Genomic DNA, 144179 nt, shown 5'->3' on the forward strand with positions numbered 1-144179 from the left:
GTAATAAAGATGTGTTTGAGATTATTCCCAAATACCTGCACAAAAGACTCAATAAAAATAATGGTTTTATTTGATTCCTGTTTTATTGTTCTAGTGCAGGGATAGGCTTTTGATTAACTTTCCATTAACTTTGATGGAGAAAAAGATGACCAAAACCACTTTTCTCCCTGATTAAAAAAGGTATTGCATTACTCCTGCTATTGCTTTATAATTGTCCATGTTGTGTAGGCGATTTATTTATGTTTATTATGTATTTGTTTGACAACTCCCAAACCACTATGGCCCAGTGTTAATTTCATCGGCTAAAATATTTAGTCTTAATTTTAGTTTAGTGTTATTTTTGACGACAAAAATTGGACTAAAACTAAATTAAAAGTTTCTCATGAGACTAAAACTATGACTAAAATGTCCAGATATTTTAAACGACTAAAATAAGACTAAATAAAAATGAAAGGGAGAGACTAAAATCATCCAAACTTCTATTGACCGTCTGAAAGAGCCTCAGATCATGTAAATTCTCTGCCAAAGGATCAGCTCTGAGCTTTGTTCATGTGGAGCAGCTCCATGAAGCAGAGGAACAAGATTAAATATGATTATAATGAATATTATCAATGTAAAGTCGACCAAATTCGTCTTAAATTTAGTCGACTAAAATCACTTGCAATTTTAGTCGACTGAAACTAGACTAAAATTGAAGATATTTTTTTGACTAAAACTAGACTAAAATCGAATTACATTTTCATCAAAAGACTAAAACTAAATTATAATATGTTGTCAAAATTAACACTGCTATGGCCCCCCTGGAGAGAGTAAAAACCTCATGCGACCCTTGAGTCAAGAAGTTTGCCTGTTGTACTGCCCTACTTTCTATATTGTTCACTAGACCTTGACCCTAAATCAGGACTAAACTAGCACTAAAATAATAAAGGAATAAACTATGACTAACTAAAGAAGACTCAACATAGACTAAACTAGAACAAAGCCACGACTAAACTGGGATGAAACCAGGACTAGACCAGAACTAAACTAGGACTAAGCCAGGACTATACACTAGGACTAAACCAGGACTTAACTGGGCCTAAACCAGGATTAAACTAGGCCCAAAGCAGGTTCTGCTTTTGCCCCCTCAGTCCAGACGTCTTGCTGTGGCTTGGCCCGCTTGGCCCAGCTACAACAGAGGAAGCGGCCCGTAACTCTTCCTGTCTGCGAGGCTAAAAACAGACTGTGTGATGCAACAGACGGACACACGGGGGCGCCCTGATCAGGTTTCACCTCTACTATAAAACCTGCTCTTCACTCTTTCCAAACTACACACATTTCAGCAAGTCTGCTGCGCGGAGAAGACGCACAATGACGCCTGGTGAGAGACTTTTCCATCTTCACGTTTAGATCTGTGCGTAATTGCGATAATATGCACGTGTTTGTGAAGTTCTGTGATATATCGTGACTATTTTTAGCTCGTGTGAACTTGTGAAGTGTAGGGTTGCATCTCCTCAAACTTGATAGCGTCAGGTGTCACTTTATAAAGACATCGACTTTTCAGGATAGTGTTGAAGGAACGTGCTCTAAATGTGCTGCTAATCAATATGTGAGCTGTGAGCTACTAGGAAAAAGTCATTATTCAATTGTGCTTAAAATCAAAGTGTTAACTTAACTTTTTTAATAGCCTGTGAGATTAGTCCTGCAACTATGACATTGTTTGCTGTTTAAAGCCAGAAATAATGATAATGGTTTATGCGCTTTAAAGCTTGTGTTGACAACTCTCTCAAAGCGCTACATTGTGGTCCAGCGGACACTGCGGACACTTGACTTCATTCATCTTTTGAATGACACTAATTGTTTTTATGGGGGAAAAGTGAGATTAATGCACTCCAGACTTTGGGAAAAGCTTCTGTATTTGATTCGTTAAGCGCACACTCATTGGTGGTATTGTTACTGAAGCCTAGGGCTGAAACAACTAATCGATTAATCGACAATTAATCGATTATTGAAATATTTGTCAACTATTTTAGTAATCGATTAATCGTTTTCTGGTAAACACGGACTTAAAAAGAGCAAAAATAACATAAATATTGTTTATTTTTGATGGAAACCTACTTTCAAGTTAGGGCCTTTAGTGTTTTGTACATCTCATCCAATCATAAAGCAGAATTGGCACTAAGAGCCTCCAAAAACACTTTAAGTTTACTCCATCAACATGTCCTCAAGTGTTGCCACTTTAGCTTTAGTGATTAAAAAACCTGAAAAAACTGCTGCCTCCGCAACCCGGCCCTGGATAAAGCGGAAGAAAATGGATGGATAGATGGAAGGGAAAAAACACAATTTACACCATTCACAGCTAAGCGATTAATCGATTAATCATAAAAATAATCGGTAGATTGATCGATTACCAAAATAATTGTTAGTTGCAGCCCTACTGAAGCCACAGCTGCCCTGGAGAAGACTGACCACTCACTCACACACAGTAAAATACATGGTCAATCTGATATCACCAAGTAATTAAGAGTCCAGGGCCAATGTTACAGCCAGCCAGCCTAAACCTAACCCTAACCTTAACATTGGTCCTGGACAAACTACTTTGACATTGGCCCTGGACTCTTAATTACTTGGTGATATCAGATCCACCAAAATACACAGGTGGCGACTTAAGTGTCTTGCCCAAGGACGTAACAACTGTGTGCTCCCGCTGGAGCCAGGATTCGACCCACCAACCTCTGGGTTATACCGCGAGCCACTCTATACATTATCTTTAACTCACAACATTATTAAAGCCACACTGTGTAATGTTTCACCAAATAATTACAACAAAATACACTGCGTCAGATTTACATCGTACATTTAAGACAATTAGAAGACAAACAAACATGGACATAGAGTACACTGTTTGCAACCAGCCCTGCCATATATAAGAGTCAATGATTTCTTAATGTTGATTAGATTTTAACTGTAGTTTGAGCTCTTTTGAAATGCTGTAAAAATGAGAGATTCTCAAATAAATGTTGTGGTCATAATACCGTCTTTGCTCTGCCCGATCCCGTCAGACCTTGTAAGCTAAGCAGGAAAGGCCTGGTCGGTACTTGGATGGGAGACCGTTTGGGAACACAAGGAAGCCTGGTGAATGTAGTGAGTGAGTGAGTGGATGGTGGTGGGGTCGCAGGGGCCGATAGCGCAGACTGGTTGCCTCGCTTCCGTCAGTCTACCCCATGGCAGCTGTGGCTACAAAAGTAACTTACCACCAGGAAAGAATAATGCAACGTAAAGCGTCTTTGAGTGTCCAGAAAAGCTCTATGTAAACCAATGCATTATTATTATTATTATAAATAGTATTTGAATGACTATTCCAGCTTCCCCTTTCACAGAATGGTGTTTAATAAGAGATTTAAACAGGTTATCTCCTCATCCAAATGCATTCTTTGATTAACCTCTGCAGTAACAGCCTTCTCTGTGTCGAGCTGCTCATTAGGGACCACAGTACAATCCAAAATGTTGTATTGTGTTCTTTTAAGAACGATAATGGACAGAGGTGCGTAGAGTAGACAAAATATTTACTCAGTTAAGAGTAATGTTACTTTGAAATAATTACTCAAGTAAAGTAAAGAGTAGTGCCCAAATATTTACCCAAGTAAAAGTAAAAAAAGTACTTGGAGAAAATGTACTGTGAGTAACTGTTTGAGTGAAAAAGTCTGATTTATTTTCTGTGTCACCATAAACGCTGTGATACAAAATATGAAATTGTGTGGAATATGTGAAAATTCCAAGAAAATGGCAGAAAATACAGAAAAACTGGGGGCAGATCAAAATGAAGCATTTGCCGTTTAAATATTTACTTACAGTGGAAAAAGTAGCAATTGTTTTTACTCAAGCAAGAAACAGATACTATTTTTACTCAAGAAGAAGTAAAAAGTACCATATGATAAAACTAAAAAAGACAAAATTAGTTCCTCAGTTACTGAAAAAAGTAATATACTTTTGTAACTCGTCACTTTTGTAATACGTTGCCCCCAACACTGGTAGGTGTCAGTCGTGAACCCTGCTCTGCATCACCCACCCCCCTCCCCGGCTTTCCCCCCCTCACTCACGCCCCTCACTCCCCTCCACACGCTGCTCTGATCATAGATTCAATGAGATACGGAAATCTCATTACTCTTGTGAGCGGCACACATTTATCAGCGTACTAAATAAGATTCAACATTTTCAACAAAACTTTATTTTCTAAACATGCAAGTCTGTTTTTTATAACGTAAACGTCATTTAGAACTAAGTTTACCTTTTTTTCCTCACAACCTTTGAACGCCTCTTGGCCTCCCGGTGCCTGCTGTAATCAAAAGGGGGGAAAAGCTCTGACGGCTCCCTGTATGTGTTGGATTATCAAACAAATGGACTTTTCATGAGGATTTAAATCTCAAATTCTGCTGAGTTTAGTCACATCTCTATGGAGACGAGCTGGAGACGTACCCACTCCCAGTAAGGTTGCAGTCATGTCATACATTGAAAAACACCGACAATACAGTTAGGTGATAAATAAGTGTAAGCAGCAACTCTGATTGTAATGCAGAATATTAATGTCTAACTTTGATTGCCTCACTCTTGCGTTTTCAGCTCTGGAGATCGAGCGCTGTGACCTGAACACGGTCAGTAACGGAGTGAACCACCACACGGACCAGTTCAAGGAGCCAGAGCGCCTGGTCGTGAGACGGGGACAGCCCTTCTGTGTGACTCTGGTTCTGAAGCCGGGCGGGGCCAAGTTTACACCCAAGGAGACCAGCTTCACCATCACCGTCCAGACCGGTGCGTAAATGCAGAAGTACTACACGTGGTCCAAAGTTTGATCTAACGTCAGTGTCTCTAAGGACTATTTACTTATGAGCTGAGATTGTACAACTTTGTAACATCAAATGAATGAATGAAAGGGTGGGGACATTTCTGAATGGATTCCCAGGTGTCTATTTATTCATGTTGTAGTGGGAGAAAAAAGACTTTTCTGACACGAGATTAAATTTGCAGTTACATAAGCCTATCATTCGATATATTGAGGCACGGAAAATACCTCTATAAGCGATAATATTGAGAACCATTTTATGCCGACAAGTATTACATAAAACTATGAGGGGGAAAAAATGCAAATAAATGTACAAATGATAGATATTGGACCCCAAAAATACATTGTTTATCTGTCATTCATTTCATGTTTGTACTCCCCTACCACAGAGTAGTATTTCTTCAAGTATAGTAACCTCTTAACCACCACCTTAAAAATCCCAAATCTAAAAGAGAGAGCTTTCAGCCGATATTTTGTTTTGAGTGTTGTGCCTGATTTGAAAGCTAAGACCTGCAAAACTTGTATAAGATTTTTCCTCGTGCTGTTGCCGTGTTGTCGTCACGTTTTTGTTGTGTTTTGTCTATGTTTTTTGGCATTTTCATCCTTGTTTACATCTCATTTTCGTTGCTATTTTGCTGCTTTTTTCAAGGACCTTTTAGATTTGGGTTATGCCCAATGAGGTTAAAAACAAGTGCTGGAAAACTAGCCTGCAAGTTCATAAATTGATATGATTGATAGTAAAATTGATACGAATGCTTTATAATTAGATGCACTGTATTTATTCCACAATTCGTTATATATGCTGGAGGAAAACCCCCAAAATTGTACCACCACTATAAAAAAAAAAATCACCTATAGGTCCTTTGATTAGATGAATGTGGAGAAGTGCAGTGTTGTATGAAGAAAAGAACCCGGTTTGATTCCAAGTTTTGGTTTTGGTCTGAGAAATAGTTTATTTTGACCTTTAAACTTGCCTTTTTGATGCGATAAAATGCCGCCCACTTTCTTTTCCCCTTTTGTTGCTGAAAACAGGCTCAGAGGTCACAGTTCATTTCAAATCAATCATTTTAAACTGATTTAAACAAATACTTTCTCAGAAGTGACCAAAAATCACACTGTTCAGCTTGTCAAATGAGCCTTCATTTTGACTTTTGCCCACACACTGTCCTGTTTCCATGGGGTCTTAGTGTTAATGTAAAACTTATTGCCAAATGAGATAATATTATGTGTGGCCCTGTCTGGTTTGTGTGTTTGACCCCAGGCCCGTTGCCCAGGCGGGAGTCTGGCACAGCGGTCAGTTTCGCTCTCACTGAGGGGTCCTTGGACACGGATGCCTGGTCTGCGTCCGCTGTCCCGGGACCCGCTGAAGACACTGTCCTCCTGACCATCCGCTCCTCTGCGGACGCTCCCATCGGACTCTACTCCCTCAGGCTGGACCAGGACACCACCCAGACCAGCCTGGGACACTTCACCCTGCTCTTCAACGCGTGGTGCACCCGTGAGTAGGGCAGGGATTTGTGGGGCTTTTATGGAAGTCTTTGGGATGGGTATATAAAAAAAAAAAAAAACCTCTAAAATACCATTATTCTTTTTAGTTTATTTAAAAGGGACTATGTACATGATGCTAACTTCCTGTTTGCCGTGTCCACTGAAATAAAGAAACGTTTAAACTGTATGTAACAGAAAACAGGCAGCTGTTGAATAATTACTTTATAACAAACCTTACACGGGACGAAAATACTTCACCAGAGGGGGCTTTTGTGTTTATCCCAGTAAGTGTTTGAAGATAAAGGCTAACGCTAATTTAATGCAAACAAATGGTAAAATAAAATGAACATTTTTTAATGAAACACACACTCGGCAGTTATGTATGTCAGGTTTTTTTTTTTTTTTTGACAGGAAGTAGTCTTTACCCTACACTGGTCAACAGGAAGTTAGCCAAACACTTACCAGATTTAGCTAGTTAGGCTAATTAGAAGAGTTAGGCTAATTTACACCTGCTTTGTCCGGCAGGTTAACGGACTCTTAGCAGAAACAAGATCAAATTCACAGGACAAAGGGTTAACCACAGACAACCAAGACATGTACAATATTACAGACATGGTAAAAACTACCCCCTCTCACAAGGCACATCAACATCACCAGGACAAACACCAGTGTAAAGTCAGTACCATGGCAGTGTGGACCAAAGACAGTCAGCACTTTGGTGGTTAGTGTGAGCAGCACTGCCTACTTTTTAGAAGTATCTTAACTTATTAACTTTTAAAGCCCTTGACGTTAGCACGTCTTCATATTGTCAGGCAGTTTGTTCCACAGTGTAATATGGTCTTCACTGAAAAAGCTGATTGTTCAAAAGCAGAACGACAGAAAGACATAGTGCATAGACATAGTCATGTAGAGAAGCTACTTTAAAGGAATAGGCCACCGTTTTTACATACTGAGATATGTTCTTACCTCACTTTAGTCGTGTTAATATATCCCCGTCTGGTCTTTGTCCGTGCGCTCTGTCACGCAAACAGAGCACATGCGCAGCCTCTCCCACATGTCATATAGCTCCAAAAAAGCTCACGATAGAAGCTACCAAGCTCTTCCACGTGTTCCCTATTTAAATAAAGTTACGTGAAGTGTTTTCATGCGAAGTATATTTACACAGAAATGTAGCATGTCGATTTTATAAGCAAATAAAAAGGGGGACTATATTGTGAGGCGTAATGATACGAGGAGTAAAACGTCCGCGCAGTAACTCCTAAAGACTTCCCCCCCTCACTTCCGTCAATAACCTTTAGGAGTTACTGCGCGGACGTTTTACTCCTCGTATCATTACGCCTCACAATATAGTCCCCCTTTTTATCTGCTTATAAAATCGACACGTTACATTTCTGTGTAAATATACTTCGCATGAAAACACTTCACGTAACTTTATTTAAATAGGGAACACGTGGAAGAGCTTGGTAGCTTCTATCGTGAGCTTTTTTGGAGCTATGTGACATGTGGGAGAGGCTGCGTATGTGCTCCGTTTGCCTGACAGAGCGCACGGACAAAGACCAGACGGGGATATATTAACACGACTAAAGTGAGGTAAGAGCATATCTCAGTATGTAAAAACGGTGGCCTATTCCTTTAATGGGTCTTCTAGGGCACGGGGATTGTAAAGGTTTGTAAACAGGAGCATAGCCATTCACAATCTGAACACCAGGAATAGATATGAAGATGATATATATATTTTCAATTTAAGAAATTGTATTTCACCAAAATATTACTGTGATGTTTTTTTTAAAACCTTTTCATCAAAATTTGTAAGCCTTGTTTATACACTGACTGAGCGTGCATGAATATCCTGACTGCTTCCAAAGACAATGTTTTATTTCAGTCTGATTTTCTTAATCATGTTAATATGTCAAATTTAACGGAATCCAGAGTGAGTCCAAAAGAGATAAATTCAGATCCAAGGCTCCCAAAGGCTAAGAAGGTACAAACTAAATTAAGTTAGCCACTCCCGGATTGTTTTTCCTCTTTGAAATATACTTATGCAAATAAAACTTTGTGCAACAAAAAAAGGCTGCAGTTTGCAGTCATGCCACACAATACAGTATATAGTGCAACAAACTTCAGCCTGTCTCACATCTTCAGGGAATGTCACTAAAAGTAGTGCTGTCAAACAATACTTTTTTGACTTTTAATAAATCAGATTCATCACACTTTTGACATGTTTATTAATCACAATGACTCCCTTTGTCTTTGACAGCCCTACTTACAACTGAAACGCTCGTTGTATTTTAAAGTTTTGTTCTCCAAGTGACAGGAAGTCAGTGCAGAGACCTGAGCACTGGACTCATAATAAGGTTGTATCTCCTGATTCTGGTCTGGACTGGAGCAGCAGTGTTCTGGGTGTACAGTGGGCTGGCGTTCCACCAACACACAAATAGTTGGACCAAATCTGACCAAGTATATGTTGTCATTCCACTGGTGCTTTTTCCTCTCCTCTGTTCTCATTCTCCATAAATAGGCAGGAGACCAAAAGCAACACCTTAAGTCACTTCAATAGGTCACCGTGGCTTCTTCTTCCTTGTCTATTTTAGGAGATGCCGTCTACATGAGCAGCAAGGCCAAGAGGAATGAGTATGTCCTGTCCCAGCACGGCCTCATCTACAGGGGGACGCCCAAACGCATCAAAGCCCTGCCGTGGAACTTCGGACAGGTCCGTAAACAAAGCCTTTCAATCAGGAGAGACTTACCCAGCTGATCTGGGGTCCGTTTCTCCTCCAAAAAGAGAAATCAAGCAGGAGGAGAGGACAGAGGCGCTGCACGCACCGCTGTATTATATGTATGAAGAAGTGGGAGTCTGATCTGGTGGTGGTGGTGAAGAGGAGGAGATGGAGAAGCTGAGGAGGCTGATTTTTAGCGGAAAGTCGGCTAAATCTATTCATCCTATTCAGCTCCGCTCTTTGTGTTCTGACACTTCTGTTGGTTGTCAATGGAAGAAAGTGAAGAAAATAAAAAAGGCACAAAAAAGGATCAAGTCTGCGTCATGTCAGGCTAATACACAGGGTGACATGACGATAGAAAAAAGTCATGCCGAACCCGTAAATGCGCTGCGAGTTAACAATATGAATGTCTTGCAAATATTTGACCAATCGACACAAAACAAAAAATAGTTTTAAGTAATCCCATTCACTTTGGTTGTACCTTCTTCTACTGCTGAAACGCTCTGATCTCTATTTCCTGGATTTTGTTGCGTAATCGATACAATCAGAAAGTGTCTTCTTCAATAGAGCTCCACAGTCCCACCCACTCACGGTCACGTTGACTTTTCAAAAAAGTAAATTATTAAGAGTTTAATGGCAAGATGCCGGCTAGTCAGCTATGTGCTAACTACCAACGCTTGCGTGGGTGTTTTACAAGAAAGAGACAGACAATACATGAAAATACGACTAAATTACTTTTGCAATTTTGCAGTTTATTATGTTTTAGACAAATCTTCAATTTGACATTGTATGTTTCATGTCCGTGAGTTAGCACATTGCTGATTAGCCGTGATGTTAGACTCTTAATAGTGGACTTTTTTCGAAAAGTCAATGCTAACAATACATGGGATTTTTTATGTTGGACCCCGACACGTGACCGGGAGGAGCTCTATACAGACGGCATCTCTGGAATCGCCCATGTATGGTTATATATTTGAAACAACAGAAGAAGAGAAAATCTCTCCAATCATTCAAAAACGACTTTAACAAATGCAGAATTATTGATATAGTTTTCTAGGCTTGCACCCAAAACTGCAGATTTAAGGCTCATTCATAAAATGCTACATGCTAATGCTAGCTATGACTGCCGTTTTTTTTTTTTCTTCGTTTCTGCCGAACAATCTGTAGTGAAAAAACATCCATATGGACCCGACTTAGACTTGACTTTATTTGTGCGTTATTATAAATGAGCCGTTAAGATTCGTTAGCATACCGTGAGCCGAAAATGAAGGCTTGTATTCTATGTTTACTATTATCATGGAGGGGCGAGCGAGTGAACTGACAGCCTTTTGTAGTCCGAGCATAACTGCAAGTGTTTTTGTGTTCTTGTCTTTTTACGTGGCTGCAGTTTGAAGAGGGAATCCTGGACATCTGCCTGAAGATCTTGGATGACAACCCCAAGTTTGTGTCTGATGCCGACCAGGACTGCTCTGCGAGGAGGAACCCAGTCTACGTGACCCGGGTGCTGAGCGCTATGGTATGACAAGTATTACAATGTCTCCAAAGTGAAAAAACAAACACTGTACATGAGATATTTGCAGGAGATATTTCCCTGTATCACTTATTGTTTTATTGTTATTGGGGACAGCTCAACCTCTTCTTTTCAGAGTTTAATCATTGTTTTGATAAAATCACAGTTATAGTAGATGTTCGCGAGGTTAATTGAAGCTGTACGTGCTGATGCTTACTACTACGAGACTAACTTCTCTCCAGAGCTTGTCTGGCGAGTCTGGTGATGTAACAACCCTCTTGGCGTGAGAAATCTGCTCATTTGGCCAACTTCAGACTTCAGTCTTTTTATTCAAAACCCCATGTATGCGAGCCAATGCCACAGTCTCTGATCACAGCCCAGAAAACCTTCATTAATTCAACACAAAAAGACACTCTCTCTCCCCTTGCGTCTCTGCTTTTGTGATGGAGAGCTGGTGCCTACATGAAGAATGCGGTGTCCTAGTTACCACATCCAAGTTTGAAGCACTTCTAAATCCTGAAGCGGTGCCTCAAAAACATTGTTGAGATGAATGCAGCCAGTGAATGGGACCCCGTTTTTTTTTATTTCTTTAGTCTCTATACAATGATTGAAACTGCAGTAGTAAAAGCGGTAGGTGATGTTGAAGTCATTTTTGCATCACTGAAAATGTCGTAGTGGGAATGGATGAAGTATTAGGGAAAATAATAGTTGTAGTACCTTCAGTTAACAGAGAACTACTCCTTGTTATCCTTTTTATTTATAAGCATGTCAAAGCATTCACCATTTCAAATTTATAATGTCTTTATAAAATGTCAGTGTATAAAGGGCCTATCTCACCGGAGGAAAGTTGCATAGAGTTTGCGCGACTGGCAGTCTCTGCAACTCAGATTGAATGCATTCAATGCTTTGAATGCATTCAAAGCATTAAAAGCGGTGCATTCTCACCGGCCTGGAGACTAGTTGGAGACTCGAGTTGCCGCTAGTCATGGAGATGTCTCTGAGAACACCCTGGAGACAAGGCGAGTCTCGGTGAAAACAGCCCCGATTTCAGCGGAGTGTCCGATAAGTCTACATGGTCTCAAGCAGTTGTGACAACATTACGAACACTATTTGTTGTCACTATTTGACGTTTCGGTGACGTCTCTGCGATGTCTCTGAGACCTGTTGGACACTTGAAAAAGTCTCAGCTGTTTATTTTCACCAAGACTACCCAGAGACTCGCCCTATCTCCAGGGGACGTATCGGAGACATCTCTGTGACCGGAGGCAACTCGAGTCAACTAGTCTCCAGGAGGTCGGGGGTTTGAATTCCAGCTCCTGAAGTTGCACACTGTCATTGTGTCGTTGGGCAAGACACTTCACCCTCCTTGCCTCCAGTGTCTGCATACACTGGTGTATGAATGAGAGTGTTAATGGGTGACTGGTTCCTTTCCTGTAAACCACAGACTTTCCATTCTTGCACGTAGGAATATTTTTTAATATCCAATTCCAATGATTTCTTGAATTTTGATCAACAGATCAACAGCCAGGACGACCGTGGGGTGCTGGTGGGGAACTGGGGGGAGGTCACCGACGGCGTGCACCCGGGGGAGTGGGTGGGCAGCGGGGACATCCTCCGCAAATGGGCCGAGAGCGGACCGGTGCGCTACGGACAGTGCTGGGTGTTCGCCGCCATTGAATGTGCAGGTGAGACTCAAACCAGCGTGGAGTACTACACACAAACCAATACATGAAGAGCGCATTTGTGTAAGCACTCAGTCATCCAGGAATTTTACATTCTCAGCTGGTCCCACCATCACACAACTATTATTATGACTTTATCCTGTTTGTATATTTAGAAAGAAATGGTCTTTGGGAAAGCGTCACGACCAACGTTTCTGTTGACATCTCATTTAAATCAGATACACTGTAGTTTATGCTGCCTTCATGTGCTTTGGTAAAGATGATCCTTTTCAGTTTTGAAGTGGGAAGAGTTCCAGTTGTGAAATTTCAAGTCCACTGTGTTCAAATGCTTTTGTGTCGTAGTAAAGTGAAACATTAAAAAAAAAAACACCAATACGCTATAAACAAATACATCTGCATGAGGTCGTCTACAAACCAATTAACTACTGCGACTTTGTATCTGTACCAAGTCAAGTTGGTGTATCTGCAGTTGCAAACGTCGACTAAACAAAACACAAGAGAATGAGGAAAGCAAAGGAAAAGGAAATCTTTGTCTGCGCTTTTGCTCGGTAGCATTATTACTATTTTCAGTTTATATTTTCTCAAAATGAACTCAGTGCCTTGTAACAGCGACTTTTTTGAAAGAGTAATGTACAAACATATTACATTTGTAAAACTATAATTACTAATATAGAATCTATTACCATTTTAAAGTAACTCAACACTGTCCATAATGTGAATGTCTTTTCATTGTTTAGTCCATTGTTTCACCGTTGGTATTTTTCCATGAAATTGTGATTCTTTTTCTGGCAAACCAATAACAAATTTCCAAAAGTTTATTTTTTATCTCCAGTCATATTCAATTTGCCTGGGGTTATCCATCCCACTATGTACTATGATCATTTAAAAGGTAAATCAACACCAAGTATTGCATATTTCATAAAATCCATCCAATGTTACCTCATCCCCTCCAACATAGTGGTGATGACGGAGAGAAACGACTCACTATCATTGTTAACTAATATTAAAAACTAGTATTATTTCGACTTTTTGTAAGGAGACATCTGTAGTCATGATTAATTGTAAAATAAATAAATAAGTGTTTGCTGCCTGCTGACATGAACAGTTTAAAATCCCACTTAATTAATCCGATCACCCTCTCTCCTCTGCCCCAGTGTCACGGACTCTGGGTATCCCATGTCGAGTGGTCACTAACTTTGGCTCCGCCCACGACTCTGATGCCAACCTCCTGATCGAGAAGATCTACGACATGGAAATGTCCGAGAACTTGTCGGATGACTCCATCTGGTCAGTTTGAATATCCCTGAACACTGAAACATAGCTGCCAAGTGTCCCGTTTTGGCCGGGAAATTGATTGGGCAGGTGGGACGGTGACTAAAACTATAATCTGTAACTTGTATATTTGATCTCTGTAGGAACTTCCACGTGTGGGTGGACAGCTGGATGGCCCGTCCGGACCTGGCAAATGAGTATAATGGGTGGCAGGCCAGCGACCCCACTCCACAGGAGACCAGTGAAGGTTGGTGCTTTGTACGGCATATGTACGGCCTTCTGGTGATTTTGTAAAAGTGCTAATCACGCTCCACATAAGTGGAGTTAAATGACCTCGGTCCTCCTCTAGAAATCTAACTTGTTTTGATACTTTGATACTTTACTAAAAATCACCCGTTTCCAGCTAGAATAGACATTCACTACATTAACAATGTCAGACTGTGTTTCTGATTCATATGTTAACCTTAAAAATCATGTTATCATCATTTTTGAGCAGTAGTGTATAATAGACTGTTGCTGTACTTCTCTTGTAATTAAATATTGAAAGAAATGTTCCCTGGGGAAGGTTCGCGACCCTCTGAAAATACTTTTGAGTCCTGGCCCACCAGTTGAGTAACACCGCATTACAATTATAAACATCTATATACAGCATTTATTAGCTGATCGGGTTATCTGAGCAGGGAAATGGTGGGACAGAGAAAGGAGACGTCCTGAATGAAGATGGACATACAAAGTCATCACGTTGCGTTACTTAGTGTTTTTGTTTTACAAAAGCTGAGAACCACTGGTCAAGAGACTGTAGGCCTCTGGACAAATGTACGCCCTGTCCATGCGTATGATCAGCGGATGCTTCTGGAGAGGTAAACGTGGTTGTATCAGATGAATTCAGCCATGTGACCACAGTCATGTGACCTTCAGGGGTAAACGCATGTGCTGAACTTGTGATGAGCCACATCCATGCCAACACATTTCACCACAAAATCATTTGTTATTTTTTAATGCGTTATGATACCTGCTCCTCCAGCAGCAAAGGTAATATGTATGTGCACTTAGTGGTTAACAAAAGGCTGCCCTGTTTCGCCACCTGCTGGTATTATTAGACATGTTAAACCTACAGTGGGGAAAAAAAGTATTTGGTCAGTTTCACATAGACATTCTATTGTATGTTGATGTAGAGTTTAATAATTAAAAACCCCTGTGATCCAAATGTGTCTCTGTCAGGCATCTTCTGCTGTGGCCCTGCCCCGGTGAAGGCCATCAAAGAGGGAGAGCTGACCAAGAAATACGATGCGCCATTTATTTTTGCAGAGGTAGGTTTAAAATACTTTTTATTGTCAATATATTGCTTTTGCCCATCAACGACATAATGACATAATGTAAGAATCAAGCTAACGGTAGCGCCACAACCCGCACAGTCATTTTCTGTTCAGGTCCAGCAGAGACAAGTGCCCGCTTTACCTTTCTTCAGTGACAACAATAAAAGATGTGGGAACAGCTAAGCTTGCAGCATTTTCATAAGGACTTTTCATCTTTTCAGAGCCAGAGGAGCACATGTTTGACCATAGACATAATAATAATAGACTCCATCTCCTCACTACTCTCCGTTTGCCATAATGACCACGTTCGAGGGGGAAATCATGGCGGATTTACAGACTCCTCCTACCCAGCTCTGACGGAGTCCGGCGAGATTTCTAAAATGTTCCGTACGAAAACCAGCCTGGTCCCTTTAATTGTAACTAACACAACGTTATCACAGGAGCAATATCTAGCTGTAGAAAGTTCCAAGAAATTAGAAACCAGGCTTTACAGTTGTTTATAACATGTGTAAAGTGCAATGGTATCTGATGGAAAACTAGCTTTAGCAATGTCGGCCCCTTGCGTCGCGGTCGTAAAGCAGCGCAACCAGCGGCCATTGGTCTAAACTCTGGTGGTGGTGAGGGAGAGAGGAGATGGTGATGCTGAGGAGGCTGAATGTCTCCTCTCATTCTTCAACCCCTTTCCCACTGAAATCAGGGTTTCCGCGGGGCATTAAAAAGCATTGAAAGTCATGAATACATTTTTGGTAAAAAATCTATTCCTAAAATTTCATCATAAAGCATAATATTAGATTGAAACTGGCATTAAATATTCATTCATTGGAAAAACATTTTTTTCTGCACAAGCTCATCAAAAATACAAAAATTCTTACACGTTTTGTCCAATTCTTTCCCCTGTTTCATGAAATGTTTGCAGATCTTAGGAAATGAAACATGCGCAGATTATTTTTCTGCGTTTGTGGCCTTAAAATATTGTATTTGGGCATTAACCTCTTAACTCCTGCATTTTCTCCTGTTCAGCTTTACCCAAATCCATAAGATCACACAGCCGGTAGGCCAGTGTAACGCCTCATTTTAAAGCTAAGACCTACAAAACTCATCTGTATGGAGCTTTACTTTTTTTCTCGCGTTGTTGTCACTTTTTAAAAACATTTTTCCATCACATTTTTGCCAACTCTTCACCGCTGTTTTGGGTTAAGCAGTTAAAAAACATTACATTTGACTTGCTTCTGCCGACACACGTATCGAGCACAGAAAGCAAGACCTCAGCAGACCCCCTCTTTCAAAAAAGCGCACATTACTCACTACTACAAAAAGTGTTTTTATTACACAATGAAGTGACACAATGACTCTCCTCCTCGTCAGGTGAATGCGGACGTGGTGGAGAAGGTCCAACTGCCCAACGGGAATGTGGTGGAGATCAGCGGCTCCACCAAATCTGTGGGAAAATGCATCAGCACCAAGTCCGTGGGCTCCAACAACCGGCACGACATCACCCACAAGTACAAGTATGCTGAAGGTATTTCACACGCTACGAGGGATGTGACGGTGTTGGCAATAGGTAGTATTAACCTATTATCTGACTCATCTCCAGGATCTGAGGACGAGAGGCGGATCTATGAGAAGGCCCAGCATCGCAACAAGCTACAGCAGCGAGGACTGGAGCCAGGACTGCATCTGAAGGTAAGGGATAACATTGACTAGATAATAAAAAGTAAAAAGTAGACAGTTCGTACTGCAGTCTCAGGTTTTTAAGTACATTCATGAACATACACCGCGTTCCAAATTATTATTATGCAAGTTGTATTTCAGTGCCATAAAGATAAAAAACTATATTTTTTCAATGAAACTCATGGATGGTGTTGTGTCACAGGGCTCTTTGAATCACTGACATCAATCTCAGACGCCTGTGATGATTAGTTGTCAGGTTAAGCCCAGTTAAAGGAAAAAAATACCGCACATTATAAAGCAGGTCACCATTTTCAAGCAAAATGAGAAAGAAAAAGGGTCTCTCTGCTGATGAAAAGCGTGAAATAGTTGAATGCCTTGGACTAGGTTTGAAAACCATCGATATTTCATGAAAGATTACGCGTAATCATCATACTGATAAGAGATTTGTGGCTGATTCAGAACACACATGGGTTTGTGCAGATTAAGGCACAATATGGACGGTTTCTGCCAGACAAGTATATCAGATGAATAGAACAGCTGCTACAAAGCAGCATACAGGTATTTGAAGCTGCTGGAGCCTCTGGAGTCTCCCGAACATCAAGGTGTAGGATCCTCCAGAGGCTACAGTTGTGCATAAACCTTCTATCCGGCCTCCCCTAAAACTGTTAATTGAAGCTGATGAACAGAAACGGCTGCAACGGGCTCAGAAATACATGAAGACTCATTTTCAGTCTTGTTCACTGATGAAGCCGTGTAACCCTGGATGGTCAGATGGATGGAGTAGTGGATGGTTGGTGAACGGCCACAATGTCCCAACAAGGCTGTGATGTCAGTAAGGAGGGGGCGGAGTCATGTTTTGGGCCAGAATCATGGGGAGAGAGCTGGTCGGCCCCTTTAAACTCCCTGAAGGTGTGAAAATGACCTCTGAAAAATATGTGGAGTTTCTGACTGACCACTTTCTTCCATGGTACAAAAAGAAGAGCCGTGTTTTCCCTAACAAGATCATCTTCATGCATGATGACAACGCACCATGTCCTGCTGTAAAGAATATCTCTGCATCACTGGCTGCTATGGGCATAAAAGGAGAGAAACTCATGATGTGGACCCCCTCCTCCCCTGACCTCAACCCTGTTGAGAACCTTTGGATGTGAACTGCCTCTCACCCTCAGATGTTTTGCTTTAGGCTCCAAACAGCAGTTCTGGAAGGCTATTCTGACATCCTTCAAAGAATCCCAAGAGCAGAAACTCTCCAAAAACTCACAGATTTAATGGATGTAAGAATTTTGAAGATTCTATGAATTAAGGGCTCCTATGTTAAAATGTAACTTGACCTGCTAAGATGTTTTTGATTGAAATAGCTTTTGATTTCAGTAAATATTACATACTAATGCTGCAAATTGAACAAATGACCATTTTTAGTTAATTACCACCTTTAAAATGTATTGAAACTATGAGTTGCATAATAATAATTTGAACAGTAGAGTTTGAATAGTTTATAACATATAATATATGTATACATATGTATAATATACATATATAATTTTTTTTAATCACATTCATATAATCCTCTAACAGTTAAAGTCTTGGAATTTATGCTGACTGTCATTTGAGTTGATTCATTTAGAAAATCTTAGAAAAATATCATTTGCATAATAATTTGAAACGCAGTGTACAGGCAGTGTTTTATTTGATTTCCTGTTTGTGGGAATAAGATCCGGGAACTATTACGGAAGACCTGGCAAAGGATTGAGATGATACAAAGTGTTTAAGGCGAGATACGACTGGTGAAAATATAGTTGTTGTTTTTCAGGAAGTGGTCAATGTTGCGAGTTTTCTCCCTTAGCATCTTAGTTTTAACTAAAGACCAAACTTTTTATGTATATTTGTAGATTGCAAATCCAGGAAGTAACTACAACATAGCGCCACACTGGCCAGTTTACTGTGTGTGTTCATTCACAAATTAATTTGTCATTTATTTTTTTATTATTTAACCTTTCAGTGACCCAGCGGACGCTTGTTTGATTAGCATAGCACCTTTACTTACCATCCCGATGGCCTGTAGGAAGTTCTTGGACAAAGTCATTACTGAGTTACAAACAAATGGAAATGGGTTGCAAGGTGGAGGCTTCCTTTGCACAAACATTTTTCTGTCTTGTGTCCAGATCAAGCTGGTGGAGGGGATGGCGGTGGGCTCGGACTTTGAGATCTGCGCCCTCCTCACCAACAACTGCATGGACGCCCGGAGCTGCACCTTCATGCTGTTCGCTCGTACCGTGTCTTACAACGGCAAACAGGGGGACAACTGCGGCTTCAGCTCTCAGAAAGTGGACATCAAGCCTGGAGAAGGTCAGGAGCCGAACACAGCAGCTATGTCAAGAGATTTCCTGTAGTAACACATGGGTTTATTGACAAAGGAAAGGTAGCATTCTAAAAATTGTTTTTTCATATTTCAGTTTTCTCTCAAATGTTCATCTATTCTAAAAATACATTTATTTTTGCATTACTGCTGTAAAATTGCAGTGTGTTTTCCATAATCTATTATAGAAAACGCTATCTCAATGGCCGCCGCCTGGGCGCCGCCATGTTTATTTCCCATACCGACTTTGAAGCTAAGCAGGGAAGTGCCTGGTTAGAACTGGGATGGGAGACCGTTCCTCCGAAGCTAAGCAGGGAAGGGCCTGGTTAGGACTGGGATGGGAGACCGTTTGGGAACACCAGGAAGCCTGGCGACAGTTTATAATAGATCCATGGTGTGTGCGTGGTTGGTGGTGCTGCTGTCCGACGACAACCCGCTGTCACAAATACGCGAGTGCACGAGATCTGACTGCCGTGCGTGTGCGCGCATCCAAACTGGGCGATGTGTGTGTGCGCGCGCGTGTGTGTGTTCGTGCGTGTGTGTATGTATGTGTGCGCGCGCATCCAAACAGGGCGATGTGTGCGTGTGTGGGCGTGTGTGTATGTGTGTGCGTGCGTGCCCCAAACCTGCTCAAACACGAGCCTCTAATCAAACGCGCTGCTCCGACTGATTTAACCTCCGTGTGAGTAAAAGCGAAAATGAAACTACAACTTAACGAGCGCATGGCCTGCACTGCGTAGTTTTTTTTCTTTTTTTTTTTTTCTTTGCTGCTGTACCATTTGTTTTCTATTTTGCTTTCACGTATTGTGAGCCCAGAGGTACATTTTATTCTAAAGCAGCTTTGAACGCATTGCCAATTTTATTGTAAGGTTATAAATACTGTCTAATAACGATCATTAGGCTATTTCACTACCGTGATGGACCAAACCACGGGTCCTGCACCGTGAACCGAACCGTTAAAGCTGAACCCCTAATATTTATCCATACTTATTCCACTGTCTCTTGAATCCTGTTCCCCGAGTTTAGCGAAAATATTGTCGTAGTTTATAAGAAAGGAGCACGGGTGCATCAAACACTCCAATTGCAGTTTGTTTGAAAAAAAAATTTGCCTTCATTCTTTTACACATTTGTAGTGGCCATAGTTTTTGGAATGGGTTGGGAACCACTGGTCTACAGCTGAACTGTGTGACGGGTTGGACATTTCTTTGTAATCACTCACAATCTAAGAATATCAAATGTGGAGACTAGCGAGGCCCGGCCGAAGGCCGGGTCTCAGCTAGTAATTCAGAAGCCTTAAAGGGATGGTCTGTAAGATTGAGACGAGAAAGGAAAAAAGAGGCAGAGATTTAGAAGTAAACAGTTAAACCCCCCTCTCCTCCTGATTGTACCCAATTTAGTCCGTTTTAATGGAAAGTCAATTACAGTAAGGAACTTCCGGAACCTGCCTCATTTCCTATTAGGCTTCTGCAGCTAATAGTGATGCTACAGTCTATGATCAGGGCAGGCCGTCGGAGAAATACATTGCGCTGATTTAGACTCTTATTCCACATTTCCCCATAAAACTCTCTGCTTACAATATTAGCCTATGGTAAAAAAAAAAAAAAAAAGTGTAATCTACAATGACAATTATGTCAGTTACCTCAGCTTTAAGTTCAAGTATGACCGCAATTTTGCTACGATCCATTTTAACCTTATATTATGGTGGTTTGTGCTTTAAAAAACATGTGATCCTCCTATACATTTGTGCCCATGACAGGAATGGCTCTTTGTTATTTCAGCTCCAATGACTTTAACAAACATTTTCAGGACTTTCCTCTTGTCTGCTTGTCAGAGCTGCGCGTGCCGCTGAAGCTGGAGTACCTGAACTACGGCCCGACGCTGACCGCAGACCGCCTGATCCAGGTGTCGGCCCTCACTGTGGACAAGGAGAGCATGGACTTCTGTAAGGCCCAGAAGACCATAGTGCTGGACGAGCCCGACATTCACATACAAGTAATTGCACCACCTACAGATAAAGTTCATGTTTTTGTTTCACTTTGGCATCAACTTCCCCGAGACATGTGACTGACTCAGCTGGCACTGCCCAACCACAACCATCAGTGTGGTCAGCGTGGTCAACAAACTGTATGTTTCTCTCGCACCATACTGAAACTTCCCTTCTTGACAAATTAGCGTTCTTTAGCACTGATGATTTTTATTTATAGGGTTATCAATCAAAATGAATGAATGTTCATGTCTAAATTAAGCTTTTGTCACTTATACGTTTATTCACAGAGCAGGCCCGTCGACAGGGGGGGGTCAATGGGTACTGTTGCTCGGGCCCCAGGACCATAGGGGAGCATGAAAGGCCCTTACTTTTTCCCTGTTATTTTCATAAATTCATTAGTTTTAGTACTTTTCTACTTAAAATATACTCAGCAACTGAAGAAGTGAAGTTCAGACCTCCGTTGACAGTCCCCTTTTATCCTCGTCTTGCACCCCTCTGTGCAGAGAGGATGACTGCCTCTCAGCGAGTCAGTTGTTTGTGGCTATGTGTTTGTATTTTATCTGAACTTCACGTTATGTGCATCAATATTAAGGTGTTGACCATTGTCTATCAGCTGATCTCACTGACATGGTCTTCATGTTCTATAGCGTGTAAGCAAAGCATGAGTCAGAAGCTTGTTCAGATCCTTACAATGGTGAAAAACAATGCTCGTCGACACAAATCAGACGCACAGAAAAGAAAAATGAAAAAGAGGAAGATCATAAGAGGAGAACGGGAGTTTATGAGGAAGCCCAAGAAGTCATCACGCTGGGGCTTTACTGTAGAGTCCGATGATGATATTGGTCGTAAGTCATCAAGTTACAGCCGCTAACACTGCAGGAGTTTACTACCAGAGCCCAACTCATCTGACAGTGGTGACATTACGCCCACGGCACCTCTCCCTCCCTCCCCACTTTGTCACTTCCCAACAACATATTTCTGATATTTGCAGGTCTCGGGTGGGGTGCGTGTGAACTCACCGGTCACCGTGCAGCTGACTCTGGTGAACCCGCTACCAGAGCGACTGCGCAAGTGTAGCTTCACCGTGGAGGGGGTGGGGCTAACTGGGTCCCAGCCAATCACTGTCAAGTAAGTCTCACCGATGTAAAATGTACAAAAGGATACACATTTGATAGACCATTGCCTTTTTTCCCTGATATTTTATGCTTACACACTGCAGAACTTTCCAGGTTCCATGTTGCTGTGTTACAGAAGCAGATACACTGTTGTAAAAGTCAAAACACAAACAAACATACCACTCATGGCAAACATGTTCAAAATACTATGATGTTGATATTGACAATGCTAGTTTTGCAGTGGGTTATCAAAACAGAGCATTTGGATAAATATATATTGTATATACTGCAAATATACCATGTTTGTATACCGTATTTTCAGGACTATAAGTCCGAGGGTGTGACTTATACCCAGGTGTGACTTATATATCAAATTATATAATTTCACGTTTGTTATTTTCACACTGACAACTTGTTTACCAGTAACTACTTCTGTACGGTTGTACAATGACAAATAAAGCACTTACGTTCTTACTGTACCACTGAAAAGTTTAAAAATTGTTAAGTTCCAGAAAACAAAAAAAGCTCATCATGGGCTAAGAGCTCGATGGCCACAGCTAGAGGAACGAGATTGCAAATGAGAGCTTGAACAACGTGCTGCCGGGAGAGGCTTGTCAACGGTGCAGTTACGCCTCCAGGCCCAGGTAGTTGCCAAGGCTGGTGCGACTTAGACTCCGGAGCGACTTGTAGTCCGGAAAATACGGAACTTGTAGCCAAAGCAAAGCCCCTAGTATATCTCCAGCTAGAGCCTCATGAAGACGAGCCAGTGATGTCCCACTCTCGGCAAAGCTACGCATCAGGTGTAATGAGAGCCCGTTACAGTAAAGATACATGTGTTTGAGGTCCTTTTCACAAAGAATTCGTAGCTGAATTCATGCTTTTATTTTAGTCTAGTCACGCCGTAAAATTTTTCACAGTAGCTTTAAAAGGTGCATTATGCAACTTTTATGGGGAAAAAAAGTTGATATTTATGCATATTTGATCTTGTATTGACCCAGCGGCTGTGTGAGTGGTCAGCATGGTGCCTTCAGTTTGGATGACAGTGGTCTCTAGAACGTTCCAGGATCAATTGTTTGGTAGGTTTTCTGGTGAGAGGCTCTGTCAGCAGTGAAGACTTTCCAAACAATTGATCCTGGAGAATCCTATAGACCACTTTGATGGAAAGTAAAGGCGCCATGCTGACCACTCATACAGCCACTGGGTCACTACAAGGCCAAATACCCACAAATATCAACTTTTTCTCCCACATATAAAGTTGCATAATAATGCACCTTTAAAATACTGCCTTTTGAAACAACAACAAAAGCTACTCTTCCACTAGTTGTGTTATATTCTCCTCTCACTTGCTTCCTTCCTCCAGAGTGGGAGATGTTGGTCCTAAGGAGGAGGCTAAAGCTCGTCTGGAGTTGCGTCCGAGCGCTGCCGGCTCCACTGTTCTCCTGGTGAACTTTGACAGTATCCAGCTCAGGAACATCAAGAGCTTCATCGACATGGACGTGGAGAAGGAGGAGACTACACCACATATCTGAGGCATTTTATAGTGCTAATTTGGGACACCTTTCTTGAGCTTTATGTTTAACAATAGATTGATCTACTAAAGTAACCATTTTGTTTGATTATTTGTATTATTGTCTTATTTATTACTAATTAAATTGTAATTACAATTGTGTCCGAAGCCTTAAAAAGCTTTCCTGCTGCAAGCATTCATGAATTCGCAAGTGACTGTGATAAAAAAATAGTAATCCTTGTCAACCATTTTGTAATATATTTTCACTATAAAAGGACATTGCAATAGTGAAGCACAGTTTTGGTTTTATTCAAGAAATAAGTGGAGGTCTACCTCTCCATGTCATTACCTTGAGGAAGAGAGGGGAAGGCTGCAGCGTAGTCGGCCATGTTGGGCAGGTCAAACACCAGGGAGCAGCTGAGCCCAGAGCGGGGTATGCCCATGTGCTGCGCCTGGGACCACACGCCTATGTTAAAATCCAAAAACTCCACTGAGCTGGTGGTGGTGGAGCCGTCATAGCCACCCACAACATACAGGCGCTCCTCCAAAACCTGGATGCCAAAGTTACTGCGCGCAGTCATCATGGAAGGCATGGGGCGCCAGGTATTGGTTTCTGGGCTATAGGCCTCCACGCTGTTCAGGCGGGACAGCCCAGTGAAGCCACCTACCTGCAAGAGAAGGGAAACTTAGTACAGTGCATTGATTCCAAAGCCTTAGATATTATATCAGAGTGAAATACTCACAGCATAGATGTTGTTGCCGTAGGCGATGGCGCTGAGTCCACTGCGTCTGCAGCTCATCTCAGCAATCAGAGTCCACTGGTTGGTCTGAGGGTTGTAGCACTCAGCTGTGGACAGGCACACCTCTCCATTAAAGCCTCCACAAATGTAGACCTGCACAGTCAAAACAAGAAGTGACTACACTAGAAGTATACTTACAATACTATCACATGCTGCATAATGACTGAGGTAAATGTGTGCGTGTGTGTGTTTGAAACTGAGATTAAAACTGGATTAAAAAGGCTAACTAATTATTTGGCATGAATACATGGATTTAGTTACAGATAATCGTGGAATTACATTGTAAATTTAAACACAAATAATTTTAATCTGTGGCACCCTTTTTGCATTTTTCATGTGCACTGCTCATCAACAGAACTTCCTACAAAAGATCACACGTACATTAAATAGAAGCTTATGTAAAGCCTTGAATTAAAGTCAGCCTCTCTTCTTTTTTTATATCTTATTAAATAGTTCTTAACTGTCAAAAACGGCAAAAGTGATTATGACAATATGTGTGGGGTCAGTTGTCCCTATTGTTACTGATGGGGTTTCCAGTGTTAACATTAATTTTGTGGGGGATTTTTTATTTATCAATTTACTACTTACCAGTCAATGCCCAGTTTCTTGCATCCTATTTTCTTTATATTTTTTGAGTGAATGAAAACATGTTAAAGCAGAAGAAGCAGGATGTTTAGCTCGATGTTCAACAATGTCCTGTCACAGCGCCCTCTAGTGTGGCTATAAAAAGCAATGACAACTAACGCAAGGGACAACCAGCCCTGTGCTCCCCTACCATTAATAGTTAAATGTCCCCATCAAAGTAAACATTTCTAGCTATAGTTCTGGCATTAGCTCTTGCATTAGCTTCTAGCATTAGCATTAGCTTCTCCCTACTTGCCCTGTGCTCTTCTACCATGGTTAATAGCTAAACGTCCCTATCAAAGTAAACATTTCTAGCATTATCTCTCACATTAGCGCTTGCATTAGCTTCTAGCATTAGCATTAGCTTCTCCCCACTTGCCCTGTGCTCTCCTACCATGGTTAATGGTTAAACGTCCCCATCAAAGTAAACATTTCTAGCATTAGCGCTCGCATTAGCTTCTAGCATTAGCATTAGCTTCTCCCCACTTGCCCTGTGCTCTCCTACTATGGTTAATGGTTAAACGTCCCCATCAAAGTAAACATTTCTAGCATTAGCTCTCACATTAGCGCTTGCATTAGCTTCTAGCATTAGCATTAGCTTCTCCCCACTTGCCCTGTGCTCTCCTACCATGGTTAATGGTTAAACGTCCCCATCAAAGTAAACATTTCTAGCATTAGCTCTTGCATTAGCGCTCGCATTAGCTTCTAGCATTAGCATTAGCTTCTTCCTACTTGCCCTGTGCTCCCCTACCATGGTTAAAAGTACAAGTAAAAAAAAGTACATTTAGCACATGCATCTCCATCGAAGTAAACTATCTAGCATTTGCTCTCATTTAGCCTTTTGCATTAGCACTACCATAAATACCTTTCCACTGTGGGCGGCGCTGCTCGCGTCGCTCCTCATCTCATTCATCGGTGCGACCATGGTCCACTGGTTGGAGTCCGGAGCGTAACGTTCGGCCGTCTCTAGCCTCCGCAGCCCGTCGCTCCCTCCCATAGCGTAGATCAACCCGTCGAGCAAGGCCACGCTAACGTAGCACCTCTTGGAGCGCATGGGCCCGACCTCCTGCCACGTGCGCTGGACTAGGTCGTACCTGTGGACGGTCCTTACCTCGGCCAGGTCGTCACACCCTCCAATCACGTAGAGCGAGCCGTTGAGGAACACCGTGCCGTGATAGGCCCGCGGGGTCTCGTCATCGTTAGCCACGCCCATCCAGCAGTTGGCGCGGTTGTCGAAGCTCTCTACTCTGTTGACTATGTCCCTGCCGCTCCAGCCGCCGGTGGCTACGAGGATGGCACGGGGGAGTCTGGGGCGGGCCAGGGGCTCGGGGAACAGGGAGGCGTTAAAGCCCTGCATTCGAACATTTGGCATTAACTTCATGGCGGTCCGTATGAGGGTTCTGCAGTCGCGGTTTTGCATGACCATCTCGCAGCAGCGGACGGACTGGTTGAAGTACTCTGGGGTAATCCGAGCCAGGCGGATCTACGAGAGGATAACGAATATTAGTGAGTTGCTGTAAAGTTCATAGATGTCATATCAGGCACCAGGGCCAGTGATGGCTAACATACTTGGTTTAAATAAGTACAAATCAGTTTAAATAAGTGTTTCCCACCTCGTTTTGTGTTGTGGCATTTGACAGTACATCTGCACAGCGCCACCTACTGTGCTGGAGTGTGCATTTTAAGGCTTTAAAATAACAAAACACATGGAAGTTTACTTTTTGCTTTGGAACCTTTAATATTATATTTATCTTTCAAATGCAGAGGAGTAAAAGTAGGTTCTCAACACAAATACTGATCAAGTAAAGCACAAATCCTCAAAAGCTCAGTAGTTAAGAAAATTTCCTGTCCTAGAATCACAAAAACCACAAGCGGCACCTCAACATAGATATTGTATGTTTTATATCTTAAAGCAATTTCTGTGGTAGAAACAACACTTCATCACACAGGACTTTCACACTCTTTTTGTCTCATTCCGTGCCCTCTGCAGCAGGTACTTGGAATTCTCTGTCTTAAATGGCAAATTCAAGCTTTCATTTTTAGCTAGCGGCATGCTAATACAGTCATCTCATAATAAAAGGCCAGTAAACGGCAGTGGTTTATGAAGACACTTTTGTGCTTCAGCTGCAGCATTACGTGACAAGACCCAGGAAATATAAAATCACAACAAATCAACAGCAGCAGAAGACACGATCATATAAACACGTTTACTCAAACCAGCACGATTGAAGAAAATACTAACGTAACTAACTCTGACGTTACCAAAGGAATAACATGTTCCTCTTGACTCAATTTGCTCAGAATATTGCACCAGCATACACAAATATATGAGGAAGTTCTTCTACAGTATGTCTCACTATGTTAACAAGAAACAATCCTAACCATAGCGATTTTGCGATAATACCTAATATTAGCAACAATAAGGACTTTTTGTTGACACCTTACTTTTGACAGTAGCTCGGGTAAGTGCCTCTCTCTTTCCCTCAGATCGTGTCTGATCCAGCTCAGGACGGCTTCAAACACAGTGCTCTCCTGCCTCACGTTCAGCCGATCTTCTCCAACAATCTTAACCAAGTCCTCAACGGAGAGCTGGAGGAAATCTTCTTCACAGCGGGCTATCACCTCCTCGAAATGCTGCAGGATGTAGTCGAAAACCTGGCTCCGTAGCTCGGGGTAGTAGTAGGTGTTGGAAAACCACCAGACACCGATGGCGTTTATGGGGGCGAGCTGCTCCTCCATGGCCCGGCAGCAGGCCTGGGTAAACCCGGACACGTTGAAGCGGTCGGCAGTGATGAAGAGCTCCTGGAGGTTCTCCATGGTGACGCTGACCTCTCCGGTGTAAACGTAGTCCAGCAAGATCTCCATGATGTGCGCGGACAAGTGAGGGATCTCGAAAGCCTCACAGTCAGGGCTGGACCAGTGAGTGAACAGAGCCCTGCAGAGGAGAAGGAATGGATGGATTAGGAATCTACTACCATTTAAACAGTTCTAGCACCATAATCTTGGACTATAAGGACTAACCACGTCGAAAACTAAGACTAAAACATGTTTAAACATGCCAGGACTATAAACGGGTTCAAATTAAGTCAACCAAAATGCACCAAATGGTATTTTATTGGATTTAATTAGCTGTGACTATGAGCAAGTGGGGATTTAGCGTTACTTGTTTACAAGAAATGACTTTGATCGGAGGAATCCTTTTTGACAAACCAAACTTAACCAAACAAAACTTTCAGCCGTTTTAACATCTACAGCTTTCCTTTCACTGAAATATATCTTAAACTACCGTTTTTTGTTGTACTTTTGCTAGTAATCTGTGCTATAAAAGCCAAAGTTTGTGGTATAAGACCATTGTGCATCTCATTACATCAATACATTTGAAAAGTTAACATTAGTTGTGAGTTTAAACCACAACTAAAGGATTAAAGTTAACCAACTCCATCTTTCATGGTTTGTAAACCCCCAGGGGCCTTCATAATATGTCTCCAATCTCTGTTTCACCAACCCTTACTCACCTGAAGTACGAGCTGCAGCCGCACAGGACAATCTTGTGCACGGGGAATTGAACTCCGGCCACGCTGAGCACGGCATCGCAGAGTTTCCGTCCCCTCCTCATCTCCTGGAAAACGGGCGTTTGAGCGGACATGGCTGTGTTTGAGTTTGTGGCGAGCTGTCACAGAAATGTGACTGTCTGTTGTCTGTGAGTGAACACAAATGAGGAGTTCTGAAGTGGAGCTCTATAGGACAAAGCCTCACCAGGTCTGTTGCCATAGAGCTGCATTCTACAGGAAGGAATGGTGATTCCTAGATGGAGCCAGCATTGATTTAAATAATAGTTCACGTGACATCACAACATTCTAAAGGTAACTATGGTAACTGACAAAATGCAGATTTCAAAGTCTTTTTTGCTAATTTCACTGTAATTCTTGGGCCAAATCACATGAAACAAAAACTGTCACAAAGTTCAAAGTCATCTCTTCCATGATTTCTTCATTCAAAAACATGTGCGTGATGTTGGTCAGTAGAAAGGACTTTCAGCCAAAAGAATAATGTGGCAGGTTTGTGAATCCAATCACTGTCAACTAATCATCAGAGAAAACAATCGGACAATTTCTTTATGCAAATTTCTTTTAAAAACGGTTTCTCTCCCAAAGAGTTGTATTGGCTCCAGCCCTGCAAGTGAAATAAAATTCTATAACGTGAACGCAACCTATTATTAAATAATTATTAAACTATTATTACTACTATTATTATTATTATTAAACAACCTTATTCCGGGAGTTCGAGTGGGCGCTGCCATGAATTGTGCCGGCCCTTTTCTCAGCTAGGACTGGAGAAGTCCAGATAAAATCAGCTACTACACAAAGACAATTTTAGGACACACAGAGAAACAGTGCAGTGTTGACTTGTTTTTTCACAAAGCAGTCTACTAAATCAGATTTTGGCGGCAAACATTTTCCCTCGTTCTACGTTTTAAATAAACAGGCTTCACGCTTTAATACAATATAACGGAAGTGCCGAGACAAAGCAAAAAGAGGCAAAAGTGGGAGGAATGAGGTGTTTTCACGTTCTAGAATGTGATGATGTCACACTACCATGTGGGGGGTAGGAACCAGTTGTTCCTATTAACTGTATTACACTTTCACAAGTAGTATCTAAAAAGAAAATGTATGAATTACAAAAATGATAATATTATTGACAGGGTCCATGATCTCTTTGCACAACACCAAATAAGCTTACCCGCCCCCCACATGTATAAATATTATAGGCCTTTAGAACGCTGTGACATCATCTGAAACCCAGCAGATGATGTCCACATCATTGGCCATGCGGTGTGTGAAATTAACATGGCGCACCTTGCTCCTCCTACAGAGCATGTTCCTAAAAAGCAAAAAAGCTGGAAGACGAGGAGTGCTCCGGGGCCTGTAAATCAAAGCAAAAAATGTTAAAACTCCAGAGACCGAAACCAGTGTGGTTATATGTTACACTTCACAGAGTTGTACAAAAGGAAATACATTTTTTTGAAATAAATAAAATGCTTTGGGGCCAGGCTGTTATGTTTTTGACGCTTTAAGTAAACCTTCTGGAGTCGGCTGTAGCCACTAGGGGGCGGTATTGCATCAATAACAGCTCCCCACCATGAGGACCAGAGAAGGCTTATCCTCTGCTATTAATTCAAAGCTGCCAGAGGGGGAAAACAAAGAAGAGAACTACTCTCTCACCCATTACTCCACCACTACTTAGACAAACGCTGAATATATTTCGTGATGCAGATATATGGAGATTAGCAAAGTGGTTCAAACTATAATGCTAGCTATGGGTGACGGTTTTTCCACTTCTGCTGGACAATTTGCTGTGTCTAAACACCCTTATAGAGCCAATTTGGACTTGACATTATTTGTGCGTGATAAATATTTTCATACCATTGGTTGACATGGATTTACCCGTCACTAGGGCAGGGGTCTCCACTCTTTTTTACCCGGTGAACTACTTTTACATAACAAAACCATTGGTGAGCTACTTTTTCTTGGAAGACACTTGTGTAACTTCCTCCTCGGCTGGACCACGTCATCTCGGGCGACAGTGGTGATAGAGCGGGTCGTCTCGTGATCGGAAGGTCGGGGGTTCGAATCCCAGCTCCAGCAGATGCACACTGTCTATGATTGAGCAAAGATTGAGAGCGTGAAAGGGTGACTGGTTCCTTACCTGTAAAGCGCTTTAGGTTTGATGAAGGTAGAAAGGCGCTATATAAGTTGAGACCACCATCTATATAGGAAATATATTGTTTAATAAAACCCACAGCCTTGTCTTTGAGGGGGATGTACTTGTCCAGTGAAGGGCTGCCGGGGTTTGCGCCATACCTTTCATGTAAAAATCAGAATAGGTTTTTCTGTATTTTATTTTTTTGACAGAAACATAGCAAAAAAAGTAGTAAACAGCATCATTTCCCCCAAAATAATGTCTAAAATCAATAAAAATGGCTACAAATCGTTCTATATAAAATTTAAACAGTCTTGGCGTTATTGAGGACTTGCACATCTAAAACGCCATATGTCAATCACTCATTCTTTTCATTTCGGTAACAGCGAGGATGGCCAACTTGTTTTGCTCACTTGACTCCAGGTCGCACGTACAGTAAATTAAAACATTTGCGATGATAACCTTTCTTTTCTCCAGCTATTGACCGGTTAAACAATATGGCCGCCAATGCAAGACGTCAGGATTTGTTTGTGTGAAAGCCAAATTTTAAATATAAAAGGGTCATTTTGATTTCATGTCTTTCCAGCATCAACGCTGCAGAGGCCCATATCGAAGGGAAAAAAAGTGTTGTATAGTAATTTTCAGAATCCAGTAATACTCAAATTTACCATTATCCAATATGGAATTAAATTTGGAATATTCCAATAATCGCTCTGTCCACCAAAAATATACCTTATTGAAATGATTTGGAAAAAATGTAGGAAGAGCAGGATTTTCTTCCCCACACTCGTTTTAACACAATACTGTTATTCAATAAACTAAGTCTGGTAAAAAAAAAGAGCTTTGCATTCATTTTTTTTACCAAATGACATAGTTCTTACATCTTTGGAGTTGTGCTTTGAGCCATTCACACTTGTTCGAGTGGTCTTTGAATCTGCTGAAGCGACAGAGGCCTGTTCATATGGTGCTCGCCTTACCTTACCACCCGCTTCATAGCACAGCTTATCCCTTCTTCGCAGAGCAGCAAGAGGCAAGAATGACATTGAAGTCTCGCTACAGCACGACAACACACTGCAGCACTTTCTGATACTAGCGCCGATGCCTGACAGTAGCTAAATCCACGGAGCTGGAGAAGCATCGGAGTTTGTTTCGATGGGGAGCGACAGGAGTGTCTTAAGGGACAGAAGGGATTTGTAGCTCATGTCTAACTAACAAAATGTAAGGAGTGATGATGATGTGTTTGAAATGATCGTCAAATATCTGTAAAAGCATAACACCCCCCACTTAAAGAGTAGATTGCACTTGAATACAATTTTGTTCATGTGTGAACCATTTTCATCCCGTCATCCCAGAGTGTTAGTGGTGACCAATTTGAAAATAATGGGCAGAGCACTTGAGGTAGATGGAACATCTGGAGATGGGTTCCCGGGCACTGCATGCAAGAAGCCCCAGCGACATCGAAGGATGGGTCAAATGCAGAGGAAATTTTGTTGTACAGTTGTATATTGACAATAAAGCACCTTAATGAAAAAAACAAAGGTTGGGAACCACTGGTTTAAAGAACCCAAATTCTGCTATTTTGATGATTGTAAAATAACCCAAAGCACAAATGTACACTTTTAGCTTACTCCAAAAACAACGTCATGTTTCAACTGTAGCTCTACACAACATAATACACACACACCGTCGCCACTGGTAACGCAATAATGGAGTATAATGTAACACTAGCCACTAAAGCCAATAATTAAATAACACAGGTACAATGCGAACAATTTGAACCAATAGTAAACGAATGTCTTCCATTAATAACAATTTTTAGTTATTTCAAAATAAAATGCAACATGCTAACACTAACGAAATGTTTACTTTAAAAATTGTACGTCCTCTTTTTTTCCCCAAATATCAACTGAAAGCCATAAATATTAATTTTAACTCTTAAATGTTAAACCTCTTAAAATTACTACTTGAAATATTACTTACCAAAAAAGAATGCTTAGAATGATTCATTCATTAAGAATTTATGCTACACAGGACGGTGACAGGAATGGTTTAAAGCCACACTGCGCGACATTTTATCCATTAAAATGGATAAAGTACATGCATTATTCTAAATAGGAATCTTGTTACTTTTACTATAAGGCAGCTGTACGTTCCAGGCAACTGGCAACTGCTAGACGTCCGACCTCCAAATAGGAAAGATTCCTTGGAACGCCGTTTTGAGTGGTAATTACAACTCGGAGATGATCAGAGTGTCCGAGTTCAGATACGAGATGAAGACAGTAACGGCCGCCCCTGCTGAGAAGAAACATTCATCTTATCAGCATCTTTTCATAGAAATGCCCTTAGCTATCTGAGCATGTTCCGACAAAAACTTGCATCTATCTCAGAGGACACTTTTATACGCCAAGTTGCATCTAAAATAAAATCTCAAAAGGTCTGTACATTCATTAATGATTTATAACGAGGCTTTGACCTAAATGTGGTCAATGGGTTGACAACAGCCGAAAGCATCTGGATCGAACATATTTATGGTGTTTGATGGCTATTGCTAACAGCGAGTAGGAAAAATACATTGAGTGGGCTAACGGACTAGCCGACTTGCTAACTGTCCGCATACGCTAGGGTCAAACGCTGCTTCTCCTTGTTATTTCTATGGCCTCTTCTTATGTTTTGTTGACATACAAGTTTCATAAGCTGAAAACCTCTGAGGTCGTATCTCATGTTTTTCACGTGGGAAAAATCCCAGTTACCAGCTGCGGGAATCCTCAGCTGGTCTCCATGGCGATTGTGCTGCTCTGACTACAGGAGGCCCAAAAATGAGGCATTATGGTGCGTTCCAGGCAACTGGTATCTTTCCTCTTTGAAAATTACGAAACTCCTATGTAAAAAAACCGACTAATGTTACAGCAGCTAGCTCATACGATGCTAACGTTGTGGGAGGAGGGAAATTTACCAGTCACCAGTGGCTTGGAACGCACCATTAGGAGCACTTTGGCATTGCTAGCCTTAGTTTGGTTATGTTTTGAGTTTTGTCACAGTTTACTGGAATGTTCCGCAGTGTGGATTTTTTGCACTATCTGTTCTTTCATTAATAGCTTATATCATTTGCCAGGATGACATTACTGGCCATTATTGCGTTATCAATTGCAAAAGACCTTTATCTTTTTTTTTTTAATGAACAAACATCTGAAAACCATGATATCGTTATAGCGTTCACAGTGTAACTTCACCCTCTGCCGTACCTCCATTTTACCTAATCCCTACGACATTACAAGCTGCTTCCCCATTTAAAACAAAATAAAAACCATCGTGAACTTTCTACCCAAGCTGGTGGAGCGAATCCTTGACTTTTGAACGCGAGGGAGGTTTCCAGGCTCGATAAAGTCTCTGTCTCTTTCCGTCTTGTGCTGAAGCAGGATCTGTATTGACCACAAGGGGGAGTTTGTGGGTCGGGTCTAGTTGGGAAAAGGGCAGTAGTAAGTTCTTGGAGTTTATGTTTTTCAGTCTGTCAGTCAGTGGAGAAGAGGTCTCCGGCCGAGGGCAGGGGAGCCAGGCCGCCCGTCACATTGGGCAGCAGAGACAGGTCCGGCAGGCTCTGGATGTGGGATTTGAGCTCCTTCCGAACCTGGGTCACTCGCGCCAGCTTCTGTTTGTACTCCTGTAAAATACATAATGGAAGACTTAACATGGTAAAACGTTAGGGGACTAAATCTATTATTGTTTGGAGAACAAATTTGCAAGGGGGCTTTGTATTTCAGATTAAAAACGCAGTGAACGTACAGTAAAGCAGAACTAAGTAACTCATGCCCCTCGAGGCCATCAGCGCCACTGCAGGTGTTGTAGCACGTTGTGATTTCATATCATTAATTGTCCGTGAGAGTAAATACTACGCTGACAGAAAAAAGAAAGGGAGAGAGGGATATTGTACATCCAATTAATTACACAATGGAGATACATTTTTTTCACTAAAACTTGCCTGTAAATACTGTTTCAATGGCGCTAGCCCACAGTTAGCTTTGCCCGTTAGCCTGTTAGCTTCTTCTTCGTGATTCCATTAGTGTGTATTGGTGACTCTGACCTGGAGGCAGGGCAGTTGCAATGCACCAGGGGGAGATGAAAGACCCACAATCATCCCATTTGATGATGATGATACTTTATTGATCTCACAAATGGAGAAATTGCATTCGATGAGAGAGCATCCGGCAGCAGCACCCATTCAGTGCGCAGCACTCTTTTTTTGTCTTTGGTGAAAGATCGTTGTGTCGCGGCCGCCATCTTCACTGTTTTGGCCACAGGAGGAGCACTGGTTGATGTGAAATCCGTAGACGATGACCACGGCGGTGGAGCTCTTGCGCTTGGCCACGATGTTCTTGGCCACACAGGTGTAGTTGGCCGTGTGGGACAGACGCGCCTGCTTGATGATCAGGTTGTGGTCCACGGTGATGTAGAAGTTCCTGTCCTCGGCCGGGTCGATGATCTCGTTGTCCTTCAGCCACTCCACCCGCATGACCTTGGAGAAACTGTAGCTGCCCTCTGTCTCCTCTGATCATCTGAAACGGTGCACCGCCTCCTGGGCTTGTCACCGTCTCAGAGCGTGGTGTCCTGCACTGGTCAGCTCCACCTCGTCCTTCCTCTTCCTCCTGCACAGCTCCCTCCACAGTCTATCACCATCTCCTCGTTGGTCCCTTTTGTTGTTTCCTGTAGCTCCCCTTGTGACGCCTCCTCCGTGTTGCAGGTGTGGGGGCTCTTGGTGCCTCTTCACTGTTCAGTGTCTCAGAAGAAGACCCCCAGAGGGTCTACATGTTATATCTCAGAATAAAATAAAATGTTTAGACTGCGAAGCATTTCAGACTTGTGTGGAGCTCTCAAAAAATTTGAAATTTGAAAAGTAGCAACAAACTTTTTTCAAGCAATAGTCATATGGACTGGGTTATTTTTAATTTGAAGACCAAAAAGTGGAAATGCTACTGCAAATTGGACCGGGTTAATTTTTCCGATATTTTGTTTATGACACTGATACCTGAACAATACTTTTTCAATACCTACACTGAAATATGTGTCATTTAGAACCATTCAAAACAGAACTATAATGTTATTTAATTCTAGAAAATACCTATTCTTTTACCTTTGTATCATTTATTTGAGTTGAAACAATACTTTATTTTCCAATACCATGCTGATGTGAAGCTCGTGTGAAATGTGGGTGTGGACTTAACAAGTAAAGGGTGTTTTCTCACCTTTGGTGTGTTTAAACTAAACTGAGTTTCTAAAACCGCTAAAAAAACAAACACCTTTAGGCGTTTTCCACTGCCTGGCCCTACCCCACCCAGTGCCAGGTCTGCCTGTGTAGTCGAGTGTCTCCACTGGCCAGAGCCGGGTCAGCACTAGCCTGGTTTTACCAGACCCTCGTACTTACTGCGTTTCGTACAAGGGTCTGGAACTTCACAATTGAGCTCAGTTATCAAGCGCAATAAATTATTAGAGATTAAAATAAACTCTAAAAAGGTTATTGCAAAGTACATTAAATGGATAGAAGACCACTTAATGAACATAACATTGGCATGCATAAAGCCTTTTCTAGGTAAGAAGAAATCAGAGGGAACCAAGGAAGGAACAAACATCGTTGTTTCTTCCACTATACCGGTTTACTCCTCGCACACCTGGTCCTCTGCGCTCATGCAGCTTGTCAAATAGCAAATATAATAGTAATCATTTGAAAGAAAAATAAAGTCTATGGCATCATTTGCCCTTGTCATAGTGTTATAGTGTAGATGTTTCTGACCTGGATTATCTTTCTGGGCCAAAGTGGCCCTGATGTCGGGTGAGAAACAGCCACAGGCGTCGCTGGGCACAGCAGCAGGATGTGGGTGTTGAGGTCCCTATCGTGGTGGTTGTTTTGGTAATAGTTGGCATCGCAGCTGCAGAAGCTCAGAAATGCATAGCGGCTGCTCATAGCACTTTTGTGGCTAGCTCCCTGCATGTGCTACGTTATTCATCTTCTTACAAACTGCACAGTAGTCCTTGCTTTGGTTATCTTCGAAACCAAGGTTTAAATTCTTCTACTTCTAGCAAGGAATCGACAAACTGGCATTTACCGAATTTGATCGACTTGCTGAGGGGTAGTTTCGCGCCAGGGAATGCTGATCAGCAGACAGAGGAGCACTTGGCAAAAGCGCATAGAGAGAAAAAATATTTTAACATATGTAGAATTTCGCAGTCAATTTGATGGATAAAAATATAAAAAGTCAATGCAAAAAAAAGGGAGCTGCTCAGGAGGAAGAGGTCGCGCTGACCAGTGCAGGACACCACACTCTAAGACAGGGACAAACCCAGGAGGCGCTGCACCATTTTAGAGGATCAGAGGAGACTGAAGGCAGCCAGCCAGGTTTCCCCAACCTCCAAAAACATGCTGGTCAGGTTGGCCCACAGTGGTGGCGCGGCTCAGGACTAACGCTTGAACCCTATTTCGTTGTACGGTTGTACAATGACAAATAAAGCACTTACTTGTCTTCCTACTTACTTACCTACTTTATATGCACAAAGCTTACCTTTATAGTTGTCTTTAAGCTGCTTCTTTCTTGAAATATTTGCCTTGGCACCTCCCCCGACCAAAAGGCATTATTTATTCTCATCGCAGCTTACATAACTTTTCTGTTGTTCCTTCAGTAATGTGTATTCTAGCATGTGCGTCCACGGAAGCACTGCCCACAAAGACTGTGGTTCATTTGCAATGTAAATGCTACACGTGAAAAACCGTACCTTGTCATTTACTGAGACCAAACACTGCTGGGTTGAAGCGCTACGTGGAAAAGCCCTATTTGTAGGTGTTGCTTTGCAGCCGCTGAGAAGTTCAAATGAAGTTCCATAAAATGTACAAACAATAATCTTTGCTGAAATACTGGGGTTGGCTTTATCTAGTAGTGGCATAGAAAAAAATGGATCAAGTAAAACAACCTACAAGTTAGTGCAATTTTTTTCCTGAATGTATGAGTGAATAAGTGCATCTAGATCTTCAATGTCTTTAGTAAAATCAAGATTCAGTTGACCAGGGTCATTTTAAACACATGAAGTGAGAGCACTGTTTCTTTAACTCCTGTCATGTTTAATCTGGCATTATCTGAGAGTGCTGAGAGTAGAGGTACCTCGAGTTTCTTCTCGCGCTCCGACAGCGCCTCCCTCTGGCTGGTGATGTACTCTGTGAGCATTCGGGCCAGCTGCCTGCGGTCCTCCAGCTCTGCTGCCAGACGGCCGTTGTACTCCGCCAGGAGGAGACAGGCCTCGTCCACCGTTTTAGACAAATGGTCTGCGGCCTCTTTGTCTGAAACAGGAGAGTGATTAGCATTAGTAAAAATTATTAAGGCGGGAAACAGCAGGGGAATAGAGAAAAAAATACAGTTAGAGATATCAATTTGAGGATTAAATATGATGAAAAATATAGATTTACATAGTTTCATTATTTTATGTAGTGAAAAGAAAATCCATCTGAAAAAAATGTCACTATATTGTCGAGTGCGAGATGTGGAGCTTCGTGGTTGGAAACTTCCACACAGGAAATGCCGATATATTTGATGGTATAGCGCTGTTTGGGAAGTTGAGAGGTTTACAGTGGTGCCAGGGAGGATTTTGCAAATGAAAAGGTGGAAAGTGGTGATGCTGTTGTGATTTCCTGTAAGCGGAGGTCGACACGTCATAAGAAAACGATCGTAAAGGATGAGTTTGGTATAATTTACACTTTGACATAAAAAGATGTCAACACGAACAAATTGGTGCAATAAAAAGGATTTTTATTTCCCTTTACCTTTCAGAGTTTATCACCCTTTCCTGTTTATTATTGACATTCTTAAAAAATATTCACTACAAAACAACAAACCATGTTAAACCTGGCAACTCTTGCTTCCTGTAATAAGTTTTTTAATCTTATAAATATTTTGTGAAACTGACGTCTCCTACCTGTGATCTTCTCTAATAGAGACACATCTTGGACCTCCTGAGGGAGAGAGGCGATCTTCTGACGGACCGCTGCATCACCAGATGCTGCGTTCTCCAGATCCTGCAGAGCCTTCACCAGCTCCTCTGTCTGAGTCAGGAGAAAGAGAGAGCGGAGTTGTTAGAAGAACATCCTTTCTGTGGTTTTATGTGTGGTCCGCACTTGTTAATATTCAAGGTCTACCTTATGATTTCAATTAATCCAACACAGCTAATTTAAAAGGTCCTTAATCAGGCTTTATTCAGGCTTTTACAACTTCTTCTTAACCCAGAGCCTTGATCAGGGTTCGTACAGATTTTCTCTTGAGGTTTTCCATGACTTTTCCATGACCCCAATGCCACGGCCTGTGGGTTTAGTTTAGTTCACTTTGTGTTTGAGTTTTGTTCACTGAGAGTTTGGTTTGCTCGTCTAATCCTTGCATAATCTGGAGTGGCCTGGAGTGTGCGCTAATTCTACAGTTATGTGCGGCTAACGATCCCCATCCTGTAGTAAACTTTTGCTGCTCCACATTGCGTCCCTGTGTTTGTGCATTTAGCTCCTATATTTTCCTCCATGACCACATTGTCGTCATCATTGTAGCTGCATAAGCTTTGCATGGAGCACACGGGCGCGGGACATGGCACTGCCCAACCACTGTCTGAATAAAAATGTGCTCCATGATTCCTGATTTACCCTTTATTTTTCTATTATATCTGAGGATTCCTAAACATGAAACCACGGCCTCACCAGTTGAGTCGCGGTGATGTCTGCGCTCCGAGGCGACAAGTGGCTCCTGTAGTCGTCGTCTTCATCCTCCTCTTCCTCTTGGATTTTCTGATAGGCTCTTTTCACTGGCTGCTTCTTCTCCTCTGTGCAATCACAAACAGTCACCATTTTAGGGAATGCACAGAATATGCTTTTGTGACAACTTTGGCCCAATGTCAAATTTTGATGTAATATTCAATGCTTCCCACCATTGATTTATGAATGAAGAGGTAGAAAATTAATTGTCATTGCATTATTTAAAAGATGACTGGAATAAAGATCAAGTTTGTAACTTCAAGCTGAATTACAACCTTGAAGGAGATGCATCACGCAAAATTGATTTTGTTTTTAGCTTTTAACCATTCAATTCGGCTTGTCAAAAACAAAGTAGTACATGGGGATGTTCATGGTTAACCGATTAACCGGTTAACGGTTACCAGTGCACACGGCAGGAGCGCTTCATTCTTTCAAGTCACCTTTTCTACAATCTTTGATTTTTTGTGTGGCCATTTTTCTCATAGTTCGTGGTTTGTAAAGCCATTTATGGTCAAACAACGGAGTTTACTCTTTTTAAATCGTAATATTGACCGAAACTACCAAATATGACTCATTTTATCAGGTCAGGATGTAAACTTTTGATCAGGGTCATTTTGATCAGGGTGCTTTCTTATTTTATTAGGATTTAAAAAGAGTAAACTCAGTTGTTTGATCATTAATGGCTTCACACAAACATGAACTATATTTTTCATATTCTCTGAAAAATGGCCAAAAAAATTTGCCAGGGTAAGATAAGATAAGATAAACCTTTATTGATCTCACAAAGGAGAAATTCACTTGTTACAGTCGGCGTTCAAGAAGAGTTAATAAAGTGCAGCTGATACAGAGAGATTATTGCACATGTTACTTCACAGTCTTATTGTACAGTCTGACAGCAGTGGGGATGAAGGCTTTGCGGTAGCGCTCCGTCCTGCACTGAGGGTGTCTCAGTCAGCCACTGAAAGAGCTGCTCAGCTCTTCTACAGTCCCGTGCAGTGGGTGGGAGGTGTTGTCCATGATGGAGGTGAGCTTGGCTAACACCCTCCTGTCCCTCACCTCCTCCACAGAGTCCAGGGGGCAGCCCAGGACGGAGCTGGCCCTCCTGACCAGCTTGTTCAGTCTGTTCTTATGGGTATGTCAACTTTTGAGCACAACTGTAACATTATTTCAGCCTTTTCATAAAATGCATGAAGTTTGGCAACACTTTTCCTCTTCTAATCAGCAGACACTGACAGACAGTCGGTGTCTCCACACATCAGTGCGCACTCACCTCCTTCCACGGCGCTACAGGCAGGTCCATGTGAACATAGAGATGGATTTATCTTGATGGCATTTAAAAAAAAGAGGTAAGCCTGAACCACCTATAGGACAGGCCCGTCACCATGTTAAACGTATAGCCCGGTGAAATGAGGACAGCGGAGGGATACACATTTAGCGCACAGTGATAAAAGTAGAGCATGGATCATCTGTCGGGTCCTGTGCGGTTCACACGGAACAAGTCAAATCAGGGGAGAACGGTTGTGATGGATCTGCCCATAAACCCGAGCGTGTGCGCAAACACATAAAACTAACGAAGAAAGGACATGATTTGTTGTAGCAACAAATATTGCATGAACTAACGAGAGAAAAGTGGCACATGGTGTTACAAAAACACCATCATAAACCATAACCAAAACCTCTTAACTCTCACCTGAACCAAGCACATTTTCGCACGTTTGATTTCTTCCAAAATCATGGCGAAAAAGTGACGAATTAGTGACGAAAAAGTTACAAAAACGCAATAGAACAGTTACTAAAAACAACAAAACTGTGACAAAATTGCGACAAAAATACAACAAACAAGTGACGCCGCGGGAACAACACAGTTTTAGCTTTCAATTGAGGCATATAGGCCCATAGGCTGTGAACTTCAGTCGAGAAGCCTTAGATTTGGGTTAAGCTGAACTGGAGAAAATGTGCACGGTTAAGGCGGGGGACACTGACTCTGAGCTGGGCTGGTCAGGAGTTTGTTTCCCTGTGTGGGGCTTAGAGAAAACAATGTTTCCATTTCAACCAACAGCGCGGTTAGCAACTCCCATGGTTCCACGATGAACACACTTAAAGAGTCAAACTCAGAAACAATCCAGTAGAGGTTGAATTTGAGTGAAAGAATCTAATAATGACTGGATACAACGATGAAGGTCATGAGGAGTACAAGGAACAACAAGAATCGCCCTGCGTCTGACCTGCGGGCTTTGGGCTGTGGGAGTCCTCTATGGCCAGTTTAAGCTGCTGAATGAAGTCGGCTCGGTACAGGGCCCTCTCCTTCCAGATGTTCAGAAGTCTCTCCAGGTGCTTTTTACAACCCACATCTGCTTCACTGAGAAAAACAAGAGGACTTTTTTTACTTGGTGGGGGACAGAAAAAAAATTGATGCACAGATTGGGATTTTATAAGACATACCCCTTTACAAAACTGTTGAAGTTCAGCAAGATTTCTAGGGTTCACTTACTTTTTCCTCCCTGGCCTGTGAATGTTTACATGTTAAGGTCATTAAAAATACAATAAAATATAAATATTTGGGTGGCATTAGTTTAAGTAGACGCTGTTGTGAATGTCTCATGTTTTTCTGATAAATATCCTGATAAACTTGTGAATTCATTTTTCTATTGATGACAGCATCCATTCACAACAGCGTGGAATAAGTAAATGAACCCCTGTAATAAATAACTGGCTCACTCTCACTCCTCTGCGGTTCACTTATGTTATGGCTATTAAAAACATGCTTAAATGTTTGGGTGGTATTAGTTAAAGGAGACAATGTTTATTAATTCTTATGATTTTGATGAAGATCAGACCACATTTAGCAACCAATTTAGGCAGAAATGTGAGAAATTGCCGTTCACATACATTTCCCCCCCACTGTATAGGGCTGGGTACTGTGACATTTTTTCCAATGCCAGTACTTTACTGAAACTTGGTTTTCCATACAGATAACCTGATAACTTTTATAAAATATTTATCATCTAGAATGTGTCTATAATGTGTAGAAGGTCTGCAAATTTACAAAATCAGATTAACCTCTTAACTCCCGCCTTAACCGAGTGCATTTTCTCCAGTTTGGTTTCACCCAAGTTTTCTTGAAAAAAAGTGTCAAGATAGCAACAGAAATTAGATGGACACGAGGATGAAAATGCAAAAGAAGAGAGACAAACATGTGACAAAAAAGAGAAACAAAAAAGAGAAACAAATAAAGAATAAAAATAAATGTAAAAAAAAGTGACGAATACACGGCAACAGAACAAGGAAAAAAATGAGGTGTTAAACTGGCCTAAAGGCTGTAAGCTTTTAGATTTGGGTAACGCTGAACTGGAGAAAATGCATAGGTTAAGGTGGGGGCCATCAGCTGCATGGGCCAAAATCGCGTGCCTCTGCGATTTCAAAACCACGTTGTTTGATATCGTGATAAAATTGCTAATGCTTAATGGTTCAGCCCTACTTCAAATAAGTGCATTCAACCAGGACGACTGTATTGGGCCTCATCCTACCCCTTGTTAACGCTCGCTCAATCACAGTCTGCCTTCGAGACCACTAAAAACGTTTGTGCTGCTTTACGGCACTTTCTTGTGTGGTGGTAGTATTGAAGTGCTTTTACCTAAGACCTACCTGGCGACATGGGAACAGGCGTCGACGAGCACCGACTCAAAGTCTTTGGCGAACTCTGGGCCTTTCTTCTTGCTGTTCTGGATGACGTCGTTGGCCAAATAGAGAAAGGTCAATTTTCGACTGGGTTTCGCTGTAAAACAAGTCCAAGATGTTATTAAAGCACCACAGCCTCCAGTCTTCGTCAGCAGCCTCTAGACAGATACACAATCCCTGCCAAGTTTAATGTTTAGCCATTTACCATAGAAGAGAGCTGATACAAATACACTTTTGAGAAAGGAAACTGCAGATGTGCATCTCAAAATAAAACATGTAACTAAAAGGTATTCTGAAGTTATTTAATGGGGACGTCGTTAGAACTGCAAACCTATCACTAGGTCACCCAGCTGTTCGGATGAGGCATGCTTGTGTGGCTCATTTTTATATTGAAAAAGTTTAACCTCTTAAACCGTCTTAACGGAGCACATTTTCTCCAGTTCGGCTTTACCCAAATCTAAAAGCTTCTCAACTGGAGCTTGCAGCCTATAGGCCAGTGTAACCATGGTCGTCGGAACCGTCGGATGGGATGTGTCCCCTCCACATTTGAAAAGTGGTTGTTTGGTCCCCTTCACTTTCATAACATGAGTTTTCATTGACTTTACATTTACTTAAAGTTTAGACTGGACCAATAGGCGGCCCGAGGGCAAACAAATAAATCTGACATGCGCCTTATAATATTTTATATTTGAGCATTATCGGCGCCAGTATCGCGTGTTTATGCGACTCCCCTGCCATCACCTCAGAGTGGCTGAAATGTAAACATGGCTCTGTAAACCGATGAAAAACGGCTAAACTACGAAGACACTATAGGCTTATCGTTGGACGGACTGGCAGATTTGACCAAACCGAAGCACAAGGACAATTTTGATTGTGATAATCCGTTTTTCACGGATTATCACATGGAGGAGCAGGACTTTTTGCGGTTCACAGCAGTTGGACAGCATGTTTCCCCTCTTCATCAGTACAAATGGCCTGACCAGTAACTTGAAGGTAAGGAACTTCAGTTTTGGATGTGTTTACAAAGCGGGTGATGAAGCTGATGCAGTGTGAGTTTGGGGAAACTTTCCCCGGTCCACCACGAGAGTTCAACCGGTCAACACGCGTGTCAAACTTGGCTGTCTGGACTTATTATTATTCATTTGACAGATACAGTAAATGTTTGCTTCCTTTACCCCTTGACTCAATTTTATCTGCGTTTGGGGGAAATGTGAAGATACAAGCGTTGAGATGTTTTTGTGCGATGGCTGGAGTTAACGGGTGTGGCTGAGTTTTTCACAAAGCGTCATAAAGCCAGGGCTGGACAGGAGAACAGCGGCTCCACAGGTGTTTGGTTAGCCTTATACATCCACCCAGCTGCGAGGAGGAGGTGCGCTAACATGGTCCTGTTTTTGCCCTGACCTTGTCCCACTGTAGTTCTTAAATTTATGAATTCGACCTCCCCCTTCTTGAAATGTGTCCCCCCACCCCCACCTTCCAAACGCTTACGGCGCCGCTGAGTGTAATGCGTCATTTGAAAGCTAAGACCCACAAAACTGATGCCATCTTTTTCGCAACGCTGTCGCCGATGTCGTGTTTTCATCGTTTTTTTTGTCTTTTCCATCACATGTGTCACTTTTCTACGCTTCCTCGCTGATTTTTTGTTGCTTTTTTAATCGCTCTTAATCCATGTATTTTTTAGCGCTTTTTTGTTGTGTTACTGTTGCTTTTCCAGCACGTTTCTGTCGCTACTTTGCCCCGTCTTTGTCCCATTTTGGAAGAGTTTTTTGTCGTTTTTAAATCGCTTTTTTGTTGTTATTTTTAGATGCTTTTTCATCGCATTTTTGTTGGATTTTCATCACTCTTTAGTCGTGTGTTTTTGTCGCCTATTTTTTTTCTATTGCGATATCGTTGCTTTTCCGGCACATATTTGTCGCCACTTGTTTGCTTTAAGATTTGGGTAAAGGCAAACTGGAGGGAATGTGCTTGATTCAGGTGGGGGTTAAGAGCTTAAGATAAACATTGATCCACTTAATACCTTATTACAATACACTTTTAACCAGTATAACCCATTATATTGTTTTTCTATCGCGACCGCACGCGCGTGGTTGCTTGCTATCCCGACATTAACGCACGACAGTCATAATATTTGATATTTTGACACAATACACAGTGAAACTCTGTAAATTTAACATGTCTCACAAAGTCTCACTTGGACAAGCAATCAAAGCTGCAGTAAGGGAAAAACGTAGACATATATGCAATATTATAAGGGGGCGGTGCACTTATAATATCAAATAAGCTGCATTAGTACAGGCCTTACATGCATTCCTCTCTAATAAACCCAGCGCTCACCTTTCTTCAGCTCCCGGTGCCAGACTTTGACGATGAGACCCGCGTGTTTGCGGTGGTGTATGATCCATAGGGACAGAGTTTGCACGCTCTGCTGCGAACTGCTCAGCTCAGTCAGCTTCTTCTCCAGCGCGGACTCCGAGAAGGACGCCATGCTTCGCTCTGGATTCCCCCCCAAAACTATGCACAAACTCGAAACAAATGTGGACTAAACTGGGCTTTGTTTGCAGCAAGACCCCAAACGCTAGCAAACAAATAACTAAACGCAATCGAGTCTCGTTGCACTTGATCTGAGCAGCTGTCTGTGTTTGTTTACAGCTAACCTGAAAGCTAGCAGCCTTTAGCCGCAGCCGCTCCACGATATCCTCAATTAAACACCCTGCAATTAAAAAACAATTAAAAAAAATGGTGTAAGTTTGGTAAAATTGCTAACATGGTAATTATGGGACGGAAGCATTAAAACTTTTCTTCTGGTCACCGCACTAACCTGAATATTTATCCAAAAAATGGCAGCTCGTACTTTCACCTCGGCGTGTGTGTCGCGTGGTTGTGACGTAAGCAAAAGCGACCATGTGCAGTTTGGGCATTCAGTTTCCAGGAAGACTTTGGGACAACCTCTACTTTTATGGGACAACCTTTACCTCAATGGGACAACCTTTACCTCAATGGGACAACATGAGAAATGTATTGTAATTATAGAAAGCATGTAAATCTGTAGGGAAGTTGAAACTTATGAATCAGGGCTATTATTTTCTACAGGTAAATGTTGCTTCTTGTTCAATTATCCTAGAAAAAAGGTTGAGGTTGTACAAATTCAATACAGAAGTGAATATATTGAATTTGTTTGGACGTGTGGAGGAGGAGGATGCAAAGGACAGTCCATACTATTTGTCTTTTTCAGACACGTGATGAGCGGCTGCAAGTCAAGTCATGTAACACAATTGCACAAGAATACTGTATCATGCAACTCTCATGTAATGTTATGTAATATAATGTAATGTAATTGACTTTGGAACATACAAAACCAACGGTCAAACGGTTAAAGACCATTATATTAAACAAAGGCAAATGATGGTATCACTTTCCTAGTATGGTCTTTGAGAAAGCGTTGAGTTTAATTTATTCATCAAATTTTTCCAAGCAAATGCTGTTTTCTTGGCTTGACATTTAAACTCTCACTTTTTCTCACCAGGTTTGTTCAAAAATCTGGAAGCAGCAGTCGTTTTTAAAGTAAAACATTGTATAATGTGTATAAAAAATATGTTAAGACAGTAACAACCTTACTAGTCAAAGAATGTACATTTGTCTTAATTAATATTTAATGATATAAACTATAAAGGGCGCAATAATAAACATCTTAGAAACGTACGTCGGCTCAAAACGTTTAGCACTGGACGATACAAATGGAGCACAATTGTTGAAACCATCAACTGGAAGTTGGCTCCAATCAAAATTCTACATTTTTGTTTGTAAAAAAACCCCAAGAGAAATAACTTAAGATTTTGCATAGTATATACTTGGGCTGAAAGATATATCGTTATGGTATCGATATCGAGAACATTCAAGATATTAATATCGAACCAACAACGATATATTGATATCGATTTGAACATTCAAAACATTAAAATTGAAAAAAGCAACATACAAATGATATAGATTTTCATCAATAAAACTGCACTCTTTATTATTATGTTTTTATGTTTCTGAAAAATGCTTGGTTTTCACCTAACCCATAGTTATATTGTATCATAACGATATCGAGATATCTGACATAAATATCGAGATATGAAATTTTGTCCATATCGTTCAGCCCTAGTATATACAGGTATTATTCTATATATTTAAGACCAATAGGTTATCTTTGTGAATAGTTCAATTCATGTGAATAGTTGATTGAACGTGTTACTCTTTTATCTGAAGTCTGTTCATTAATATTCACACGGTGTCCCTTGTTTCAGACCGTGGGTTGTTGGTGTCGCGTTCTTAAGCTCTGTCCACGGAGGACAAGAATTGGACAAGAAGAACTGAAGCTCGAACAAGAACTGGACGTTCTTCGATCTTGGCCCGTGTACTGAGGGACTCCCATCGGCCCTGGGTCTCTTAGCCTGCCCGTCCATGCTCGTCACCACCTGCTGCCAATGTTTATTTGGACTTTATGTTTGACTGGATACTTCATCTGCCTGTCCTTTAACCTTGTCTAGGAAGCCTGGGTGAATGTTAGCCTGGTAAATCACACCCACTTCTTTTCTGCACAAAAGAAGGTGGGTCTGGACATACACGGTAAACAAGTGGCTGATTGGCGAACCAATCACGACCGTCATTAGGGCTGCTCGATTATTGAAAAAATAATAATCCCGATTATTTTAGTCATAATTGAAATCACGATTATTCAAACAATTATTTGTTGCCTTAAAAAAATGCATCTTTATTTTATTTTATTTCTTAATCAAAAAACAATGCTGAATATTCTGTTTTCTGAACAGTCATATAAGTACAAATGATTTGAAGTATGCCTTGAATGAGGAGAGGTCTCTGTTTCACACCTGCCCCCTGCTGGCCAGCCCTCACACCTGCGCGGCCTGATGACATCATCACACAGTGCTGTTTGTTTTTATGTCAGGCAAAAGCATGAGCCATAGCACGTGAAATGCGAAGCGAAAATAATGTAATAATACGTTTGCTTTCCTTCGTGAAATCGCTTCGGATGGACAAGTGGGAGGGCATCCTTAATAATCGTTTTTTCTATAATAAGTTAACTAATCATGGATGAAGGAGTCAAGGATTTTGCCTCTGCATTCCCGCTTTATTCAGGTCATATTTTGTGAATTAGACCACAGCTGTCGTCACGTCCGCTAATTGCTGATTGGTTTCACTGACAATCTGTGCACGTTAGTTAAACTGCTCCAATTGCTCCGTTACCAGACTAACGTCCCTGCGTGGAATGGACAGGGAATAGTATGGCAGAGCCAGGCAAGGTGATTGTAGACTGTGTGTGAGTGGTTGTTGGTGGTCGGACGGGCTCATGGTGCAGATTGCTGCCTCTTTCTGTCTACCCCTGGGGCAGCTTACATCAGAGTATGGTGTGAATGAATAATGCACAAAATTATAAAGCGACTTTGAGCGTCTGGACAAGCGTTATATAAAACCAATGCATTATTATTATTATTATTATTATTATTATTATTATTATTATTATTATTATTATTATTATTATTATTATTATTATTATCTCAGCATTGAGCTGGTTCGTTCACCGGGGCCAACCAGGTCCCTCAGGTTCGGCTCAGGTCTTCAGACAAGGACTCTTCGAAGTATGCGGGCAGTCCCCAACAGCACCGTCTTTCGTATTTCTTTGGCGCTGATTCTGCAAGGGAGTTTATCCAGGTGCTCTTGGAGAACTTTCTTGGCAGTTCCTAAAGCTCAGAACACTATTATTTGAGTTTTGGTGTTCAACATGCTCTTGATTTCAATGTCCAGATCTCAATACTTTGTGATTGTCTCCGCGTCTTTCTTCAACATGTCATCTGGGATAGCCACATCAATCAAATTGCACATTTTGTCATTCTTGTCATGTCAGGCCGATTTGCCGTGATAGTACGGTCTGTTGGGATGGTCATCATGTCCCACATAAGAACACACTCACCACTGTCAACTACTTTTTCAGTTTTGTGTTTGTACCACCTCTCACTTGTCCCCGCACCCATTCTTTGGCATAGTGCCCAATGGAGGTAGGTTCCAACCTGGTTGTGTCTGTCCAGATACTCTTATGGAGCCAAAATTGACAGATGGTCTCTTCTGCCTCTCCACACATGCGACATGTGCTGCTGACCTGCAATGCCCATCACGTTCTTCAGGTGGTATCGGGTGTTTATTGATTGACTGCGGAATTCTTCCGCAGTCAATTATTGGTTTTCATGTTCTTTATTATTATTCCTCTTCCATCTTTTTCCCGATTTTCTAGAGCTTTCAGCACCTTCATGCTTTGTGCAATTTATGCAAGTTATGCATCAAAATGTTCCGCATGTTGAAGAGAAGGGTGCTATTACTTTTGGGACTTCTGCAACTTACGGTTTTTCTGCAATCGGCCAAAATGTCGGAGATTTTTCCCATTGACTTATAATGGGGCTGCCGCAAATCCATGCTTTTCTGCACCTTTTTCTGCATTTTATGCAATTTCTGCACTTTGTGCATGTTCAGCTTCTGCAACTTGTGGGTTTTGAGAAAAAATTGGCCTTCTGCAGTTTTCCAGTTTTTTTATACGAGAGTTTGAAATTTTTGCATTGGTGTGTATGTGGACCTATCGCATTAGTGTGTATGTGCGAATCCAGCCAATGGGGAGACTCCAGGCCTTTCAGCCATTTGTGCAGCTTCTGCCAATCAAGCACTGAGACCATTTCAACAGTTTGACCAGTTTATGGGATTTAAAAGTTTATGCAATATTAACCACTTCATGCATTTTAAACCGTTTATGCAACTTAAGAGTTTATGCCATTTAGGATTTATGAATTTTAAAGAGTTTATGCAATTTACATAATTTATACAAATTAACCCATTCATGCATTTTACCACTTTATGCAGTTTATACCGTTTATGCAACATGACATTTTATGCATTTTACCAGTTTATGCGAAATAGATTATGCAAATTAACCACTTTATGGAATTTAAACAGTTTATGCATTTTAAAGCACTATAATGCAATTTAATAGGGATTTTCGCATATAACCAATTCATGCAATTTGAACATTTTATGCATTTTTACCAGTTTATGCAAATTAGCTTATGCAAATTAAGCAATTTCTGCATTCGCTTCCCGCAATTCCGCAGTCAATCGCAATGGCGCAGCCATTGCATTTCTAGTTATTATTATTATTATTATTATTATTATTATTACAACAACAACAACAACAACAATAATAATAATAATAATATTAATACTACTACTACTACTACTACTAATAATACTAATAATAATAATAATAATAATAATAATAATAATAATAATAATTAGAAGGGAACAAATCGCACAGTGATTGATACAGCAGCTTCAGTATGGAGTTGCAAGGATGTGCCAATAGTTGAATTTAATGGATAGCTAGTATAGTTTTACCATAGACTAACCATACTTTGTAAGTACCTAAGTTGACCTGGGCCAACAACTTGGGTGCCTTGCCGAAGGGCAACGCCAAAGCTTTATTTTACATTTTTATTTTTCATACATATTTATATTACCCTTACGCAACGAGGAAATGATATACTGTAAATTATTTATTAATTTGTATTTTATTTTTACCGAATTCACTTCCGGGTTGACGCTGCGGATCAGGCAGGCACGGATCAGGCAGGATCGCAGCTCGGCTGAGGATTGACAGCAGACAGTAGCCCGCTTCTCTGTGCAGCAGCGGACAGCCCTCATTCAGCGCACTCTCCCCGCTCCTTGTCACGGTGTCACGGCTCTTATCTGGGATGCGATCACTATAAAAGCCGCGCGATTCAGAGAAACCATACCACGCTGCCCGGGGACTGAATAAAGGTAAGAATCGCCCTTAGCTTCACTGCCCTTGGATTAGTTAGCGAAACCTCAGGCTGCTGCGGCGGCTAGGCTAACAACATGGATGCTCCTGTGTGTGCGCTTTGATGCGGTGACTTGAGATTATCCGCTTTAACTACGCTTTGATTCCTTCGCAAACCGGTGTATTCTGGTTTTCTGGCACGAAGCATTTTGTTTATTACAGGGGGGAAAGGCGGCCAGACGGCGAGCTGACCCCCGGAGTTATATATCGATCGCTGGCATTTCATTCAACGGACTGATTTGTTGAGCCTTGAGTAAAACTGGACCACGAGCTACGACATAAATCCGGATTTACAGTCTCGTCTCCTACAGGGAGCAAATGGGTTGACGCGGGGTTTTTCTTGGGAAACGGGTGCAATTTCGCTTTCGTTTTGATCCATCAGCGTAATTCATGGTGTAATTTCCAAACATTCCCATTGGATTGCTCTAGGGCTGAACAATATTGAAGTAACTTGCGATATGGCTGTGCGATATAACGTTATTATTGCGATATTTCACCAAACCATTTCAACACGATATGTTCCTTTCTAAAGCAACACAAATCGAGAGCCACTTAAAAAGAAGACTTAAAAAAAGACAAGATCAGGATCAAAACAAGGCTAAAACTGAACTGAATTTGACACGTTTAAGTAAAACTGAACTTGAACTGCTATTTATTTATTTATTTGTTTTTGTTTGAAAAAAAATGGGCCGATCTCAGTCAGATGAAGGCTTTAGTGATGTCGCGATACATTGTGGCTTCCCGCGATACGGATATCGCAGGACACAAAATATTGCGATACGATATTTTTTACAATATGTTGTGCAGTCCTAGATTGCCCTGTTTTGGCACACATTTCTGCTACTTGTTTGCCTCTGGAATAGATATTGTGGCGCTGGTGAGGGATTTTTCTGTCCCATGTGAAGTCTAAAAGGAGTGTCAGGTGGGATTACAGGCGGCTCGGTGTGCGGGTGCGCAATGTACATGTTAGGCACACATGGAGTCCTTCTGGCCCAAATGGTTAAAAATGGAAAACGTAAGCTCATAGTTATACCTAAGGGCTTTTGCATTATGTAGTGCAGGCGGAGACAAATGTTTAATTTATTGTCGAGGCATAAAAGTATGAATTGTGTACAATTGTGCTGTACATGGCATTGGATGGTAAGATGAGCTCAGATATTATTATAACACCGGAACACGGCACATTTTCTCCAGCTTCTTGAAAAAAGTGTCAACACGGCGACGTAAATGAGGATGAAAATGAAATGAGTGACGACAAAGCGACGAAAGAGCAACATGAGCGCGTAGGAGAAGCAACAATAGCACAACAAACAACCACCTAAAGAGTGATGAGAAAGTGACAAAAGAGCGACAAGAAACGTGATGGAAACGCAAGTGACAAAAATGTGGTGAAAAACTGATCAAAACACGACAAAAAAAAGCATTAAAAAAGCAACGAAAGAAACAAAATCATGACAAAATAACTGCGAAAGCGCCCCAAAAAATAAACAATAAAAAAGAAGCTGTCCAGTCAAGAAGCTTTTAGATTTGGTTACAGCTGAACTAGTAAATGCTTGACCTCTTAACCCCCACCTGAACTGAAATCAACAAGAAAGCCACGAAAGAGCGACAAAAGTGCAATGAAAAAGTTGGGATCAGTGTTGTCTGTCTTTTCTTAATGAGGCATGTGAGTTCCAGTAGATGAGCTTTGAGATTTGGGTAAAGCAGAACTGGAGGAAAGGCGCTCGGTTAAAGCGGGGGTTAGGATGCCATTTTCTAATATTTAAACTTAAACGGGGATTGGCTGGCTTTTTAACTGTGGAGAAAACTTACAATGTTTTGCAACTTGAAATCATAACTAGCGACTGCAACTTTTTTTGTTAGGTTTGGGGTTAGGGTAAGGTGCTCTGGAAAGAGTGGGAACCATAGTCTGGGTTAATGGACCTCAGAACTGAAGAACTGTAGGTACGTGTTCTTCAGTTCAGAGGTCCGTGAACTCGACATTGTGTGCCTGTATCTACTTCAAAGTTTGCATAAAGGATTGTTTCATGTGAGTTAGGTCACTAGTGTGAGAAAGCAAGTGACATTATAATAGCTGTGTTCACTCTGGCACTGTAAAGAGGGATTTGTGTACATTTTCTAGGATTGGTTTGTTGGACGGTGTTTAAAGGGTCTGTGACTCGTGTTGGAACCAAGGAAGATAGATCGACTCTAGCAGAGATAGGGATGGGTACCGTTCGTTTTTTTTCGATACCAAGTACTTTAACGATACCTGCTTTTCGGTTCCGGTGCCTTAACGGTACTTTTTTCGATACCAATGTTATTTTAATTCAATAAAAATGACGTGTATAAAAAAGTATAGTTCAGGAAAAAATCCTAAAACGGCACAGTAGAAGCTACACAGGAGCAGCAGCGTCGCCTGTGACTTCGTGTTTTGAGCACAATTTCCACTTAAGCAGTAATAAAGAGAAAGAAAGGACGTTATTACCTCTTAAGCTGCAGAGACAGGACAGATCCACATCAGGACATGGTTTTCTTTCAGCTAAACTTTTCTAAACACACTGCGCTGTTCGACGAAGCGAAAGCAACTTCACACTCAAAGATCCTTGCATGGTGTGAGCGCTCACTCTGCCACTAACAATTTACCAAAACTGGACCAACAATGTCTAATACAGAGTGAGCGCTCGCTTTCAACAAACCATCTTGGATATTCCTGTCGCTGCAGCTGCTGTAAAGTTGTAAACAAGAGCACGTAAGCTCAGCCTCCGTGGGTCTGTCGCTAAAGGTAAACACGTCTTGTCACTGCTCTTTTTTGCTTTTCAATTTGACTAAAAGCTCAAGTTTCTTATTCAGTCCTGGTTTAGTCCTGGTTTATAACTGGTTTTGTTTAGCTCTGGGTTTTACAACCGGTGTAGTCCACGTCCTGTCTCAGTCCTGACGCAGACCGCGGCTCTGTCATCTCTATTACAAAAGTTTAGCAAGTTTTGCTTCGCTATAAGTTACATCTATAAAATATATCTTTGCTTCGCTCCATTTGCGCTGAAGCGGGTCAGTATCTGCGCACATGTTCATGTAGCTTTTTAGAGACTCACTGCGGGTCACATATTGACGTCTGGAGAGAAAAAGAACCGAAAGTTGGCACCGAAAGAATTAAAATTTTTCGATACCGCCCCCGACCGGAGCTTTTCGGTCGGTTCCAAGTAGGAACCGTTTAACGGTGTCCATCCCTAAGCAGAGATGATCTAATGATCTCTTGTATCAGCTGTAGAAGGGTGGGTCATATTGAGCAAACTGAACTCTACTCAATAACGATAGCCATGTGATATTTTTAGGTTCACCATGTTCATTTTGTTATCAGATGGGGATGGGACAATGATGAAATAATGGGTCTTGATTTTCTTATTGTGATAATATCATTAATCGCAATTATTTTGGCTATTTGCCTATGGATTAAAAATTTCACTGAAGCTGCAGAAATGACAGAAATCAGGGGAATGGGGTAATAAATATTCCTCTTCATTCATTCATTGGTTCTTCTATAAATGTCATATTGAGTGAGACCTCAAGTATGTTTAAGCAAATTCAACTCATCAAAACACTTCTCTTTTACAGTAAGTTATAAGTATAGAATGAAAAACAGCTGATCTTTTCATAGCCACAATCAAGAGAGAGTTATGTTGTTTGTTTAATAATGCTGCCCTTTATGAACGCAGAAGAACCACAGAACAGTAAAACTTCAAGGCTTAGGTCCCGTCAGCAGTAAGTTGGTTTTATTTCAGAAAAAACAATACAGTAGATCCATGAGGTGCTGCCAGCTAGCATCAAATGAAATGACTTTGCTGCCTGGTAAAGATGACAAACTTTGAGACTGTCTGTCTCAGGGAGGATAAAGTGTGGAGTTTTTCGGATCCGCCTCGTTCACCTCGCCATAACAGCAGGGGGCAGCGTTTCTCACTCATTCAGACAAAAGCTTGCAGTGATGAGGAGCGGGGCCCCCTTGTGGTGTAACACCATGATTCACAGACAGCCTATCCAATTATTTTGTTCCAAGTGAGGATCGGGCTGATATTTGGGTATTTTGCAATATCGGCCGATATCTCCAGAATTGAAAGTGGTAGAGACATCCCGTTTTTTCAGCCCACCCACAACTTCCCGAGGCCTCAGTGGAGCAGAAAAACATCGCGCTGACAATCGGTCACCAGTTTATGACACTTTTTTACTATATTCCATGTTGTAGACTTTTGCGCATAATTTTGAACCAGAAGCGATAGAGACTTACCCTTTTTTGTTTTGGAACTTGCTGATTTTGCTGAATGTCCTGAATAAATTAGCCCAATGCCCCTCATACAACGCCCCCGTGCTGTCACCGTTCAACACTGACACGTTTAGAAGCTTCAAACACAGGATTTGGCCAAAAATTTCAACGGGGCATATCGGCATCAAAATCCCCCAAAATCGGTATCGGATCGTCCTTAGAAAAAAACACATTGGTCGACCTCTATTAAATATCTATACATTTCTATGATTGAGACCTTTACTATGATAATACTATAATAATAACTATACTATAATAATAGTGTATAATTAACTATAGGCTATTTGAGAGATAAAAACAATTACATTAAATGAAATGACTTAAATATCGGCTATCGGCCGTGCCAACCCCCTTCATTTTGTTATCGGTCCCCAAAAATCCATATCGGTTGGGCCCTAGTTCAAAGTATCGATGCCTCTCTACCTGTGGGTCTTCCTTAAACGCCGCACAGTGACGCAGGGTTTTATCAGCCGTTATCCTGAGGCGTGTCGTCGGTAATTTGGGCCTGCTGCCAAATGATCCGCAGTTGCTGACGAAGATGGTGACCAACTCTTATTGAACCCAATGAGCTCACTCGGTCAGCCGGGCTCTTTCTTTCTTACTGTAAAAGTGAACATTGGATGAGATCCAGCTCACCATCAGTGACTCACACTAAAGCCAGTCACAGCAAATCAGGTTAGACGGCAGCTCTGGAAACAACACGAGTTAGTTACTTACTGCATTATTCTTTATCCAGTCTGTTTTGCACATTTTTGAGTTCTGCGTTTGTGCGAGCGGGGCTGGGTAAGAGGCGAGGGAGAGACCCAAGGGGGACAGAAGGGAGACGGAGGTGGTCTTTGTGAATGATTGAAATCCGTCGCATCCGTCCGTAATTGTTCAGACAGTAATGATCCGCAGTGAAGAGCTCTCGGTCTTTTGACAGCTCGGAGTCTCCATGACACTCCAAAGTCTAAAATTACCCCACAGCTGGGACTCCTATGGCTCTCCGCGGTTTGCTTTTGATATTCCAACAGGAGCATGCGTCGCCGCGTATTTGCTTTATGGCAATGTTGCAGAGGCTTTCTCTTCATCGTTCGTGTCCTGAAGTATGTACCAATAATAAAAAATGAACAAAGTGGGCTGTGTGAGATTTGCCTCTTTGCATCTTTCGCCGACACCTCCACAGATACTTTAGCAAATGCTCAAATATGGGCGTATGTCCCTCCAAACAAAGATGCAGTGTCATGTGTGAGTAGTATCGACTACTAATGATAATAGATGTGGTCAACTCTCAGGCATAAAAACGACAGTAAACCTTTGTTCTAAAAATGCTTATCCTAAAATAGCACACAAGCTGCAATAAACATAAAATATAATGTACAGACGATAAATATTGTCCCAAAAATGTATTATTTATCTGTAATTTATTGAACGATAAGTCGATATAGTCATTATTGTGACAGCCCTACACACAATTGTGGAGTGAAATGAAGTTTGTACATGATTTTCAACTTTTTTTTATAAATAAAAAACTAAAAATTGAGGTTTACAAAAGTATCTATTGCCCTGAGTTAATACTTTATGGAACTGCCTTTTGCTGCAATTACAGCTGCAAGTCTGTTGGAGTCCTTCACATCTTGAGACTGGATTTTTTTTTACCCTTTCTTCTTTGCAAACAGCTCAGGCTCAATTAGATTAGATAGAGCGCTTGTGAACCACAGTTTTCAGGTCTTTCCACAGATTCTCAATTGGATTTAGGTCTGGACTTTGACTTGACCTTTTCTTTTCAACCATTCCATTGTTGCCCTGGCTTTATGTTTAGGGTCGTTGTCTTGCTGGAAGGTGAACCTCCGCCCCAGTTTCAAGTCTCCTGCAGACTCCCAACTGGTTTTCGTTCAAGATTGTCCTGTATTTGGCCCCATCCATCTTCCCATCAACTCGAACCATCTTCCCTGTCCCTGCTGAAGAAAAGCAGCCCAGAGCATGATGCTCCCACCACCATGTTTGACAGTGGGGATAGTTCCAGGGTGATGTGCAGCGCTACTTAAACATAGCGTTTTGCATTTAGGCCAAAAAGTTCCATTTTGGTCTCATCTGAACAAAGCACCTTCCTCCACATGTGGCTTCAGCAAACAGCAAACGGGACTTGTTATGGTTTTCTTTGCAACATATCTTCTTCTTGCCACTCTTCCATAAAGGCCAGATTTGTGCAGTGTATGACTAATAGTTGTTCTGTGGACAGTTTATTTTGCCACTTACCCCACTTAAATAAATAAAAATGTAAAAATTTAAAAATAAAATTAAGAAAAGTTTAAAATCATGTAGAAATTTAATTTCACTTCACGATTATGTGTCACTTAGTGTGCGTCTTTGATGTAAAATTGTATGTAAATATATTTATGTTTGTGTACCATAGTGTGGCAAAATATCAGAGTTAAGGGGGGCAGATACTTATTCAGTCCACTGTATGAGTAGTAGACCGTAGTATTACTTTAGCAGTTATGATGACGAACTTGTGAAATGGCAACACAGTCTTATTTGTTCATAGCTCTTCTGCTATTGCGAAATGATGTCAGGGCGTGGAAAGGCCCAGGACACGGTGGTGGGACTATGTCTCCGAGCTGGCCTGGTGTCGCCTTGGGGTCCCCCCAGAACAGCTGGAGGAGGTGTGTGTGGATCGGGAAGTTTGGGCATCTCTGCTGAGACTGCCGCCCCTGCGACCCGGCCTCGGATAAAGCCGAAGAAAAATGGATGGATGTCAGGGCGTTACAGTCGACCTGCAGACTTTGATTCTGTTTAATCACTTCCTTATTGGTCAAACAAGCAACTGATACAAACACTTTTTCTTCCTGTATTGGTTGCTCTCCTTAACCAGCGCAGATAGCACGTTGTGTTTAGGTCTCCTATGTTCTCTTTGTTGCCTTGATGAAACTTTGGGAAACATTGTGGCCTTAATGTGTAACTCGTTCTGTTGTTCTGTGATTGTTGTGGTTATAGTTGAAGCTGACTTTTGTATGCATTTGAATGCACTGTCATATACTGTTATTGTAGGAACCACAGCATGGCAAGTCCAAGACAAATTTCTCTATGGGACAATAAAGTTGATGTTATCTTAAATAAAACCTGGATCTGGACGCAGTGATTTTGAAAGAGGAACAGTTGACCAACAGTCTCTATGGGTCATGAGTGGTGTTTTTCTTATGCTGTAACAGTCGTGTGACTGAGAGTCACATGGAGATCACACTTTTTCACCTTCACTTTCTAGTTACCCTGAACTCACACTCCAGTTCTATGGGCCTGAACCTGACGGGCACTCTCCCTTAGCCTTGGTATCTTTGTTGTATAACTTAAAACAGGCCAGACCTTCCCAAAGAGGTCTTTAGTTTCACATTTTTGGGGGATTTTGTAAATCTCTTATGTTCTATACACATACACATACACATACACATACACATACACATACACATACACATACACATACACATACACATACACATACACATACACATACACATCTCAAATGCTCTGTACAGTCGTTTCTGATTTCGAATTGGACTTTGACCTCACCTGAATGTGGTCGATGGATTGACAACAACTGAAAACATCTGGATCGTTAATAACATAACTTGTTAAGTTTGTTAACTAATGCTCACGGCTATAGGAAAAATACATTGAGCAGGCTAACGGACTCTGAAAAGTCTCCCGGACTAGCCGTCTGGGTAACGGCCCGCCTACGTTAGGATCGAACGCGACTTCTTTTTATTTCTATGACCCGCTGGGACACTGAAAGGTCAAATATGCACTAACATCACCTTTTATCACACACAGGTTTACATGATGAACCGTGAATTAATCGTGCCAATGTGAGCAGCTTGAACTTATTTCTTTTTTCATCCCTTTTTACAATCTTGTAATAATCCAGTCCAGTTGCATTGGCAGTGGTCGTCAGGGTAATGTAGATGCGTTCAGCGTTAGCATGTGTCCTCCACTGCACTGTTAGCTGATTGGACATTAGCTAATGAATTGCAGGGCCTGTTTTCTGCCTGTGTGCCAGGAGGCTAATTTAGCGGCGCTGTGAGGTTTGAAAATGATGCTGCCCTCAGGCGCCACATCCTTTACAGTTTGTTAAATGTGGAGCAAACCAGTCCCGCTGCATTATACATTTGCGACTTCTGAAACCAGCGTGTACACAGAGCCAGGGGAGTGTGATGTAATGAATGGCCCTTGTGGAGCTTATGAAGGAATATGAATGATCAGTGTCTGGGGCTGTGTTTCACGTGGAAGCTGCCGTGCAGAATGTGCTGCATAAATGTTCTGTTACTTTCCCTCATAGACTTTATGTTCTGTTTAAAGATCAAAAAAATGGAGTTTATCGGGTGGTAGTTCATGAATAGAGCAAGGGTTAAAGTTCTGTCATGGAGACGGAAAACTTTAAGAATATGTCTATATGTCTGTCACCTAGAACTGTCGTAATGTCGCGAGAGCGCATTCAAGATGACACTTCTCCGATGAAACAGGGGGGGGCTTGGGCACCCTGGGCTAAAATCATTTATCTTCGAAGCTCAAGTAGGGCTGGGTGATGAGGCCACAGAAATGTCTTTTTTCTTTCTTTTTTTTTTAACTCAGTTTGAGCGACTTTATACAATTTTTTGGGGGAAATAAACTAAAGAAGGTCTTCTGATCTTTCATATGAAGAAAAGGGCTCAGAGTCCTGCTAATTAATATTTAGATAATATGGCCTATATTATAATTAGGCCCATTAAACATAGTTATTTCTGTTTTAAATATTCCTTGTCTGCTCTCAAAAGTAAAACTTTTCTTAATAAACCATGGAGTTTTCAAAATCGTTTTGTTTACTCATCCTATTGCCTTGGGCTCTGCTGTGATTGACAACCGTCTCCATGGAGAGTCCAGGGGGAAGGGGCGGAGTTAAATGGTGCTGTATCAACCATGTTTCCCCTCTGAGTGGGAGAAGAGCAGAGGATCAGACCAGGGAAACTTTGTTTTAGCCAAAGAAAACTCCATCACGCGCAGTGTCCTTGCCTGTGCTATTGAGCGTAGGGCCCCTCCACGCTGTGAAGGTCTTCCCTCACGCTGCGATTTTCTGTTGTTTTGTTATAAAACTAAGAATTTTAGAAGCCACGGTGACGTACGAGCCGCTCTGCGACACAAACAGTGTAAACTCACCGATAGTTGATCAAGGCGCAACAACGCTCTCCTCCAGAGTTATATCAGCGGCAGTAGGGCTGCTCGATTATAGAAGAAATAATGATTACGATTATTTATTTTTTTGTAATAATTGAAATCACGATTATATGTTGCCTCTATAAACAATCTTTATTTTTTTATTAAAAACAAAAACTAATATTTTCTTTGGACAATTAAAAAAGCTCAGCTTCTAATAAATATGCTCACCTTTCTAAACTAACCCTCTGAGATCCCTGCCTCACCTAACCCCTGCTGGCCAGCCCCCACACCTGCCCCAGCAAACTAAGTGCACGGCCTGATGATGTCATCACGCAGCTCTGTTTGTTTAAGTCAGACCAAAGAATGTGCCAACATAAAGCACATAAAGGGAACAGAAACAATCATCACAGCAGCATGAAATAATGAGTTTGCTTTGAGCAGCGTTTGTGAGATCTGCTCCTGAAGAAGAGTTTTAGACTTTTCTGCAACAACCAGCCCTGAGCAAACGATATAGAGGCTTCTAAACTTCGGTTTAGGTGAGCAAAAGGTGAGCAAAAGGTGAGCAAAAGGTGAGCACCTATGAGTGGCGTTATCTCAAGAGCTACGTGTAAAAAATATTCTTATAAGATTATGATATTATTTTTTCCGTTTACAAATCGCCTACAAAAGTTCTATCACCCATCGCTGGTTGTTCAGTGGATCAGACCCGTTCACACAATCAGCGCAGGGCAGACTTTCTGTGCGTTGCAAGTACAATTTGGATAGAGACTTTAGAATTCAGATCTAATGCATTAACTGCACAGCTCTTCCAGTGTCTCAATCAGACTCTGCGACTGCCTTCCACAAGTCACGACTCGGCGCGACTGAGAAGTGTTGCAAAATCGGGCATAACATGTAGTTTGTGCTGAGCTTTAGTTACATCTTCTCAAGTACATGAATTAGTCTGGAATATTTGTCCTTCTTAAAATAGTTTTATTTCACAGCTCTTTAACTTTTACTTAAGTAATACTCTTTTGTAGTATCACCTTGAGTTGAAAAGTAACTCTTCCTACTTCAAAGCTACCCTCTGCCATACTTCTGGAATGTATTTTTGTCCGTAGGTGTCAGTAGTGAGCGTTTGAAACTCAAAGTAATATGAATGAAGATGAGAGCATGTGGCCCTCACAGCGCTGTGGAGGCTAGTGCTGAATTGGCAGCACGACACAAGTGTGACTCCTCTGATAAGAGAACTGATGAGCTCCAGCCTTAACTGGGCATGGCCAATGGGCGCTGGCTGCTCTGCTTTATGACCACGACACTGGGGGCCGCCATTGCTGTAGTACCTCCATATCACCGCTAGTGCCCCATTAAAAAGCATTGGAGTTTAGACACCTTAAAAACAACTTTAACGCCGGGTTTAAATTTTTTCAACACTAGACTAGGCTAGATATTCCTCCTGTGATAACGCTGGGTTAGTCACAATTTATCAAACCAGGCTGGTTTTCGTAAAAAGAATTTTAGAAATCTCATATTTAATGAGGCTCGGACTGTTAGCATAGCCATGAATTCCCCCACGACCATGGTCATTATGGTAAACGGGGAGGAGTGAGCAGAAGACGTCCATTATTTTTACAGTCTATGGGCGCGGCAGATGTGCCGTTACGATACCTGTTTCAGCATCCATCCCTTGCAGCTGCTGTTTGCCTGATTACAAAAGCACAATAATATAAATCAGACTGAAGCGCTCAAACAGAGCTCAGTACTCTGGTAGTATTTTAAGAAGTGGTATTTTACTCTCCAGTAATTCTGGTCAGTAAAAAACATCTGTCTTACATGAGGAACTATTTTGTCTTTCCACCTTCAATCACACTCTTTCCAGTTGCAATTTTCATCTGAAACTTGACAAACCAAAACATTAAAGAACCAAGCCGTACCAAAACCACACCTTTGGGAAATTTCAATGCTAATTACGAACATTCAGATGGCATTTCCAATTCGATGGCTGTAGTTTTCGAGCCCCGGCAGCGTCTGAGCGCCTGCCTCCTCCCGTACATGTGCGCGGCAGCTTTGTTTACTGTGTGTTGACGCTTCAGTTTGGATCGTCGGACTGGAACGGCCAGATTCACTGTGCAACCTGAGCTCAACCAACAAATGCAGCGTCCCCAGTAAACACGCTCCGTTTGTTTAGTCTGTCTGCGCGAGAGGAGGCTGCGAGAACACGAGCGTGAGGCGAGGTGCGATGATGGAGCGGCGATGACGAAGGTGCGGAGAAAGAAGGGAAGTGCGATGGAAAAGTGTTGGATTATAATGACATGGGTGTAATATGGGAAAGGATGATGAGGTGAAAGCTGATGAAAGTGTTGTGAAAGATGTTCTCACCCTGACACCCCGGTATTTCCACAAAAATAGGCGGCTTTTCGAGGTGAAAAGGTGTTCTGGCAGTGCTGAGTTCTATGTAGATTATGCTATGGTTTTATTTCTCAAACAATCCCAAGTTGTAGGCCAATGTTTCCCAACTGCTTTGAGCCACGGCACATATTTTACATAAGAAGAATCACAAGGAACATTACCATACAAAAACATTTGAAATAGACTGCGCATCGCCATGTTTTAAGCTTCCAGGGCTTGATAAGGCTGGTATTTGTTGTTCTGTGGATTTATGAACATCAAGACCTTTAGAGATGGTTCTGTAACCTTTTCCAGCTTTATACAAATCAATAATTCGTGGGTCTTCAGAGAGCTCTTTTGAGTGAGGCAGGGTGCACATAAGACAATTATTCTTAACCAGTGTGTGTTTTTCAGTGCCCAGGGCAGCTTTAAGCCACACCTCAGTGACTGACTCTAAATGTCTGCATAAACGTGTCTAATTAGCTCTTGGAGGAGCCTTAGCCAGGAGGTGTACCCACTTATTCCTCGCTGTCCTGTGAATGTTATGGCCAATACATTATGAATGAAATCATGTGCTTATTTGGTGTTAGTTTAAACTTTAAGCCATGATTAACGTGCATCATATGTTTAGGCCTCACTCGTACCGTATCTTGTGCATGTTCTGTCTTCGTGAAAGGCAGAACAGGTCATCACGGCCCACAGAACCAAGCTAATGTCAGGCCAGTAGCTTTGTTGCATAAAATCTTTCTATCCTTTAATGCAGTGGTTCTCAACCTTTTGGACCGGTGACCCCCGCCCTGTTGGGTCATACTGTGGGAAATGGGGACATTAGCCGATATGATTCTTAATTAACTAAAGAGAAAAAAGACATTGATAAATAACAAACAACAACGATGCTCTGTTAAAATATAGCACAGACTTACTTCATCTACATCGGGGCGACAGGGGGGAGAGCGGGTCGTGTCATGATCAGAAGGTTGGGGGTTTGAATCCCAGCTCCTGAAGGTGTACACTGTCGTTGTGTCCTTGGGCAAGACACTTCACCCTCCTCGCCTCCAGTGTCTATGTACACTGGTGTATGAATGAGAGAATGAATGGTTCCTTACTGTAAAGGCTTGATGAAGCTAGAAAAGCACCACATAAGTTGAGACCTCGCAACCCTCCAAATTTTTATTTATTTTTATTTATGGTTTATTTGGTAGGGACAGTGCAAGTTAATGAACAAGCCACACCGGATTGTAGCCTTGGGCTAATTTCCATCCGTCGTCCCCCATGCGCAGTCTCAAACACACTCTCATACATCCTGGTAGGGTTGGGCGATGTCCCCTTAATTGGTCGTTGACGATGTTTACAGTGAACCATCGTGATAGACGATGATATCGTCCATTTCTCATTATAAGCATTTTTAGAGACATTTACATAGCCTATATAGAAGCTGCATATTATTTATGTTAGGAAAAATGTGAGATTGCAGGATAAATGGATCTAAACTAAACATGATCTGAACACAGTCATGGAGCACGACTTTTGCAACAGAAATGTGTTAAAACTCGTGCGTAAAGTCTGAGAGGAGAACGACGTATTCAGAGCGTGAACTCCTCAATACCAAGGCTCTTATCACACTAATACAAATGTAAATCAGAGCTTATTATTTGCATTTGCTCAATGTTAACGTAATGTTTAAGAAACAGTGGGTGAGCGGGACAATATTTACAAGTTTGCTTCGTAGCTTACGTTTTTGAAGCCGCTCCACGCGCCGCCGGTCCGTGTGCTCGTAACCTCGTAACTCCTGCACCGCCTCTTTCTCTCCTCTCTCGGTCCTTCGTGAAGATATCTAAACCCATGTGCACTCAGCTAGCTAGTTTAGTTTTTGTACAAAGCAAAGCGAGACCACGCAGTGTTAAAGTGAGAGACCCGCGCGTCAAATAGAGCAGCGCAGCGTCTTTACTTTGATATTACGACATTACATCATGTCTTCTATTCGTGATTTAATTTAATCCATGCAAAGTTTGAAGGTTTACAAGGCCCACAGAAGATCAGTGCCTGTTTCTGACAGGAGGGGGCGTGGCATCATGATGGTGGCTCTCCATCGTGATGTTGCTCATTCATCACGATGGACGATGACATCGGCACAACCCTACATCCTGGCCTATTGTACATGTTTTTAGTGGTAGGGGAAACCGGAGTACCCGGAGGAAACCTACGCAGACACGGGGAGAACATGCAAACTCCACACAGAAAGGCCCCGTCCTTGGTGGGAATCGAACCCGGACCTTCTAGCTGTGAAGCTCAAGCACTAACCACTGTGCTACCGTGCTGCCCGTCTTTCTTGCCGGCCCTACAGGGGTCCCAACCCCCAGGTTGAGAACCACTGCTTTAATGGACGTGGGAAACGGACAGTTGATGTATATGAGAAGAGCAGCCTCGATGGAGATGTAAGACGCAGGTAAAATGATGACTGCTTGTGAGCTCTGAAGTGGGTGATCGAGCTAAACCTTTCACCGCGCTGTTTTACAAAAAGCAGTTTGTGTTTGTTAACTCTCTCAGTTTACACTCACCATGAGGACCCGTTACAACAGCAAGCGGCAATCAAGGGACCCTTCAAAAAGGTTTTTTGCTCATGTACTTTTACTAGACTTGTGAACTAAATTGCAAATTGAATCACAATCGCAGCACTTTCCACATTCAGAGAGAGACATTCCCGTCTCTCTGCAGGGCTGGATAAATGACATCAGTGTTTTGGCTGCAGCGCTCGGGCAGATGTTGATTAGAGAAAGCAGGGCACAGCTGCAAAAGTGTACGGGTTTAAATTTGTCTCTGTTCACGGCTTCAAAACAGAGCTGAAAATCCACTCCTCGCCACAACACTGGCCGCTAGAAGTCAGTGAGCTCATGAGCTTTGGGCGAATTAAGACTCAACTGGCTTTCAGCTTAATCTGAAACACACTGACATGGACAGTTTTATAAGTAACTCACTTTTCTTGAATGATAAGCAACAAACCCTTAGGGGAACATGATCTGAAATGTGCACAAGCATCTGACAAATGGATATTTAAGTATGAAGATGGAGTGGACATGTGTCTCTAATGGAGTTGTTGAGCTGAACAATGGCGTAGGTCTGATTTCCACATGTCTAGTTTGTGTACAGACGGCAGCTGGCTCTGGTTCAGTCAATAACACAGACTAATGGAGCTGCGCTTTCCCCGAGCAGCAAACCACGACTGTTTAAACTTACGAGAGCGCAGGGATAGGCGATGAAGACACACTCCAACTGCAGGTTTCATTATGTAACTGTTCGGTGACACTTTGTTGTGCAAAATATTGGAACACGTACAGTTTTCTTTGAGGCTTGAGTTCACACTTCACTGTGATTGGTTAAATCTGCCTCTCACTCAATCATAGGCAGGCTCTGTAACCGAGCGTGAGACCTTCCATTTCTGAGAGACTTCCTGTTTCTCGCATCGGAAAGACTTCAGTTGGGTCTTTGAGCAACGTCCTAGGCCTCAGGGGGTCTGGGAAACGTCACGGTGAAATTACGGTCACAACTTTCTACACTGTGATCGTATGTCATAGATTTTATGTTGCAGATTTTTGCTTAAAATTTCAGAACCATGATTACCCAAGACTTACCGTTTTTTTGTTTTGAAATCTGCAGATTTTAGTCTTTCAAAGGAGCACCTTTGAAGCATCAATCACAGGATTATTGATGAGACAAAAATCGGTGGTGTGTTAGTTACTGTGTTAAACAAAACACTGGATCGTCCAAGCTCGTCACAGAGTCATACATTTCCCTGTAAATGTACATATAGCCAACCCCTGCAAAAGGATAATCAATGTTTCTATTCAATATTGACATAAGACAATAGTTTTCCCAACAATAGACTGCATCCCCCAACAAACTCAAAGGTTGGCAGTTCCATAAGTAGTGTTGTGCTAAGATCAGATCTCTTACCTTGGTCCTTTTCACCCATACATTGCATTGGCTCCCCGTGTGTTTCAGGATCGATTTTAAAGTTCTTTTAATGGTTTTTAAATGTCTTAATGGTCTTGGTCCTTCTTATCTTTAAGAACTGCTTTTACCTTACGAACCCTCACGGCCCCTTCGCTCCTCCGGCAGGGGTCTCCTAGTTATTCCTAAAGTCAACAAAAAGACTCACGGTGAGGCGTCTTTCCAATTACAGCCCTCGCCTCTGGAACGACCTGAGGAGGAGCTCAGGGCTGCAGAGAACGTTCATGTTTTTAAGAGCAGGCTCAAGACCCACCTTTTTAGCATAGCTTTTAACTGACTAATCTATTTATTTAATCCTAATATATAAAATATATATATGGGAGGTTGTCCCAAGCGTATTGTTTTAATTGTTGTAATCTTAAAGCACTTCGTGATACCTTTCGGTATGAAAAGCGCTTTATAAATAAAGTTTGATTGATTGAGTGATTGATAAGAAATGTTCATATTTCTTTGGTTTTCTATCATCCAGGGACTGCAGGAGTAAATTAGCATCCATGCTATGACCTGGCACCAGGTTTCTTTCCTAGCATGGTCTTGGTTAATGTACCGTTATGCTCTGTCTGTGTTCAAAGAAATGCACACCGTACCGTACCATTCTATGCTATACCATAGCTCTAAACCAGGGGGGCCTAAAGCGCGGCCCTCAGACTTGAGAGTTGGCACACATCACTGGAGATTGTACATTTTACTGCAATTTTAGTAATTCTAGAAAATTATAGCCTCAATAATATCTAACATTTTAATGTGAGAAGGAGCTGCATGAAGCTCCGAAGCCTAGATAAAGATTTCAGCGTGAAAACCTCTTCTAAATGCTCCCAATCGAATCTTTCGCTGCATCGACTGCTGGTCTGTGGTCATGACATATACTGTACCTCAATATGCGGCCCCCAAACCTTTCAGGCCACGAGCCCCAACATCACTCATGGAGACAAGAGATTTTGTTTCCGCAGGATTTACTGCTTAAATAATGGCATTATTTTCTGTTGCCCGTGAACCATTTAAGATAACTTTTTCAAATTGATAAATCACGAAGCGTGAGATATTTCACCTCACCTCTCACCCAAAATTTGGAGCAATTTCTGGCAGCAAGCATCATTTTTTTGTGTGCTAAAAATAGACAAGCAGACCATATGCTACAGTCACCTCCTCTCGAGTCGACGCTGCCTGGAAATTCTGATTTCCCTGAACGTCCAATCAGATTCCAAAGCCACCCAACAAACCTTTCTCTGATTGGTTAGCAGAGCTGACACTTCCTGGTCGTCGTTATTAATCCGCGTTGTGAACATTGCGCTGTGTTCTTAGTTAAACATGTGGTGCTGGGATCTTGGCTGTGATTGGTTAATCCGGTCGAGCGAGCGGTGGTGGGCGTGTGCGGGACCATCTGCCACTCGGGCCTCTCGGGACATAAACATGGCCTGGATGACTTTACCTACAGTGCGCTGGAAATGTACCCTCATTATGTTTGACCGAAAAAGATCCTAATGTCTTTCAAACAGTAAAGAAAGGACTGAACATTTAATTACAGTGTGTTGTCTGTGAATGTGAGGGTAAAGGCTGAACCGGGCTCTAAACGTGGCTCTAAAACTATAGGATGCAATGACTGGACAAACGTGAAAGAAAAAGAAAACATTAATAAAATTGATAAAACAAAGATTGCTTTAACTCGTCTCATTAGGCTAATTATTGGAGAGCTTCTGATCCAGTCTGTTGTTTACTGGTGAATGCCTCCACCCCTCCCTAATACTTATTATTTCAATACTTTTTGTTCAGTGGCAGCTGGTGATGTAAACTCTAAGGTTCTGGATGTAAACAGGCAGAACCGCGGAGTAAACAGTAAATTAAACACAGTAGCAATGGAGCCTTTGAAACTCCACAAACTCAGCAGAACCTTTCACACTTCATCCAGTCACCAGGGAAAAGTCCCGTTGCAAAGACTAGTCCAAAAAAAAAAAAAGAATATCCGTATAACCCAGCGGTCTTTTGTTAGTTTCTCTCAGTGTTTTGAGGAGCCGCGTGCGAGTGAATGTGACCAATGAGGAGCCTCTGTGTGACTTCAGTGTTCTCTGCTTCCTTTTGAGACTGATCTCAAACTAGTCCCAAGGTGTGTGTTTGTGCTGGGACCATGTGCGCCTGTCATGTTTGGGTGTGGCTAATAAAAACTTTTTCTGCTGTTTGTGGCAAAAATCGTGATCAGATGCGTAATAAACAATGATTGTACGTGATTAATTATGAACAAAATAAACTCTAAATGACTTATAGAATTTTTTTTTTTTTTCAAAAAAATGACTGGAGGGGCTTTAATACCAGCTGTCCCTATATTTTTAATGGATATTATGTATGTTGCTTTTTTACATTTTGATTATAAATATTAATTTGACTTAAAGGAATAGGCCACCGTTTTTACATACTAAGATATGTTCTTACCTAACCTTAGCCGAGTTAAGTTATCCCCGTCTGGTCTTTGTCCGTGCGCTCTGTCAATCGGAGCACATACGCAGCCTCTCCCACATGTCATATAGCTCCAAAAAAGCTCACGATAGAAGCTACCAAGCTCTTCCACGTGTTCATTTAAATAAAGTTACGTGAAGTGTTTTCATGCGAAGTATATTTACACAGAAATGTAACATGTCGATTTTATAAGCAGATAAAAAGGGGGACAATATTGTGAGGCGTAATGATACGAGGAGCACAACTTTTTTGGTTTCTTTTTAAAAGACACTAGGTTGAAACAAAGAAAAGCTGTTCAATTACCTTACGCGTTTCGACGGACAAGGAACTACTTCCGTCTTCGTCCGACGGCTCTGACGAAGACGGAAGTAGTTCCTGTGCAACATATTTGTATATTATAACTCAAACCCCCATTATCGACGTCGGAAGCAACACACACTGTGGAAAAAGTCACCACCAAAAACTGGGCACACACTTTGATGACAGCCCGTCAGCTGACCTCACTCTGTGGCCACATAATGTTGAAACCTCAGGTCATGCACATCCAGGAGGAGACTGTTTACTCCGCCAGGCTGTGTGTCGTGACTTTGGGATCGCTTTTATTGAACCGTGTGTTTCCTCTGTCTGTGTTGTCCAGGTGAGACAGTGCGAGCGAGCAGGCGCAGTGTGACACAGCCATGGAGCCGCACAGACAGAGGACCCTCTCCACTTCAGGAGAGTCACTGTACGTTGTGCTGGGAGTCGAGAAGAGCGCAACGCCTGAAGACATCAAGAAGTGCTACCGGTAAGATCTCCATGTGAAGGGCCAGTTTAGGATTTGTATAATATCGTCAGTATCACAATATCGGGTGACACGATATCCATATTCCCAAATCACTGAGGTCTTCCATCTGATTAGATGTACACATTTTTAAATCTGGGTACCTTAACGATACCCAGTTTACAATACCAATACCTGAACAATACTAAAATATTTCTCATCTAGAACCAGAAAACGGAACAATAATTTTTCTTCCCATTTATTTCACATTTCTTTGTTTCATTTATTTGAGCTGATACAACCAAGTCACTTTAACCTCTTAACCCCCGCCTTAACTGAGCACATTGTCTCCAATTCAGCTTTACCCAAATTTACAAAACTCATCTTAAACGGATCATTTTCCCCGTGTTGTTGCCACTTTTTAGATTTTTTTTACATTGCTTTTTAAATTGTTTGCACCTCTCTTGCCTCTGCAAAAGAGGAGTGCAGTTTAGAATGATCACCACTAGAGGGAGACTTTGAGCTGCCTAAGAACCACCGACAATGAGGGGAAGGGAATCTTATTTGCGCTTTTCATATGACACAAGTCGCACCCAAAGTGCTTCACACATGATCACACTATGCTGATGGTGGTAAAGCTACATTTGTAGCCACAGTTTCCCCTTGGGTAGACTGACAGAAGCGAGGCTGCTCACATCTGCGCCAACTGTCCCTCTGACCACCACCAACCGATCACACATAGGCATTGGGTGAAGTGTCTTGCCCAAGGACACAACGACAGTCTGCACCTGCAGGAGCCGGGATTCCAACCCCCGACCTTCCGCTCATGAGACAACCCGCTCTACCATCAGCGCCACTGTCGCCCCCATGAGGCTAATCATTACTGTGATGTAAATGTACATTTGTAATCGAAATGTTACAATAATTTATTTAAGGTACATCCGAAATATCAGTCGCATAGATCGGCATGGAGGATATGATCACATGTACATCTTTGTTTTTCTTTATATGCAGAAAGTTAGCGTTGAAGTTCCACCCAGACAAAAACCCCGACAACCCCGACGCAGCGGACAAGTTCAAAGAGATCAACAACGCTCACTCCATCCTGTCGGACGCCACCAAGAAGAACATCTACGACAAATACGGCTCGCTGGGGCTGTACGTAGCCGAGCAGTTCGGAGAGGAGAACGTCAACACCTACTTTGTCCTGTCCAGCTGGTGGGCCAAGGTAACCTGTTCTTAACCAGACAAATGAGTGAATAGGTGAATGCTGCAGTGACTTACTGAGTGCGTTCTATGTAATAATGATAATTTCTTAATTTGGAGGTCAGTAAATTAGCATTATTCAACTTTCATGTCTTAACAGTTTTTACTTTTATTTATTGTTATGATTTATGCAGAGGTGGTTCATTTACTGCAGGATCAAAGTTAGAGTTTTTGTAAATGAATGTAATAGATGTAGAGGGCAACGCGTCTTGCTCAGGGCCAAGTTCAGTTCAGTTTATATATAAATCATTGACATTGATAAGTATGTGCTCTGTAGAGTCTGTTCCCGTGCTGTAATTGATAGAGCAGACCCACACAGATGCCATAATGACGCTCCGTGTCTCACGTGTGTGTCCTCCAGGGCCTGTTCCTGTTCTGCTGCCTGGCCACGGGCTGCTACTGCTGCTGCTGCCTGTGCTGCTGCTGTAACTGCTGCTGTGGGAAGTGCAAACCGCGGCCGCCCATGGACCAGGAGCCCGAGTTCTACGTGTCCCCGGAGGACCTGGAGGCACAGATGGCAGCAGACGAGAGAGGTCAGTAAAGGAGGACATGGCGCCAAGTCGGGCCACTGTTCATCTCTGAAGGCATCCGTCTCGCCTCCCCAGCCCTGTGCTCAGCGGTCAGTCACCAGATGTTCATGTTTGGTCATCTTTCTTTCGAGTGCTTGTCCCAAACGGCCCTCGCAAAGCACTGTCGGCTCCATGATGATGATATGTTTGGGGCTCTGTGAGACCAGAGGGTATCTGGCCTCATGGTTGTGCTGACAATGACTGGGGGAATCTCAGCTGTTGATCTGGAGAAGCAAGATATTCAACACAAACCACAATTATGCGCAACTTTAAAGGTTAAAAGTAGGGCTGGGCAATATGGCAAAAATGTTCAGGTGCAATGTGTATCTGTATATCGACCTAAAGTCTCACTCAAAGCTTGACGAGACCAACCAGAAGAAGCAATAAGTGTGAAAAAGTGTCTGCATTAGTTCCAGAACTAACTGCAGTAAGTTACAATAAGACAATGCCAAATGGCATATTGTCGTGAAGTGTCTACATTTCAAATCCCGGCTTCTGCTGATTCACAAAGCATGATGTTGTTGTGTCTTTGGGCAAGAAAGAAACATTTTTCATTAACTGACAAATTGACTAAACCCAAAACTGGCTTCCACATTTTTAAAGCCCATAATCTAACATTGCATCGGTTCTGAGCCGTTCAGTTCTAAGTGTGTTTATCTGGCCGAGCTGAAGCTGTAAACCACGCTGTAAATCGACACTGAAAGTTATGCCTACAGCCGCCAGTAGGAGGAGCTCCATTCAAAGTCTTCTCCAGCTCTAGCGCCTGTATTTCATTGTTACAAGTTAATGAGATTATTTCAAGTTGTACAATGTAAAATATCAATGCTGACTGAGGCACCAAGAACATGTGTTTGTTTTTACTTTACTATTTAGTTTTTACTATCTTTCATACCGGGACAGTAAACCGGGATGAGGGTTTTTTTCTTGCTTACGCACATCTGCTAATGCTTCACTGAAGAAGTCAGACTGCAGATGGCGCTGTCGTCCTACCTCCACCGGAAGGAAAACAGCGACAAAACTTAAAGCAGTACTAAGTAACTTGTTTACCTTAGTAAATCCTTTCCGTAGTCCCTCTGGAGGTAGTACAAGTGTTAATTGGATGATTGGGGGGGTCTTTCATCTCCCCCTGGTGTCTCTGGTCAGAAAACAACAATTGCAACTTCACAGCCTACGGGTTGGAGCCAATACACACGAATAGAATCATAAATAAGAAGCTAGCGGGCAAAGCTAACAGCAGGCTAGCGCCACTTAAACAGCCAAGTCTGAGTGAAAGAAAAAGATCTCCATTGTGTAATTGGATGTACAATATCCCTCTCTCCCTTTGTCTTTTCTGTCAACATAGTATTTACTCTCACGGACAATTAATGAGTAAAAAAACGTAGCATGTTACGACTCCTGCAGTGGCACTTGTGGCTTCTAGGGGCATGAATTACTTAGTACTGCTTTAAATCTGTTGATATTACACTGCAGGAAGTGAATTTCCAAATATGAACATTAGAAGACCAATTGAACCTTATTTCTAATGAATTTACTGTGTTTTATGATAAAGACAGACACGTATTAGGGGGATAAAAACGACTTTTGAAAGGGAAATTCTGTTTGTCTTTTCCAGACGGTGAGCCTATTGTGATGCAGCCGTCCTCAGCCACAGAAACCACTCAGCTCACCTCGGACGCGCACCAAAGCTACAGGACCGACGCCTACTAGAGCCCCCTACAGCCACATGGGAGAGCGCTACTGAAGGGAGGAAGCCCGACGAGCCCGTGATCTCATCTTCAACAGCCTGTCTGAATTTAATTTGAAGCCACACACGCCAACCAGCAATCACACGCACGCACACATGGGTCGAAAGAGGAGAAAGAAAAGTGTATTTCGATACTTGTCCAAGTGTAAAAATGTGTTCTTTGAGTCCCAAGACCAAAAATGGCTTCTAGTAATGCATCACAAGCTCCAAACTAGTGTTTTTTAAGCAGTTTTTTTAAGCAGTTAATTTTTTTTTTTGTCAGTAAAAACAACTAGTGACATTTGAAACGGGATGAAAAAAATACTCAGAATCCAAACCAATGGGAAAGTAATGCAATAGAAAGGCTGGTATCGCACACCCCTAATCAGAAATACTCACTTCCATATTGATTTATATGACAGTAGCATTCTAATCATTTATGTTTAACTCTTCAGCCTGTAAACGATCAAATACAAGCCATGGACTTTCTAAGCTTTTAACACACAGCTTTTAGTTGATTGTGATCGAATTGAAGTTACTGTTTGAATAGTCGCAGTCGGTAAATCGCAAAACCTGCAAGTGAAGTTCTTCTCTCCCTGGGGTCTCATTGTAGAAGTTGCTAACTGTGTAGCTTAGACATATTTCAGTCATCTTTCAAACATGAACGCTCTTGGATGTGTTTAAAATGTGCACTGTGACCAATGGGCGACGAAAGAGCTTCTCTTAAGTCCTTATGGCCGGGGAGCTGACGCTTTTTAAAATAGATTCCAATGGAGTCTTTACACATCTCAAACTTCCCAAATGCAATTTCAATACTTTTCCAAATAAAACATTCTCCCAAGTCCACACAGCTCCTTTTGGTGCTTGAAATGGCATCGATCCGTTAACTTCTTGTTGGCAATAGCCGTGCTGCTAATTTTCCTTTTCATAAACGCGCAACTCCCCACTGTTGCCAGCAGAGGGCCTGTAATCCATGCGTTCTCTGTGAAAATGAAAGCACAGGTGCAAATATTGAGCACAAGTATTTATACAATCCAGATTTGATTTCTATAGAAGCCTGTGAACAGACTGTTTCCCTGTATCCCAACTATCCGCAGAGCGCCTGAATGCAGCGCGAGGCTCTGTGTGTTTCCCATGTGGAGGCAGGAATGGGGTCAGGCATCTGCATGTACTGTACATAAGACCTGGCTCACCACACAGACTGAACGCCCCGCGTTTTAATGACCAAAGCTCGCGGTTCAACAGGTGTCAGTGGACTTCTCACTCATCCAGCTCAGGATAGATTAGATCGGCTGAGATTCCAAAGGCTGGCAGCGAGCCAAAAACAAGGAAGAAACGCATGATTTAGTTGATAAAAATAACACTATGAAAAAACATGTCATGCAAAATTGTTTATTACAGTTTTTATCCGTGCCATAATGTTCCCTCATTCCCTGGATTAATATTTTGCTTTGGTTGTTTCTTCTTTTACAACGTAAGATCCGTATTTCTTTATTTTTTTTATTTTTAGCTTCATAATCCATCAGTGAACTCGGATCTCAAAGTGTGTTCATCATGTCGCCAATCGATTTACCAGCATGCCATTAACCTGAAAGTAAAAGCTTGTTTTCACTTTTCCTCCACATGTAATGCCCATGCCATTTCGAAATCTGACCTGCTCATAGGCAGTATGTTAAATATCTATGTCGACGTCAATTCGGCCTGGTATTTTCACTTCCAAGTTTCGACTTCACAGACATTACTTGAAACATTAATTATTGCTCAACTAATACAAATAATCTCGTGCATTTCTGGGAACACGTTCGATAGCTTCAAAGACCCTATGGAGACAGGACTCTTCTCTGCAGAGGACAAATCTCAAATAAATTAGGCCTTTTGCTATTTCAAGTTAGTTTGTGGGGGAAATGTGTGCATTTGTGAAAGTCTACATTGTGATTCGATTCAGTGCCACAAATTCCTGTAACAACATTTGCTTCGTTTCTGTGGGGAAAAAAAAGAAAAAGTTGCCACAGAAGTTTGTCCTACTAATTGTAATTGTCAAAGCCCTTTTTTGCGCTGCCAATACTTTTGAAATGTATTGTTTCTTGCCAATATTAAACATAAAGCGTTGACAATGTGTGTGGACCAGTGGCCAAAGAGAGGGTCCAGCATTTCCATAGAAACACATCGATACAAAATCAACCATAATGTTATGTTCTTCCCTCGTTTCTTTACTTTGGTCGTTTCTTCTTCTACTTGTGACGCGCTCCAACGATCTGTGCTTCCTGAATAATATTGCGCCATTGGTGAAATACAAAACTGGGGTTGCTTCAAGACCGGTACCACATATTTCTCGGGTATCGGCGAGTACCTAAACCTTTTAAGACAACAAATGGTTTTGCTACCTTTTCGTTGCCTTCATTTTATCTTTTAGATCTGTGGATAAGGTGAATAGGCTCTTCGCACACGAGTGACATGTGACTTCCGAGTGCGATCTCCGGAGGTCGTGGTCCTTCCTCTCTCGCTATTCTCCCATTAATGATCAGCGATGTCTTGCACAAATCAACGAATAGTTCAAGAAAACATCACGGACAATGAGACACTGATTGGAAGTCACTGGCCATTTTGGTTTAGCGGTTAGCTTCAAGACGAAAAGACCGTAATGAGCAGTTTCCTCCGGTGAATTCTTTGCTCTGATTCTTTGACGTGATGTTTTTAACATGATGCCGTGACTGTCCACCTGTAACTCACTGCCTGCCATGTAATCTTGAGCTATTTCTTTTTTTCTCATCGGGCAATCACGGGACAGGAAGAGCAGCGCCTCCTGAGGATCCACTCGGAAGTCACGTGACGCTCGCTTGCACAGAGCCCGTTAGCATAACCCAGAGCGCAGTACATACTCTGTATCGGCGACCACTCTCAGCCCAAGTATGGGAGATCGAATTGTAAAAAGAATAATGCTATCGGAATGACACTACACTAAACTGACCTTAGCATTTTTAAATCCCATCATCGGACCCTTCCTGAGCAGTTCTGCGCTCAAAATAAGCCCCTCACAGCATCATTGTTATGCTAGCTAAAGTTAACGTGCAACTGAAAGCTTGTATTCACCGGGCTATTCCCACTGCTGCCTGCAGAGGGAGCTCCAGGCAACATCTCTGTCTCCGTTTTATTGTTTTTGTCCTTACATAGGCGTTATTAGAATTCTTTTAAACCTAAATTTCAATGCTTTAAATCATAGCTGCTCTGAAGTTGAAATAAGCCATAATGTTTCCTCCATGCCAAACGAGAACGAGGCTGTTTTCCCATTTGCCATACACTGCAGAGAACAAACTTTTCTTCTTTCTCCTCTTTTTAACAACAAAACCCGCACTTCACCATAACATAACATAACATCCTCTCACACATGAACTAACTGAGCCCCGTTGTTTTTTTGCTCGTTTTTAGTTTTTTTTTTATCGTTTCTGTGTCGAAAGTAAACAATGCTGTAAATGTTGTGTAAACCGTAAAGTTTTAGTTTTCACTGTATCTTTCTTTTACACTTAACTTCCTTATGTAGTTTTACCATTCATCCTTTATGTATGTCGAGTGAGAATTGTCCAAAGTCTTATATATGTGGCATATAGGCATACAATCAGTTCACATGAATCAAATGTGAACATATTTTTTGGGGATTTTCATTTTAGATTTTATGCAAAAAAAAGATGGTTGTGTTGTATCAATTTTCTAGTACATCGACCCCCCCGGCGTTTTGTCATGAAGTATTTGTACATATCGTGAGAAAGTGCAATAAGAGCTTTAGCAAGTCTCTTCAAATGCTTTCCTCCGTCACTCTGATTCAGCTTGCAAAACATATTTCTCGCATTTTCTAGTCTATGAGTGGAGTTTTAAGGGGCTGTTCACTTTTGGTGGTGGTCGTTTGTAGCCGTTTGAAGCAGACGGGAGCGGTGACGTTCTGCGTTATGGGAGCGTTGTATTGCAGGTAGCTATGCCTGTCGACAAAATGTAGTCAAGTATTTATTACACCATCGTCTTTCTACAATTTATAGGAGTAATTTACAATCTGCATTACAACCTGTCGGGATCAGTAGACGGGGGCCCATTGAGCTGTAGGCTCTGTGCGCAGAATGTTTTTGGCTAGCTTCCTGTTGACCGGTGTAGGGTAACATCTACTACTACTTGTCCACATTCTAAAATAAATTAAAATAAAGTTAGAATTATAAAACAGAAGAAAACGTAGATCAATAGCAAGACAAGTGTGTTTCGTGAAAATTGGTTCATATGGTGGCGCTATTTTTAACGCTTGTTAGCCTCAAATTCATGCTAGCCTTTTGCTCCAATGCTAAAGCAGCTACAGTTATAAACACAGAACTCTCCTTCAGTTAAGTATAGCGTTTTAAGCATGTTGTAAGTAATTATCCAACAGCAGCATGTTTTCTGCCACGCACCGTTTCAATATTGATTTATTTCAGTGAGACACGGCTAATACTCCACGGGAATAAACACGGACAGGAAACGGTCCTTACCCTAGGAAGTTAGCATCATGTTGCTACATAGCATTCTGTGGGTTCATAGGGCTCGTGTTGGGGCAAGCTGGAGCACTCCCAGAAAGCCAAGAAAAGTCCTCATTTGTTCTAGGTTTTGAACATGGGGCTTTTTTGGTTGTTCAAAATACCAAATTTTAAAAATCATGCTCTTGTAGAAGCCAATAATTTTTTCCTATGTGTTGTTAGAGCACTGTCTCTTGTTTTCAACGGAGATATTATGCAAAATCGAGCAGTGTTTTCATATATATATATATATATATATATATTCATTCGTTCTCCGAGCACATGTTTGAGTAGTCTTTGAATCTTCAGCAGTAACTTTTTGAAGTTCTGTGGCGTCTGCTCTTATAGTGCTCCTCCAGTTTTCCTCCGAGCGCCTCTCGCAGTTCTACGTAACCCAGAAGCTCTGTCCTTGCCTCCCTCCCCGATGTGTTGCACAGCTCAAATACATTTTTCTAACCAGCAAAATGTGAGCGAGTGATCAAGATGTGTTTGAAGTTCTTACCAAATCTCTAACTCGCAGACTAATCTCGTGTGGTGCTGCTCCTGTCTGCTTCTCAAAGTGCTCAGAACTTCTACCACCCACTGCCCACTATCTCATGTAGCCAGTACATGTCCAATTTACTCCTAAAGAGGGACGTCTCTACAAGGTTTTGTCTTCCTACTATCTATTTTAATACATCACTCGCCCTACTAACGCGTTCATGACCACTGAAAATGCCACAAAGTTGACTCCATAATCTTCATTTCTCTGTTGTATTTTTGACCAAACGTGGATGAATGCAGTGTGGAGCGGAAACTCGAGCTTGGACTGAAAAACAACTTCTAAAATTAAATGATATAAAAAAAAAAAGATGTATGTGTGAATATAGCAACCAGAAGATACTATTGAAGCATTAATTTTTATTTATTTTTCTTATCTTTTTATGAATTTAAAGTTAGCTAGACGGTTGAGCAGGTGCCCAGGAGTGAAGGGCGCAGTAAAATAGGAGTTTTCTGTTTTTAGCATGGACTGGTCGTGTCGCGTCTGCCACGGAGGCGCCTGGATAAATGATGTTGTAAAATAAATGTTTCTCATGCTTCAAGATGTCGATGTCTTTGTGTGTTTCTTACGTATTTGTAAGAATGATAATGGGAATATGAGGGGTATGAAGACGTCTTCAGCCCACTTATTGGGTGTCCTAATCCAGCTAAACTAGGCACAAGCCACACAAGTGCTTTACAGGCAAATAAAATGACAAGTCATTGAGTCAATAATTACATTAAAGGTGAAGAGTGCAGATGAAATGCTTTCTATGACTCATGCAATGAATTGTTGAAGTCGAGGCCAGGCTCACATCTTCAGGAAGACTGTCTGTGTAGGCTCTCAGTCGTACAGACGTTGTCCATTTCAAATGAAGGTTGAGTGAAGTGTATGATGACTCAAGGACCTTCATCAGTAAGACCGTTCCAGATTTTAGTTGCATGTTTAGTCGTGGCTCTGGACCAGAAGTGTCAATGTTAAGTTTTGAAAAAAGCTGTGTGTTTGTGTTATGTGTTGCAGCACCTTAGCGTTGTTGATTAGCTTATTTTTTACTAGAACCAATTTTGGTTCAGTTCCGAACAAAGCCGGTGCTGGCCCTTCTGGGGCCCTAAGCAAAAATCCACACAGAGGCCCTACAGTAGCATCCCATGGCTATTCGACGAAGAGCAAATCCCTTTACGGTCAAAAACAGTTCCACTGTGCAGTAGTGCAGGGCAGAAGTGGAACATAGTGACCTCAATTCAGGCCCTGCCCTCTGTGTGAGAACCACTAACCACTAAGCCACTGTGAGACTGGGATTTAGGACGACTACAGTCTATTTCCCAACTTTTTAAAATGGTAAATGGCAAATGATCACATTCTCTCACCTCTGGTCCCTGACCCACAGTTTGGGAACCGCTGATTTAAACTAACTGAAACCTGCACCTGACTGATATTTCTGTCTGACCACTGAGATTTAGCCTGTGAGTCGCCCAAATCGTTTAAAACTGTGCACATTCACAGAACCAAGATGGTTCAAGATGGATTGTGTTTGTAAACTCACAAATACCAACCAGACGACCTCGCCCTGAGGTTTTCTGCATGACACATAACACATTGTTTATGTGCAGTTTTCTGTAAAATGTTTGACCTGCTATTTTGTGTGTTTCTTTTTTTCTTTTCCTTGAGGTAACCTGTCGCAGCTCACATGCATTTTCCTATGACCGTAAGCTCAGATGCCTATGTTTTGAATAAATTATACCAAGTATGACATATAGCATGACAAAACAATCAGGATTTTACTACAAATAATATATGTCATAATATAGATCTTAAATCCTACACTATTTCAAAAATAATGATCTTTGTAAACTTGGCCACATCTAAATGAACTCTCTGATCACTTGTTGATAGACTTTACTTCTGTCATAAATTAAATGTGGTAACGAGGAGACGGCATCAAAATGCTGGGGCCACTGTTAGCGCTTCTGCTGCTGTCCCGGGTTGGCTGTCCGCTGTCGGGGTGAGCAGGGCTGTAACTGTAGAAAGAGCACAAGCTGGCAGGGTCTTAATCTGTCCACATACCAGCCCCCGCCCCCCTGACTTCACATGGTGTGTGTGTGTGTGCGTGTGTGTGTGACCTTCTTAAACCCAGGCATTTCGTCCGGAGGAGGGGTCACAGTGGGTTCACAGAGGTTTCAGATCTCTCTTATTAGGTCCATTTTATTTTAGCAGCCTCAAACTAAAACAGCAGACATTACTTTTGTACCAGCAACATTTCTACCTATTTGTATGTAATGGCCATTCAAAGACTTGAAAATATGTTGCTTTTAAACCTGCAGAAAACAATAGTTAACATTAAAAACAGGGTAAGATTAGGTATGTGTGCACAATAGGGGGCAGCAGAGGAAGAGAAGTGGAGAGTACTGCTTCAGCCTCGCCCTCGTTGGCTGCTCGCGTTTGTGCCACCTCAAAATGCAGTTGATTCCTCGGTCACCATGACTCAATCGCTGGTACAGCAGTGAGTAGGGTTGGGCGATTTTGGAAAAAAATAATGATTATTTGCCCCATATTGACCAATCTCGATTTTTGTTTTGTTTTAATGATAGAAACAATGAATGTGCTCGGCTAACTCTGTTGGGCAGCAGCAAAGGCAAGCTCCACACTTCTAGCCTTACAATACAATGTCCCCATGTCTCCTGCCCCCACACCACCGCACACATCTGCAAAGGAACAAAGTGGAATGTTTGAAGATGGTCAGAAGCAGACAGCGAGAGTTAGAAGGCAAGGAAAGGCAAGTTTATTTGTGGAGCACAATTAATACACAAGGCAATTCGAAGTGCTTCACAGTTGCATAGAACATGGCTTGTGTGCCACGACTTTGTGGAGTTTAGCGCTAACAACTTACGTGTACATGTGTACATGTGTACACAAAGAAATACTAGTAAACAGTGCATTTATAACAGGCGATCAAACTTACAATTCACTGTCAGAAGTCCAGCTCGTCCACTCTTCTTTCAGCTGCTGCCTCTAAATAACCCACATGGTCAAACACAGCAATAGTTTTCCTCTTCAAAGGTAGACTTTTCGTCCACGCGAAATGGTCCACTGACAGCCCCTCATGTGTTTCTGTTTTGCCCATTGAGTTGGAGCGAATTTGGAGCTGATTTTACACTTAAATTCGCCTGATCCTCTCCTCTTGCGTCGCATGCGCTTCCTGTTCGTTTGACCAAGTGATCCCCGGCCTTGATCTGACAGGCGCTGCAGCATTGCGCAGAATTTTTCCAGAATGCGACAGACCACATAGAACAGACCTAGCAGTGAGTCTGAATTTCCAGCCAGTTGGGTCTGTCACGGATTGAGACTCCTCCACAGTCTTCTCTCCAATGATGCGACTGAAGGGGCTGTGAGATGTTGCGTTGTATCTCTCTCTGATAAGCCATCGAAGCTTCGTCAGCAACCCGAATGACCTTCGTTTTGGTCATCAGGCAACCTTCAAAAAGAGGGGTTTGACTTGTTCCATAACCGCCTTTTGCCAATCTTTGCGCTCAAGAACAGCTCGCAGGCCTGTCCAAACACTTACCCTTCAGATGACGGTTATAGAACGTATGATCTGGTTCAGCAACACTCTGCGTCCAAAGAAGAAGATCAGCTGACGACATCAACATCCTTAAGTTATTCCATCAATGGATTTGGGCATATTTCAAGATGACAATGCCAGGATTCATGGGGCTCACATTGTGAAAGAGTGGTTCAGGGAGCATGAGATGGATTGGCCACCACAGAGTCCAGATCTTAGAGAATCTTTGTGGTTGCCTCGCAGAAGCCTTTGCGTAGTGGTCACACTCTCCCATCATCAATGCCAGATCTTGGTGAGAATTAAATGCAACTCTAGATCTTTGGACTTTTGGTTTTCAAAGCTAAAGACGGTCCAACCTGTCACATGTATGTGACTTTCAGTGTCCAAGGCCGTGGGAACCCAGGGTGCTGAAGGCGCTGCAGCACCCCCTGGTGGATAGTTTGTGAACTGCAGGCAATATCAACCCCTTAACTCCCACCTGAACCAAGCACATTTTCTCCAGCTTTACCCCAGTCCAAAAGCTTCTGGAAAAAAGGTGTGAAGATAGCAACAAAACTGAGACCAAAACAAGGATGAAAATGTGAAAAAAAGTGAGAAAACATTGACCAAAATAGTGACAAAAAATGTACAAAAAAATGACAAAAATGGACAAAAAATGGACAAAAAACGGGGAAAAATTTGACGAAAAATTGAGGAAAAAATGGACGAAAAAGTGATTAGAATTTGACAAAAAATGCGAATAATTTGCCGAAAAAGTGACAAAAAATTTACAAAAAATTTACAAAAAATGACAAAAATGGACAAAAATATGCCAAAAAAATGCGAATAATTTGATGAAAAAGTGACAAAAAGGTCACGAAAATTTGACAAAAATGAGACGACTGCCCAACAAAAAAGTGATGAAAAAAAATCTGATGTGAGGAAAAAGATCAATTTAGTTTTTTAGGTCTTTCAAATGAGGTGTTACACTGGCCTACAGGATTTGGGTAAAGCTGAACTGGAGAAAATGCTCTCGGTTCAGGCGGGAGTTAAGAGGTTAATAAATAGGATTTATGCACAGAAAAAGTATTTTGGGGGTATATTTTGTCCCTCAGCACCCATTAACTAAAATATCTTCTCACGGCTCTGATTAAGCCCACTTGGACGAAATGCCTTGAATGTGGTTAGCCCTGTGTGAGTGTCTGTGTGTGCGTAGACTGAAATTTGAACCTTTTAAATCTGGACGCTCTCTCCTCTCTCTCTCCGTCACAGGACCAGTGGGGTAAGAATGGCGAGATGGTTGTGAACAAGCTGGCTGGAGTTTCCAAATGTTCTTTACGGGGAAACGGGTTGCGTGGGAAGCATGTGAGGAAGCGTACAAGGAAACAAGGAGGTAACTAGGGTCCGGATGAAATGAATGAACTTATGGCACTTTTGTGATTCAGATTCAGATTCTGTCTAATGCGTTTTTGATGGCTGTCCCATGAAGAAAAGAGTTTTATGCAAACCTGTGAATGGATTTCGCCCCGTGTTGTTGTTTCTGAGCTTTTGAACGGGCCGTGTTTTTGAAATAGACCCGCGCCGCTGAAGACAGCTCTTACCTAAGCAGACAGCTGAGTCCTGGATCCGCTGGAGGGAGTTTCCACATCGGACCTTCAGATCTCGTCAACAACTCTGCAGGACTTACTCAGCAATTCAACGCACCTCACCTCATGACGAATGGATTTCAAATATGGGCTTAACTTTTGTGTCGTGAGAGATATTCTGCAAGTTTGACGGACCCTGGGAGATTGTTTTTCATTCATTTTTTGTTTTCTATTTTTGGAAAGTTGCAGTAACTTTCAGATTTTGTGAAAAGGGAAAAACGTGCCAGAAGAAGCAAAAACTGTCATTTGAAATAATTTTTGAAAAGGATAGAAAGGATTATTGGTGCAATAAGGTGAGTTTTCATTTTAAAATGTTACATTTTAATCCCAGATTGTGTCTCGAAATTGACATTCAGTTCATATTGGCTATTTTAAACACATCCAGGAGTATTAACATTTGAGGGAATTGCCCCGAGCTATGAACTTTAGATTAATTTCTAATTATTGAACTGTGACCTTGTCTTCTACATTCACAGTACAGCTGTTATAGAACATATCGTGTTGAAGCTGTTTAGTAAATGACCACAATAACACAGTAATCACAACATTGAAGTCAGTTATAGAATATCACCCTATTTTATCCTATTGCACTGCCCTACATGCTGCAATAAATGCCTTTGTGTTGGTATGGATTCTTCTCTGGTGACCCAATACAATTATATATTACTCAATGGTACCTGTGCTGTTTTTGCCTGTGCTAAATGACCATCACAGCCTCGTTTTAAGGTTGAGCATAGATTTTCCAAGACTGTATTGCTTAAAGCGTTGGCATATGCACTTAAGCCACATCTCATTCTTCATCTATGGGTTTAAAGTGACATCAGCCCAACCTTTGCAACGTCAACTTCTCTGGGAAGTCTGTCGTCAAGGTCCAGAAGTCTTTATGGTGAAGTTTGACTATTCTTCCACAAGCACATTCGTCAGGTCACAGTCTGTTGGAGATAAAGGCCTATTGGGTCGAGGCTCGAAGTTTATACACACTAAACTCTCTTATCTATGTGTCTGATGGACAGTCATGTTTTAACAGGCAGGGAATGCCCCCTTCCTTTTCCAAAATGACTGTCCACACTGTCATATTGTTCTGCTAAACTGAACAAAGTTCTGTTATGGAAAAAATGGTGCATGGAATTGGTCCAAATCTCTTTGAAGTTCCTTTCACTGGAATAAGATTAGCTTGTGGAGAATAACCCCACATTGTAATCACCAGTCCACCAAACCTCTCCTGGCCACCGTCAAATCATGGTTCACCACTCCAGAGAACATGTCTCCACTGCTCTAGAGTCCAGTTTTACACCGCTGCATCCAACACTTTGCACTTGCACTTGGTGATGTTTGGCTTGGATGCAGCTGCTCAGATATGGAAACCTCTCGAGACGCCAATCTGAAGGCCATATCAGGTTTGCAGGTTTGTAGAGATTGACCCTGCAGACAGTTGATGACCACAACATAATAATGACATGGGGATGAATGTGGTGTAGGAGAAGTTCCAGAACCCATGTTGTCTTTCTCTTCGTGGCAGGTGTGTTGGTGCAAGTTGAAACCCAATCGGAACCATGTCTCTGTCTGCGGACCTGAGCTGCCTTCAGTCCGGGGCAGGAGCAGAGAGGGAGGCGGCTCTGGCCTCTCTGGAGAAGCAGCTCATCTGCCCCATCTGCCTGGAGATCTTCAACAAGCCTGTGGTCATCCTGCCCTGCCAGCACAACCTCTGCCGCAGGTGTGCCAACGAGCTCTACCAGGTGCGGCACAAGCTTTTACAGGGCTTTCGATTTTGTCCACGATTGACAATTTGTTTCTCAAGATGCACATATCTGAGCCGGCTCCTACAAATGTGTACATTTTGTTAGCCAAATCTTTCGGACCCGTTTAAACCCCATGCAAATGAATAGGGGAGCCAGGTGCAATGCTAAAGTATGGCGAGGTTAAGGCTAAAACTAGCTTCATTGTGAGCGCTTGATGCCTGAGTCAGATTATCTCTAAAGTCGCAGTCAATTTAGTTCTGGATCTATTTTAAATCACAGTTGTTGGACTTGTGTATGACGCATTTTCTAATACCCAAATGCCACTCACGAGTTGTGCCTAAAGGACAGGGCTCCATCCTCTGCCCCTCCTGCCCCACGACATCCCCCCCAGTGGATTATCCTGTGTCTAAACTGGGCGCGGGGCACGTCCCACTGTTATGATGATGACCGTGACAATCACCTCTGTGACCTATTTTTACTGCTATATTGTTCTCGGGGGAGTTGAGGCAGATCGGCAAAAATGTTCACTTTATTTACACTCGAGTGACTTAACTTGAAAATGATTACTCATGTCAAATGGCAGTAAAAATATCCATTGAAATAATTAGATAAGAGTTACAAGCATTTAGTGGCGATGTTACTTCTTAATCAATTAATATCGGCCTAAAAGTCTCATTTTAGACACTGGTAAGTAGAAAAAAAATACAAATTTTTAGAGATCTCTTTGGCTGTAGATTACGGGTTTAAATATTTGGAAAAATGTATTGCAGGTTTCTTTCATTTAAAGGAACAGACCACCGTTTTTCCATACTGAGATATGTTCTTACCTGAGCTTAGACGAGTTGATGTGTACCTGTCTGGTCTTTGTGCCCGTGGAAGAGCTTGGTCGCTTCCAACTTCACCCCCGTTTGGAGCTATAGGAATACACTGGGAGAGGCCAAATGCAAACAACATCTTTGGTCTTTGTGCGTGACTTTTAGATATGTTGAAAGTTAGAAAAAAAATCCTGTGATATTTTGAATTTCATTGCTCTTTAAGTGATTTTCCACTGGTCTTCCTCACAGCCGAAGCGTGTGGAGTAGATGAGCCGTCGCATCTGCGTTGGAGGTATTTGCGTTTGCATGTGCGAACCGAAAGCTAATAGTCCCTTCAGTTCAACGGCCACGACCTGTGTGACCTTTTGTGTTACACTGTGTCATGTCTGGTCACTGCAGTGTCGACTCAGTGGCCATTTATATCAAGGCTAAGTCAGCAAAATAATACTGTACCGCCTTATTTCATCATCACTCTTTCTGACACGTAATAATCCATGGTTGCCTTTAAAACTAAGGTAGCGGATTACGTTTTGTTTTGATGATGTCAGAATATTAGCTGGTGAGCATCTTTAAATCTCCAAATTTGAACCTGATTAGATTTTAACTATTGGCTCTGCATTTTACCTTTTGAATTCAAATCTTTTCTTCTGTCGATCAAGCCATTTGTATTGATTGTTTTGGGGTTTTATTTGACTAAAGTGAATTTGTGATTTACGATGTGACCTGTTTTGTCCGTACTAACTTCCAAGAGAAAAAAAAGTATTTATCTACTCAAGTCTTGAAGCTCACACCAACTACTTCATTAATTATGCTATGAATCTAAATGTTGTCAGTACTTTTGCATGTAATATATTCCTGCCCTATGGCCGACAGAACTGCGGTTTACGTGCATTTATTTAGTGCGAACAGTGGTTCAGGTGTTTTGTCCCTCCTCAGCTCCTGTAGGACGTCCCGCTCTGGTCCTTCTCCGGCCCGGCAGCAACTGAGGCAATTACACCTCACTATTTCAGGACAGTTACTCCACAACCTGCCAGTGTCTCTCTCTGCAGCTCTGCGGAGCTTCTCAGGGGAGAGTTCACAAATAAGAGTGGATGGAAATGTCTATGCTATACCTGATTGTATAAATCTGTCGAGTTTTTTTTATAAGGGATTTTTATTAATTGTTTTGTGTTGTTGAGCAATAGGCATGTTTCTGGCTAACTTCCTGTTAAACATTTGTTAGGATTGACTTAACGTTGGCCTTTAGCTTCAATGCTTAACAATTACTGTTATAAAGACAAAAGTCTCCTCCAGTGAAGTATTTACATCTTGAGTTATTTTTTTTAAAGCAGTACTAAGTAACTCTTGTCCCTAGAGGCCATAAGCGCAACTGCAGGTGGCGTAGCAAGTTGCTCCAAATTTGTTAACCTATTATTGTCCGTGAGAGTAAATTCTACGCTGACAGAAAAGACGAAGGGAGAGAGGGATATTGTTCATCCAATTACACAATGGAGATCATTCTTTTCACTCAAACTTGGCTGTAAATACTGTTTAAGTGGTGCTAGCCCACAGTTAGCTTTGCCCGTTAGCCTGTTAGCTTCTTCCTCGTGATTCTATTAGTGTGTATTGGTTGCTCCGGTCCGATGGCAGTCAAGTTGCAATTGTGGTTTTCTGGCCAGAGACACCAGGGGGAGATGAAAGACCCCCCATCATCCCATTAACACTTGTATTACCTCCAGAGGGACTACGGAAAGGATTTATTAAGGTAAACAAGTTACTTAGTACTGCTTTAACATGTTGGAAGTGATTAGCTGCTTGCTTTCTGTCACTTAGGGTACTGTTTAGGGTACTTATTTTAACCAAATGCGGTTAACTCTCCGTAGGAATAAAACCCATAGATCTAAATACCAGAGATCAGTGGATCCATTCTGTCCCATTCATGATAATGATCCCGAGTGGTCGGTGAAATTAACATGGCCTCCTCCTACGAAGCCTGTCCCTTAAAAGGGCAAAAAGGCAGGAAGCTCCGCCCTCACGGGGTGGGCGGACCGGCTATGAGCCTCCACAGCAGTACAAAAGTCCAAAATTACATTAGAATCCTGTTTCCAAAGTGTCTTTTGGAGTCGCCCCTGGCCACTAGGGGGTGGTAGTACAGCAATGTCAGCTCTCCACCATGAGGACCATACAGAAGCGCTTTCCTCGCCCATTGAATAAAACGCAGACAGGAATCCGTGGTTCTCTTATAGGACATTAGTATGACATTTAATATAACACAGACTGAAAGAAGAACTACTTCATGAATCACCTGCATTTCTAAAATTGTGGCTTTCCGGTTTTATCAGAATGTGACTTAAGTTCATCTGTTAGCTTGACTAGTTGTTGGTCAAAAAGAAAATGAACATGTTGAGATTTCGAAGAGTGCCGATATTAGCCACATACAATTGATATAGCATCGTTTGTGTTGATATGTTCCGTGTTTTCCTTTCCCCAATTAATTTACTCTCTTAACTGAGCACATTTTCTCCAGTTCGACCTTACCCAAATCTTAAAGATTCTTGAACCCCCCTTGTCAAAATAGCGACAAAAACAAGACATAAATGTGGATGAAAATGCAGCAAAAAAGCGACAAAAAAAGCAACAAAGCAGGCGAAAAAAAAGTGATGAAAAGGCCACTGGCTCACAACAAGGAAGAAGCTTTGTCCCCATAGTGTTTTCGAGTAAGTACAATAAGACTGAGCAATTTCTACTTTTATTGGTCATTTTTGACCAGGAGTGTCTGCACTTTTACTCAAGTAACGAAATCAAGTACTTTAACAACCGCAGCTTGATATTCATAACGTCTTGGGTCTGTTTATGTCTGAGTTCATTTCCATCCGATGCTCATGAGGAAAGCCTGCGCTACATCATTTAGGAATAGTGATTACCTTTCCTTGTCTGGCCTCTGCTCTGGCTGTGGTGGTTGTTGCTTCTGTTCTCCTCAGATGGGGATGTATTCTAAATATATCTCATTTTGGCACCGTTTTAATCCATGTGGAATATACACTTTTGGGTTGTCTGTAAATACTCTGCCTCCCCCCTGCTCGTTCCTGACCTCTCCGAGCTTCTTATGACCTCACTAAGGGAGCATTTTACACATTCTTCCTCGGTCACTGATCATTAAACATCAGAAAGCAGCTGCTGAGCGCTGAAAACAGACTGGGACATGATGGTCTTGATGTTGCAGTATTTACAAAAGGAATAATGCCCCCCTGGTAAACATAAACAGAATACAGTGTGAAATGTTTTCTTGTTTTCAATGTAATCATTTTGTTTATATATGTAAACTAATATTCTGCTAACATTGGACAAAAGAAACAATTTTAATGGGGAAAAGAAAGTGAATTCATGTGAGATTATTGTTATACTACATCTTACGGTATAAGGTTACACATGGGAACATATTTTGAAATAACCCGGAAAAGGCTTTGTGAAACTAAAGTGTTACTATCCAAAGCCCCAAACTCCCAGTGTTAAGTCAAGCCCAGCTCTCAAAGTTTGCCTTTTTGACTAAGTCTTCTGCAGGAGAAATGAAACATTGATTGAAATAAATTAAATGACTAAATCCCACTCCCTTTGTCTCCAGCCGTCCCTGTTCCAGGCGAGGAGTGGGCGTTTCCGCTGCCCGTCCTGCAGACACGAGGTGGTGCTGGACAGACATGGGGTGTACGGGCTGCAGAGGAACCTTCTGGTGGAGAACATCATCGACGTGTATAAGCAGGAGGTCTGCAAGAGCATCAGCATCAGGTGAGTACTTTCTTCAGATAAATCTTACTGTATCGCAATATCCTAATATCGTCATGCAAAATAACTGTTCTACGCTGTGGTGAATAAGAATTCTGTCCTGGCAATGTCTTAATGTCAGGCCTAAAATTCAGCTTTTTTATTAATTCTTTATTAATCAAAGTATTGCAACTTCTTTTATGAATATTTACCGTATCGCAATATACATTTTATCTGCCCCAGTGTATCGGGATCATAGACTGTAAAATAGCGATGGACTAAGTGAAGGGGTAGCGTTCAGCGCAGGCTAACTGAAGCTCGTTCATGCTAGCAATTTGGCTGGGTTTTTGGAGCCAGCTCCTGCGTTCAAAACCGTAAAAAATTAGGACAATGATGCGAGTGTTAAGACATACACGGGGAGATAAAGATTACAAGTCTTGTTCAATAATGACTTAAAGACAGGCAAAAACGTTTCAATGGAAAGTTACAAAGGAAGGAACTCCTGGAGCCGCCCTCATTTCTTATTAGGCTTCACCAGCCAATAGCTAAGATGTAAACGTAGACTGTCCACGTTTTTCACAGTCTATGATTGTGATATGTATTGCCCAGACCCAGTTTTTTTTTCTCTTTTAATTCAGAAGTAAATAAACATTATATTACTTCTAGCACCAATAAATAATATGACCTGAGCCCAGAAAGCCTTGGTTCAAAAGCGTCGTACTTGTGCATTTTTTCCTTCATAATGACAACCACTGTATTTATTCCAGTAATTATTTGTAGCATCATTCATTTGGCTTTTTACCAAAACGTATGATCAAGACATGTTCTGATATTGCACATCCTGTCGCTCAATAAATAATTCTCATCTCTCCCCCACAGCAGCCCCCCCGCTCCTCCCCCACCGCTGCCTCCCCCTGAACTGTCCCAGGCCACGTGTGTGGACCACGAGGGGGAGAAGGTCAACATCTACTGCCTGAGCTGCCGCGTGCCCACCTGCTCTCTGTGCAAGGTGTTCGGGGCGCACCAGTCCTGCAAGGTGGCGCCACTGGCCGATGTTTACCAGCAACAGAAGGTGGGGATGGGACACCTGACCGGGATGCTGGATATTTTATGTATCATTCCTTAAGACTATGTTTTTGCCCCAGGACGAGTTGAAAGAAGGGCTGAGCGCTTTGGCCGAACACGGGACCAAGATTCAGGAAATGATCGATGAGCTCAACCAGATGTGCAGCGACTTAGAGGTGAGCAAAGTTCCATTTGATAAATATGGAAACCAGAGCTGTCGTAGTGTCACGATTGTCCAAGTCCAAGTTGTTACTAAAAATGCTACTATTATATATTTGATGAATACACTGCCTGAGCAAACTGTTCTGATCTGGGGACAGTTCCCCGCCCTACTCAGGTAAGACTATACTTCTAACCACGTACTATTGCTGAAGAGAAAGTAACTAATAGTAACTAGAGTTCTTTGAATGTTAACCACCCCTAGATGTAAAAATCTGCCGACCCCTCACATCACCGCTTTGTCTTCTCTTACACAGGAAGCGTACAAGGTGCAGAAGCAGACCGTCAGTGACAAGTTTGACAACGTTAAATCTATTCTGGAGGAGAGACGCAAGGTAAACTATCCAATTTCCTAAACGAACTAAACCAAAATGTTTATATCCAGTTTTTCCCGGTTACTGTGGCTCTAGTCGCTGACGGAGGTGATGAGTGCAGAGGAGGAGCAGAAGACTGGCCGGGCCAAAGCTCTGGTGCGATGTTACGGAGACACTCTCACAACCAACACCAAACTGCTGGAGAGGGCCCAGAGCATCGTGGAGGACCCTGACTCTGTGGCTTTTGTCCAGGTACTACACCCTACACTGTAAACCCCAACAGTCATACAAACTCAGCATTTTTTGAGGCACCTTAAAGGGATATTTCAGGATTTTTAACATATAGCCTCATTTCCAAGTTATCCAGAGTGTTGCTGATTTCTGGAGATTTTTTTTTTTTTTAAATTCATGCAGTCCTTATATGAAGAGTTCAATGGCGCTAGGCTAGTGCTAGGCTAGCAAATTTCTACGGTAACAGCTAGCCTGCTTTAAAAACAGACTGACCCGCTCCACAGTGCACCTGAGGCAAATCACTTATAACACCAGACTAACCATATAAATGTCTGTCGATTTTAACCATTTTGCATCAAAAGAACTTATATTTGAGCAGCAGCAGCAGCTTCATGGTTGTATAAGCTCATGTGATGCAAGGTCAGCTATTTTCCAAAAATTACTTTAGCGACTCAAACATTCATATTGTTAGTCTAGCGTTAAAAGTGATTTGCCTCAGCACTGTTGGCTAGCTGCTACCGTAGAAATGCGCTAGCCTTGCACTAGCTTAGCACCAGCCTAGCACCACAAAACTCTTCAAATATATGGACTGCATGAATTAAAAAAAATATCTCCAGAAATCAACAGCGCTCTGGATAACTAGGAAATGAGGCCCTATGTCAAACAGACAATTCGTTGACTGAATATTAATCTTTTGAGTACAAAATGGGATTAATTGAGATTTAGGTTGAATACAGTCTGCTAAACCATAAAATTTTAGGTTGAAATCGACTGGAAAAAGTTAATGTAATGAGTGTGAAAACTAGAATTGTAAGTTCAAGTTGTCAAAAAAGTAATATGTGATGTAGTAGTGTGAAGTCTACTAAGCTACGTTGGATGAGTCCAGTGAACTTGTAATTATGTGTTGGATATAAACATTTTAAAACATTAACTAAAAATGTAGGTCGTAGCAAAGTTTTTTGAGTTTGCTGAACTTGTTCGGGTTTACAGTACACAATATGACATGTCTGGAACTCATTACTTTGACATAATCTTTTCATTTGGCCCGTCGCCCAATCAGAGCTCCAAAGAACTCATAGAAAAGTGAGTACCAACAACATTCTTCAATCCAAACCCCAATCCTCCTCCACACGTGCCTGCACTGTCTGCTGTTGCAGGTTGGTCGCGGCGAACGCCTCGTGCCCCACAGAGACACTGGACCCAGACGACGAGAACCTGAGCCATTACAAATATAACTTCAGCCCACAGTACAGAGCCCTGATGAGCCTCCAGTTCCCCAGAGGTAACCACTGGTCAACGTTTATGTCAGTAGCAGTCGCAATAAGCAGTAGAAACGACTTTGACTTTATACATTGAAGCCACACCGCGTAACATTTCACCCAATAAACAATCAAATGCAAGCATTTATTTAATGACAGATAGCCCCCAGTGCATGGGTCAGCCAGGAGCAGTCTACTGTACACTTGGTGAATTCTTCTCTTTGTCTATGCTGTTCACAATTAATTATAACTTCAAATGGATCTGTTCAGTTGAGGAGGACGTCCCAGAGGAGCCTGAGTCCGAACCTGAGACAGAAGACCCAGAAGACACACAGGACGTGGAAGACACACAGGACGTGGAAGACACACAGGACATAAAAGACACAGCACCCGTCCAGTACATCGAGCCCCCTTCACAAACTGTAAAAGACAGTCCCAGTCTGATCGTCCCACCTGAGCCTGTCCTGGTACGGGACAGAGACGGGGATAATGAGGAGCGTCCCCGGCTGCAGCAGGACACGGCGGACAGGGGGGACAGCAAGTGCACAGAGCTGAGACACAGAGGAGCGGGACAGGCTCAAACACAGAGAGAGGAGAGTGTCCCCGTGTCTCCTACTGTGAAGGAGGAGGGCATGACCACACTGCAGGTATGGACACCTACGTATTTACGCAGGATTACACCCCGTCTGACCGTACATACAGTACATATCTGCTGAACTTTGCAACAACAAAAAAGCTTACTTGAGTTAATGACTAAAGCTTCTCTATCCCTGGGCTTTGACACATGAATGTTTAACACCGGCTTTGTGTTGGGGCTGAAAAGACCTCCTGAATGTCCGAGATTGCCTGATGACTGATTTTAAACATAATCAGTGCACTGTCGTATCAATGCAGGTTTATTGGTTGAACACAATACATGAGGCAGCTCAAAGTACTTCACAGTTACATGAACGTTACATTACAAGACGGCAGATCAAATCAAGCCTTAAAACATAAATATAATCATTAATTACATTAAAAGTGAAGAGTGTTGATAAAAACAACAGCCTGGACATCAACATTATCAGAGAAGCGGTCGGTCACATATCGTTAGGAACTCTGTTCCAGATTCTAGAATACTGTTAAACATTTAGGGCCCAATCTTGTGTTTCAAAAGTAGGAGTGCACTTTGTGATCTTGCCACTCCAGACTTAGCGCATTTAAGTGGGAAGCACATGGGGTGGGGACACACTTTTTCTTACAAACAAGACGGGAAAGTGCGAGGAAGAGGGGTTGTGGGGGAGGGGGAATGTGCAAAATGTGCTTTTGTTTTGTTTCGAGTTTACAACATGAACATTGTTAAGGTCACAGTGGGGTAAATAGAGTTCTTAGTTTGACCTGTGGGAGCCTAAGGCTTAAGGAAGAACACAAGGCAGCGCGATGTAAACGAGGAAGTGAATGTCAGCGGTGCTCCCGTCAGAACAGTCACCTCTTCTTGTGACACCCTCTCGCAACTGGCGAAGGCACATAGCGCATAGCCCCACGGCCTCCGCCACTCGGAAAATCTAAATTCGCTAGAAGCCTGCGCACCCTGTGCGCCAGACACAAGATCTGACTCTGGGACCAGTAGGAGACCACTCCCTGAGGTTCTCACTATGTTTAGTCCTGACTATGGGACTAGTAGGAGATCATTCCCTGAGGTTCTCACTATGTTTAGTCCTGACTATGGGACTAGTAGGAGATCATTCCCTGAGGTTCTCAGAGCTGAGATGGCTCATGTCACAGATGTACTTTGGTGCTAGAACGTGAAAGGACTTGTACACAAGCAGAGTGACAGGAAGCCAGTGCAGAGACCTGAGCACTGGACTAATATGGTCGTATTTCCTGGTTCAGGTCAGAACTGGTGCAGTAATGTTCTGGATGTACTGCAGATGTTTAACAGTGAGCAGCTGTTAAAGCTGCTGATGTTATTGATTTAATGTGGCTGTTTAAGATCAGGTCTGAGTCCTCCTCTGGTGGAGCTTCAGTCATTAACATAGCCTTGAGGAAGCTGTTCAGATAAGCATCGGATTGACCTGACTTTAAAATCGCGTAAATTGTGTATCTACCTGGTTGTCTTGGGATTTCTGTTTGTTTGAACTAGTTTATTTGTATAATACCTCCTAGTCCATTTACTCAATGTTGCTACAATAGGTGGCGTCCATGTTCTAGAATTCTATTTCAGTCGGAGCAGGTGCCAATACAGCTCTACGGGAGAGAAACAGATTTTGAAAGAAATTTCTGAAAAGAAAATGTCCAAATGTTTTCCCTGATTTGACAGTGATTGGATTCACAAACCTGCCACATTATTCTTATGGCTGAAAGTCCTTTCTACTGACCAACATCACACACATTATTATTGTCAACACTTTTGGACGCCTTTATGAGGAAATAATTAGACCATAGCTCATATGTGCTTTGAACTTTGTGACAGTTTTTGTTTCATGTGAATTGGCCCAGGAATTACAGAGAGATTAGCGATAAATAAGACTAGAAATCTGCACGACAGTTACCATAGATACCACCATGGACTTTTCTGCTGCTCCGCCTCAATTCTAAACTATAGGCTCTTTAGAAAACTGTGAACGCAGCCTATTAAGTGACCAAACTATAATTTTTAGATTGACTTTAACCAAATTAGATTTTTTAAATAACTCTTGTGAGAGTTGAAAACCGATGACACATTTTGTAAGTGAAAGAGAAAGTTTGTCGATGCTGCTTTGGTGTTTATATGTGTTTACTCAATCATTTCAAGGCAAATGAGGCAGGGTCTGAAGAATGTGAAGCGATGCCACTCCCAGAAGATGGAAAAGTTGGAAAAACATCGACAGATGAGGAGACTGGCACTCTTCTCTATCCGGGATGGTGCAAGCAAAGCAACTGGGGAAGAGTCAGTCCCGCTAATGGAGATTCCGCGGAAGACATTGATAGTCAACAAACAATCTTAAAACCAAACGGAGAGAGTGTCCAACTTACAACGGAAGCGGTTTGTCCTTTGTTGGATTGTCGGAATGTGCTAGATCAAACTCTCTCAGAAAGTACACCACAATCGTCTCATCTCGACAAAGCGCTCGCAATTGAACGGAGAGTCGAAGAAAGTCGAGATGTCGCGAGTCTACTGAGTGCTGCAAGTGCGAAACCTGAGGATGAAAACGGTCAAGACGGAAATGCTCAAGCCAATCCGATTAACGTAGCAAAAGAGGAAAGAGAATCTGGTGTTGAAAACGCGGCGTTCGACATCATCGCTGAAGACGTCGTAGAAGGAAACACGCGGAATCCAAATGACGACATCTCAAGTTGCGGCGATGATGGTGAAGAGTTGAGTGGCACGGTTCCGGTGACAGGAACTCGAGGCGAAAACGTAACAGAGTATGTGAGTTTACCGAGTGCTACGAGTGCGAAACCTGAGGACGAGAGTGATCAAGACGGAAATGCTCAAGTTAATGCGATAAACGTCGCAGAGGAGGAAAGACAATCTGGTGTTGAAAACGCGGCGTTCGTCGTTGCCACTGAAGACGTTGCAGAAGCAAATGGGCGAAATCCAAATGACGACATCTCAAGTTGCGGCGATGATGGTGAAGAGTTGAGTGGCACGGTGCCGGTGATAGGAATCGGAGGCGACAGCGAAGAATTTGCTGAAGAAAGCATACCAGAGGATGCTACGGGCGACGCTGAAGATGCTGTAGGAAACCAAGAAGAGGCGCTAGAGAGCACGGCGACTGAAAGGGCGGGAGGCGTCGCGGTACAGGTTGGTTTTTTTAAGAATTTCTCCTTGTGCCACCTGCCGTTGCCATGGCTTCACCTCCAAATGCCCGCCATCTTGTTCTTCTCTTGGCTATCTTCACGTAAATGTAATGTATGTCACTGCGGCATCAAACGGCTTTGTATCCACGCTTTTTATATATCTGTTGTCTTCCATTGCTGTTTTTTTTTTTTACTGCATTTTTATACAATTCTTGTTGATTATGCGAACAATAGTGTTTGAAAACATGTCTGAGAAGTTGAAGGTTTAAGGCCAGTAGTTGAATAAGTTTGGACCATAGCGAACTGTTTAGAATTCACCCACTTCCTCTTTTATTGTTTGTATATATTAGATTTACTCTTTGCTCTATTCTGACCTTTAAAGTCTTGCTATGCTTCCACCAGCTGAAAAAAGGGACAAGAAGGAAAACATACTAAATTATACTTTTACTGTAGATTTCGGGACAACTTGGACAGTAGTTTTCTCCCGTCACTCTTGCTTTCTGTTTCAAACCAGTCTGAATCTCCGCATCTGGGACTCCGCTCACAGCAATTCATTTACTTCGATAAACTCGGTGTGGATTTAATCACGGATGCAGATTTGAAGCAGTCATTCGAATGTGAAAGAAGAAGAAAAACTTCTCCCACTGTTATTAGCAGAGTGTGGTGTAGTCTGGAGCTTCGCCTGTTGATTTGGCTGAAGATGGCGCAGTTTCTTCGGTGTGATTTGTGTTAGAATGCGCCAGACGTTTGGAGAATTCTAGATAATAACTAGCACGTAAAGTGGTCTCAGAATAGGTAATTTAGCCACCCTTGCCACTTAAGCTGGATTTACATAGGTGGTAGCGACAGGAAGGGCATGTGACATTTAAAAAAAAGGAATAAAATTAAAATTCCCAAATCACCATGCTCTTTGCTTTGACAATCCACACCGTTAAAGGAAGGAGCAGAGCCGTGGGATGATATTTTAGTTAGGGGGCGCTGAGGGACAAAATTTACCCCCAAAATACTTTTTCTGTGCATAAATACTATTTATTAACCTCTTAACTCCCGCCTGAACCGAGAGCATTTTCTCCAGTTCAGCTTTACCCAAATCCTGTAGGCCAGTGCAACACCTCAGTTGAAAGACCTACAAAACTAAATTGATCTTTTTCCTCACATCAGATTTTTTTTCATCACTTTTTTTGTTGGGCAGTCATCTCTTTTTTGTCAAAAATTTTTGTCACTTTTTCGTCCACTTTTTCGGTCAAATTCGTATCACTTTTTCGTCCATTTTTTCCTCAATTTTTCGTCAAATTTTTCTCACTTTTTTGTCATTTTTCGGGTCAATTTTTGTCATTTTTTGTAAATTTTTTATCACTTTTTCGTCAATGTTTTCTCCCTTTTTTCACATTTTCATCCTTGTTTTCGTCTCAGTTTTGTTGCTATTTCCACACATTTTTTCCAGAAGCTTTTGGACTGGGGTAAAGCTGGAGAAAATGTGCTCGGTTCAGGTGGGAGTTAAGGGGTTAATATTGCCTGCAGTTCACAAACTATCCACCAGGGGGTGCTGCAGCGCCCTCAGCACCCTGGGTTCCCACGGCCTTGGGAAGGAGCTGCACAAAAATCTCTCTTGAACTGCTTAGCCATAATGAATTTTTCTCTTCCATTGTTTTCATGTTGTCCACCGTGGCCTCACCGTCCCTGTCCCTGCTCTCTCTGTCCTCTGTCCCCCGTGTCTCTCTCATGTGTGCGTGTCCCTCCAGGCGGTCACGCTCCTCTTCTACCTGTTGGCCTTCCTGGTCATCCTGCAGAGGTTCTGGGTCTACATCGGCCGATACATTCTCATATAGTCCCATCACAGGAGCTGTCCACTGTCACTGCTGCATGTCCAGGTACACCGCGCTGCCTGCTGCACACTTGGCTTTGGCCTTTGATAGAGAATGTTATTCAGTTATTCAGCATGACTGTGTGTGCGCGTGGCTCTGCTGACACCTTGTGGTCGCATGCGGAGATTCACACATTCAAGATCGTGACACTGTAAAATGTGAACTATTGTTTCAACACCAAAAAATAATCATTCCAAGGGTTGCCAAGAAATGTTTACATTGAACCGATCACAAGTTTTCATTGTAGTCGATTTGAAGTTGTTAATTGAATTAATAGCTCTGAGTCATCGCAATATGAGAATTTTAATTCAGTTAATCTCCTGAAACAATTCAATTAATTTGGATTCACAGGTTGACATAACAATCACATTAGGCACTCAAATCGCTCTACATCAAAGAACTACCATGGAAGTAGAAAAGCGCTATGTATTTTTAAAACAATCACAGGAAAGACTTCTATAAATCTATATTAACAAATTTGGTTAAATGCTGATGATAGTTGTTATAAATGATGTTTTTCACTTCAGACAACTAGTCATGTCAACCTAAGAATCCAAATGAACTGAGGCCGGGTTAGTTCTCTTTGTGATGATTCATAGTGGTGGGTTTAATGAATCAACTTCAAATCGACTACAATGTAAACATGTAATTGATTTTTCCTCAGCCCTTGGAATTGTTGTTTTTTAGTTGAAACAATAGTTTACATTTTACAGTGTATCTTCTGAATAGGTGCAGCACTACTTTGCTGCATACCTTGACAGTTTCGACTGCTTCTGCGGCCTTCTGGTCAGTGTCTGGTCAGCTGATTTCAACAGTTTTGGCTCTGTCTTCCTGCTTGTAGTAGCAGGCTGACAGCGCCATCTGCAGTACAACTCCTTCAGAATCGTAGCTCGGGTGCACTGTCTGGGGTGCGCACTTCAGGATCTAGACGACTTCTCTGATCCAAAAGCGGTATTTGTTGCTCTCTGTGTCTATGACATTTTATCTTTATTTGAAAAGAGACTGTGCACAATAATCAACATTATACAATGTAAATGGGCCCAAGTTAGCATTTTATCGGCCCCTTTGTCAAAGCCAGCCTAAAAATTATAGAATTAAACTCACAACAATTTACAAAACACAATACAGATACATAGAAAAGGGAAGTACTTAAAACAAGAAAAGTATACATTTTTGATATAACTAGTGCTCACAAGTCTGCGTCTCCACGAGTCACTTTTCTAGTATTCTTTTCAAATGAATAGAATGAGGGAGACTCTCGAATTGCTCGAATTGTTCCACTGGCTTTATAAGAAAAGTCCAAATGCAGTTTTTCTAAGGGGGAGGATGCCGTCACCCCTCACTGCCCCTAGTTACTCTGGCTGCACTTAATCTGAAGTTTACAAACTCGCTACACTATAAGGGAGCAGAGCCATGAGCATTATTCCGGTCCAGGAGGTGCTTCTCCCTGGTCTGACCATATCAGACCAGTGCAAGACACAGACACATCGGGTGACACTTCTGAGGAAGGCTGCAGAAGCAGTCGAAACTGTCAAGGTTTGAAATCAACCCAAAGGTCTGGCCATAAGAACATTACATCAAGTGACCTATTTGGCCTGTAGTCTAAATATATTCTTTCTACTACTTGGCCTGGCATGTCAGAGTCTTCTCCTCTATTTATTCTAAACTGTAGACTTTCTTTTGAAAGAACATATTTTGAATATAATTAAAGTTTATGTCTGATTGCTTGAATTATGCTTCTAAGAAATTAGACTGACTTGCCGAGAGGCCTTCCTCACTCAATAATACTGCTTGTTCATTGTATTTATGCTTTTTAGATACTAAAAGTGCAATAACAAACTGGCACGGTTACTACTATTACTATACTGTTGTTACTATTGGTCATTACAACAATCCTTTTTGGTTGCCTGTTTTTAAAATGTTTACAGGGTGATGGCCAAAGGACTTGGTTTCTTTACATTTAGTATCAATACAGATAGCTTACTACTGGTCAAATATTACTCGAATACACGCCAAAGTTGCTCAGACAATTTAAAAGTGAAAGTACTGGATGTATTTGCTGTAAAAGTCAAAAGTACAAATCTGTTTAAAAACAACCTACAACATGAAGATCACAGCCAACTTTACCACCTGTACGGCAACTCGGCGGGGGACAAACCTTCATCCGTGTTGTTGTGAGACAGTGGCATTTGGCAGCGCACCTGCATAGCGCCACCTACTGTTCCGGAGTCATAAGGCTAAATTTACCATAGAGATTTGATAGTAATGTAGTAGAAAGTATCATCATTTCTCTTTCAAATGCAGTGGAGAAAAAGTAGAAAGTTCTCAACCAAAGCACTACTCAAGTAAAGTACAGAGCCTTAAAAAACTCTCATTAAGTACATTGCTTGAGTAAATGAACTTACTAACCACCTCTGGGCCATAATCCTGTTTGTGTCCGCTCTCCAGACTCCGACAGAGCCCACTCCTCTGTCCCCCTTCTGTGTGAGTGAAGCTCCTCGCCGTCCAAGCTTCCACTTCTCCTGGCTCAACCCTCTGCACAAGAACCAGTGAACCAGAGGAGCGCACTGGAGGACGTCCTGCTCAAGAGACACACCCAGTTCATGCGGACTTTAAGGAAACGGGACATGAGGATTTTTGGTGTGGCGTCTTCATCGCAGGGATTACCAACCTTTTTCCCCCGCCCACTACTTGTGTGAAACGACAAGAGAAATGTGCATCATTGTGTGACTTGACTGTGCTCTATCAACCCAGGGGCAGCACTGACCTGACACAAACCAGGCAAACATTTTTTGTGTTTGTTGGACGTATTATTCAAATGGTTCTATTATTTTCCAACTCTTTTTTTACTAGCTTTTTTTTTTTAAATGGTGACAGAACTAGAGGACAGAACAATAGAAAATACAGTAAAAAAAACAAGAGATACTGTATGTTGCTACCACCCATGGTCCCACTAGTCTACTTAGCTCGGAGCCTGAGAAATAAGGAATCCAAGAAACACGATAGAGAAAAGAGAGGAGGCTTCAGATGCTTCTGACCAGAACGACTTGACTGCAGTTTGAGATTCGCCTGCAGCACAGTTTGAAAGTAAAAAAAAAGAAAAATCAGTATTAAATTTAGTTAATACTTTTTTGGCAAGGCAAGTTTGGAGCACAATTCTTACACAAGGCAATTTTACAGTTGCATAAAAATACGAGAGAGCAGAAAAAATCAATCCATAAAACATCAACGTAGCACTTAATTACAGTCAAAAGCAAAGAGCGCAGATAAAATACTTTCAGTTTTGAAATGCACATGGTAAAGTGTTTTCAGCCTGGATTTGAGAATTGAGGCAAACAGTGAACAGTCGTTACACTTGTCTAATGTGCTGCAGACATACTCATGGATACGTATAGAGGTCGACCGATAGATCGGCCTGCCCATATATCGGGCCGATAATTGGAAATTTTACTATATCAGCTACCGAAAATGATAGAGACTTCCCGTTTAATGCATTGGAGAGTGAAGTCAGGGCTTTAAAATGAGTCCTTGTTAAATACAAGTTTCACTAAACCTTTGTCAATATGGACATGCCACATGTCATCTAATGCTAGCGGCAGCATGCTAATGCTAGCGGCAGAATGCTAATGCTAGTGGCAGCATGCTAATGCTAACGGCAGCATGCTAATGCTAAAGGCAACATGCTAGTGACAACTAATCAAAGCTGCTATAGAAAGTATGATTAATGTAATAAAACAGGGCACTGCTGGAGTGGCCAAGTGTTTGTTTTTACAGGATTCTAGACCAGACATTTGGTAAAATACCAGTCAGGAATATCAGCCAAGAATATCAGCATCAGCCTTAGAAAAGCCCATATCGGTCAACCTCTAGATAAGTCTCTCTAAGTCTGGCTTGGATGCTATCTGATCTTGGCAATGTTTTTCAGATGGTAAAAAGCTGCTGATGTTATTGCTTTGATGCAGCTTTTTAAGTTCAGAGTCCATGATTACTCCTAGATTTCTAGCCAGATTTTTTTGTTTTTTGGGAGAGACTCATGGTGACATTTTCTCTTTGTGTCTGTGGGCCAAAGACAATGATCTCAGTTTTGTCTGTGTTTAGTTGGAGAAAGTTGTTTTGCATCCACAAACTGGAAAGTTACCTTGTTTACTTTCCATTCTGACCAGTTGGTAAAGATAATGTTTCAAGTTTCTAACACAAAGTGAGTAAATCCATTGAACTTATCTATATTTAATTATTTTAAATGTTTGCAGATTGTCATCATTTGGTGCGTAAAGAGAAAAGGCGATAATTGTAGCTTGATAGAAATATTGTCATGACAGTAACCACATTGGACTCTTGCTGCAGTAATGTCGAAAGCCTTTGGTGGAGCTACTCTTTGTAAAGCAGCGGAAACCCCTGCCTTATGGCAATAGATTAAGTTCGATGTCTTTAATGGTTGAGTTAAATGGAAGGAGAAAGTCTGTTTTTTTCCAGATGAGTGACGCCAAAGCCAAGTTGAAATGTATAAAACCATATAGAGGAATGTATGTGTTTCACAGTAAGAAAGGTTTTTTTAATGAAAAGTCTGAAAACGAAGGTTTGTGTGAATACTGATCAACAAAGTGTGAGGATATTATTAGTACTTTTTTTTTATTTATTTTTTTAGAATACCCTGATGACTTCAATGTTTTTCAATATTGTCATGTGTGAGCATTTTTTTGTGTGACTAGAAATACATTTTTGCTCCCTTCTACCATACACAAACCAGTTTTAACAGGTTGAAAGTGGTTTGTGATCACGTAGTGCTTTTAAACATCAAATGCTTTCATCGTTTTTTTGTGGTCGTTTGTTATTAAAGTTTGTATTTGCACTTTGCAGTTGTGTCAAGTGAAGCATGTTGAAGTGCTGGTGCTTTTATGTGTGACAGAATGTAAGAATGTGACATTGACACAGATGCACTGATAGTGTTATTAAATTTTCCACTTTGTCACCCATTCCCATCTTCCTCCTTGTGTATGTCTCTCTCTGTCTTCATCTGACAACAGTTGTGCATATCATTGAAGTGGACCCCTCATGCACATTGGGCCTGTTTATTTGGTGGATGTCTGGAAACAAAACATTCAGACAACTTTTACATGACATATTTTACATAGTTACCAGTAAAATAAATATTTTATTTGTGTTTACTTCATAGAGCTCAACAGTCTATATTAAAGGTGCACTATGCAATTATTTATGTTAAAAAAAGTTGTTATCATAGCGCTATGGTTAGCAGCGGAGCCACCGCGATAGACAGCGAAAGGACCAAGCGAACCAGCCGCTGAGTCACTGAAAGGTGAAATATGCACTAATATGAACTTTTTTTCCCCTTACATATAACGTTGCAGTTTTAAAGCACGATGCAGGCTAACAAGCTACGTATGTGCTAACTACTCACCATGGGAACAGTGACCCCGCATGGTTTCCGCCTGTACAGTAACATCGGCTTCTTCTCCCCTATCTGTTATATTCACAGAAAAAATTTAAACTAGCGCAAAGTTTTAAACAGGCCTGTGCCTGTTAGAAGGCCTGTTAGAAGTTTACATTTATTGAGTTGTCTACATGTTATATTGCAGTTATTTAACACTAGCCTTTAGCTCGTAAGATAAAAGCTCAGACCTTACGACCACTGGCGTTTTCTCTGAGGCAGGATTCACAGCAAACATGATGTTTGTAACACACTGCAGTGACTGTTTATTTATTTGATATGGACAATGCACATTAATGATTGGTCCCAAATCCATGGGAAAATTTCGTCCATGGTCCCCAGGCTGTTGTGCAGTTCGAAATGATTCGAGCGCACACAGCAGCATGGGTGTTCCCATGTGTTGGAGCCATTTTAGCACTGTTCATGTTTGATCGGTAAACTTGTGCAATTACCTGCCCTATATAAGGGAGGAGGAAGGGGCACTCAGGTGTTGCAGTGTGGAGGGAAACCTCTTTTGACCGTGTCTATGAAGTCTGAAACCTGCGTATTGATGGCATTGAGGTATGCAAATAAACCTTTGGAACACAGTACACAGAAGACACGCGTCCGAGACGCCTAATCACTGTAGCCAGAGTGGCCCTTTGCATAGGGCAAATCCTGGCCACTTACAAGGCTAGGGCTGGGTTGCAGCCTCATTCACATGACAGAGCTTTCCTGGCCCAGCGCAGAGGAGATTGTTGTAAACTGGGGAAAGGTGAAGAGAAGCACTGTCACAGGCCAGAGTATACCCCCGATCTGGACTATACCCGACTATACCCGGGTTAAAGGGGCCTAGGCAATTTGATACAACGCATATATTCTGGTCTTGGCCATTTGATACCCCGGGATATATTATGGCCTTGGCTATTTCATACCCCTCCAGGCCAGATTATACCCCCAATGAAAACAGTTATGTTAAGAATTATGAAATAAAAATTATGATTTCCTGAAGCAATTCAATGGTTCCACACAGAAATAAGAGTAAATTATTATAGTATATTATCATTTAGATGATAGCAGGGTCTGCTATTGTATTTAATACTTGCAACAAAGAATTATACGTTTTGCTTACTGTATCTTATTTGTTTTAGGTATATTCTGGCCCAGAGGGGTATAGTCTAGCCTAGGCTATTTTATACCCTCGGGTATAGTTTGGCCTAGTCCATAATATACCCCGGATATAGTTTGGCCTAGTCCATAATATAGGCCTACCTCGGCCTAGGTTTTATCTGGGCGGGGGTTAATTTGACCTGTTACACCGGCATTCCTGTTCATGGACAGATTCTCACAAACAAAAAATGCTTCTTTAACTCCTCTTTAGCCGTTATAAGAGGGGAGGGACTGAGTCAAGCCGAACTCCTCCCTGTGGTCTTTATCTATCTAATTTTAGTGTCGCTGACGAAGCCTTTTGGATGAGAGGCGAAACGTTCGACACTTGAACTACAGAGTGCAGAAGATGGCTCAAGAAGATGGACCACTCCTGAAAAACTGAGAGCCTGCACAGACATCTTACATTAAGTTTTTTTTTCTAACCAAAACCAAACCAAATATGTATTATTCTTTTGAACATGCGTACTAGCAAGCAAGAGTCAAAATTATACATACCCTTACTGACTGACAGGACAGGAGAAAAACAAAGTAAATCTGCGGCGTGTCTTGATTAATTTGTGCAGTCCTCCTCCTCGCCAGCAGAGCGCGCCAGTGCACCTCCAGCCGCTGTGCGGTCCTTCAGAAGAAGAAGAAGCTGAGCCGTGGCTGTTTTGGATCAGTGCGCTCACACGGGCTGCCCCTCTGCTACACTTTCACTCTGCCTTTGGACAAAAATCCTCTGATCAAAGCACTTTTCTGACGACCGCCACAACTCGCCAGCCCTCCTTCAAATCATCCTCACCCAGTATTTTTGAGATCCTACTTTTATTTGCCATAGAAATCGGCGCCATGGAGCACGACAGTCAAGGTAATTGTGTTAGCCTAGCTTCCGAGTTAGCTTAGCCCCTAAAGCAGCAGACTTTTAGCTACGACAGCAAGCCTATTATTCAAACTTGCCCGAATCAAGTTGGTTTGCGTCCGTGTGCCCCCGTGGCCAGCTGTTTGACCGCTATTTGGACATGTTTTTGTGGTTTAAATCACAGTAGTAAGAGTCGTTCGCACAGGCCGCTCTTAAGTGACAGCAGTGAAGTGGGGCGGATCGAGTTTCTGCATTACAAACTTCTGGACACGTCTTCAACGAGCAACTTAAGGGTTTTAAACGGGATGAATGTGTGCTGATGCCTGATGATTCCTCACAAAGGACAACAACAACATGGGACTGAGGAGCACACGTCAATAACAGGCGTAAAGCTGGTTAAAAGTAGTTGAAGGAGAGTGCGTTTCTGTCGACAAGTTTGGCACTGACAGCATTTGTCATCGAGGGTCGAACTAGGTTGTATTGGGTGACTGAAAACAAAGTGAAAGTGAGGCTTATGTTATTGTGGAAGAACCTGGGGAAAAGACAGTGTAGTTTTGCTGCATCATAGGGACAAATGCTCACTAACAGTTGTGAAAATCGATACTGAACCATGTGACCAAACAAAAGGCGTGTTTGGTTGTTTTGGTTAATAAATACATACCTGGAGGGATAGAGATCACGGATCGGACTGATTGTGTATTGTCAATAATACCGCAATGAATACACCTTGTTCTGTCTATGGTTGCCCTGAGTTAAGATGACAGTGGAAAGACAGACATGACTGTGGTTTTGTTTTCTTAAAGGATCCTCTACGAATAATATAATCGCGTTCTTTTACTCTTCCACATGATTACATAGACCTGAACCTTTTTACTCTACAAAAGGTACTTTACTAGGTCACCAGCAGTTCTCCCAGGGCTTTATTTCCCAGGGCTTTATTTCCCATGTGCTAAAATTAGGAGTAGCTGTAGTCGAGTAGGTGGTAATGCCCCGAAGTGAGTTGCCAAAAGAATAACAGCTAAACTCAACAGGAGGGTTTGTTGCTTATACAAAATAGAATACAAGATGTTTACTTGACAGCAGTGGTGCTGAAACGGTGGCACCAGAGCGTTAGACTATTGACTTTAATGTCTGCTTTAGTACCGTGAAGTGGTTAGACAGAACTTTGTTAAATTTTAGGTGTTTTTAGCCCCGTTCAAGTCGTGATTTGAATTCGATCTAGGGTGGTACTCAGAATTTAGTTTCTCCCTTCGATCAGAGGGTAATCATTACAAGACCACATTGTTCACCCCAATCTAGTGAAGTGGAGGTCGATCTATATATCGGGCCGATATTTGGGGATTTTACATTAGCGGCCGATCTAGCACCGATAAAAGCTGATATCTCCGGGACCAAAAGAGATTAGTTTTTGTTTTTTTGCATTCACTAAATCTCCAATCGCTGAGTTCGTTTTAAAGCAGTACTAAGTAACTCGTGCCCCTAGAGGCCATAAGCGCCACTGCAGGACTCGTAGCATGTTGCGTTTTTTTACTCATTAATTTTCCGTGAGAGTAAATACTACGCTGACAGAAAAGACAAAGGGAGAGAGGGATATTGTACATCCAATAACACAATGAAGATATTTTTTTTTTTCATTGAAACTTGCCTCTAAATACTGTTTAAATGGTGCTAGCCCACAGTTAGCTTTGCCTGTTAGCTTCTTCTTCATGATTCCATTAGTGTGTATTTGAGCCTCGGGGTTGGAACAGGGAAAGCTGCAAGTGTGGTTTTCAGGCCAGACACACCAGGGGGAGATGAAACACTTGTATTACCCCCAGAGTGACCACGAGAAGGATTTATTATGGTAAACAAATACTGCTTTAACCACTGCAATTGTACTTTTGATCACCACGCAAAATGCCAGGGCTAGCAACAGAATGCTAATGCTAATGGCAACTAAACAAAGCTGGGACAGAAACTATGGTTGAATCACCTAAAGACCTCTATAATTGGCCTCCGCTCAAGTGGCCAAGCATTTATGTTTTTACAGGATAATAGACCAGACATTTGTAAAAATCGACCAAAATAGCCGTGTATATCTGCATCAGCCTTAAAAAAACATTTTAGTCGACCTCTAATGCTCACTATTAAGTCATAAGTAGGTTTTCTTATTATCTTCCTTGTGAAATTTCACTTTTATTTCATGGATTGACGTTCCCATTTCATAAACATGCTTGTGATCGGACTGTTTAGACCAGCTCTTTCCTCTCTTTTGCCAGAATTACCCTCACACAGACTGGACTGAAATGATAAACGATGACTGTAGCAGATCACGGTGTGGACTTCCCGTCTCTCGAACCGCGCACTCACATGATGCACGAATTCCTCTTCTCTCAGACAGTCTGCTTATCTCTCACAGAGGGAACTATCGGAGCGCGCAGTCCTGTTGTCAGATTCACGAGAGCAGGTTCGCCGTGTGAGCCCAGGGTGGGGCTGTAAGAGAAAAAGGCCACAGAACCGGTTGATGTCGTCACCCTGAGAAATGTTGAGACCAGTCTAATTGTGATTCATGTGTTTATAACAGTGTGCAGGTGATTGGATTTGAATGCTGAACTGAATTCCTTCTCGACCTGTAATGCCCACATTCCCCGGACTCGGGAAGTCCGAGTTGGCCATTCAGCCGGAGCCTGGGTGCGTCGTGCCCAGCCTGAATCAATACTGTAGGGTGGGGCGTGCGGTTTCTTGGCAGCTCTTGGCCGGATGTTGTTATCACACACCGACTCGCCACCTCTGTGTTTCACAACAGGCAACAATAATATAGGTCTTTTACTAGTGTTTTTAGTTCTTTAACCACCACTTTAATTTCTCCTCTCGCTAATGGACCTGCTATACGGCTGGGTATCGTTAAATTTTTATCAATACCACTGCTTTAACCTCTGAACCAAGCACATTATCTCCAGGTTGGCCCAAATCTAAAAACGTCTTAAAAAAGCCAATTAGCGACAAAACGAGGATGAAAACGCAACTTAAGAGCCACAAAAGGGCAACAAAAAAAGAGACAAAAACAGCTATGAAAATGCAACAAAAGAGTGACAAAGAGATGAAAAAGAACGTAAAAAACAGTGATGACAACACGGCAACAACGAAAGGAAAAAGATCCGTCAACATCAGTTTTTCTAGGTCTTATTCATTTTATTTATTGGTTTATTTTGTCGAGACAGTGCATGCTAATGAACATACATGGGCCTCATGCATGTAAACAAGCCACACCGTCCCCATGCACACTCTCAAAAACAAACTCAATCGAAATGGACAAGATGCACTCGGTTCAGGCACGTAAGAGGTTAAATGCCGCCTTGAGTGCATTTTCTCAGGTTCAGCTTCTCTAAACGGATCTTTTCCCTTGCTTTCTTGCCGTGTTGTCGCAACTTTTTTCGAGTATTGATTGTACTTTTTTGTGATTTGCTACTTACAACCATTCAGCTCTGATGCTGCGTTCAGACCGCACGCTCCTCAGACTTCTGTATCGCGCCCAAAGCCCCTTGTTGGGCGCTTGTGCTTATTGAAGACAGACGCTGGTCAACGAAGATCAAGACACTCTGGCCGTGCGCCTTGGAAGGAGCTCTTGCCTGTAAAAAAAAAAGACTGCTGTTTTGGGGTTAACTAGTCCCTCCTTGCTACTGCCAACTTCCATTTTTAACTATATCCCATGGTCTGCGTGAGGGTCTCCCCAGTGTTTCAGCCTAAAACCAGCCCATTCGCTTGAAAAAAGGGTGATTATTTGTTCCGCCGTACAATGACTAGTCTAGGTTAGCCTGTTAGCCTGTTCCAATTGCCTACAGCTCATTGTTGATGGAAAGTCTGCAATAAACCACAAATGCGTCAAGCCCGACTCGATGTGTGAAAATCTTAAAGGAACAGGCCACATTTTTTCCAACCTGAGATATGTTCTTGCCCAAGGCCGTGGGAACCCAGGGTGCTGAGGGGGCTGCAGCACCCCCTGGTGGATAGTTTAGGAACTGCAGACAATATTAATAAATTGGAAATATGCACAAAAAAGCATATTTGGGGTAAATTTTGTCCCTCAGCACCCCCTAACGAAAACATCTTCCCACGGCTCTGCTCTTGCCTGAGCTCAGACGAGTTGACCGGTCTTTACGCGTGCGCTCAGTCACGCAAAAAGACCGAAGATGTTGTTAGCATTTAGCCTCTCCTCCTCTTCGCTATTGGACCAACGGGGATGAAGTAAGAAGTGACCAAGCTGTTCCACGTTTTCCCTGTTTAAATACGGTTACATGAGTAGTTACACGATCCAAGTGTAGTTACACACGTATGGATTTCACTTTAGAGCCGCGTTTGGTGCAAACCCAGCAGAACCCGCGTGAGTTCATGATGTCATTCCTGAGTGATGTAGCGTTTTCAGACAGTGGAAGTCGTGCAGTTTCCAGAGGTAGTGTTTGGACGAGCTCTCTGCCTCTTAAGTGCCACGTGCCCGTCCTGTGTGCTATCTGCGTTTGGCAGCTCCCGGCTCTTCCTGCTCAGCCTCTTCAGTAATGGACACCTCAGGCACAAATAGGCCTACTATAAATCATGTGGCTTTTGCTGCTTCGTAGACCCGAGGGTTTTAGAAGATTCAATGTGGAATTGTTTGTTTGTTTTTGGTCATCATTGCAACATCAGAGGTCGCATTACAGGGCTGGGCATTGATCAATTAATCAAATAATCGATGATTGATGCAGAAGATGTTTGATTACAGAAACTATAATGATCACAATTATTTTGGTAATTATTGAAATCAAATAATTCACACTTATTTCTTTGCTTATTATTTTTTCTTTTTCTTTTTATAAAGCAATGCAAAATCTATTATTTGGCCAATTTCAAAGTGCTAATGATGCCAAGTATGTTCACATCTGTGCCGTCACATCTGCCCCCTGTTGGCCTGCACTTAACACAAGGCCCAGGATGATTACATCATCAAGGTTTGTTGTCATGTCTCATGTCGGGCTTAGAGTTAAAGCAGTATCATGTTAGAAGCGAAAGAATAGGAATAATCATTTGATACATCTGCACAGCCTTAATTAATGCCTGTTTTTATTCATTATAAATGTGAGGCGTAGGCTTAATCTGGCCCTCCAGCATGTATCATCTGGCCCAGGCTATAGGCAATAGTCTTTGAACAAACAAAGCTCGGCGTCATAACCTTTAACTACCCTTCATTTAAGCGTCAACGCTCATCTCCTGCTGCACGTATCATCAGCTATTCCGTTTATTTAAGCTGACAAAATGCTAACTTTTGTCCCCTCTCCTGTGTCAGACATCAACCTGAACTCTCCTAACAAGGCCCTGGGCGTGGACGGAGCAGCTGGTGTGCCGGACGGCCCGGTGGAGGGAGCCATGGGCCCCGCCAACCCCCTGCCACCCGGGATCACAGAGGAGGAGGCCGAGGAGCTGCGCCTCGAGCTCAGCAAGGTCAGGACAAGCAGCCGTCAAAACACAGCTCTGATGGACTATTGGGTCTGAATTTACCTAACAAAGTGATGTCGAATAATGAGATTTTTTCTCTGAAGTCTCTGAATCCCAATCACTTTGGCCAATGAGACGAGCTTTTCAGAACCTGTCTGTCGATCACGTGTACAGGGAACAAGGAGGGGCTATGTAGGTCCAATCAGGAGGAGGAGGGGGGTCATTTTAGATGTGCAGACGACAAAAAAGGCTGCACTAGACCACCCACCGACCAGAGGGTAGCCGGTTGTAACCATATCATCAAAAGAAGAGCAAAAGTTTTAGAAGAAACACATGACTAAAACAGCACAATTTACATATGTATGACATAAACAACCTGTGCATATTGGAGGTCGACCGATGGTTGGGGACTTTACAATATCGGCTGTTGGCTGATCTAGAGCTGATAAAAGCCGATATCTCCGGGACCGAAAGTCGTGGCTTTAAAACGAGGTCTCCCACAACTTCCTAATTGGTGAGCTACAAGTTTGTTAAATACACGTTTGACTAAATCTCAGTGAACACGGACATGCTGCATGTCATTCTGAAACACAGAACCAGGAGGATTTAATCGCTGAGTTAGTTTAAACCTGCACATTTTATTATTATTATTTTTGATCGGCAACTGATCAAAGCTGGGACAGCAATCATGATTGAATCACTTAAAGTAATAAAATAAAATCAGCCAATGCTGGAGTGGCCAAGTGTTAATGATTTTACAGGATTATTGACCAGAAAATATCGGCCGAGCATGTCGGCATCGGCCAATAAAAATCGGCACTAGCCTTAGGAAAACTCTTATCAGTCGACCTCTAATGCATATTCAGGGATTGTTCCAAAAGCGAGACTGTGTTTATAATTTCTGAAAAGGAAGAAATGTTTAAAAAAAGCAAGTACAAAGCAGCATTGTGTTTCTGTTGATGGAATTAATGTATGGAGGAAGTTGGACCAAGAACTAAGAATGTGAACTTTAAATGTTAAACTCTGTTCAAGAAATCATTCATATAAACATAAGTTTAGATGCTCAGGATGCAAAATGAATACGTTTTTTTTTTTGTGACGAACTGGAAGCAAAAAAAATATTACTGCATGCTGCAAAACATTGACAGCTGTTTCTGTTTTTATTTTGTAAAATACACTTTTTATCTGGAAAATGTTTAAATATCTGATTAAATGAAATCTGAATCAAGCTAGCAGTAGCTGCACAGTGATTTCCAGTTTTGACCCAGGGCGCCGGAATAAAAACACACATTCATTAGTTCAGCAGGTACTTGCTACATTACAAGTATATAATTAAATACACAAACTGTAAGTATCACTGTAATGCTAACAAGCCACATGTCCGCTCTGACTTCATGTGTTTTGTTTGTTAATAGTTGGTCATAAAGAAAGTCTAACTAATAAATGAGACGAGGGTTTTGCGTGCTGAGTCAAAACCAGAAATCCCTGCGGGCTGTGGAGCTACCGTTAGCTTGATTTTAACGTTATGCACGGAGTCAACACCACTGTAAACACGATCTACTTTGCGTGCGCACTACAGCTGATTTTGACAAAGAGTCAGCATGGAGATCGCCGCTAATGTTACGCTAACCTACACGAAGACTTTGGGGCAGGAACTTAAAAATGAAAGTGAAGTTTCTCTATTGCTTGAGTGGATCACCTTGAGTTCTTTTTAATATGTCTTCTTTTTACGGCCAAAAGGAAGATATTTTTCTAAAAAGGATGAATACACACATTCTGTTTACTTCCCTCTCCTTCAGCCTTCCTGCCTTCGATCCAAATCCGCTCACTTTGACATTAACTCTGTATCGCTCTGTCCATCAGGTGGAGGATGAGATCAACACTCTGCGTCAGGTCTTATCAGCCAAAGAGCGACACGCCACAGAGCTGAAGAGGAAGCTGGGCCTCAGTCCGCTCAACGAATTCAAACAGAACATCTCCAAGAGCTGGCAGGACGTGCAGACCTCCAACGCGTACGTATCACACACTCGGGAACAGGGGAAAACTGTTCTGGGCCCTGGCTATGTGTATTTATAAGGTTTTTATAAGCCACTTTTTACAGCTCGTCTTTGCATAGTTTCCAAATTAAATTTACAAACTCATTCAAAGTTGACCCTCATCTCTAAACGATCTCTTCCCTAAAAATTCTCCCACACTTTTGTAAAACTCTTTTGTACTATAGAAGGATGTTTTTCAAAATACGGCTAAAATGATTAAAAAGGAACAAAGAAGTCCATGTGTGCCTTCTGATAGAGAGGTTAAACACAATGGTGGTAACAATGTACAGCTGAAACGGAAGAGATGGATGAGAAACGGCCTGAGTGCAGAGTGACTCAGCCCCCAGTGACGCATCCACTTCCAGTCCACGGACACGAGCCTTTTATCAGGCTAAATAATGCAAAGATTTAAAGGATTTCATCATCTACACTACAGTTAATCCGGGGGAATATAAAGTATGTATTATTCTCAAAGCAAGTTTACACTCAAACTTCGTTGAAATGAGCACAATAACTATTGAATCGGTTGTCTGTGTAGGCTCTCAATCGGAGGAGAGCCTACACAGGAGTTCTCCATCTTTGAGAAGTATAGGACTTTTCACATCTTCATCCAAAAAGCTTCATCAGCAACACTAAAGTTTGCAGCTCAGATCGTGGACAAGATAAAGACCATATAAATTATAAAAGGCTGTGAGTAAACACCTTATGGATCGACCCGAGACCGCCCTAGTTTCAGCTGCATTCACTTCAAAGTTAGTTCAGAGCACTGGCCCAGGGTTGAGCTCGGTCCCAAAACTTGGACCTGTCTGACCCTGTTTGACCCTGTTCCGGCCAGTGGAAACACTCGACTACACGGGTGGACCTTGCTCTGGGCTGGGCAGGAAGTGTCTTTGGAAAAGGAGTAAAGGTTCGCTTCATTTTTCTGCGTGTTGATTGTGATGATCAGTCAAGTAATGAGAAATAAAATAAAAAAATGGCAGATAAATCAAGTGTCAGGTCAGCCTTACTTTATTTAAAATATGTTTTTTCGTATTAAACAGATCCTGAAAAGCTAAAAGATGTTGGACTACACTTTTATTATTCACATCGCAAGGATAAAGAAGCCAGTCCATTGTGAACAAGCTTGAGTTTTAAGTACCTTTTTCCAAACCCTGAGACAACTTTTTAAATTGTACAGTTATTTACTGGCTACATTTGCAAAGGGTCAATGATTAAAAACAACTAAAAACAACAACCACAGAATTACACTCAAATGATTATTCTTTATTATGTTCCTACCACATTCAACACCTATAGAGCGTTTTCATTGGCATCACTTGGAGGGCAGAAACCATGATGACGCACTGAAATATGACATTTATTGTCAGGTCTTTCTGATGAGATTATGCAACAACAAAGCTAACATGAGTAAACAGTGCTTCAGACAGTGCAGATTATTAATCTGCTCGTAGGGGCAGGAATCTCAGTTTTCCTCATGATTCAGTACGATGCCCCGATAGACGGCTCACAATAACCTCAATTTGCAGATATAGATATATTACTCATCTTTTTTCTTTAACATGTTTACTTTATTAACAGCCACATACTCAATATTTCTTCAACATTTATTTCGATTATTCATTTCACAGTCAATTATGAATACAAATAAACACTGTCATTCACATCAGCCATTGATTTGCATAGCGTCATCAAAAGTATCTACACTGCACAAAGTACCTTGAAATAATTAAAATTTTCATGATATAAGGAACTGTGTATACATCGACATTATGCCTCAGATTATCGCGATACATCACACAATCGATAGTTATTGGCACACCCCTACATGCTAGCCTTCCAAGTACATTATAACACAGTGTTTTGACCTCCAAGAATGTCGCGTGAAAGCGATCGATGGTCCGCGGGCCCTTCCTGACTCTCCTCAGTGTCTCCTGTCCGTCTGTAGCTATGTGCGCACCTCCGAGAAACTTGGCGAGTGGAATGAGAGAGTGACGGGCTCCGAAGTGTAAGTTTTCTTCCCGCTGCTCTTTCTGCCGCTGCTCGACAGTTGAAGTGTGTCAGATCCGTGTTGTGTTTGCGCTCTCACAGTCTCACACACCCCAGACCCCTCCCTCCCCAGACGCTTCCTCCGCTCACATCTCCTGACAATATTTGATCAAACCTCCCGCCCTCGCCGCTGTGTGTAACAAGTGTCTGAAGAGGACAAGAGTTTGACTGTGCTGTGGCTTTTGGACTGACTTGTGTGATTTAACACCACTAAACTCCCGTGAGGGGAATATGGTAGAAGTTCTAATGAAACTGTATGTGTTTTGGATGAGGAGTGAAATATCTTTAGTTCCAGGTGTTTGCGTTGTGGTGGTGATGTTTTCTTCTTCAGAGTCAAAATGTTCAGTTCAGTACAATTAGCTTTGTCAATGTGTACTAGGTTTGAAAAGTTAAGGAACCCCTGGGGGGCTAGATGATACATTAAAGTCACAAAATATTTAAACTTTATTTAAACTTTAAACTTATACATATCTAGCAGTGAAAGTTGACTCCGTTTTCTGATGACACTGCGAAGAAAGGGCATATAGATTTTTTAAATTCACTGGGCCTAAAATCGCTCCCTGGGGTACACCAAATGTGATTTCATGGACCTTAGAGGAGCAGGTATCTACTGTAGACCCAATATTGATTTCCAATCAGTCCTTAATAGTTCAGCTACCATCCGAGTCACAATATTCTTAGAATGCAGTATTGAAGGCTTGTTACTTTTTATATTATATAAGTGCCCAATGTACGCACGCTTCAACACAAAAACGCCGGGCCATTTTTGAGATGAGAAAGCTACAACCAATGTTAAGAACTCGCAGCATACTAAATATTTCTGTTTGTGGATAATACATTATCACCTTGACATTAAAGTGCTTTGCCAGTGAAACTAGTATCCAAGGCTAACATGAGAGGTCACATTTGACTCTGCCATGTTTTCTGTAGTGACAGAGGAGATGGCTCCGCTCCAGACAAGGCTGATCAGTGTCTAGTTCAGTCTTTAAACAGAGCTGCTCTCTGTATAACAAGGAGCCATCCTAGGAGTTAGCTGTTTTAATAAAGCAGCGGCCATAGCCCTAATCGCAAACGGTGTTAAGTCAACACTTGTATGCAGCGGTTATTCAGGTTAGATGAGCTAAGCCATAATAAGTAAGATGCAGAGGAAAGGGATGTGGAACTACCAAAAGCTTGAGGATCAAAACAAACACGGCCCGAACCCAAGTCACAGCAAATTGTTTCTCTCATACTTTTGGCTTCGATCCAATCACAGATCCTTATTTGCAACGTGTTGCATTCTGTAAAATGCACCTCAAACATGAAAAGTACTACCAATATTCGCTTTCTCAGACCACACTCCTCTGAATTTGGGGTAATGCAAATTACCCAAAATTGTGCAGACATTCCCGGCTTTACAAAGTTATGCTGGTTCTGTTACTTTTCATTTCCATTTTAATTATTGTTAAGTGGGACACATTTACTATACTCAGGTTGTGCACCTGCAGTTTTTTGCCTGTACTTACATTTCATTCAATCTTTTCTAGCTTTGCGGTTCACCTGCTTCATGGAGCACCCTGCAGTCCTGTTTCTGGACAGAACAATGTTTTAAGCCTCAATTCACATTAAGGGGAAACATGTTTGAAAAGTAGCTCTCTGCTATTTTTATTTATGAAACTAGCTCATGGGGAAATAATAGCCTGGCCAGCCAGGCTCCAATCACAGATGCAAATTTATAACATCCTGTATCATTCTGAACAAACTTTATAGCTTCTCTCCTCTGTAATAAATAAAAAAATCTGTTCAGTTATTTGGCAGAAGATGATTGGTTAATCCTCCTGTCAACGCCCTTCAGCACTCGTGAAGATTACAGGCTACACGTCTTTTGTAAAACGTAGGAAAGCGTGTAGCCGGGCTGGCCAAGCTGGGGAAACCCTCGCTCTATAGACTACATCGAGGAACTTGTTGATTATAGTAAACATTTCGTGAAAATATATGTGTAGTACAAGGCGGTCTCTTTTCTGCAAGTAGAAATGACACCATTCGCTTACCAGTCCCCGGTGTGGAAATCGTTTTGTCCATTAAGTTTCAGTCCATTGTTGGTACAAGCCCTTCAGCAGCTGTCGACCTGTCACTCCTGCATTGTGCTTCTGTTTTGACCAGCTCTTTATCTGATGGTCTTTTGCTGTGGTCTAAAATTGGCACAGTCGCTTGCTTTGTTGTGACTAATAAGATGTCTTTTGTGGTGTTTGGGATGTTGTACCGAGTTAAGCATTGGTTGTTTCTACTAACTCGGGCCCTTTTGGCCCCAGCTGCTTGTTTTCGGCATTGATTGGGTTGAGCAGCTTGGGGCTATTTCACAAATGGGCAATTTGTGCAACCTGGTCAAGAAAACCGCTCTGAGACCCCACGTCTCAACATGTTCACACGAGTCAATAAGATGAGCCTTTGTCTATGAGTGAAGAGGCGGGGCGTGGAGAAAGCTACTGTGGTAATAGACTTTTAGTTCGGAAATCGCGATCACAAATGTGCTATATTTATACACCCAATAGCACACGAGGTCTGTTTTTCTCTCTCAAATAATGCTTTTACAATCAAACAATGGTGGGAATAGAAAAATAGCCGCAATTAACTGTACACTGAACGTTTTCCAACTGCTTCTAGAAACATTTATGCCCAAACACTTTAACTGTTACTTAAAGCAAGTTTAAAAACTACTTCAAATAGAAGTCACTTTATGAAGGGCATATATGGGAATCCTTCCTTGAATGCCTGTAAGTTGTTCTGTACCCCCCTTGGGCCACATACCCCTGGTTTGGAATCACTGTTACACTGTTTATATTGTGGCCTGTTCCCATTGTCATGCGTGCTGTCTGCTGTTGTGTCCCTAGATATCAGTCAGCCACTACCACTTGGGACGACATTACCCATTCTGACGCGTGAGTCACCCTTCATTCACTCTATAGGAATTATCAACATGTGTTCATCTTTCTGTCGGAGAAGCTGCTCATCTGTGCTCAATTTCCCTGTTTTATCTTTGCTCCTCCGACAGTGGGACGGAAAGTTTTGTTTGTTTTTTTATTTCCAAATTTTCATCTACGGTTTTTTGGTGGTTTTTGGAGATTTTCTTGCTCATTCTTTCTATTGATTCCACTAAACATGTCACTCCACTTCTCAGTCATTACTGCCCTTCTGCTGTTGGTATCAATGTATTTAAATGTTTTTCTATGGTCAAAGTTAGGGAAGAAATGATTGCGGTCCACCTTTTTGGAGGATTGTTTGTATACCTTTGTTTTTTTAAATTCCATCCTGATACTCAGAGAAACTGCTGATACCGACAGTCTCCCATATCGCTGTCTGTGAATAGAAACAAAAGTGAGGCCTGTAAAAAGAAGCAAATCATCTAACAGCTCAAAAGCAGATAGATAATTACACAAAATACAAACGCAAACAAAAAGGTCTCGCTGCTGCTTATTTTTGCAAAGTTCTTTCAAATTCTCACCCTGCTAGGTTAGTGTTAGCAGTGCTTCGGCCAGTTCTTGATTAGTGTTAGCAGTGCTTCGGCTAGTACTTGGTTAGTGTTAGCAGTGCTTTGGCTAATGCTTGGTTAGTGTTAGCAGTGCTTCGGCCAGTTCTTGGTTAGTGTTAGCAGTGCTTTGGCTAATGCTTGGTTAGTGTTAGCAGTGCTTCAGCCACTGATTGGTTAGTGTTAGCAGTGCTTCGACTAATGCTTGGTTAGTGTTAGCAGTGCTTCGGCTAGTGCTTGGTTAGTGCTAGCAGTGCTTCGGCTAGTGCTAGGTTAGTGCTAGCAGTGCTTCAGCCACTGATTGGTTAGTGTTAGCAGTGCTTTGGCTACTGCTTGGTTAGTGCTAGCAGTGCTTCAGCCACTGCTTGGTTAATGTTATCAGTGCTTCGGCTAGTGCTTGGTTAGTGTTAGCAGTGCTTCGGCTAATGCTTGGTTTATGTTAGCAGTGCTTCAGCTAATGCTTGGTTAGTGTTAGCAGTGCTTCGGCTAATGCTTGGTTTATGTTAGCAGTGCTTCAGCCAGTGCTTGGTTAAGGTTAGCAGTGCTTCGGCTAATGCTTGGTTTATGTTAGCAGTGCTTCGGCTAATGCTTGGTTTATGTTAGCAGTGCTTCAGCCAGTGCTTGGTTAAGGTTAGCAGTGCTTCGGCTAATGCTTGGTTAGGGTTAGCAGTGCTTCGGCTAGTGCTTGGTTAGTGCTAGCAGTGCTTCAGTCACTGCTTGGTTAATGTTATCAGTGCTTCGGCTAGTGCTAGGTTAGTGCTAGCAGTGCTTCGGCTAGTGCTTGGTTAGTGTTTGCAGTGCTTCGGCTAGTGCTAGGTTATTTTTACATGTACTGCAGCGTTCACAGTGCTGCTGCTAATGCCAGGTTTGTGTTAGTATTATCGGTACTGCTGCTAATGGTTGGTTTGTGTTAGCAGCGTTGTGTCTTATGCTTAAGGTTTACGTAAGCGGTATTGTAGCTGGTGCTAGGCTAGTGTTAGCAGTACCCTCGCTAATGTTATTTATTTGATAGAGACAGATCCAAACATAAACAAACTGTAACAGAAGTATAATGAATCTTACTGTTCATAGCAGATGCTTATTTGCAGCACCTGTTCCCAAGATTAATACTTTATTTGTGTCGGCAGTATTTTGGCTAATGCTAGGTAGCAGTAAACATGGAGGCCTGCACACATCTATCATCCTTCTTTTAGCTAAATAAAGTGTACTGTCCTGTACTGTTATCTATCCATCACCGGACCCGCTTTGTGCTGCTCTACACTCAAGCGTGTTCATCACAGCACCAACAATTTGTTAGCTTATTGTTAGCCAAAAGTTATCGTTTGTGTAAACGGTTCTATCACGTGTCAGTCCCATTGCTGCATTTGAAATCCCTGTCTCTCACTTCTTAATGTCTTTTCATTACACAGACTCACTTCAAATGTTAAAATATGAGGTTTTATCCTAGATTTTATCCAGAGATGGATAAAATTCTCAATATAAACCAGAGTCAGTCATTTGATTTTAGCAATTTTTTTTGGCTTTGCAGGTTTTTTGCTTCTTATTTATTTCGTCATCTATTTGAACATTTTTTTGAGCAATTTTTGACATTAAACCAGGGATATTTTTTCATGTATTTGATGAGTTTTAAACACATTTTGACCACTATCTTTCATATTAGATGTTTCACTTGTACTTGGATTATTTACTGACAGGTTGGGTGTAATATAGTCCTCTTCATCCTTTCTGCATTGCTCATTCTACTGAAGTCTTTAGCCTGAGATGACATGCTGCTTCTACCATAGGCCTCTATTGAAACTGTACTAAACTGGGTCACCTGTTGATGGCGCTCTCTAAGGCGTTCTTACTAACTCTGGTAACACGTGTTGTACAGCAATTCCACCACGTCTGATATTATAGAAAGGTCAAAGTAAAATTTGAAATGAAACTTGTATTTTGGATAATTTCTAGTCAAATTCCACTTTTGAACCCGACTATTGACCTTTGACCTTTTCTACAATATCGAGGTGACTTGTTTTAAATCGGAAATGTAACTTTATTTGTCTAATGTGTAATTTTCACCTCTCTCTGCCTTTGTCCTTTCGTCACCACATCATCTTTTCCCTTCTCTCTCCGTCCACTGCTTATGTGGCCCAATCCTGTCCACTTTGTCCTCTCCTCTGTCCTCTCTGCTGTTCTCCCCTTGTCCCCCCCCTGTACCCACAGATACAAGAAGACTCAGGAGACGCTCTCGCAGGCGGGACAGAAGACCACGGCAGCTCTGTCCACAGTGGGAACAGCCATCAGGAGGGGACTCGGAGACATGAGGTAGACCTAACACACTTAACAGTGGTTTTCAGCCCACATCAGTGATAAGCTTTTGTAAAAGATCGCACAACGTGAAGATCTCCACATGTCGTGGTCACGCACTCCCATCATCAAAAAATGAAAAATGAATGAAGCTCTAGATCTTTTGACATTGCAAAAGCGTAAGGAAAGGAATGAATGAAGCGAATGTGATGTTGTCAAAGTAGGTCCGAACAAGTATTAGAGCATTTGACCTTTTTGTTGGTCAGGCAGTGTGTTTCACAGACAACATTGCAAGAAAATCTGATCTCCCTTATTTGCAAAATAAACTTTTTGTGTCCTACCAATCTATGAAATATTGCCGACGATATGATTATTGCAATATTTTGTTATATAGATTTAGACTCAGATTTCAGACCCCAAGAAGAATATCTCCTGCCTTACACAGCGGCATATGGGGATCTGAATAAAACAAATTTACTTAATATGTGTGTGTCTTCTTGAGATGCGCGAGGTGATGTGGTTTTAAATTTTGTAATTCCAGGTCTTCAAAAGGTCTTTAAAATTCTTCAATTTAACGCTTGATTTTTAAACATAAATCACCAATAACAATACCTATCAGAACAACTGCAGTTTAGATATTTTGTCCAAAGTGATGTCGCCATATAGCTCTAATGTTCTCCCCTCTTAATCTTCTCTGTTGAAAAAAAGTTTAAACCATCCCTAACTCTGATCAAATCAAGCATGAACAAACGGCTCCTACATTAAACACGAGCGTCTTCAGTTTAGAACCTTCCGAAATGTGTCTGATGTATTGTTTACGGGTCCGTTTATGTGTAAATGTCTCCATGTTGGTTTCCTAACCTGCTGCTGCTTTTGGCTCACGTGCTTCTCCTCTTGTTTAATCGCTGCCTTGGCCTGATCTGCAGAGCGCTGCCTTTCTCTAATTCCTTTAGGTAAGATGCTAACCTGTGCTAACTGGCTACCTAAAGGCATCTTCACACCAGCAACAAGCTACAGTCCATTTAGCAAATTATACACAAACCTTTACAACATTTTTTAATCTTGATTCTTCACTTTTTGTCATGAACCCAATGTTGGTACATTTTTCCAACTTGAAGACATTGCAGTTTGAAATGCATTTATTCATCTATTTTTTAAGGCAGTGTCTGTAGCATGCGCTCTTAGTGGTTAAAAAAATCCCAGTTCAAGCTGCATTGCCTTAAGCTGCATGAACACATTCCACATCTCAAGATCAGGGCCTCCAGAATTCAGTCATTGCTACAATCTCATAAATAATGTTACAAATCGTTGAGAGAGCACAGTTGGCTCTTGCTGTCATTAGCTTATGGTGGACATTAGCACCAGAGAAAACAGTCCATTTTCTAACCGCAGAGGCTCATGGTTGAAGAACACAAGAAATGTTAAAGGTGCACTATAGATAAAGACGGCATCTCTGGAATCGCCCATATATGGTCATGTTTGAAAACAGTTAAGGGGGAAAACAATTTCGAAAAAATCTAAACTTTCTCTAATTATTCAAAAACTACTTTAACAAATGCTATGAATATAGTTTTCTCCTAAATAAAGATACAAAGACATGTATCGGCACGGTAGCACAGCGGTAAGCGCTCGTGCTTCACAGCTAGAAGGTCCGGGTTCGATTCCCACCAGGGACGGGGCCTTTCTGTGTGGAGTTTGCATGTTCTCCCCGTGTCTGCGTAGGTTTCCTCCGGGTACTCCGGTTTCCCCTACCACTAAAAACATGTACAATAGGCCATGATGAATGTGAGTGTGTTTGAGAGTGCGCATGGGGGACGACGGATGGAAATTAGCCCAAGGCTACAATCCGGTGTGGCTTGTTTACATGCATGAGACCTATGTATGTTCATTAACATGCACTGTCCCGACCAAATAAACCAATAAATAAAAAAAATGGGGAGGAGCAAAGTGGTTCAACACCGCATAAATTCATAAATAACAGAGAATGCTAACATGATGCTACATGTTATCATCGGGCTAATGCTAACGGTTAGCTAGTGCTAGCTACAACTGCCGTTTTTTCACTTTTACTGAACAATCTGCTGAGAGAAAATATCCATATGGACCCGATTTACACCTGACTATATTTTTATGTGAATAAAAATATAGTTAATAAGTAAGTATAGTAAATAAGTTCATATTCCACCAGATAATGGCTAAAAAGAGTGAAAAATTGTGTTTCCCAAAAGATTCTATTTTCCCCCTCGGCGAGGCCACGCCCCCTTCTATGACGAGATGCCGTCTGTATCTATGCAGCGTTTTATGTTGGTGCGTGTTTGACCTTTCAGTGACCCAGTGGCTGTATGAGTGCCTTCGCTATCCATGCCCAGTGACTCCTATGATGCTTCAGGACCAATTTTATATTAGGTTTTTTGTATTTCTGGTGGGTTTTCTGAATGGAATGCATATTTAACCATGGATGCAATTCAACTAGCAGTGAAAACCTAAAAAACAATTGATCCTGGAGCGTGATCGGGGTGGTAAATAAGGCGCTTTGATAACCACGCAAGCATCCGCTGGGTCACTACAAGGTCAAATACGTATTAATATCAACTTTTTTTCCCGTTTGTTTTCGGCGTGAGCAATGCATCCTCCCGATCTACTACCTACTTTCCCAAAACCCGCCCGAATCATACCTCGTAGCAAGCGTCGCTACCAGACTTTTCCAGGATCTCCTCCCCGCAGGACCTGTTTTTCACCGGTCAAAGCCGATACACGATCGAAAAACCCCCCACCAACTAATTAGAGCCAAGCTTATACTCTTTTACCATCCATTTTGTCATTTGCCGAGTTTCATGAGCCGTCCTTGCTGGATGCCTTTACAAAAAAAACTGTTTCTGCCGCTGGAATATCTGGCACGTTTACTACAGGAAGCATTTATGAGCAGAGCCTTCACATTTCAGCCGCGGGTGGATTTGTTATTGTCACAACACATCACGGCTTATATGAAGTCTGTGCTGGAGAATCATCACTTTGAGCCACATCTGCCTCTCTGATGAAACTTTATTTCGCCTCAATCTGGAGGATAACGCGCTGGTATCGCACCAAAAAGAGCCACTTACACACAGTTCTCCCCTCGTTACGATACGTGATAAACTCCACTTCTTGCCAGACCTAGCATAACGTTGGCTAAAGGGGCGGGGATGTTCCATTTTTGGTTTTGCTCTTTATTTTTGCGGACAAAACTTTAGAAATCATTCCCATTTTGTCGCTGGTGTGAAAGTGCTCATGCTGAAAGCTGTTAGCCACACTTTGGTGATTTCTGGATAATAAATGATCTATACGTTTGTATTGTGGGGACTGTTTAGTCAACGATTTTTAGCCTCATCTTTTCACTTATTTGGCGATGATTTTGATCCTGTGCCCCATTTGCTGGTTGCTCTCCGCCTTAACACTTGCACCTCTCTCTCTCTCTCCTCTTTAACGCTTCCAAAGTAGCAACTATTCCATCCGCCACTCCATAAGTATGCCGGCCATGAGGTACAGTAACACATTAATAAATGCTTCGTCTTCGTCTGTGTAATGTTGAGCCACAGCATGACATTTGTGTGTGTTTGTAAAAATGGGTCATTTGTCCTGTTAGTTTTAGTGCATGTTCAGTGCATGTGCGTATGTGCGAGGGTGTGAGGGTTAACTTGAATCTTTGCGTTGCAGAAACTCGACCACCTTCAAGTCCTTCGAAGACAAAATGGGCAACCTGAAGGTACGGAGCGCACGCTGTGTACTCTTTCATTTAGAGAAGTGCAAGTCCATGCCTGTTCTTTTGATATGAGATGCCTACTATAGTATATTCTGTTATTGCTTGATCGCACATTTAGTAACGCTCTGCATTACCGTCTGGGGACATGCGGAATTCAAAACATCAAATTAAGTTTTCTAAGATCGTCAAATTTTTCTTACATTAAGGCAAGACATGTCTAGTGAAAACATTCATTTTCACGCTATGGTCAATGTTGACGTTTTTAGCTACTTTTCTCTCATCATAGTTTTAATGTTAGCAAAACAGGCGAAACCTGCCCTTTATGATGCTTATTTTAGGAAGTTTTGACGCTCGCTAGAAAGCCCGGAGATGGCCAATAAGTATGATCCACTTTTGTTGCTTTACTGACTCCAAACTTTCTGGGTTGGACTTTAAAAAAAAAAAAAAAGAAGCTTTTTCACAATTTTTTTTCCATTGAGCTTTGAACCCAAAAAACAGTGACATTTTTATACATTTATTTGCACATAAATGGCTTTTTCAAAAACTAACAGGGTTTCGTCAGGGCATGAAAAGTCATGACATTCATTTAATTTAATTTGCAAAATCACGGCTTTTAATGTCTGTAAAAGCCTTAAAATGGATTCAAACTGGCATTAAATCAGAAAATTTGGGAGGAAAATTATGACATTGCTCAACAATTTGTACTAAACTTGTGCTCTAAACAGGGCTCAAAAGGTCATTGTCAATTTATACCCAGCTCTATCTAGAGATGCACCGATCCAGCTTTTTTGCTTCCCCATACCGATACCGATACCGGGGGTTTGAGGATCTGCCGATATCCGATATTAACCAAAACCAAGAGACTTCTTAAAAGTGGCTTTCTCTCAGTGAACGATTGAATGGTTTTATCTCCACAGGTCAATTATCAATTATATTTATTAATAAACTAATGGAAAACATTTAACAAGGATCACCGGATTTCCAACACTATCCTTGGGATAATATATATACACGACTATATATATATATATATATATATAAACGACTCGCATAAAGTGATCTGATCGTTAGAACTTGTGCATTACAAAATACAAATATCTCAGTTTTTCTTTTACAGCATTTAATTAACTAAAACACAAACCCTTGGCCGCTTCAGCAGTGGGCGATTTTATTTTATTTGACCAGTTTAGGTATTTCTATCATAGTTTTTGTCCCTGCCTTGATTAATTGGCGTCAGCATTAGCATGCGCTTGCTAGCTTTAGCATACTGTTGCTAACCGTGGCGTTTTGGGGCGAAAGTGGTGCAGTTGGTAAAGCGAGCAGTCTCGTGATCAGAAGGTTGGGGCTCAAATCTCGTGTCCTGAAGGGGCACACTGTCGTCGTGTCCTTGGGCAAGACACTTCACCCTCCTTGCCTCCAGTGTCTGCGTACATTGGTGTGTGAATGAGAGAGTGAACGGGTGAGTGGATCCTTACTGTAAAGCGATTTGAGTGCCTAAATGTAGGTGAAAAAGTGCTATACAGTTTAAGTTGAGACCATTTACCATTGTGCGGCGATCAGAAATGTTTGCGGAGGTTACATCGAACTCAGCAATTTAATTCTCGAGGTTCTTAGCTTCAAAAAGCAGTACTAAGTAACGTGTTTACCTTAATAAATCCTTTTCGTAGTCCCTGTGCGGGTAATACAAGTGTTTATGGGATGATTGGAGGGTTTTTCCATCTCCCCCTGGTGTCTCTGGCCAGAAAACCACACTTGCAACTTGACTGCCACCGGTCCGGAGAAAGCAATACACACTAATGGAATCACGAAGAAGAAGCTAACAGGCTAACGGGCAAAGCTAACAGCGGGCTAACGTCACTTTAAACAGTATTTACAGCCAAGTTTGAGTGAAAAAAAATATTTCTATTGTATAATTGGATGCACAGTAACCCTCTCTCCCTACGCCTTTCCTGTCAGTGTAGTATTTACTTTCCAGGACAATAAGTTAAAAAATCGTAACTTGCTGCTACACCTGCAGTTGCGCTTATGGCCTCTAGGGGGAAGAGTTACTTAGTACTGCTTTAAGGCGGTGAGAGCCAAAACTGGTATCGGTTCAGTATCAGATATTTATAGCTGATACCCGATATTGTATGTTTTCAGATTGGTATCGGAAATCGGTCTTGATAGCCGATACCAGCATCGGATCGGTGCACCCCTAGCTCTATCCATTATTTGTGTGTTGGTCTTTTTTTGTGCATTAAAAGGCCCTTATTTTAATGTGAAAACAGAAAATGACAGAAAACTTAAAAAAAAAAAAAAAATGTTTTCCCTCATTTATTATTTGGTCATCAACTAATCTGCCTCTCCTCTTGCCCAGTACAAGGTGGTGGGCGCCAAAGGGAACGGCGAGGCCATGAACTCTCCCACCGACACCACTCCCACTCAGGAAAACCCTCCGTTCTGAGCCGCCGCCCCTCGGACTGTACTGTTCTCACCTCTGACCTGCGACCTCTTCCACCTCCTCCACTCGCTTTAACCGCACCCCCCCTCCCCGCAGTCTGAAACGCACCGGCAGCAGGGGGGGGAGGGCGCGGTCAGAGTCGCCGCCGCGGCCGACGCTGTTCACCCAAGATACCCAGATGTGAATAAATTACTGACCTGCCTTCACTAAATCCTCCGTGGCTATGTTTCCGGTCAAAAACCCTGGGGGAAACGAGGCATTATCTTACATTATAATATCAGATTGTTGCAACTGATTTTGGGAAATGAGAGTTTGACTAAAGCCAGTGTGAATCAGAGACATGACGATGGTGTTTAAAGTTGGCCCCATTGGACTTTTACCTGTGACAAGTTATAACAGATTAATTATTAAACATCATTGCATTTAAAAACCATGGCCAACTCTTATGAACAATTGTGTCCAATGTTTGTGGCTAGAGCCGGATTGATATTACATCTAGACGAGTTTTGCTTGGCTTTCGAGTCAGGCGTTGCACTGTTGCTCTCCAGTCGAGAAGCTTTTAGATTTGGGTAAAGCTGGAGAAAATGCACTCTGTTATGGCAGATTTGTTCCCTGAAGTACCTTCCTGGAGTAGAATATAGTCATTCACGCAGGTCTAATCAATCCTGTTTACTTTGTTAGTTTCTTCTTCTGCTTGCTATTAAAAAACGTTCTTAAAATTGGAAATGGCAAGTCCAGTAAAAGAGAATTGAAGACCACGCCGGTAGTGTCCCGCCACAACAAAATATATATTCTCTAATGTGCGCTATATATTCCAATGGGATCAACTCTAAAGCACCCTCTCCACATACTCTTGCATTTGTAATCAGGTTTTTGCATAGCTTTTATATCATCAAACTGTCTATGCTTTGTTTCCACTGTGAACACTATACTCATATCCAGTCTACTCCTTGTCATGGGCCTAGTACTACTACTACTTCTACTTCAACAACTACAGCACTACTAGCATGTACATATGTCATACCGACCACAAACACTCAGAGACCCGGATGTAAAGATCTCCCCAGAGAACCCCATTTTGTATTATAAACTATTTTACACTGCTTTGCATAATGTTTTTACATAACTTTTATCAGTATGTATAAAACAGTATAAACAGATACTATATTGTCACCATTGCTGTGAAGGGGGCGTTCCGGTTCGGATGGTTAAAAGCAACAATACACGTGAATTTAGTGGGATGTTTGGTTAAATGTACAATACTGCGCAAATTTACTCACGATTTCCACATTTCATTCTCAATATTGCCGTAATTGTTACTAGAAACATTGAGAATTAATTACACGCAACACAGTTTGACTGAAGAAAAAATGTCAAGTAGTTTTTTGTCACTCGAAGACCTCCAGCCAAGGCGCTCACCCCATCTTGCAATGGCCTGGAGACCAAATTCATCAACAAAAACGTGCTTTTGCACAGTATTGTATTGTTCATGGCCAAATGAAGTTGTTGCAATCTTTTCTTCTCTTTTGGGGCATTTGACAACCTAAAATTGGACTTGATTACATTTATTTAGTCAACAATATCTGATTTATAGCACTTTCTTTAAAGATTAAAAATAAATAAAAATCTGGGTAACACTTTTTTAATAACTACACCTTCTGTAGCTTGAATAAATAATGATCAATAAAGATTAAAGTGAAGTAAGCTAATGAAGTGTTCATGATAAATTAAGTGTGACCAATACTTGATAACTATTTAACTACTACAGTGAATGCCATCTCATAATGAATAATTCTTCTCATACATTCACTTAGTCATCGTTAAGTAGTTATTAAGTGTTAGTCACACTTAACTAATGAATTGTTCATGATGAATTATGGCTAAATAAGGCGTAGTTATTATAAAGTGTTTCCAAAATCAGTTTTTTCATTGTGAAATATCGCTTTTTGCCGCGCACACTACCTGAATGTCATCTCTACGGGCCTTACTCAAAAGACTATTATTTTGGTGTATGTTACAAACCAGTTTTGATTATTTTTTGTATTGCTAGGAAAGGGAGGTTAAGTCAGATTTGAGGGCCACAAATCGAGAAATGGGGGGAAAAAAACCCTGCTTTGCCAAAATAATGCACTCCAGTTGAACACACTAATGCTACTAAAAGTTGCGTACAAGCTACAGCTGCATGTCCGAGGCCAAAACGAACTTTACCAATTGACAACGTTTTATTTAAATTGCCTGAAAAACAAATACAGAGCACAGTTTGTGTAGCACCGTCACTTTCGCTAATGGTGAATTTGAAGGTTTAACTAAAATTATTTGCTTTTTTTTTTTAGTCTTTTTGTTGTTGTTTTTGTTGCCATATACTTTCTCTATAAAACCGCCAACATGTTTTCCTTAATGCCTTTACCGTAACAAGACTAGTCCAAAATGTCATACGAATACTTCTTGCTGCCAAATTTTTACGCTATTTTGCCTGTTTTTAAAGTTGAAGCCAAAATTTAAAGTGTCAAAATTGCATCTAAAGTTATAAAAATAGCATTGAATTAGCGTTTTGACCGTAGAAATTGTAGACCAAGGACTCTGATATGAGAGCAGGCGCCAAATTCTGTGGTAAGCTAATTTTCTCAGCTACTAGCTAACCTCGTGCTAGCAACACGCCGGTGTCTATGGCGTTGTGCATTTAATCTGTTGTTTTTGATCAGTTATCTTCTACTGTCTTTGGTACAAAACAAAATTGCCAGAATCCAATTTCATCTATACTAACCAGAGTAACTTGGTGTATCCTATTTCTTTTCGTTTTGCTAGTTTTTTTGTTTTCTCCATAAGATTTAGCATTGTTATTTTTCCATCTGTAGTAAGTTGCCATCATTCAAACCGTCTGTTACGAAAACGAAATGTCTCTATCCCTTTTTGGTTTGTGAAGATATTCGTTTTGGAAAGTACAGCACACGCATAAAGCCTCTCGAGACGGCCCTGTTTAGAGGCTGTGTAATAGTGTCAGAGCTAGCTTTATCTAGGGGTCTGGGCCTTTAGCCGATGTAGAATAATAAAAGGGACAGGAAGTCGGAAATAATGGTAAAGAATTAATTAAATCTCTTGGTTTTGTTGTAAATGTTTGGATATCAATAAAAGCATTCCTTTAAATGAGAAACTTGTGTGATGGTGTGTATTGTCTATAATTGTCTATCCGAGCTTCAAGTTAGGAGAATATAGAGCCCATGCTGCTATGGTGTAATTGGTGGTGCAACCCTTCTCAGGTGTACTAGCCCGGATTTAGTTCCAGATTGTGTTCTGCAGGCCGCGTTTGAGGGGTGATCAGTCGGCAGAAGGCCCATCAAAAGCGTCTCTGAAGCGACCCATGGAGATTTAGGCAAGTCTCCAGGTAGCCGCGGAAAAAGTCTCCATGCATTTTCGGAGACTTTGCAGAGACATCACAGAAACGTCTCACATGGTTGAGGACAACAAATGGTAACAACTGCTTGAGACCTGTTCATTTTCACGCAGATTACCTGGAGACTCGCCTTATTTTAAGGGGACAACACGGAGACATCTCTGTGACCAGCAGCAACTCAAATCTCCAACTAGTATCCAGGCCAGTGAGACGGGCCATTTGTATGCACACAATGTCAGCAACTATCCTTCAATCACAAGTGAAAACCTATCAGACACCCTAAAAACAAGCATGCAGCATCTTGGGGGGCCACCGGGCTGGTAAGTAAAGGTGCTATGCTAACCACCCAAACAGCCACAGGGTCACTGAAAGGTCAAATTATTTATTTTTTTACTTAAAGGCAACATTTCCATAAGCACATACAGTGGGGCAAAAAAGTATTTAGTCAGCCACAAATTGTGCAAGTTCTCCCACTTAAAATAATGACAGATGTCTGTAATTTTCATCATAGGTACACTTCAACTGTGAGAGACAGAATGGCGGGGGAAATCCAGGAATTCACATTGTAGGATTTTTAAAGAATTTATTTGTAAATTATGGTGAAAATAAGTATTTGGTCACTTCAAACAAGGAAGATCTCTGGCTCTCACAGACCTGTAACTTCTTCTTTAAGAAGCTCTTCTGTCCTCCACTCGCTACCTGTATTAATGGCACGTGTTTGAACTGGTTATCTGTATAAAAGACACCTGTCCACAGCCTCAAACAGTCAGACTCCAAACTCCACTATGGCCAAGACCAAAGAGCTGTCGAAGGACACCAGGAAAAGAATTGCAGACCTGCACCAGACTGGGAAGAGTGAATCTACAATAGGCAAGTGGCTTGGTGTGAAAAAATCAACTGTGGGAGCAATTATCAGAAAATGGAAGACATACAAGACCACTGATAATCTCCCTCAATCTGGGCACGGGGGGACCTGCTGAATGACCTGGGACCAAAGTAACAAAGGTTACCATTAGTAACACACTACAATGACAGGGAATCAAATCCTGCAGTGCCAGACGTGTCCCCCTGCTTAAGCCAGTGCATATCCAGGCCCGTCTGAAGTTTCCCAGAGAGCACATGGATGATACAGCAGAGGATTGGGAGAATGTCATGTGGTCAGATGAAACTAAAGTAGAACTTTTTGGTATAAACTCAACTCGTCGTGTTTGGAGGAAGAAGAATACTGAGTTGCATCCCAAGAACACCATACCTACTGTGAAGCATGGGGGTGGAAACATCATGCTTTGGGGCTGTTTTTCTGCTAAGAGGACAGGACGACTGATCTTGAATGGGGCCATGTATCGTGAGATTTTGAGCCAAAACCTCCTTCCATCAGTGAGAGCTTTGAAGATGCAACGTGGCTGGGTCTTCCAGCATGACAATGATCCCAAACACACCGCCCGGGCAACGAAGGAGTGGCTCCGTAAGAAGCATTTGAAACTGGAGTGGCCTAGCCAGTCTCCAGACCTCAACCCCATAGAAAATCTGTGGAGGGAGTTGAAAGTCGGTGTTGCTCGGCGACAGCCCCAAAACATCACTGCTCTCGAGAAGATCTGCATGGAGGAATGGGCCAAAATACCAGCTACTGTGTGTGCAAACCTGGTACAGACCTATAGTAATTGTTTGACCTCTGTTATTGCCACAAAGGTTATATTACAAAGTATTGAGTTGATTTTTTGTTATTGACCAAATACTTATTTTCACCATAATTTACAAATAAATTCTTTAAAAATCCTACAATGTGAATTCCTGGAATTTTTTTTCACATTCTGTCTCTCACAGATGAAGTGTACCTATGATGAAAATTACAGACCTCTGTCATTATTTTAAAGGAATAGGCCACCGTTTTTACATACTAAAATATGTTCTTACCTCACTTTAGTCGAGTTAATATATCCCGTCTGGTCTTTGTCCGCGCGCTCTGTCACGCAAACGGAGCACATACGCAGCCTCTCCCACATGTCATATAGCTCCGAAAAAGCTCACGATAGAAGCTACCAAGCTCTTCCACGTGGTCCCTATTTAAATAAAGTTACGTGAAGTGTTTTCATGCGAAGTATATTTACACAGAAATGTAACATGTCGATTTTATAAGCAAATAAAAAGGGGGACTATATTGTGAGGCGTAATGATACGAGGAGCAAAACGTCCGCGCAGTAACTCCTAAAGGTTATTGACGGAAGTGAGCGGGGGAAGTCTTACGCCTCACAATATAGTCCCCCTTTTTATTTGCTTATAAAATCGACATGTTACATTTCTGTGTAAATATACTTCGCATGAAAACACTTCAAGTAACTTTATTTAAATAGGGAACACGTGGAAGAGCTTGGTAGCTTCTATCGTGAGCTTTTTCGGAGCTATGTGACATGTGGGAGAGGCTGCGTATGTGCTCCGTTTGCGTGACAGAGCGCACGGACAAAGACCAGACGGGGATATATTAACACGTCTAAAGTGAAGTAAGAACATATTTTAGTATGTAAAAACGGTGGCCTATTCCTTTAAGTGGGAGAACTTGCACAATTGGTGGCTGACTAAATACTTTTTTGCCCCACTGTATTTCACACAATTGCATCTTCCTTATTGTTTATCCTTGGGCATTAGAGGTCACCGATGAAAATATATAATTGTTGCTGTAAAACTAGCCTAGCCTTTAGAGTTCGGGAAAGTCCACAGTTACCATGAAGATCCGCCATCTTTGCAGCTGTTAGCATAGATTTCCATAGACTAACATTAGCTAAAAACAGTATAAAAAGTGGAGAAAAAAGCCGTGGAACAACTACGTTAGCTGCTGAGTTACTGCTGGTAAATACATCTAACACACTGTGGTGCTTTAATGTGAACAATAACTCCAGCATTTTAACTTTTAAAATCTTCATTCATTTACAACTGCTGCTAATTCCATAATGCTTGGCGATATTCCCGAACTCTGTACCAATGAGGCATATAACTAGTATGAAACTATGTTACATTGCTACAGGCGTAATATGTACAAAGACATGGAAAGTTTTCATTGACCTAAAAGCAAGATAAGCATATTTTAATGATTAGAGTTTTCTTTCCTGCCTTGCTTTTCCCACACGGCAAGACTCTTCGTAAATTTGAAAAATTAGTTCCCTGACCGGGAATCGAACCCGGGCCGCGGCGGTGAGAGCGCCGAATCCTAACCACTAGACCACCAGGGATGAGAGCAGTGACTTAAAGTGGGTTTTATAATGCTGCTCTAACTTTGGTAATGAGAATAATATGCACAAGAAATTATTTTAAAAGCACGCTAGTTTTAGGACACGAGTATTTTTGTGTAACTTTTTATGTGAGTCTCTCAGGCAGCCAAGAGCCGTATGGTAATTGCCTTAAACCTAACCTTTTGCTACACGCTGAGCGAATTTTCTCCACTTTGGCATTACCCAAATCTAAAAGCTTAATGCTTAAAAAAAAAAAAAAGAATGAGGATGAAAACAAAAATGTCACACAAAAAAGTGACAAAACCGTGACAAGAATGCAACAAAAAAGGGTCAAAAACGTGCCGGAAAACCAACATACGTCAAATACGTGATGAAAACACGAAAACGCGACGAAAAAGCCACACAAACGAGACAAAAAGCGACAAAAAAGTGACAAAAACGTGCCGAAAACGCTCACAAAAATGTCACACTTCCAGTCGAGAAGCTTTTAGATTTGGGTAAAGCCAAACTGGAGAAAATGCCCATGGTTTAAAGCTACAATTATTGAAAAACAAGTAAAAGTTCATAAAAGCTCGTGTAGTTCTCATGATCCGCCAGTAGAGGGCACTCCTCACTTGAAAACATACGCTTCCCTCAGATCCCGCGGAGACCGTCTGAAGTAAAGCAAATCTAAAAACTCCTCTTTTTGATCATCAGTTTTTTTTTTATTATATTTTTTTTTATTGGTATCATCAGCAAAAAGAACGGGAAAGGTGGTCTAGAAACAGAAGCAAAATCATTAATATAAATGATAAATAATAATGGTCCCAAAATTGAACCTTGTGGTACACCATACTCCACAGAATTCCTTTTAGATTCATGTTTTTTTATACTGGGCTTTACCCAAATCTAAAAGCTTCTCGACTGGAGATCAACAATGTAACGCCTTATTTGAAAGCTAAGACCTACAAAAGTGATGGAAACTTTTCGTCACGTCGCCACATTTTTGTCACATTTTTGTTGTTTTATTAATGATTTTTTCTATCATTTTTTGTTGTGTTTTTCTCACGTTTTTGTCTGGGTTTTTTGTCCATGTTTTTCTCATGTTTTTGTTGACTTTTCATTCTCTTTTTGTCGCTATTTTGATGCTTTTCTTTTTAGCTTTTAGATTTGGGTAAAGCTCGGTTGAGGCGGGACCGGTGGCCCTAGAGCCAGTGGCCCTTCTGTGCTCCTCCAGAATGGACATATGGCCAGTCCGCCCCTGCCTCCTCCAATTCATCCTCATGTTACCTGTGGTGTTTATGCGTTGATTTTGCAGTTGTACAGTTTTACAGCCAGTCTTATCTGTTTGCAATGTGACAGGGGTGTGGGAAGGACACGCTGACCGTACATATGTGATCATTGCCCTCACAAACCAGGGTCATCATCACAACAACAAACCATTAATCACTCACACAAAGCATCACACAGCCATGGAAAATGATCAGTTTATGACCAATGGTTAGATTATTGGACATTGTTTATGGGTGAGGCTTGAGGTTTTATCATTTTACAATCCAAACAATTTTAATCTGGATTGATATGATAATGATTTTGTTTTGTGTCTGTGAATCGCACTATACTTGACAGGGCAAAGTTAGCCTCAGTGGGACAGTGAGGGCTGTTGCTTCAGAGTTGAGGTAGTGAATACATTTGACACATTTTCCCCAGTTTGGTTTGAGGTTGAGTATTTTCATGATTAGTGGCTTTTTCGGGTCAGACAAGTTGACCCAGTTCAAAGTGTGTATTCGTTATAGATTCTTTAGAGCAGGGGTCGTCAAACTACGGCCTGCGGGCCAAATCCGGCCCCCGACTTGTAGCACACAAATCCCTGAGTATGTAAGGCTCTAGCCCATTCCTGTGCGGAGTTAGGATATTTTAACTAAATAACCAGTTTACTCATTCCAGCCACTAGGGGGCAATTTGAATAAATAAAAAATAATTCCACAGGTGTCCAGCAGAGGGCACTTACATAAGAGATCAGAATATAAACACATTATAGCCCCGTGGTAAATGAAGCTTAACCACAGAATAACACATGAATAATGACTGCATTACTTTGAGAAACTTGTGACACAGGCTTGTAAAGCACAATACAAGTGTAAGAAGTTATTACTTTGGTCACATTACATTATGATGTTTTATTTGAAAATATAAATAAATGGAAATTAAAAAAAAGTGTGAAGACTTGATTACTATTTTTGCAAACCACTACAGTGAAACAAATATGTGCCTGAATCAAGTGTTGATCTTGTGGATATAGTCGTGGGGACGACTGTGCAGGCGAGTCATCTCTACTTCACAATGAGGCATTTTGGTCTGTCATACAATTCTATATTATAGCCAACCCGGTCCAGCCCCCCATCACAGTCAGGAACAATAATGTGGCCCCCAGAGAAAAAAGTCTTGAGGACGCCTGCTTTAGAGTGTCGAAACCACCCGAATTTTGGAATTAACTCCTGTATTTTGATAAGGTGCTTTGACTTCCTAAAGCGGTTAGAAATCAATGCTATGTCCCCGTGAATTTCCCCAAACCAACTGATTTGTGATTTTTTTGTTTTTAATTAATGCAATATCTTAAACCAGTTCACGTTGCACTCAGTGAGACTATTCAATCTCATTGACACAAGACATTCACACTCTAGCAGTTTTAGTTAAAATAATAAAGTAAAGTTGCAGCGACAAGAACCATTATAGTTTATGTTATGTCAATATTTTAACATTAAAGGCCCTATACCTAACTTTTTAATAACAAACAATGAAAGAGGGAGCCACTGCATTAAAATATTACTTTTGGTCCAAACTGTATGTAGAATTTGTAGAAACCAATTCTTCACAGTGACAAGTTTATAGGCTCATTTCACAACTTGCAGGGTCACTTTTCAGGGTCACTTTTCCGGGTCATATTTACAGAAATGCAGTGAAACTAGCCCGTAAGTTCATGAAATTGACACAAATGCTTGAATATTAGATCAGCTCAGGCCCGGATCTACGGGGTTGCAAAAGGGTCCGTTTTAATGGCATCCTAATGTATTTTAATGGCGAGAAACTCTGTCTGCACCCTTTTGAAACTCCCATGCACCCTCAGTCAGTTTGTTCTGGAGCCGTGGCTGAAACAGATACATTAGAAAAGGGTAGATCGTCTGTCAAGAAAGACTGTGAATGGATGAACATGGCGGCGCATGCGAGACTACGTGTATCCATTACCTAAGGACACTTTGTCTGGCTAATAACCCTGTAACAATTGTGCTATAAGAACTCGGGCTGGGACGATCCACTTTTGTCACGATCCGATACATATCACGACACTCAGAGGCCGACAAGTGATGTGTTTACCTTAAAATGTGTAAAAAGTCACGTGTCCAAAGTTTATAAACCAAATGACATTTACCGAAGTGTTTAGATTGAAAAGTGCATTAACACAAACTGTTACTGGACAAAAAAAAATGAGTGTATGATTAAAAATGCCTCCAAACACAAGTATTGAAAGTATTGCGATACTTGATACTTGGTTTTTTTTGCAGCACAAAGTTTTGAGATCCAAGTCTGATCCGTTATTTTGTCCCAGCCCTAATAAGAACCATGTGTGACTTCTGCGGTGTGTAGTTTTTTCAGTTTGTGATGTGTTAAGAAGCCACGAGACACAGCGGTAACTTTTAGAGGCGGTCTCCGTTTACTCTGGCGAAAATATATACAAAAATACAATCAGCAAGTGCCGCTAACAAGATCCAGCCCAAACTAAAGGGGAGAAAACAATGGACAATATTAGCATCTCCCCGCATTTCTTCACATGAATAAATTAAAACATCGGGGTATGGATGAAGCTCAATATCAACGTAAATACAAATTAAATATGTTCCCAGAAGAAAATAAATGCAAAATATTGACAAACGGACTCTTAAAACATTGGATTACAATGGATGACTGACCTCTTCCCAATATCAGATTTACAAAAGGGAGAGGCAGGGGTCAAACCCCGAATATATACAGGGGCATCTCAAAAGTCAACAAAGAAGAAACAAAAACATAGAAGAAGTGGCTGGAGGACCAAGTCTGCACAGTGTATCAAATGCCAGGTATGGACAAAATTCAAGTAAACAAAAGGACATTTTTGTGTAATTATACCGTTATTACTTATGAACAGGTTACACATGTTCCGAAGAGAAATAACAACAATACTGAGCGTCATTTTTTCACTGGAAGAAGGTCTGGCTTTTACCTAATAGATATTTCGAAACAAACAAAGTATCCTTCAAATTTATTAATAAGTTTAAAATGTTACATTAAAAACATATTAAGAAAGCAATCGATATTGACTGTAGTTTTTGTAAAGAATATCATGAATCCATTGTACATCTTTTCTGGTGCACTGTCCAAGTGTTGCGTTATTCTGGCAGAAATTGTGTGACTTAATTCATGAAAATATTGAAAAGCATTTTGTTCGACATTGGCAGAGTGTATTGTTTGGTTTGTTCTCTTTACTATTTTGCAGCTGGGCGTCCGTTTAATGTTTACATTTTATTGCCATGTGCAACTACAGTTCAAAAATTGATTGTTATTGACCCAATTATTTTTGTCTACTCCTGTTGATGTAAAAAAAAAAAGCTTGTGAAGCAATGGACACAGTTTCACTCCGCCCTGTTTTGCGTCAGAGGCGGGGTCTTTCAGCCTGTACGTGTTACGTGCACGTGCCCCTATATAAGCCCCCGCTCTGTCCACTGTAACTCACAGAAAAGCATCGTTGAACTCCTTCGCGGACCTTGGAGGGTTACATTTACCCAACACTTTCTTTCAAATGGGCCCCGTCGCCTAGCGTCTCCTCCCCCAGCCTCGCCGACTGACTCGCATCGGGTGCTACGGAACTCCCAAGCTCGTCTGGGACACTAAAAGGTGAGGATCCCCTTCCCCCTGGGATTGTGGTCGCTCATGGGGGTGGGCTTTTAAAATGGTGGGGGGGATGCGATGGATGCTAACCAGCTAGCTTGTTGTTTTTGCAGCTGTTAAAAATCGTTTAAATATCAGTTAATCTTAACCAACGGTTGGTTTTGTTTGTATTATTTGGTTCGAATGGTTTACATTAGTATCGACAAACAACGGGTAAGATTTCGTAATTTATTGTAAGATTCAGCTGTTGTTGTTTGTTGGAGACACAGTGTTCCCAAATGGTCAGCAGATGAGGCTTTTGTGTTCGCGTTGTCCATGTATATTTTGCTCAAAGTTCCCTCCACTAAGTAGTACTTGCTGTTTTCTCGGTCCCGCACAAATCGAGTTGTGTTTTAACAGTTGTAACACGTGTCTCTCAATGGGTCAAAACAAAAACACACAAAAATGCGATTTAAAAACAACAATAACCGCAACAATTAATTTGAACAGAATATTATGAACTTGTCACTTATCTTGTGTTCCTCGTGTGCTCAAATGAAAACGATTCATTTTTTGCGTATATTTAATTCATATATTATGTAGGTTTATGTGTTTTTGTGTGATCAAAATGTCGGTTGGTGCAGCGACTGTAAGATGTAAACACGTGACGTCATGTCGAGAGAAACGTGCCGTACGTGCAGCTGATGTACCCAGGCCCCTCCGCATCTCTCCATCACTGAACACACTTCACAAATATGACGTAGCGATGGTTGAAATATCAAATATAATATAATAATAATATAATAAGCGGTATATTCGTTTCGTACATTAAAAAAAAAAAAAAAAGTTTATTTATTTTAATTTTTTTGGTGGGTTTCAATCACATTGGCGGTCAATCGTTTCCCGTATCTGATGATATGATGAATATTATGTTGTTCCAGGTTTCCATCAAGTGTTGAGTGACCAACCGTGGAAGAATGGCAGCTATTCCAGCAGGCGGCTCTCTCGTGGCAACCACCGACTACTACCGAAGTATGTCTCAGCCACACTGTATCTAGCATCTTCCAACACTCGGTATATTGATAAGAATAATAAGCGAATACAAACTTATTCTAGTGACTATCTCGATCTTAAAATAGCGACGCAAACCAGGAAAAATCTCCAATATTTTGAATTTACTTTGTAAATGTAACTTTAGTCAAGTACTTGGTTGAGACAAATCTACTTAAGTCTGAAATAAAGTTCTGCAACTTTACTATCAGTTTCAACGAAGTTTCAGTCACTTTCCACTTAACGTTAGTAGTAAAATAGTTAAGGTCGGTAAAAAAATTTCTTTTACTAAAATCATAACATGAGATGCATTCTGATTCTCTTCTTGTTGCGGGAATGCTTAACAATGATTATTTGTAAATGATTGTAAATGAGTTCAGCCTCAATGGGTAGCAGTATCCAAGCTTTAAAGCCTCACTGGAACTTTCCAGATCATATGCACTACTGTTTAAGCTTAAATGCAGGGCTTGCTCTTTCAGAAATGATCTCATTATATGAGTGAAAGACCTGCAGAACTACCTATCCAATAAAGCCTGTGTGCTGCGGCCTGTATGCACTCCACAGTTTGAGAACCACTGGTGTGTGTGTTTAAAAAAAGTGAATGAACATGTCAGCCATCACAGTGGAGCACATCAGCATCGGAGCGTGGAGCGTTGTGTAACCAGCCGATAATGGCTCGGCTTCTCTCTGTCTCCATCCCACTCTTTCTGAGGGCAGTTTGAACCGGTTCCGTCTGCGCTGAAATAGGCCCACTCACAGTCACACCCCCTTCCCTCCTCACAGTACGGGGACAGGCTTGTGCTCTCGGGTCTAAACCGTCATGTTTCTGGTGTCTCTCCTCAGGGCGCATCGGCTCCACTTCCAGCAGCAGCTCGTGCGGCAGTTCGGAGTACAGCGGAGAGGTCATCCCCCACCACCCAGGTGACGTTTACTGTCCAATACAAAGGCCTCACCGTCACCTCTGTGTGTTGTAATCACAGGGTTTCCACGGGGGAATTGGATTAATTTACCCAAAATCAAGACCTTACATTTCATTAACCCCTTAACTCCCACCGGAACCGAGCACTTTTTCTCCAGTTTGGCTTTACCCCAGTCCAAAGGCTTCTGGAAAAAAGCTGTGAAAAAGCAACAAAACTGAGACGAAACCAATGATGTGTGAAATGTGACAAAAAAGTGAGAAAACATTGACGAAAAAGTGACAAAAAAGTGGCAAAAATGTCACAAGAAATTGACAAAAATGGGACCAAAAATGAGAAAAAATTTGACAAAAAATGACAAAAAGTTACAAAAATGAGTGGTTAAATGCATTAGATACAACAAGTTTTACTGTTTTGCTGCGCTATAAAATGTGGCACCTCTTTGCAGCCTTTATTTAGTCTTTAGAGTAGAGTGGAAGTAGAGAATTTATAGACGTGTGAGCGCTGTAACTCACAGCAAACAAGGACTTTGTTTATCCTGCAGAATGAGGCGTTTGCTCTGGGGCTTAGCATCTTTTCACAGGCTTTTCTATTGTTATTCATTCACACGCCCTGGTATCGGAGGGTAGTTGGTATTGGTGACTACTCTGAGCCCGAAGAGATTCATGTGCTAATACTACAAGGTATCGGTACTTTTCTGTCGGCGTTTACTCTGAAATGATCTTTCTGTACCCCCATGTGCAGGCGGTTAGGATTACTTGGTGTGAAGAGTAAATATGACTGACGTCCTTGGAGTTTCTATGCTCGTGCGAGTCTGCTATGGCTCCTTTTTTGTTTTTTTTGCGATTTGCCTGAAGACAACCTTATTGGATTTGACTCTTCACAGTCTACTCAAGTTGCTCAAATTCACTTTTTCTCTGCATAGATGTCATAGAAAAACAGAGGGCATTGTGTCATGGAGGGCGGAGAGGCACCACATTTGTTTCACCTCTGACTCAGCTGTTGCTTTAGTGATCTCACTGTATCTAGCACGTGGCACACGGGCTGTCCCAACTGGTTTCACAAAGCAAATATTGAAACAAGTGTTGAAAATCCTATAAAAAGTGAGTTTCTCCATCGTGTGAACAATAAAGTTCTATCTTATCTTTGGCCTTTCTAGAGATGATTACCTTTTTACATTTTGAATAGAAGTTGTAAATCCTTAGTTTTTGCTCCCGTCGATTTTCCGAGCACGACCAGGCTGCCGAGTCGCGCCGTAATCCCGGATCAGTCTGTCAGGCTGCTTAACCATATGCACTCATGGTTAGGGGAATGACTCTGCAAAAACCCCACTAAAGCCGACCCAAACGGCCACATATCCACCGCTTTGTTCAAGAACTGTCGCCAGAGTTGTACAAAATGTTCACATCTCCATTTCCAAATTGGCCGTGAACGCTCGACTTCAGTTAGCGCTGACCTAGAAACGGAGGAGACGACTGGAGGCTTTTGATGCACTGCCAAACACGCAGCAGGCCTCCACTTAGGATTCCCCCGCGATGCCAGCGTTTGAAACTAGGGCTGCGCTGGGAAATATCAGCGCATCTTTGAGTCTGTGCGGCTACAGGCAAATGTTATCGCAGGAATGGAAAGGTACTGGGGATGAATGGGTCGTTGTGCACATTTGCATTATCCAAATCTTCAAGCTTCTTGAAAAAAGCTACAAAAGATCAACAAAACAGCAACAGAAAAGCGATGAAAATGTGGAAGAAGAAATGTGTCAAACGCAACAAAAAGCAATGGGGAAAAACATGTCAAAAGTGACAACGCTAGGAAAATTAGTTTAGTAGATCTTAGCGTTCAAACTGGAGAAAACGCACTTGGTTTATCGGGGGTAAGAAGTTAAACACGCTTTGGAGATAAAACTTTAATCTGAACAGCTGAGCTAGTGCAAGAATCCCATGCCCTTCTGTTTGTAGAGGTTCAAACTGGTTTGTGAGCTGCATCACTTATGGTTTCTCTGACTTTTGAGCCGCGCTATTTGGCCTTTTTTGGACATGACGGCTCAGATCCGAGAGAGAGAGAGAGAGAGAGAGAGAGAGAGAGACATTCAGGAAATGGTCTGAGCCAAGAACTGTGTGCTGCAACAGGGAATCACTGGATAAATATTAGAGCTGGAACGATCCCAGCCCTAATAAATATTATCACAGGGATCAGCGAGCTAATGCCTGTTCAAGTACTAAGTATAATGTGAGAAATGCTGTCAGTGGCTTCAAAATTTCCAAGCAGAGCACCTGATTTGGCCAGTGGGATTGGAAGACTTCAGTTTAACTTGATTGTAATCTTGATTTGTAATCCCAAACAGTGAAAGCTCCTCACATTACGGCTGTGCACGTGATCACGAAATGAATTGTAATAGATCACTCACAAAAACAGCATCAACTTAACCCCCACCTTATCTCCAGTTCAGCTTTACCCAAATCGAAAGGTTTCTCGACTGGAGCTTATGCCAGTGTAGCGTCTCATAAGACCTACAAAACTGATCCCATTATCTTTACCCTAATCACTTTTTTTTTGTCCCTTTTTGTGACGTTTTTTGTCACACTTTTATCGTATTCATGTCATTATGTTGTTGCTCTTTTGTCTCTTTGACTTTTTTTTCAATAATATGTTTTGCATTGTTTTGTTAAAAATATATTTTAATTTGACAAATGAGAGATTGTGATTTTCTAGTCCATTAGTGGGCGTAGACTCTTACATTCCCAGTGGTGACAGTGTTTAACCAAACTGTTCTGTGTGCTGTGTTGCAGGTCTCCCCAAGCAGGACTCGGGCCATTGGTGGTCCAGTTTCTTCTTTGGGAAGCAGCCAGGGATGACCCCACTGACGGAGGAGGCACAGAACAAGTGAGTTCATGCATGTAAAATGGCGATGGAAGAAATTTATAGTGCAGTGGTTTCGCTCGGGATAATTTCTCTCCTTCATTTTGAAGGACAGGGTTGAAAAAAATCCGTCATGAGCAATTTTTATCTTTCCTTATCTCTCATAAGCTTTTT

General features: G+C 41.7%; 6 protein-coding genes and 2 long non-coding RNA genes across 22 annotated transcripts in view; 5 read left to right on the forward strand and 3 right to left on the reverse strand.

The window, feature by feature from the left end:
* Positions 1 to 1350: 1350 nt before the first annotated feature.
* On the forward strand, positions 1351 to 23476 carry LOC306964130 (protein-glutamine gamma-glutamyltransferase 2-like; the record flags this gene model as incomplete). The annotated part of the gene is made up of 15 exons (XM_079558039.1): positions 1351 to 1360; positions 4600 to 4788; positions 6081 to 6317; positions 8899 to 9017; positions 10412 to 10540; positions 12051 to 12219; positions 13371 to 13503; positions 13632 to 13735; positions 14710 to 14798; positions 16170 to 16323; positions 16399 to 16487; positions 18638 to 18821; positions 20663 to 20823; positions 21810 to 21946; positions 23294 to 23476. The coding sequence occupies 15 exons, from the start codon at positions 1351 to 1353 to the stop codon at positions 23460 to 23462; spliced, it is 2073 nt and encodes a 690-aa protein (XP_079414165.1). The 3' UTR covers positions 23463 to 23476.
* Positions 23477 to 23480: 4 nt separating this feature from the next.
* Positions 23481 to 28510, reverse strand: LOC306964859 (kelch-like protein 10; the record flags this gene model as incomplete). The annotated part of the gene is made up of 5 exons (XM_079559028.1): positions 23481 to 24108; positions 24184 to 24333; positions 25730 to 26347; positions 27247 to 27799; positions 28380 to 28510. The coding sequence occupies 5 exons, from the start codon at positions 28508 to 28510 to the stop codon at positions 23770 to 23772; spliced, it is 1791 nt and encodes a 596-aa protein (XP_079415154.1). The 3' UTR covers positions 23481 to 23769.
* A 5015-nt stretch (positions 28511 to 33525) lies between these two features.
* rprd1b (regulation of nuclear pre-mRNA domain containing 1B) lies at positions 33526 to 45955 on the reverse strand. Of its 2 annotated transcripts, XM_079558074.1 has the most exons (8): positions 45824 to 45912; positions 45344 to 45719; positions 42977 to 43106; positions 41557 to 41690; positions 39278 to 39399; positions 38515 to 38641; positions 37707 to 37882; positions 33526 to 34222 (listed from the first exon to the last, which is right to left on the reverse strand). In XM_079558074.1, exons 2-8 carry the CDS (start codon positions 45492 to 45494, stop codon positions 34073 to 34075), a joined length of 990 nt encoding a protein of 329 aa, XP_079414200.1. In that variant the 5' UTR covers positions 45495 to 45719; positions 45824 to 45912; the 3' UTR covers positions 33526 to 34072. The 2 variants fall into 2 exon arrangements, with proteins under 2 accessions (XP_079414200.1, XP_079414199.1); XM_079558073.1 differs by having other exon boundaries at positions 45344 to 45955.
* A 4716-nt stretch (positions 45956 to 50671) lies between these two features.
* LOC306964169 (dnaJ homolog subfamily C member 5-like) lies at positions 50672 to 73648 on the forward strand. The gene is made up of 5 exons (XM_079558111.1): positions 50672 to 50872; positions 69833 to 69979; positions 70970 to 71183; positions 71583 to 71754; positions 73403 to 73648. Exons 2-5 carry the CDS (start codon positions 69873 to 69875, stop codon positions 73495 to 73497), a joined length of 588 nt encoding a protein of 195 aa, XP_079414237.1. The 5' UTR covers positions 50672 to 50872; positions 69833 to 69872; the 3' UTR covers positions 73498 to 73648.
* Positions 73649 to 74079: 431 nt separating this feature from the next.
* Positions 74080 to 74913, reverse strand: LOC306964187. Its single transcript, XR_013792958.1, has 2 exons — positions 74264 to 74913; positions 74080 to 74230 (listed from the first exon to the last, which is right to left on the reverse strand). It is a non-coding gene; the product is annotated as an uncharacterized lncRNA (long non-coding RNA).
* A 31054-nt stretch (positions 74914 to 105967) lies between these two features.
* Positions 105968 to 129293, forward strand: LOC306964163 (tumor protein D54-like). Of its 14 annotated transcripts, none has more exons than XM_079558090.1 (9): positions 105968 to 106195; positions 111483 to 111637; positions 113495 to 113643; positions 115613 to 115672; positions 121424 to 121525; positions 122434 to 122460; positions 124982 to 125026; positions 125201 to 125249; positions 127603 to 129293. In XM_079558090.1, exons 1-9 carry the CDS (start codon positions 106177 to 106179, stop codon positions 127687 to 127689), a joined length of 693 nt encoding a protein of 230 aa, XP_079414216.1. In that variant the 5' UTR covers positions 105968 to 106176; the 3' UTR covers positions 127690 to 129293. The 14 variants fall into 14 exon arrangements, with proteins under 14 accessions (XP_079414216.1, XP_079414222.1, XP_079414223.1 ...); XM_079558096.1 differs by having other exon boundaries at positions 124985 to 125026; XM_079558097.1 differs by lacking the exon at positions 115613 to 115672 and adding an exon at positions 118584 to 118631.
* Positions 123556 to 123795, forward strand: LOC306964191. Its single transcript, XR_013792962.1, has 2 exons — positions 123556 to 123639; positions 123673 to 123795. It is a non-coding gene; the product is annotated as an uncharacterized lncRNA (long non-coding RNA).
* Positions 129294 to 139035: 9742 nt separating the features above from the next.
* ppdpfb (pancreatic progenitor cell differentiation and proliferation factor b) overlaps positions 139036 to 144179 on the forward strand; it is a 6679-nt gene continuing 1535 nt past the window's right edge. Inside the window, exons 1-4 of the mRNA XM_079558115.1 lie at positions 139036 to 139209; positions 140124 to 140214; positions 141076 to 141153; positions 143936 to 144029. Coding sequence (XP_079414241.1) covers positions 140160 to 140214; positions 141076 to 141153; positions 143936 to 144029 — 227 coding nt within the window. The 5' untranslated portion in view covers positions 139036 to 139209; positions 140124 to 140159. The remainder of the gene's footprint in view (positions 139210 to 140123; positions 140215 to 141075; positions 141154 to 143935; positions 144030 to 144179) is intronic.

Source organism: Gobius niger (assembly GCF_951799975.1).
Source record: "Gobius niger genome assembly, chromosome: 6".
Taxonomy (NCBI): Eukaryota; Metazoa; Chordata; class Actinopteri; order Gobiiformes; family Gobiidae; genus Gobius; species Gobius niger.

Excerpts from the sequence above, each read along its gene's own strand:
- rprd1b (XM_079558073.1), bottom strand. The coding sequence starts at position 45,494 with ATGGCGTCCTTCTCGGAGTCCGCGCTGGAGAAGAAGCTGACTGAGCTG. Across the intron at positions 39,400-41,556 it reads CCACAGCCCAAAGCCCGCAG|AGGAGAAGAAGCAGCCAGTG; the intron begins GTCAGACGCAGG and ends GTGATTGCACAG. Across the intron at positions 37,883-38,514 it reads TCTATTAGAGAAGATCACAG|ACAAAGAGGCCGCAGACCAT; the intron begins GTAGGAGACGTC and ends CTCCTGTTTCAG.
- LOC306964169 (XM_079558111.1), top strand. The coding sequence starts at position 69,873 with ATGGAGCCGCACAGACAGAGGACCCTCTCCACTTCAGGAGAGTCACTG. Across the intron at positions 69,980-70,969 it reads GACATCAAGAAGTGCTACCG|AAAGTTAGCGTTGAAGTTCC; the intron begins GTAAGATCTCCA and ends CTTTATATGCAG. Across the intron at positions 71,755-73,402 it reads GATGGCAGCAGACGAGAGAG|ACGGTGAGCCTATTGTGATG; the intron begins GTCAGTAAAGGA and ends TGTCTTTTCCAG.
- LOC306964163 (XM_079558090.1), top strand. Across the intron at positions 111,638-113,494 it reads TGCGCCTCGAGCTCAGCAAG|GTGGAGGATGAGATCAACAC; the intron begins GTCAGGACAAGC and ends TCTGTCCATCAG. Across the intron at positions 125,027-125,200 it reads ATAAGTATGCCGGCCATGAG|AAACTCGACCACCTTCAAGT; the intron begins GTACAGTAACAC and ends TTTGCGTTGCAG.